General features: G+C 41.4%; 1 protein-coding gene across 4 annotated transcripts; it reads right to left on the reverse strand.

The window, feature by feature from the left end:
* Window positions 1-9,858: 9,858 nt before the first annotated feature.
* Window positions 9,859-65,346, reverse strand: LOC131248885 (protein TIFY 4B-like). 4 transcript variants are annotated; one of them, XM_058249389.1, is made up of 9 exons: window positions 65,007-65,343; window positions 64,736-64,881; window positions 64,504-64,646; window positions 52,472-52,559; window positions 52,165-52,348; window positions 33,657-33,722; window positions 12,987-13,044; window positions 12,664-12,878; window positions 9,859-10,343 (listed from the first exon to the last, which is right to left on the reverse strand). In XM_058249389.1, the coding sequence occupies exons 1-9, from the start codon at window positions 65,122-65,124 to the stop codon at window positions 10,330-10,332; spliced, it is 1,032 nt and encodes a 343-aa protein (XP_058105372.1). In that variant the 5' UTR covers window positions 65,125-65,343; the 3' UTR covers window positions 9,859-10,329. The 4 variants fall into 4 exon arrangements, with proteins under 4 accessions (XP_058105372.1, XP_058105371.1, XP_058105374.1 ...); XM_058249388.1 differs by having other exon boundaries at window positions 12,664-12,884; window positions 65,007-65,337; XM_058249391.1 differs by lacking the exon at window positions 12,664-12,878 and having other exon boundaries at window positions 65,007-65,346.
* Between the last annotated feature and the right edge of the window lie 47,549 nt (window positions 65,347-112,895).

Here is a 112,895-nt window from a genome sequence, read left to right on the forward strand (position 1 = left end):
ACCTACCTTAGGGCCACCAAAGAGGACATCCAACCTCAACTGGGTCCCAAGAGGTAGCCCGCTACTACTCGAGCAAATCGAGGCACAAGGCCTAAAACAATCCATGGGCCTCGGGGGCAATACTCATGGCCCAATTTAGTAGGCAATATAGTGGGTCCATGAGCAAGGGTCGGGCCTAACCATAAAGATTACAAGCCCATACATTGTGGTGGGCCTAATGGGCAGCCCGGTATTCCAAACATATAGGCAAATTCTTATGTTTGAAACAAGTGAGTTGGGCCTCACATCTTGGCCTAAGTATGGGGTTAATTTAATGGGCAACCAAAGGGCCAACTACTTGGGTATTTTGGCCCATAAACCCGTCACAGTAGCATGGTAAATATAGGCCCAAAGGTCTAATGGGCCTATCAAGAAAGTTCCAGCCCAAAAAGGGCTAAATAGTCCAACAATTTGCTAGAAATATGGACCCAATAAAACCCAACTGGGGTGGGCCTCAAATGTGCACTAATTAAGCCCAAAACCTAACTGGAAATAGGGCAAGATATGTATAAAATATCCCCAAATTTGGTGGGCCATACTGCCCCAGAACATGCATTTATGGGCAACCACTTTGGGCCTAATGCTGAAATTTCAGCCCATCCACCATCTGAGCTTGTTGAAAATTCAACAATAATTAATTTATATAATTATTTTGATCCCTGGTAACTCACACATGTCACAGAGGGTCCCACCAGATGAAAGGAGTGCATAAAACACATAAATCACGTCCAGCAGCAGCCCAATGGGCCTGGGCGTCCTATGGTGGACGGTCCAAGGGGCTGAGACGACCCCCCTTAAACACATCAAAGTGGGTCCCACATGTGGGCGTCCCACATGGGAGATGGGCCACACACATTGGTCCACAATGTGGAGGATGGCGTGGATAAAACATACATCATAGTGGGCCTTAGGAGGGTGGACGGTCAGCCCATGGCTGGACGCCAGCCCTGCTAGAACGTCCAGCTATGGGTTGTCATTCTAGTAACCATACTTCATTTTTCTGAGGTGAAAGTGGTGGCCCACACCCCCAAGATGGGCCCCAACATGATGGGCCACAAGATGGGCTATTAGGGAGGTCATAAACCCAATCAAATCATGAAGGAATTTCATGAACAGCAAGGTAGGAATTAAAATTCTGCAGGATAAAAAAAAATAAATTTGTTGTCCTAACAGTGTTCACCCAATAAGGTGAGCCCAAACTTTGTCGAGGAGGGGAGGGATGAATGTTTAATATTTTTTCCGTAAAATACAGCAAGGTGGAGTCCACAAAAGTGGCCCACCCCTCAAAAAATTAAACTAAAATTTGTGTTTTCCCTTCATTCTATAGGGTTGGACGGTCCAGCAAGGTGGACCGTCCACTCCTATGGGTCTACCCTTTTGGGTGCTTTTGTATGGATCGATGGAGGTGTGGTCCATCACACTTCAAGGTGGGGTCTACTCCTTTAAAAGGCACTCCACAACAAGAAGAAAAAGAGTGGAAATCATGGATGAATCCCATACCAAACATCAACTACAACAACCCATACAAACAGTCTAAAATTTCTGGACAGCCATATATGGCTGGACATACCAGCCCATATCTAAAACTATCAATCAAATCAAGGGTTGTGTGGCCTTCCTTAGTGGGCCCTATAAATGTCCAGATCAAGGCCTCAACCCAAAACACTTGCATGCATCAAATAAGGCAGCAATTGGGACACCCAAAATCATGAAATGGGTGGTAAGGACGTCCCACCATTGCTGGATTTTCTGGACGTCGCAGGCCCACCAAGTGGGCCACACATATCATTATTCAAAAATAAGAGAAAAGAGAGAGAATGATAGTCCGACCATAGGGAAAGGGCTCCGCCACTAATGAGCCCTCCCAAGAACAATCACACACATACACTTTCATTGGTTTGTATTTACAACATGAAACTAGCACATGCATGGCCTATAATCATAATGGATGGTTGGGATGCCATCCCAACATGATGTTAAGGTTTAGATAACCTTAGAATGATTTAGATCATGAGATACATCATGATGGGGTCCATGGAGAATGGCCCAATCATGGAACAATACATGCATATAGGATGGGCCAAGGGCCACATCCAAGGGATCAAATGAGATCCCCACCATGGATTGGTGGGTCCCACATGTTCCAGACTAGAAGAAATAAGTGGATCAAGAGAGAGAAGAGAAATCAGCAAGTTGTAGGCACCCACCTTCAAATCAAGCTCTCAATCTTTCACACAAGTTAGATCTTGGACCACGGAAGAAAGATTTAATGGCTAGGATGAATTTCTAAGGGTGGGATTGAGGGATTTTGAAGCTTCAAGGGGCTGGAGTAATGGAGGAATGTGGGACGTTTGGGAGAGGAATTGCTAGAATGAAGAAAATGAGAAGGAGGGAGAGAGATAAAGAGAGAGAGAGAGAGAGAGAGAGAGAGAGAGCGATGATTTGTTTTGTAAGAAAATAATGATTACCTAGGGAGGAGAAATCAAAGTTGTAGGGTAGGGTAGGTTTGGGTGGTGTCTGTGGGGCAGGTAGTGTAAGCTATGAAGTTTTTAGGTGGTGTGTGGTGTTGTATTAGAACTTATGTCAAAAAGGGAGTGGGGCCACATGCACTACTCCCAAGTGGGCCACATGATCAAGATCAAGGGCCATAAAATGAAACGTACATAACTTATGATCTATACATTGGATGGACGCACAAGACGCATCACCAGAACCGCAACGACGATGTGAACAATATTGCATAGGTTTTGGGCCGATCCGAGTCAGGTCAATGTGACCGAACTTAAGGATGACAATATACACTATCCGAGGGTCGCGGGTCACCGGGATTTCACCGGTAAGACCGCGGGACCAAGAGAAATGAAATGCATACCTACATACACACATGCACACATAGGAACTTGGGTCAGGTCTTATAGTATGTGAGTCTCATAAGTGATTATTATATCCTTATTACTCTACATGTTAAGTTGTAAGGTTGTGATGAGCTAACGTTACTTTAGTGTGAATTCTCAAGTCCATGTGCACAAATTTAGTTGTGTTCGAAGCACATTGGGAAATTGAGATTATGTCACATATATAGGTTAGAGGAAGATCATAGATAATCACAAAGTTGTAATAATGCACAAGAAACTTATTTAATGAGTCAGATTGAATTAACGGTTGAATTTTAATGTGAACTGTTTTAGAAAAATATTTACATCGTATTGTATTATTTTTTCAACGAGCTTTGATCGATCAAGTTCACAAAGAAAAATCATTCTATCTTAAAAGTAAACAAGTTTGCATCATGTGCATATGCATATATGGAATTAAACATGCCCGATTGAGTGTGATTGGAGAGCATAGGTGATGTTTCCTTATTAAGAGGAACTGTGGTGCTTCAATAAACCTTGTTACCACCATAACATGAAAATATTACAATTTGTCTCTAATTATAATTGCTTCACGATAATCCTATACATTTTGATTTAAGATACTTCCCTCTCCTCTTAAGCCCCAACTTTAAAAAAATTCATTATTTCCTAAAAATCTCAGTTCTCAAAATCTAAAGATCCTCTAATGTATATAGTGATCTCTTCCCCCTGTTGTTTTCAAATCCACATCTCATGTGGGATTTCCTTCATTTCCGTGCTTTTTTCTTTTATGCAAAGAAAAAAACTATCATAGTTGTGTATTATAAGTAATTTTATTCTTAAAATTTTCAATTTTGCATATTTTTTTTACATTTTCATTTATACATTTAGTGTGCATAATGTGACCTACCATGGAATCTCCACTCTTAACATGAACAAGCTTCTTGTCTCACAATAGGAGCCCATGACAAGATATGCAAAACAAATAAAAATATTAAAAATATCAAACCATGTATACCATAGTAAGTTCCATCTCTAGTCCACTCTGGCCATTCTTCATTTTGTGGCCTATAACATTATCTTTCCAATAATGAAAACAGAGCTGAACACGAGTCGAGTTAGCTTAAACCGACTCGATTGAGCTCGATTTGACTCGACTCGCAGACTAGTTCAGGTTAATCCGAGCGCCTAAACTTATAACTTGAAAAAAATTGAGTCGAGTCGAGCTGGGTTAAGCTCGAATTGAATTGACTCAATTCGAAACCAAGCTCGAACCCGACTCGAACCTGACTCGCTCAAATTATACACACACACACACACATTATATATATACACTATATATATAATATATTAAAAAGTTAAAGTTAAAACCTAAATCTATCCTACCCGACCTCCTCCCTTTTCTTTTTTCCTTTTACCTTACCCGAGCAGCAAGTCGACGGCAACCCCACCTCTCTCTCATCCTTTGATTTCTTTTTACTTCAATCATTCTCTTTAAGGATTAAGGAGGTATGTTTGAATCCATTGGCATGTATATCTATGTGGTTGTGCTTGGTTTGCGCCGGGTTGGGTCAGGGTTAGGCCGGGATGATAAGGGGGTTGGTTTGGTTGTGTCAGGTTGGGTTGTGTTGGGTTGGGTCAGGGTTGGTCGGTTGAGTTGTGTTGGGTTATGATGGTCAATGGGTTCTTGGGTTGTGTCAGGTTAGGTTTGGGTTGGGTTGCGTCAGGTTGGATTAGGGTTGAGTTGTGTCGAGTTGCGTCAGGGTTGGGTTGTGATGGTCAAGGGGATGCTTGAGTTTTTCAGATTGGGTTAGGTTTGGATTGTGTCGAGTTGGGTCATGGTTGGGTTGGGCTGATTACTTGAATTATTTGAATTACTTGAACTACTTAAATTAAGAAATTTCAAGCTTGTTAGTTGATTACTTAAATAATTATCTATATTAGTTGATTACTTGAATTGAGAAATTCTAGATTTGTGTAGACTTGTAGTTGATTTCTTAAATTTGATTTATGCTTAATTTAGGTATTCAACTACAAATCGTACATTAAATATATGATTTGTAGTTGTATACTTTAATTAAACACAAATCAATTAGATTTAAAGTGACCACACTTAGCACTTGACATAATTGACGTATGAATTTAATAATCTACTTACCCATTTAAGAATTCATATACAATAAATTATATTTAAATCAATTATTTGTTTGATATTATATATATATATGAATTTTTAAATTGTCCAAATTGGACAGTTTGGTAATATATTATGTACCTAATGTTTCTTTCACAATTTATATGGAGTTTGAGATTTGGTACATCAACCCAATTTATTCCCCGAATATATTGTTCTTAACCATAACTACTTTCCCTCTGTAAATAACAGATAATGGTGATGACACTCAAACATTATAAAATTTTTACATATATTTGGAGAAGTATGAGATGATGCTACTAAATTTTCGACTCGGATGTAAATTGTGTGAGTGGAGTACATAATATATTATTAAATAAGAAAAAAACTAAAATTAAATTGTAGGATACATTAGAAAATGTCCACTTACAAATCACAAATTACAATGACACCTTTCAACTTTGCATACCTTATGTGTGTTTTTTTATCTTCATATTTAAAGATGGCCAGTGAGGAAATTCCTATTACCCTTGGTGCTAGTGTATCTACTAAATTCCCTATAATTATTGATGTCCAAGGAGATAAGGAAACTTAAATTCAACTATATCTAATAAATGTAAAAAAAAAAACAAGATCACCAGTTTGTGACAATTTTGAAGAGGTTGAGGTAAAAGAGGGTGTGAACTGTGTTACCAAGGTTAAATGTAAGCATTGCAATTCAACCTTTGCAAAGCATTTTAGGGTATCAAATTCACATTATTGCAGACACGGTATTAATTGTGCTAAGAGCCCAAAAATCTCATGTTCAGGCCAACAATTACTCTCATTTGCCTTATCTAGAGGAAGTGACTCGTAAGCTACTCTCATCACTCATAAGTTAAAAAAAGACAAATTGAAAGAATAATTTGAAAGAATAGTTATTGTTGAGGAGAAACCATTTAGGTTTATAAATAATTGAGTTTTTAACGAGTACAACCGATACTTGAATATCAAATTTGAGAAGTGCTTATGGGTCAAGGAAAAAAGAGAATGTATGAAGATGTATATGAATGAGAAGACAAATATGAAAGCCATGTTGTCATATTTCTTAGTTTTATGTATAAGTCTTACTTTAGACTTGTGGATAATGTCCAACTAAAGAAAGGGGTACGTGTCACTAACTGCATATTATGTGGATGTGGATTAGAATTTATCTAAGACAATTTTAAACTTTCGTCACATTCCTCCCCTTCATATCGATTTGGTTATTTCATATTGCATATACAATTGTTTTCAGGAGGGGCATCAAAAGTAGGATATCTTCAATCACATTATATAATGCATCTATAAACGATGGTATGATTATTATTTTTTTTTGTAAAGCAAATTTAAGACAGCCGAGAATCTTTATTTGGGGGGAAAAGATTTTATAGTTCAGATGTTGTGTTCACGTTCTAAATCTAATTATGCAAGATGGGTTAAAAAATAATTAACGGAATGATTGAGAACATAAAAGAGTGTGAAGTATATAAGGGGATCATCATCAAGACTTAGTAGACATAATACTCCAATGTTTGAATGTTGAATCACAAAAAAATATTGAAGTTAAATGTGTGCACGCGTTGGAATTTAACATAAGAAATGTTGGATAAATAGTCGAGTTAAAACTTACATTCCTAGAATTTGCAGTCCGTGAAAAAGCTTATACTTGGTTACCTAATGAAGATGATTAGAGAAGAGTTGAAGATGTTCGTAGTTTTTTTTTGAGTTTACTATGAGTGCATGAAGATATTTTTTGAAAATAAATACCAAACGGCAAATCTATTTCTTCCAAAACTTTGGAAGATTAATGATGTTCTTCAGAAAAGTATCACAATAGGTTCAAATTATATTCAGAATATGACACTAAGCATGCACGTCAAATTTGAAATACACTAAAGTGAATGTCACTTGTTAATTGCTTTACCTGATGTCCTTGATCCTCGCTTCAAAATGTGATTAGTTGGCTATATTTATAAGAACATTTATATGTTTGACAAGGCAGAGTTGAAACATTCAGTGTTCGTGTGGTGATTGAAGAACTGTACTATTATTATGTGGTTAATTCCATCACAACATAGGACACACAACTTGTGCATGAACGTAGTTGTAGTTCGTCTGTTAGTGGTGACAATTTTCTAGATGAGTACTTCTCAGCCTTAGAACAAAATGAAGCAAGTCAACAAACAAACGATTCAGAATTAGATGTATATATCAAGGAGCTAGTCGCGAAGTTCTCCAGCCAAGATTTTGATGTCTTAGATTGATGGAAGACTAGAGCTCGTGAAGAAAAATACACTACACTATCATTGATGTCCCGAGATATTTGATCAATTCCAATTACAATAGTGGTATCAAATTCTGCATTTAGCACCGGTAATTAAGGTGTTCCATAACAGTATCGTTACATTTACGATACGAGGCATAACGACTGTTACGACCCTATAACAGTCACTTTTTTATTGTTTTATTTATTGAAAAAACCCCTAAAAAGTTTGTATCTGCCCCGTAATGTTGATTAAAAAGTATGAAAAACCTATATGTCCCGTAATAGACCATTACAGGGCTATTATGTCCTTTATAGGGGACGTAATGTGCCGTTAATGGCAATTATGAGTATTTTTTTTTTTCCATAACGTCTGTTACGACCGTTATGACCCCGTAATGTGTAACGGTTACTACCGTTACCTTTACGGCCTCGTAACAGCCTTTACTGCAAACCATGCCGGTAGTAGGGTGGTAAACAATTATAGAAACTCTTGCACCCAAAATAATTGAATTACTTGTTTGTACACAAGATTAGTTGCATCCAATTTATGATGGTAATTCATTTGATAAAGAGAATGATGAAGATGATAAGACTGTACCTTCATTTGTACCTTCATCTGTTTAAAGGTGGTTTTTAACTTTTAGCACATCTTGATTTTGTTAGTTTTTATAATTCATATTTTGTTATGTAAGACTTTAATTTCTGTTATTTTTGAAGTGACTTAACATTGACATTTTGAATTTTGAACATGCTATAATTTATTTCTTATAAATTATGTTGGCTTTATGACTTCACATAAAAAAATTAATTCTTTATTAACAAAATGCTTTGTGCAGCCGGCATTTGGGATTACGATACCCAAGTATACTCCCCAACAAATGGAAGAATGAAGATTAAATGTCGTTTGTGTGAAGATAAATTCATGAAAAAAATAAACTGGCTTAGAATACACTTTAATAGTCAGGGGAGGAGATGTAAAACTATGTCCTAATGCTTCGCAGAAAGTACGAATTTTATTCCAAGCTCTTTTGGACTCAAACAAGAAAAAGTCTGCCCCCTCCGCACCAAATTCAACTAACCACAAAAAGTATAATAATAAGCCTATAATAATAAATGAATATTTAGAAAAAGAAAGAGCGCAACGAATTAGTAGAGAAGAACAAGAGGGGAATGTCAAATTAAAAGCTCTGTAAAAAGAATAATTGAAACTTGCCTTCAAGATGTAAGGAAAAGGCGGAGGCATCTACATATCGATGTCTTCCAAGACAACATGATGCTAAGGTAGGGCCGAGCACAGTAAATAAGAAGAGCCATAAAATGTCAAAATTTCTCTCTGAGCTCTTCTCATTTTATAAGAGGTTGGGAACTCCTTATATATCGACTCATAAATAAGTCTTAAAAAAGATAGCTAAATTTATACAAGAACATAATGGTAAAGATTCACTACCTTCTAAATCAGAAAAAGTAAACAATTATTTATAATAAGATAGCACATCCGGATTTACACAATACCTTCTAACGTCGATGAAACTAGAAATGCATCAAGTGGATGGGATGACAAAAGCGATGCTGATATATCCAGCTCAGATGAAGGTGATAAATCTTATCTGTCAGCCAAAAAAGTGCTCCTCATATGGACCATATTGACGAGTTGTTAATAAATGTTGAGTATGTTTAATATTTTGTAGTAACAAACATTCTATGCTATCACTTGTTAACTTATAATAACTTATTATGTTGCCACTACACCTACCTCGGTTCCAACAATCTTGATTTTATCATTTTCATGATTTTATTATGATTTTTAAAACAATATTAAAAAATTTATATAACTTGATCCGGCTCAATCCCTACCCAACTCAGCTTGAACCAACAAGCCAAGGTGAGCTGAAGGGGTAAGCTCAAAGATCGAGTGATTCAAGCTGAAGCAAGATAAAGGAGTGAGCTCAACGACTTAGTCGAGCTAAGCTCGAGCTTGGATAATGGTGGGGTCGAGCTGAGCCGAGTTTGGCCTAACTATACTCAAGTCAACTCGTGTTGAGCTCAAAGTGAAAACAAATCATTAAGATTCTTTTCAGCTTCTAGCCCAAATGCACAGGCGCATCCATAAAATGTCCAATAAGACGGTGAAATCCCGCACTTCTTAATAGGCGGCCAACAAAGGACAGGCTAGAAAATAATAAAATGACCAATAAGATGGCGAAATCCTGCACTTCTCAGTAGGCGGCCAACAGAAAATAATAGTTCCCACTCAACCAATAAAATGGCTAAATATTAAATAGCAGGAATCTTCAAAATTAGAGAAAATTTGGTAGAGTCCCATCATATCAACAATGAGCCTAACTTTACAAACTGAACATCCTATTGTTCTATAAAATCTCGTCCAAGCATTATATCACGCCTCCCCCTAGTAACTCAAAGATTGTTCTTACCATTACTTTATATCTTCTCATTGGAGAGGGAATTCAACTGAACTGTGCCCCCATCACATTTCTGTACTCTAGTTTGAGTGCAAGTTTCAGTGGGTCAAGACACAGGCCGAATGTGCACATCAAATGCGGAATTTTGGCCAATAACTTTTAACTGTCCACCGTTTTAGATGTAACTCACCTGATAACCTGCGCAGCCTTATTTTCTGCTCAGCACATAACTGTAGCTGAGATACCATACACGAGCCACATTGGCACTACTAGTCATGTGAGTAATAGTTGGCAAGAAGAAAAGGAGATTTTTTTTTTTTTTTTCTCAATTTTCTTTTACAGGCTATAAAGCCTCATGTTTCCCGGTCTGCCATATTTATATAAACTTCCTCCTCTCTCAATGACAAAGCACTCACCTATTTGCCCAACACATTTTACAGAAACTTGCCTAGAAACCTATTTAAACCTCCAAGTTAACTTGGGTACATGCAAATAGCCCAGGGAGTGAGTGTGCTCTTCTAAAATCCTCAAAGAGGGAAGTTGTCATGGGATCAAAGACCCCCAGGGTTAACCTCAAGCTAGTTTCCATCTGCCTTAACCCACCTTACCTGCAAATTATAATAAATAAATAAATAACTGATATGACATTGGCCTCTTTGATATTCGAAGAGATGTTTGCAAAGATACATCCCAGCATATTGCAATAAGATACTAGCCATTGGATTTGGGCCATTTTCAAGGACAAGCCGTTTACTAAAAAAAAAAAAGACAAAGAAGAAGCAGAAGAAAGGCTGTCTCACATTTGAGTATTTCAACCCATTGATCATACAAAGGTAATGGTACCTGTTCATGTGTAAAGCAGAGTCAAATTATCTAAGGTTGAAATAATCATTGAGAGCTTTCATTTGCTGTTGTTCCACCATACAAATTGAGACTGGTGCTATAAACTGTTTGGATCATTAGAACATGACCCAGATTCAAAGGCTGGAGTCCTGACGTATCTTGTTGCAGTTTGTCGGGAGATATTAGAGCAAACCTGATTAAAAAGAATGAAATAAAGAATGGAAGGTAACATAAATGGATCTTTGTACAAAACTCATCAACTATATGGCAATAAGAATAATAGTAACCATAAGAATGCCTGAACATGTAGAGAGATGCCAAATTGCACTTGCTAGTATACACACTGTTGCATGTACTGTCCATCATTTGGGCCCCACTTTATCAATTCCATTGGGCCTGCCTGCTGAGAAGCTAGACCTCAATGTTGTCATGGTTGCAGTGGATCAAAACCCAAGTGGATGCAAATGTTGGCAACCCGGTAGCATTTAAGTGACACATGGACAATCATCTATCCAAACATTCCATTCAAGCATACTATTGGGTGGAAGCCTTGGTAAAAAATGACACAGATATTATGAAGTTAACTCTTTGAACGAGGGGACATTTTGTTAGAATTCTGTTTTTTTAATGGACTTCAGATTGGATGGTTAGCATCATCATAACAAAGTGCTAATTTGGAATTATATACAATCCATGATGTGATCTATGAATAAATGTTTCAAGATGATGACTAGCCTTGCATGTTTCTCTGCTCGATCTTAACTGTCCATCTTCATGCTATTGATCAGATTATTAGGATTGTATGGATGGACTCTTTTTTTCTTTTTTTCTTTTTTTGCATAGTAGCTCTCCCCACCACCACCTCCTAGAATGATGATGCCATGTATCACTTAAAAAGGTTTCGCGATATCACTAACATCTACAGTGCTAAACTCCCAACCTAAGTTTCATGTGGTGTGGCTAATCATCGATCCAGACAATCAGTTCAACCATATCAATGGGGGCAAGCCATGTTGCCAAATCATGCTGAACAACTGATCTTAGACAACTGATCAATAGCATGATAAATGTACAATCAAGGAGGAGAAGAAAAGTACATCAATCATGATCTTGAAACATCTATCCAATTGGTCCACCATTGATTGCTTATGATTTCAAAGAATCACTCGTGGTTTCATATTCTAACCAGCTGGTCTATGGCTATAGAAAAGCGGAGGGTTATAACAAAACGGCTGACATGCAAGGGTTGGATAATCCAATATACATGATTTTTTTGCACCATGGCTTGCCCCCAGTGGTATGATAGAGTGAATTGTTCCGAACATGCACACACAAGTGCAGGCACACCCTCCCACCCACACACATATATACATGGCAATATTCCAATAGGGTTGATTCTACTATAACTCAGAACATTTGATCTCCTATGGAGCCCACCATGATGTGTGCTTGATCCACTCTACCCATTGCGCCTACTTGTGTTCTCCGTACAGCCCAAAAAACAGACTGATCCAAAATGCAGGTGGACCTCACCATGGAGAATGACAAAATCATGGCCGAAACCTCTAAAATTGCAGGGTGGCACACCTGAGTTCTGGAGTGGCATGATTTCTGGAAGTACCTTCATCCTGGTGGGTCGAATCACATGAGTGGATTAGATGAATTATACACAACACAGTGGGCTCAACAAAAAATTCAGATAATTTGTGGTGGGCATCTCCCTCCCAATTGATCCCTTTTGTTCCATTTTGTGAGGTCCACCTGAATTTTGGATCAGTCTGATTTTTGGGCTTTCGGCCAAACATTGGTGAGCACCATTGGTGGACGCACCTACTAAACTAGATCTGAACAATCTGTTTGTATCAACGGGCCTAAATTGGAGAGCGTGGCCCACCTTTTGCGTGCGAATGACACATTCATGGGATTTCCCACATGTATAAATGATCACATACATGGAATGTGAATCACATATTCGTCTACAAAATCCCTATAAGAAATCCCCAGGTAATTTCATCTGATTTTCACATTACGTTTTATTAATTCTTTAGTAAAAATGCTGTGGCGATGGAGAAATTAGAGGCTTACCATCATCATTGAGATCAACAGAGAGACAGATGTTCTTGGCTTGGTTCTCAACAGAGCTGCATCGAGCGGGTGTGTGAGGTGGTCTAGGTTGGGTTGGAGAGCATGTGCCACTCCTTGATTGCCCATTTGAGGTCTGACCCCCCCTCAATTGTTGGTTTACGTATACCTCTAAACTAGAAGAAGATGAACCCCCTGGCTTTCTTTTGTTCTTAAATCTTCCTCTAGCCCAAAATAGAAGGCAATCAACATTGATTGATCGAATTGCATTTTAGTAATTTAAATATTGGGATTATTTCATTATTTCACAAAGTTCAGATTGATACCTGTCTTTACGCTTCTCGAGGTATCGTTGCAAGGATGCTTGTCTGTTTGTTGGACCCTCTGCAAAGGTAAAAGAAATGAAACCACAAGAGATAGACTGCAATACACTTTTTATTAGGGAAACTAAGAAAAAACAAAACTAATGTTGCCATGATCTATACAGGCCAAGAACAACTTTTGCTTGTGGACTACACTTTCTACATTAAGGTACTTCACAAGGAAATAAAAAGTACAAGTTTCTACAAAAGAACATAAGTTTTTCATTGGGACTTTTACCTTAAAAATCCTCTTAAGAATCTTAGTTTTACTAAACAATACCTTGCATAAATACTATACAGTTCTTTTTGCAGGGTAAAATGTCCAAAATGCCCTTGTCATTTTTTCTCGAGCTCGGGGTACATGTTGTGTGTCTAACATTCAAACCCATCTAACAGCTGGAACCCACCTTGACCATCAGTTAAACCAAAAATCAAACAATCCAATCATTAGGTGGGCCACACCATAAGAAACAATGCACACAACCCCATAAATTCCAAATTTCCTTGTGGTGGCTCACTTGATGAATGGGTTAGCCTTAATTTGTTTCGGTTGATCATTGTGGATGGTTAAAATTGTTGGACAGTTTGGGTGTAATATGTTGACAGATGCCTTAAATCTGTTTAATTTTGAGTCTCTCGACCGGTCGAGTGGGCCGCTCGACTAGTCGAGGCCTGCTCGACTCAGAGTCCAGCGACATGTTTTTTGGTGTCTAGGCCGCTCGACCAGTCGAGGGGGTCCTTCGACCAGTTGAGGCCTCCGCTCGACTAGTTGAGGGTTACGCAGATCCTGCGCGGACTGCGTAAATTTGAGGCGGTTTCCGGACTTTTCCAAGGTCGGCGCGTAAGTGGAGTTTCCTAAACTATAAATAGGAGTGCCTAGGGTTATTCTATAGTATTCTAAGGCTTCCTAAAGGTATTCTAAAGGGTTCTAGGGTTATTAAAGGGTGTAGCAAGGGTGAGATTTGAGATTGTTCGAATCGGGTAAGTCCTCTCTCTTTGTAATTTATGCTTTCATAGTGGATTTCTGTCGCTTTGTACTGTGGTTTTTTTCCCGCAAAGGTTTTCCACGTTAAATCTTTGTGCTCTCTTGTGTGTGCTTGGTGCCATTGGATTGCTATCCTATATCTAGATCTGTGTGATTCCGCAGATCAAATCCCAACAAGTGGTATCAGAGAAATCGTTGGGGCACAGATCCGAATCTCCAGGATTAGCAATAATGATAAGTACTAGGTATGATATTGAGAAGTACTCGGGGAAAAATAATTTTGAGTTATGGAAGATCAAGATGATCAGTTCCTTAACCAAGTACGGCGAGGATGATGCTCTTGAGGCGAGAAAGTTGAGAAGCGTTGATTGAAGCTATGATATGATGCAGAGATAAGAGAAGAGGGCAGCAAGATACACTGTTGAAGATTGAAGGCATGGTGGAGATTGTTGACAGATGCCTTAAATCTGTCTGATTTTGAGTCTCTCGACCAGTCGAGAGCCTGGCTCGACCGGTCGAGTGAGCCACTCGACTAGTTGAGGTCTGCTCGACTCAAAGTCCAGCGAACTATGTTTTTTGGTGTTTGGGCCACTCGACTAGTCGAGGGGATGGCTTGACCGATTGAGGGGGTCCTTCGACCAGTTGAGGCCTCAGCTCAACTAGTCTAGGGTTACGCAGATTCTATGCGGACTGCGTAAATTTGAGGCGGTTTTCAGACTTTTCCAAGGTCAGTGCGTAAGTGGAGTTTCTTAAACTATAAATAGGGGTCCCTAGGGCTATTCTATAGTATTCTAAGGCTTTCTAAAAGTATTCTAAAGGGTTCTAGGGTTATCAAAGGGTGTAGCAAGGGTAAGATTCGAGATTGTTCGAATCGGGTAAGTCCTCTCTCTTTGTAATTTATGCTTTCATAGTGGATTTCTGTCGCTTTGTGCCGTGGTTTTTTTCTCGCAAGGGTTTTCCACATTAAATCTGTGTTCTCTTGTGTGCGCTTGGTGCCATTGGATTGCTATCCTAGATCTAGATCTTTGTGATTTTGCAGATCAAATCCCAACATAATACACAAATGACATGGGCCCATACTGCTTGACCTTGACACCCTTTAGAAAAAAAGAAATTGATGAGGAAATTTTAGTCATTCCACACTCCAGAAATGACTTTTTGAGAGTTTCAGTTTGTTAGAGCAGTATTTGGTTAAATTAGAAATGTGGAGGAAAGTTGCAATGAGAATCCCTCATTCATTTTAGCATTTTGCAATTTTATTAATGATCATCATCAAGGTTTGTAGTTTTGATGATTTTTAAGGGATAATTGCAAGTGATGACATTTTTACATTAACGATTTTGGAGGATACTAGAATCCTCCCTAATAATCCTTAGACCTCCCAAGTAGTTTTGGCATGACATTCTATTCTATAAACACCACCCTCATTTCCTCATCTAATGAAGTAATGAAAGCAAGGTATGCAAAAACGGTTATGTAATGGCCATTACGTAAAGGTAACGGTGGTCACCATTATGCATTACAGGGTCGTAATGACCGTGACAGAAAAAACAATTCGTAACAACTGTTATGGCTCCCACAACGGCCCCCCCCCCCCCCCCCCCTTCTTTTAACGGTCCATTATGGGACTGACACAGGTTCTTTTTAGTCTTTTTTCTTTAATATATATATATATATAGACTGTAATGGCCCGTAATGATGCAAGTATCTTCTTCATCTTCTCTATTCAGCTATTGTATCTGCTTGTATCTATATGATTAAATCTGGCCTTCATGGTACTAGAGCAAGTTCCATTACTTTGTGCCAACTAATTTCTAAAACTCTAAAACCACCTAAAAATTTCTTCGTTTACACCAGAATCTCTCTCCTGATTCACTCTTCTTCTTCTTCTTTTTTCCATGCATGACTCTTAAACCTATGAATCCAACGGAGCACACCAAGCTTCCTCGACTGACTCTATTGACACCAAAGAAGGATAGTAGTTGGTAAATGTATAAATAGTCCCGCCATCAATAATTAATACCCTTTCCCGACCCCACATCTAGATAACATGCTAGAAATGATGACAAATTCTATGATCTTTCAAAGATCAATTTGTAAAATGGGTGGTTATCACCAAATAAGAATTTGTCCCAATGACAAATGGAAGACTATCATTTGACATGAATTATGGATTGTCTGAATGGCTCGTCATGCCAATTAACCCAATAAACACACCTAGCAAATTCATGAGGGTGATGACATAGATTCCACTAGAGTTCAAAAGAAGTTTCGTTGTTATGTTTTTGGATTACATTCTCACTTATAGTCATTCACAAGAGGATGGTCTCAGATGCTGACCATCAACAGAATGATGGCCAGACTGACGTGGTCAGCCAAAGCCTCAAAAACTTGTTGTGATGTCTCGTGGGTGATCATCTCACCATGTAGGACCTTGCTCCATCTCAAACAGGGTTCACCTACGAGTCTTCTGTTAACCTTATCATAGGATTGTCTCCTTTCAAAATATTTGGCAGACTTAAAGCTTGAAAACCTATCAATCTGGCACAGTTACCAATTACTACCATACAAGCCAGGATGTTGAGGATTTTGTGTAGCATAACGAGAGGATACACAAGGATGTGAAGCATTGGATTGCCAAAAGAACCAAAAACCATAAATGATGTGCTAACATGAAGGGACATTTCACAGATTGAGGAAAGCAACTAAGTGGTGGTCCATCTTAAGCCTAAAAAGTTTCCAACAATGTAACAAACTACATTTAAGGAATGTTGGTACTTACTATGTCAAGAAACAACTTGGAGAGAAAACATATCTCATCGAGCTTCCATCTGATCTGAAGATTAGCCCAATCGTCAATGTGGAAAATTTAACTACATTTTTTGAACACCATGAAGAGAGGAAAGAGAAAGAACAAACAACTCCAATACTTGAGGTAACATGATGGTGCAGTGAAGTGATCAAAGTTGTGCTCTACAATCAGATTTATCCACAGATCGAGGTGGGTTCAGATGTTCTTAGTTTAGTGTATGTGGATGCGGGTTCAAAAGGGTTGTCCAAGGTAAGAGTGTATGTGGATTTCTAACGAAAAACTTTCAATGCCTTCAACTCGAAGCCCTACAAATGGTACATCAAAATTAACAAGATAGAGCCGAGTTCTTCCAAGTCATCAAACCATTCTCACATGTTATGCACAAGAGGTTGAGTGTGGGAGCCCCACATGATCACAAGCACAATGGGTTAATTGTGCTGGTGTTTTGCATTTGTTTTCTGGGTCTCCTCATGTATTGGAATGACCAAAATATCCGTTATAACACTACTGAAATAGATAAAATAGGAGTGTTTTAGTCACTTTATTTAGTACTAGGGCTACCTTCTCTTGCGAAACCTAAGGCTTCATATTCAATGTGTGAAGAATAAAACTAGAGGTTTTTAACTTCTTATTATTATTATTTTCTTTAGTCTGTTTTGGAAGAAGAGAAAATAAAAATGCAGGGTGCGGGGGTTGTTAAGATCTCTAGTAATAATACCCAGTAAAGCAATCCAGTACATCCATTGCATTAATGGATCACACCTACACAATGAGCTAGACAATCGGCCATCCATTGATTTAAGTGGTGTGGACTGCTTGATGAGTGGATTGATGTAAGGTGTGCTGCATTCGAGGATCAACTATCTTGAAACCATGCCTATCCACTCATTAGGTGTGCCACATCTATATGGTGACCCAGATCATCGACCATCCATTGATTTCAGTGTTGTGGACTGCCTAATGAGCGGATTGGGTGGCCTAGTTTTGGTGCAAGGTGATCTTCATGGTGGAGCTACCCTTTACATAGATTTGACTTTCTAAACAAATGACATGATAGCGGGAAAGATTGGGCAGCAGGCCACACATGCATGCAGACATACATATGCACACACCGACACACCCACGCCAAACACGTGCACACCCACACGTACACACCCACCCACAAGCACACAACACTCCTTGAATCATAAGCATGTGCGCATGCACACACATGCCCCTTCCTGTAAAACTGGACCACACTTGGACTCAAGATGGACTATGATACGGCGAGGGCCACTTGATTTAGCTACATGTTAAAATGTCAAAGCCAGGGGATAGGTCTATAGCTACCTCATCAAGATCAAACCTAATTAGATTCACCAATCATCTACCAGTCTAACATTGTGTCAGTGATATAATAACTTTCTAGCATCCAAATGTACTATCGAGTTACATTATAATCAAGTTTCAAAGCAAGTCCGGGTATGTTCGTCACCAGCTCATCAAGATCATGCGTGCCAATGGTCTTCACTGTCTAACATCTGGTCAGTGATATAGCATCTACCATCTGGAGTTAATACTGTAATATATTCAGACCACAGGCATTATATTATCGAAATTATGATTAGTTTCATTGCTATATGTTGATTGTTTTGATGGTATTAACACCAAATCATTGGTAATGGTACACAGGTAGAATTTGGACATGAGATGAATTGCATACTACGATGTAATGGCGTGAAGACAAACTGAGCAGTCACAAAGCTAGAAAGATGTACTCTTGTACCCAGAAAATAACCAGAGGGAAGATGACAAGGCCCCAAGGAAATGTTTAATAGGAAGTTTGGTGGAAGAGTACGGGCAAAGGGTGAGGGAAAAAAGGAGAGGATGGCTTGGAAGGGGAAGAATTTGGAACAAAATGGTAGAAAAGGGTAGGCTAAAGAGATGCAACAGGGAAGAAAATCAAGGGAGAACTAGAGGATGAATTAGATTGGTTACAACCAGCAAAACTGGCAAAGAGGATCAACAGCGCCTCCAATCTCATTGGGGAAAGTAGACCAGCTTGGAAACTCAAATCTCATGGGCAAAGATTCAAGGGGCCATCTATCCAGTGCCAATTCTTAAGGACAGGTTGAAGATGCTTTGGGGCCTACAAGGTCCCTTCAAAATCATGGATCTAAGTGAAGATATGTTTATCTTTAAACTAATTGCAAATGAATAGCTCAGGAAAATTGATAAAGGTCTTCCTTGGCTCCTAAATGGCACCCATAATACCCTATTTGGTGAGCACCTAATTTCCTCTACACTAGAGCTAATATCAACTAGATTCCATTATGGATTTAAGAGTAGTGGCTAACTCTGGAACTAGGAGATGAAAATTATTGGAAGTATTGAAGTAAGCTTTAGCTGCCAGTTACTCACCTAATGCTCAACTACTACATGATTCAAGCTACCTAAAAAGTAGATATTTTCAGAGCTCTTTTTTTTTTTTTTTCCCCCCAGTTTGTGTAAAGTTGATCTAAATAAACCCATTATCAGAGTGCTTCGGCTTGGTTACGAGGATAACTACTTCTAGCATGTGTTTCATCAAAAACCAGAACCAGTCATCTACACTAGTTGTAGTGCTATAAAGGTCATGATTCATGAAGAAGCAATATGTAGGAGTAAGATGTACCAAAATGGTAACGGCCAATATGTAACGGTAACGGGGGTTAAAATGATGACCTCCCAATTTTTGGCTTGGATTGGCTGTTATGCCCCATAACGATCAAGGCGTAACGGTCATAAACGGCTACTTCTCTTTCTTTTCTTTTTTTGTCCTTTCAAGCTGTGATTTTTTGCTTTTTTTGGCGTTTTTCCCTTCCGAATTCTTTCCTAAACTGTTCTATTGCAAAATTCGATCACTCTTAACCTGAATTTGAGGATCAAAACAAGTTATTTGAAGGATTTTGTCGACTCGAAGCTCTATGGGCCATTTTTCAAAAAGGTATAAAATGCACATTTATACCTTTTTTAAATATCTATTATTATGGTTGAATATGATCCATTATTCAAATTAGAACATATAAATGTGCATTTTACAGATTATGCAATTGATTTTATTATTATTATTATTTTAATCTTTTTAAATTTCGGACTATTTTCAATCAAATTTTATTTTATTTTATTTTTTTTAAAATTAGCAAACACCTACACATGTGAGATATTTTGATATTAAATTTTTTCTAATATATTTATCATTAGTATTAGATAGTTAGAAAATTAAATCTATAAGTTTTATAATAAATTCCAAGCTGTCAGGTTCATAAATTCATCAAACCACCTAATAAAACTTTCTCACCAAAGAGTGGATTGTCACACCACCATAGACATGTTCAAAATTATAAATGAATGCATATTTGGAATGTTTAAAATTTTATGGATTTAATGGATATTTTTTGGGATTTTTTTTAAGAACAAAAAAATTTCTGACCACTAAAGGGGGTGTATCGGTCATAATGGGCGATACGGCCCATAAACATATCGTAACGGTGGAGACCATTACGCCGACCGTTACCGCAATAGAATGCCTTGTATAGGAGGGAAGCCAATCGGGAACAAGAAATTTAGAAGGATGGTGGAACTATAAACCCTAAACTGACAATGGACACCAAATTCTCCTGAACCCACCACCCAAGGTGTACCGTTGTGGTAACGGTGGGCGTAACGATGCCTACCGTTACACCCACCATTACCAATATGATTACGAGCTGTATCAGCCGATACACCCCCTTTAACGGTCAGGAATTTTTTTGTTCTAAAAAATATACATTAAATCTAGAAAATTCTAAATATTCCAAATATGCATTTATTTATAATTTTGAACGTGTTTATGGTGGTGTAATAGTCTACTCTTTGGTGAGAAAGCTGTATCGAGTGGTTTGATAAATTTATGAACCTGATAGCCTAGAATTGACTGTAAAACTCATAGATTTAATTTTCTAACTAACTAATACTAATAATAGATATATTAGAATGAATTTAATATCAAAATATCACACATGTGTAGGTGTTTGCTGATTTTTTAAAATTGACCGAAAATAGTCCGAAAATTTTAAAAAATACAAAAAATAGAAAATCAATTGCATAATCTGTAAAATACATATTCATATGTTCTAATTTGAATAATGCATCATATTCAACCATAACAACAAAGATTTTATTTTATTTTATTTTTTTTTAAAAGAAGAGATAAATACATATTTCTAAAGATTTTTTGAAAAATAGCCCACAGAGCTTCGATTAAACAAAATCCTTGAAATAACTTGTTTTGATCCTAAAATTTAAGTTAAAGAGTGGTTGGAATTTGCAGTAGAATAGTTTAGGAAAGAATTTGGAAGAAAAAAGAGAAAAAATTGAGAAAAATCGCAACTTAAAAAGATAAAGAAAAACCTGTTTGTTTATGACCGTTATGCTTGGACCTTTATGTGAAGGTAACGACCGTCATGGGGTGTAACGGCCGTTATGACCCTCGTAACAACCGATCCGAGCCAAAAACTTGGGGGTCATTGTTTCGACCCCTGTATCGCTTAATGGACTCGACTGCTAACGTTACGCATCAGCCGTTACAGTCGATACGTAATCGGTTGGGTACACCTTACCGCCACCACACCAACACCATTTGGTTTGAAACCCTGTTTAGAAAAGGCAAACATTGGCCCTCCATTCAGGAGAACCTTCATAATATTTAGATCATGATGTAAACTAGAATGTCAAAAACCAAAGATGAAGCATTCTTATAAATGAGAGAAATATGAGATGGAGCAAGCCTATGGATATGCATGTGGTTTTTGGCTTTTTTGTGCAACTCATGAACTTGATCCAAGTTTCACGAGGTGCAAGTTCACACGGTCCAACAACAAGAGACGGGTCAGTCGCATCACAGAGGATTGGATAGGGCCCTAGTAATAATGGGTTCCTCAACTATTTCGAGAGCTAAAAGTTTTGCATCTTGAACGTATTGTTGCAAACCAACGCACACTCCTAATCTATTTGGATAGTCAAAAGTTTTGTGGGGAGAATGCTATTTAGGCTTGAAGCCTTGCGGCTATCTCATTTGGAATTCCAAAGTGTCATTTAGGATCAGCCTCCCTTATGGGAGCTTTGAATAAATGGAACAATGAAAATTTTGGAAACGTCCATCAAAAAATTATAATCATTAAAAGAGAGTCCAGGAAACCCAAAGAATGAAAACCTTTAAAAATGGAAGCAAAAGCCTAACCAATGTCCACAAGATCATTAGGATGAGAGAAATTCACTGGTTGTAGAAATCTTGTCTATTCTAGCTAGACAATGGTGATCAAAATACTAAATTTCTTCATGGTGTAGTCACCCAACAATGTACGAGAAGGAACACGATAATATAATTGGAAAAGACAAATCTAATGATAGATGGATGGGGGGGACATAGATGACCTCATTTACGATAATTCAGAACTACCAACCTTTTGTGGAATAGGACCTAGAAAAGGTGTATGATAGGCTTAGATGGGACTTTATCAAAATACCTCATATTCAGGTATTGGCATACTTGGATAGACAAGGTAATGGAATGTGTCAGATTTGTGACATACTTCGTTCTTATTAATGGTACACACTCCTCCAACGTACATCCTACCCAGTGTTCGAAGTATCGATATCGCTACAAGTTTCGCTGGCCAAGGATACAGAAACAATATCGATATCGCCGATAGTATCCCTGTTAACCGGAAATGCGGGGAAACATAGGAAAAACGGTGCAATTTTCAGTGAAACTTCAGGAGATGTTAAAATGTACATAATTGCATATTTAGAATTTTTTTTTTTTTAAAAAAAAAAAATTGCAAAAGGAATGCATACATAACAAGTTTCCATTTAATGGGGCCTTAAAAGCATGTTTTGTTGTAAGAAATCAGTTTAACCATCCCCTCCGACCTATATAATTGTCCAACCTTCCATCCAAACATCCATTGATATTGCAAAATATCAACAACACATGTTATTTCACCAAGAAATCACCATCAATTGGAAATGAAATGAAAGATTGTGGTCTCAATATCTCGCATGTTGCGATATTGATAATATCGAGATATTATCAATATTATTAATGACAAATTAAACACTACACACAACCACGTGCCCATGGATAAAAAATGAAATTTTTTTTTCTAATAAACAAAATTTTAATATCAATATGTTGGCAATACTATTGAAATATCGTCAATACACTTATGACACAAGCATTACCTAGACTTTACATAATCGAAAATATTGGCAATACATTGGCGATGTTGATGCATTGGCAAGACAAGCGACACCTGGAATTTACATAGTTGAACATATTGATGATTACATAGTTGAACATATCGCTTTGTTGGCGATAGTTAGCGATACATTTCTAATACCCGGAATTTCTGATACTACCAACGTTATTGGTATTGCTACCAGTGTTATCGGTATCACTGAGCTGGAGATAAAGATAATATTAGAGATATTTCGAAAATATCGGAGATAATTCGAACACTGATCCTACCTATTCATCATATGTGCAAAGTCACTTTCTACAGCTTCCAATTGATAAGTGAGGGTGAAAAACCTATTACCCCTCATGTTGGCGAGAAGGGGGCCCATCTACTTCTCACTCCCCTTTTGCAGAAAACATCCTCATCTGCATGAAAGAGAAAGTGAAATCATGCAAAACTGTCAAAGATGTGCTTGACAGGTTCTGCATAGTAGTTGGTCAAGAAGATTGTAAGGAGAAGTCATTAGTTACTTCATGTGAAACACTACCCCAAGGACCAAGTAGCTGGCCCTTGATTCTTTTAAACGAGGTAATTGGCCTATGGAAAACCTAGGGATGAATATCGCACCAGGCATTAGGAAGGAGACTTCCTACTATTATTAAGAAAGTGGAAGACAAGATTCATTAAGCTACTTTCCCAAGTGAGGAGAGCTACCCCTATTAAATCAATCTTGACAGGTATCTATCTGTCTACCTAATTTGTCATGCAAGGGAGTCCCAAAGGTCATTATCACTTGGATAGACTCAACAGGGATACGAATAAATTTTTTTGAGAGAGGGATATGAATAAATTGTATAAAAATTATGGGAAACGGTCGTTAGGCTGGAGAATGTTCCTCGTCTAAGTGGGGAAGGAGCTTGCATATCAAGAACCCCCACTTCATGAACAAAACCTTTGTGGTGAAACTTATCTAGAGCATGGACACCAAGGACACTTCCTTGTAGTGTAGAATCATTACACACATGTACATAGGAAATAGGAGAATCATTGAATCATCAGCAAAATTGAACTCAGAAGTGTGGAAATTTTTGTAAGAGTTCAGCAATTGGTTGGTGAAGGAATTCACCATGTAGTTGGAACGTCCATGAATATTTCAATGGATTGATGGGTCCCTAACTGTCCCCTTCTTCTCATGGAGTACCAAGCCAAATCTTTAATTATTGAGCAGGACAATAAAGTGGATAAGCTCATGATGGAGGATAAGAATTGAATGTGAATCTAATTAATAGTGGTTGGTCTAGACACAGTTGAGGAAATCATAAACAAACCACTACTCTTTAGGCCTCAGGAGGATCAGGTGGTGAGGAAGTTTGAGGCCAACGACAACTTTGCCATTAGATTTGTGTGTAATAGTCTTGTAGATATAGGGCTAATGACAAACACAGTAACTTGCCTTAAGAATACTCTGGAACACAAAATGCACTCTTGAAATTAAAGGTGAATATGGAAGGTAGGAGATGGGGGGATTTGGGATAGGTGTGGCTTCGCACCACGGTAGTTAGCCTTTGGAGGAATTGAGGGTTTTACACTCAATTGGATCTCCACAACTCAGAAATTTAGAGGAGTAGAAAAAGACGTAGAAATTTTATTAATCTTCAATGAGAAAAAAGACTACAAGGGGTGCCTATTTATGATAAAACCCTATACTCGAAAACTCGCGCCATCTGCGCAACCTATTACTTGGAGATGAAGTAATAAAAAATAACAACTGATCAAAGCAATTTAAACCGTCCATGATATTCCTAATAATAATAATAATAAACAAAATCCAAAGTACTAGATTAATTAGAATAGTGGGCCACAATCATGAGAACCCATGGTGGGATTCATATGACTATCGGTTCCACTCCAACGAACCAAAACGCAGTCCTCTAATTAGGAGGCCCTCCCTAGACGTCGTCATCAATCTAGATCGATGGTGGGGCCCTCCTCCTTGCGTACATGCATAAGGAGGGCGTGCATGTGCGCGTAATGTCCCCATCAACTCTCCTCGACTACAAAGATTTCACCACTGGAGAAACAAAACTCCTGAACCGCTCCAAGATGTCAGGATCAAGTCTCTGAAGCTCCTTAGTGAGCCACATACTATCTGAAGCTGGGCGTGACTTTCATTTAACCAGGTACTTTTGAAACCCATCGTCCGACGTTGATACTATCTAATGGTCCAGAATATCCTCTATTTCCTCACTAGGTGTGGGAAGGGTAGGTATGAGAGGTAGAGGCTGGGAAAAAGGGTCAGGAAGAGGCCATGGATCAAGGGACAGATCTGGAGAATCAGGATGGTTGGGCGAAGGGCCGGACAAAGTATCAGTGGTCCCCTGAAAAGTAACTAGATCCTCCACATTGAATGTGAAACTAATTCCCATGGAAGGTGGAAGATCTACCACATACTCATTGAGACAGTTTCGTTTTATAATTTTGAAGAGTCCAGCACTACGTGCATGTAATTTATGAACGGTCACCTGAGGGTACTACTCGAGCCTAATGTGGACCATCACAAAGTCCCCTACATTGAATTCCTTGAAACGTTTATGCTGGTCTGCAGAAAATTTGTAATATTCATTACTAGTAGTGATCTTTCGTCTGATTTCTTGATGCAATAAATGAATGCGATGCGCAAAGGACTCTACAGACTCTGATGGCCTATGGGACAATGACATAGGGACAAGATCAATAGGCTTCCTAGGCTTATAACAAATACTGACTTCAAAAGGACTTAGACCTGTGGACCTATTGACAAAACTATTAAACACAAACTCGGCTGTAAGTAGTACAGTGTCCCACATCCTGATGTGCTCCCCCACTAAACATCTGAGCAAACTCCCTAGGCTTCTATTGACCACTTCAATCTGACCATCGATCTGAGGGTGGTAGGTAGAAGAAAATTGGAGCCTAGTATTCATCATGTGCCATATTGTCTTCCAAAAGTAACTCATGAATCACATGTCACGGTCAAACATTGGTTTTTGGTAACCCATGCAGTTTGATGACCTCACTAAAGAACAGCTTGGCAACATGGGATGCGTTGGAGGTTTTAGAATAAGGAATGAAGTGGGCCATTTTAGAAAAATGGTCCACGACAACAAATATGGAATCATGTTTCCGAATAGTCTTGGGGAGTCCAAGCACGAAGTCCATACTGATGTCCTGCCAAGGGATGAATGGAACTGGCAAAGGCGTATATAATCCTTTATTTTGCTTTTTCTGCTTTGCCAGTTAACAAGTACGACATTGCCCTAGTGGAGGATAGGTTTCATACTGATATCCTGCCAAGGGATGAATGGAACTGGCAAAGGCGTGTATAATCCTGTATTTTGCTTTTTCTGTTTTGCCAGTTAACAAGTATGACTTTGCCCTATAATTTTAGTGACGTCTCGCTTGAGGCTTGGCCAATGAAACCTATCCTCCACTAGGGCAATGGTCTTGTCTCAACCGAAATGACTAGCGACCCCTCCTGAATGCAACTCCCAGACAAGAAAATCGTGGAGGTGCGAGGTATGCACAAACGGTCACTCCTAAACAAATATCCGTTTAAAATCAAGTACACTCTGCTAGCTCCTGACGGACTCTCTAACAATGATGTGTACATAACTCCAAAATCTGGATACTCAAAATAATTTTCTTTGATGCGCTCGAGGCCCGTGACTTCGACACTCATGGAATTGAGTAACGCGACTCGTCGACTCGACGCGTCGGCAGGCTTATTCTCTACACCGGCCTTGTGCTTAAGCACAAAAGTGTACTCTTAAAGGAATTGAACCCACTTGGCGTGCCTAAGGTTTAATTTCTTCCGAGAGTTCGATATCTCAAGGCCTCGTGATCTGAGAATAAGACGAATTCTTATGCCAATAGGTAATAACGCCAATGGCGCAGTGATTGCACTACCGTATAGAACTTTTCATCATAGGTTAAATATTTTTGTTTCGCTGCATTCAGTTTCTCACTAAAAAAGGCCACAGGGTGCCCTTCTTAACTAAGTACTCTTATGCCGACTCTTGACGCGTCACATGTGACTTCAAAAGCTTTTAAAAAAACTAAAAGTCGCATGACAGGAGCTTCGGTCATCTTGACCTTTATCTCCTTGAAGGCCTTCGAGGCTGCCTTTGTCCATTGAAACTCTCCATTTTTTATGCAATCCGTGATGGGAGCCATAATGGAACCGAAGCCTCGAATGAGCCGCCTATAAAAGGTGGCTAAGCCGTGAAAGCTGCGCACCTCATGAATATTGCGGGGTTCAGGTCAATTGACGATGGCCTTGACATTTCCGAGATCCGCCGATACGTCCTCAGCTGACACAACAAAACCTAAGAAGATAACACTACTAGACAAAAAACGCACACTTCTTTAGGTTGGTGTACAATTTCATGGCTCTAAGGATCCCACAAACCTGCCTCAAATGGTTGAGGTGTTGTTCCTTAGTTATGCTATAAATCAAGATATCATCAAAGTATACGACCAGGAACTTTCCCATGAAGGGCCTCAACACTTGGGTCATCACACGCATGAAAGTGCTTCGGGTGTTAGTCAGCCAAAAAGGCATAACTAGCCACTCGTATAGCCCATCTTTCATCTTAAATGTCATCTTCCACTCATCACCAGGGCGTACACGGATTTGGTGATAACCATTTTTTAGGTCAATTTTCGAAAAGATAGTAGCATTAGCCATCATATCCAACATGTCATCAATGCGCAGTATGGGAAACCGATACTTGACTGTGATTTTGTTGATGACCCTACTATCAACACACATCCTCCATGTGCCATCCTTCTTAGGTGTAAGAAGGGCGGTCACGACACACAGGCTTATGTTCTCTCAAATGAAACTCTTTTCTAAGAGCTCATCAATCTGGCTCTTCAACTCTGCATGCTCCTTTGGGTTCATTCTGTAATGAGGGAGGCTTGGTAGAATCGCCCCAAAGACTAGATCAATGGCATGTTATATATCTCTCATAGGGGGAAGCTCATTCGGTAGATCATCAGGAAAGACATCATGAAACTCATGCATTACTTGAATGGCCTCAGTGGGTAACTCTACACTAGCCTCTAGTACACTTTCCCTAGCCACAAGGGCGTATACCATCGAGTCCGCCTCAGTTTCTCGCTCAAAGTATTTGGCATTTAAAATATGGAGAAGTTTGGACTTCTACTCCTTCAATTCTTTTGATCCGCTCACACCACTCTGTGTGGTGGCCTCCTTTCCAATTGTGTTCTTGGGTGGAAGTGGATTTAGCTTGACTTTTTTACCCTCAAACTAGAATGTACACACATCTGAACAACCAAATATGGTGACATCCCTGTCATATAGCCAAGGTCTACCCAAAATGATATGGCCAACATCCATGGGAACAACATCACACCAAAGTGTGTCTTTATATGATCCAAACTGAATAAGAACAAGACAACAGCGCGAGATTGGAATGGAAGTTTCATCAACCCAGGACACTCTGTAGGGTTGAGGATGGACTTCAAGCTTCAAGCCCAAATAGCTCACAGTGCTAGTCGATGTCATGTTGGCACAACTACCACTATCCACGATCATCTTATAGCTCTTTTCCCCACATTTTTCACAAGTATAGAAGATCATGTTGCAGCGCTAATCGTCAGTGTTCATGGCTTGAGCAAAGGCGCAACGCATAACTGCGAGGGTTGCAAACTCATGGGGTCCCTCTTCCTCATCAGTAGGGGTTTCTACTAGCTCATATTCTTCATCTTCGTCGTCACTCTCTGGGGGCACTACTTCTACTTGCCCATCAATAAGGAGCACCTTGGTGCCCTCTTTCATGCCGCACTAGTGTGCAAAGTGACCAAACCCCTGACACTTAAAACACGTAGTTGCCCCACTTCCACGCGAGCTATACCTGACAATCTCTTTACCTTTATCATCCTTGGGCCTGGACTGAGAACTGTTGGAAGGTCTGTTTTGGTATCTATTGTTAGGTTTAGCCCCAGAAGGGTTGGCCTTAGCACTAGAATCGTGAAAGTCAAACCGCCTTCCTACAGATACTTTGAGGTATTGCTCGACCTCCAACACTACTTTATACATCTGTTCAAGAGTGTTTATGTCCTTAGCGAGCAACTCTCTCCTAATGTCAGAACAGAGGCTTGTCTTAAATCGAGCAAGGGTGAGTACGGGGTCCTCATCAACTTTACAACGGGTCAAGTACTCTTCGAACTTCTCAATGTACTCAGCAACACTTATTGAACCTTGTCGAAGAGATTGTCATTCCTCAACCAACCTCAAGTGATAAGAAAAAGGGAGGTATTTTTCCTTAAAAGTTTTTTCATTTCTCCCCAATAGACTATTGGGAGCTCCCTCGCCCTTTCTATCTTTCGCTCTACAGTAGCTCAAAACCTCTTTGCTTGGCCCACAAGCTTCATCTTAGTGAATCGGACTTTACGAGCATCCGACATGTCATACCACTCAAAATAGCGGTCCATATCTGTCAACCAATCTAGAAAAGCTTTAAGGTCCAAGTGGCCATCAAACGTGGGGGGCCTCTACTCTAACTCCCTTAAGGATTTGCACATCGAGGTCATACTGATCATGATACCCCTCGCGGTGTGGGTGCACGAGTGAGCGCCCATGACCAATTCCTTGGTCATCCCCATTCCTTTGTCTACCATCCTGACCACTTGCGTGAGATTGAGCATCTTCCCCAATGGTGGGGTTTGCCCGGGTGGAGGTATCTAGTTGGATAACGAGCACATTAAGTGCTCAAAGTGTTGGTCCATACATTGTTCCAAGCGCCTACCCAAAGACTCAAACTACTGGATCATTTTGTTCATTAACTCTTGCAATTGCTCCATGTTTAGTATAGGGTGTAAGCCAAAACCACGACCCGTACGTGTGGGCATACAACTACTAACTCAACTTAAGGACCTTCTACTAGGACTATATGCAACTAGATGGGACTAAATGCTCCTATAGGACTCTATATGAGGGAAACGACACAATACTACTCAATTTCTAACAATATATCTGCCCGAAGAATCTGTCAACAGAAAATCCAATAAAGTGATATGGGGATTTTCTGATAGCAGAAAATTCAGTAGCTTATATCAGGAATTATGGACCTTTAAACAACTCTATATGATGATACTTGATGCATAATGGACATAAATAAACTAAACCCTAAACATGCAATGCATTCCCCTACAAAAACCCTAGGCTCTAATAACAAATTTGATGCAGGGCATGAAATTCAAGTATGATGTGCAAGATTTTCAGGCTTTAGATCACACTAATTCAGAAACAGTTACACAAAATTCCACATCACATACAAAAGTTCAAGCACTCAATCAAGGGGAATCTTATGCGGATCCAGGCCTACACATGCTAGGGCCGAATCAATCAAAATTATACACCAAACAATAATCAAAGGAGGGTAAATTCATCCACACATGCACAAAAATAATTCCTCAATCCACGAGTGGGGCCCACGAACCCAAAATCTCCCTCCTTGGGGCTAGTCGGCCAGGGGTAGGCTACAAAACCCCCGAATTTTAGCTTGATCCGATTCACGGTCTGTGCGTGGTGCTCCGTCAAAGTTTCAGTCCCTCTACAGGGCCAAATTCCGAAAATCTGTTGTAGAGAGAAAAGCGGCTGCAATAGAGGGTGGATTTGAAGCGTAGATGACTGTAGGAAGAGGTGAATATGGAAGGTAGGAGATGGGGCGATTTGGGATAGGTGTGGCTCCGCACCACCGTAGTCAGCCCTTCGAGGAAGGGAGGGTTTTATACCCAATTGGATCTCCACAACCCAGAAATTTAGAGCAGAAAAAAATGCAGAAATTTTGTTAATCTTCAATGAGAAAAAAGACTACAAGGGTATTTATTTATAATAAAACCATATACCCCAAAACTCACGGCACGTGCGCAACCTATTACTTGGAGACGAAGTAATAATAAATAACAACTAATCAAAGTAATCTAAACCATCCATGATATTCCTAATAAAAATAATAAGCAAGACCCAAAGTACTAAATTAATTAGAATAGTGGGCCACGATTATGAGAACCCATGGTAGGATTCACATAACTATTGGGTCTACTCCAACGAACCAAAACACAATCCTCTAACTAGGAGGCCCTCTTTGGACGGCGTCATCAATCCAGATCGATGGTGGGGCTCTCCTTGCGTACATGCGTAGGGGGCGTGCGTGTGCGCGTGATGTCCCCATCAACCCACATTAAGGTAGGCCCCACATGGTGGATAACCCACATCAAGGTAGGCCCCACATGATGGATGGTGCACATCAAAGGTCGGCCCCTAATAATGAACAGCCCACATCCAAGGCAGGCCCCACATGATGGATGGCCTACTTCAAAGGTGGGGCCCACATGATGGACGGTCCACATCACTTCACATGATGGGTGGTGGACATTGAAGGTGGGCCCCACACTATGGATGATTAAGATTGATGGCGGGCCTTGACTGATGGATAACCCACATCAAGGAGAGCCCCACCTAATGGAAGGTCCACATCAAATGTCGACCTCTTATGATGAATGGACAATCCACATTAGAGGTGGGCCCCGCATGAAAGATGATCCACATCCAGAGTCCAATTTGATGGACAATCCACATCCAAGGTGGCCCTACACGACGGATAACCCATCACATCGATAGGTGGTCCTTCAAGGTGGATGGTCCATATTGAAGGTAGGCCCCGCATGGTGGATGGTTTACATTGAAGACAAGGGCAAGGTGGGCCCAACATATTGCATGGCCCTGATCAATGGTTAACCCCACAATATGGACAGTGGATATTAAAGGTGGGGGCTCCACATGAATAAGTAAAACTTAGAAGAGATTTTAATGGAAGACAATAAAAAAATGGAAGAGAGACTAACATAAGAGATTTAAAAACTACTTGTGTGATGTTAAAAACCAAACGAACTTCTCTACTTTTGGTTTGACAAGTATGTTATTTACCAAACATACTTATCTATTGAATAAGTAGAAACCAAGATAAGCTACTTGAGGCAAAAGTTGCATAAGCAATATGATTTATGATCCAAACAGCCCAGTGTCTGATAATTCCTAACAGCCACCTTTGCGCCTTGAGATTTGCCCTTCCTTTTGTTTTTTACCTCAATCCACCCTTCCCCTTCTCCCATTTCTAGAAAGTCCTCCACTTCTTTGCAAATCTTCCTATTCCCCTTATCACTACACTCTACCCAACTCTTCCTTTCCCATTGCTTCCCCTCGTAGCCTCCCTACTTCCCCAACCTTCCCCCTCTAGCTCTCTCCCCCTGTGAAACCCTCTCTCCCTCTCCCCCTATAAGTGTGATCCTTCCCCCAAACCTCGAACACCGCCCCTGGTAATCCCTCTCAACTATCCTTTCTCTTGCATGGTCCTTTACTAGCTACAGATAAACGTTCTCTCGCACTTCTCTTTTCCGCTGAAAAGATCTTCCTCTTGGCCACCCTTGTAGTCAGCTTCATGCCAGCCTCACCATCAACCTATGTGCCGGCCAGAAATCGTTAACAGATCCCAACATACTATGAAAACAAAATGGTGAAAATATTGTTTTAGATGATGTTAACTTACATATGATTATGGTGTTTTACTCTGTTAGCCCAGCAAGGCCTGGAGAAGAAGCAGCAGCAATTTATTTATTTATTATTATTATTTTTAATTCTAGAAACATGTGCTTTACACAGTTCAGAAGCTCCTCTACTGGTACAATGATCAGTATGCCCATCAAGCGGACCTCAACATGAATAGATCATCTACATCCTAACCCACTATATGCATGGCACACATTTACATCCATCCAAGCTGTCCAAATTCTAGAGATACCCCAAAACTAACACTGATCAGAATATCCAGGCCTAACAATTCATAGCATTACAGGGATGGTCGAAAAGATCGTTTCATGAATAGTGTTCTGAAGATGGTGGTAAACAATTTGAAACTCAAGGGAAAAATTGAACGGTTTGGATTACCCAATGAACGTGGATATGTGGCTACATCCCTTCTCAGTGGTTCACACAATCTGGGGGATGTTTGCATGTGTGGCCTGTCATACCATTGTAGACTATTACTTAAAGAGTTCTTTTTTCTTACAGTTATATAACCCTTTGTAACACACTGAAGCAGTGTTTTATAAACTAAGCTAATCTGTGCAGCCTGACCAGGGTCTTTTTGGCCTCGATCCATTGCGAGTGATTAATACCTCAAAAAAATTTTCAGACCAGGCTGAACCATTATAAACCGGGATAGGAATGGTGTGAACCAGCAGTTGACCAGTTGTAAACAGCAGTTTTTGTGAAATACGCATGTTATAGTATTTCAAGGATGCCATGTCATTGTTTAAGCTAGTTCCGACTGGCAGTTCAACTGGTTTAGAATGAACCCACAGCTCATCCAGTTTGGTGGTCCGATGTTTAAAACATTGAACTGAAACATAGCATGAATCAATTGAAAAAGTTCAAAAAGAAAAAGAAAATCCTGAGAGACAAGGCACCACCTTGAAGCAAAGTGGCATTTCCATTTGCGATAAAATTTGGGACAGTCAGTACCCATCCTTACCACAATCAATTTCGCGTGACATTTTCCTCTCATCGGTGTTCTCCCGGTAAAGTTGAGGCATTTTCCCTGCACAATAAAAATTAAATAAATAAATAAATAACCACAGAATTTAAAATTATATAATAAAATAAAATAACAAATCAACAGCTATCGAGGGTCAGGTGTGGTTGGATTAAGAAATCCATTTCCAAAAGAAAGGAGGCAGTGTGCACCACGTAACAACCAATTCAATATGTGCCCTGTGATTTGGTCATGTGCATATGGGATTGGAACTATCAAGTGTCAATGGTGTAGTTGAAGGCACCAGGTGTAGGTGTGTAGCGCCTGAAATGCCTAAGCACATGCCTTTACCTTCCAGGCTCAATTTTTAATTTTATATAATAACTATTAAAATTTATCTTTTTTAACGATAACTATTAATATTTAATTATTTATAAATATAAGATGATTTCTTGAAATAATCAAACACCATACCATTCAAATCTACTTCACCTAAAACCCTATATTCCCAAGCAAATTCCTGAATTCTAAATCCCAATTTTCTAATTATTCCAAATCCTAGCCTTAAATTTCCCTTTTTTTCACAAATCATCCTAATTCACCTATCCAAAACCACAAATTTTACCAAGATCACAAAAATTCCAAACCCTATAATCCAATTATTCAAAATCTCAAAATCCCCTTAACCTAAATTTTCCAATTCCCCCAAAATCCTCAATTCACCTTATCTCTTGTACGCTCAAAATGCTATCTAGAAGTCCAATGCGATGACCCGAACACATTACTAGAAGAAGAAAATCAAGAAGAGAGAAATGAGAAAAGTTCTTTAGCATACGGGAGAAAAATATCTCAATCTTTAATGCCAAAAGAAATTAGAAAAGTTGCCGAAATACGAAATAAAATCCAGTGCTCACCTACCCACCTTCTTACGAGAGCACCTGTGCGCACCTTTGCGCACGTGTCATGGGCACATAATCTGAACAGTCAATGTGATGCAGCACCCCTTGAAACCTCACGAGCCCAATTTCCAACCTAATCCAAAATTCTAGTGGGTCATAGCAAATAGAAATGCAAATCAAGGGAGGAAATTGTTTTCTTTTGCCATGGCCCACCAGAGTTATATATCGGGCTGAAAGTTGGGCTTGTGAGGTTTCAAGGGGTGCTGCATCATGTGGACTATTCAGATTATGTGCCCATGACACGTGTGCACAGGTGCTCACATAAGGTGAGAGTTATGTATCAGGCTGAAAGTTGGACTTGTGAGCTTTCAAGAGGTGTTGTATCATGTAGACCATTCAGATTATGTGCCCATGACATGTGTGCACAGGTGCTCACATAAGGTGAGCATTCCTCTCTCTCTCTCTCTCTCTCTCTCTCTGTGTGTGTGTGTGTGTGTGTGTGTGTGTGTGTCCACACACACACGCACACCCACAAATGAGATACCCATAAATGCCACATGTACTGCATCATGCCTAGGTGCACCTAGAGCACATGCCTGAGGTAAGCACCTCACCCAAGGTCCAAGCAAAGTGTAATAGGTCCAAAACGCCTAGGTGTGTGCCTGGGTTGCATTTGACTGCACTGATGATGTACCATAAAGGCCATTACGGGGCCGTAAATGACGTTATGTAAAGGTAACAGTGGCAACTGTTACACGTTACGAGGTCGTAAAGGCTGTAATGGCCATTATAGAAAAAAATTACCCATAAAGGTTATTATAGCCAAGGTATCCCGTATCGCTATCCGTTGGCGTAACGGTGCCCTCCGATACCGATACGGATACGAGAGTGTAACGGCGATACGGGGGCGTAACGGCCCGTAATGGTGCAAAATTTATTTTTTTTTGCCAAAAAAATATGAAAAAATATGGATTAAATCCGGAATATTCTAAGTATTCCAAATATGCATTCATTTATAAATTGGAACATGTTTATAGCGGTGTAACGGTCCACTCTTTGGTGAGAAGTTGTATCGGACTATCTGATGAATTTATGAACCAGATAACTTGAATTTGACTACAAAATTCATATATTTAATTTTATAAATATTTAATCTATATACTTAACAATTTGATATCATTTCTCCCAATAGTTCTTTAAAAAAATGAAATTAAATTCAGGTAGATGGTGTTGCCAATTTGTGGCCAACTTGGAGGACCAATCCATACCCCAAATCAATCTCAAATTCATGCAATTTATTGGCATTATCCCACTTATGAATTGGTGGACATTTATTGGATAGTGAATCATGAAAAAAATCAAGAGGCCCTATTTAAAAAAATAAGCGTCTACAAATTAACAATTAAAACTATTCAAACAATTTGATTTTGGCATGGTGAATTAACAATTACAGTCCATAATTTAATTGGTAAATTTTAAGTTAATACATATCTCGTGTACAATTTTTTAAGGGCCCGAATTAAGCGGGACCCGAATGGTGAAGTGTAGCACATGAGTGTCAAAGTTTTTTGGACCCCACCCATGATGAATGTGTTATATCCACACCGTCCATCCATTTTGCCAAATAATTTTAGGGCATGAGCCCAAAAATGAGGCAGATCCAATGCTCAGGTAGATTGCATCATAAGAAACAACAATAATTAAACGTCCGCCATTAAAAATTTATTGGGGGCTACAAAAGTTTTAAATCAAGCTGACATGTGTGTTTTCCCTTCATCCACGTCAATGTGACCCAATTAACAGGTTAGATGAAAAGTAAACATTACAGTAGACCCTAAGAAATTTTTAATGGTGAGCATTCTATAACCACTGTTTCCTATGGTGTGGTCCACCTAAGATTTGGATCTTACTAATTTTTTTGATCATGACCTAAAATGATGTGGCAAAATGGATGGACGGCATGGATAAAATATATACATCATGGTGGGGCCACGCAACACGCGTACAAAAGCCTACCACGCACATTTCTTTGATAGCGGATTACGCTTTGTACCTCAATGACATACCTATATTAACGTCAGTGAGTCCTGTGGGTCTGATCATGACGTATGTATTATATCTAAACCGTCCATTCATTTGACAAGCTCGTCTTAAGGCTTGACACTAAAAAATAATATAGATCTAATTATCAAGTGGACGACACTGCAAAAAGTAGTGGGGGAGTGAACGTCTACCATTGAAACCCATTTTGGGATCACAGAAGTTTTGGATCAATGTGAAATTTGTTTTTCCTCTTCATTCAGGTCTTTTTGACCTTATGAACAGATTGGATGGAAAATAAATGTTATGGTGGGCCTACGAATTGTTTAACGGTGAAAATCATTATCTCTGCTGCTATTTTTGGTGTGGTCCAGAAGATCTTTGGATATGGTTCATTTTTTGCGTAATGCTCTAAAATAATATCTAAAAATAGATGAACGGTGTAGATATAACAAATACATCACTGTGGAGCCCACATAACTTTGATCTCCTTTGAACGGTTCGTACAACTCAGAGCTCAAGGAGTGTCAGTGCTCGTTTTAGCATGACACATACCTACAGTAGCTATATAGCTATAGCTGGTGTGTGGTACACCAGTCAATTGGGGGCTTCCAATTTTAGACAAAAAAGACGGCAGAGAGACGGAAACCGAAAGAAGAAGAAGAAGAAGAAAAGAATTTTTTTTTAAAAAGGTATGCTTTTTTTTCCTATTTTTTTCTTTTCTTTTCCTTTTTTTTTTTTTTGGCCTATATGGGTCTATAACGGGCGTTATGGCCCGTAACGGGCGTAACGGCCGTTACGGTCACAGAATCGGGGGGGTGCCCGTTTCGACCCTGTATCGCGTAACGGACCCCACCATTACCGTTACGTATCGGCCGTAACGGCCGATACGTAACCGATATGGGACACCTTGATTATAGCCTCCGTAACGGCCTGTTACGCCCCCCATAAAGGTTGTAACACCGTAATGTTCAAACGGCAGGGTTAAAGTCTTGGATAAAAAACAATCTTGATATTATTATTTCCAAAATTCTTTAATCATAAAACTGCACCCCTTTTCCTTTAAAACCCTAAAAAATCAACCACGTTCTAACTCATTAAAACTCTCAAAATTAACCACATTCCAACCCATTAAAACCCTCAAAATCAGCCATATTCCAGCCCATTAAAACCCTCAAAATCAGCACCATTCCATCCCATTAAAACCCCAAAATCAGCCCCATTCCAGCCTATTAAAATCCCCCAAAATCAGCCATATTCCAACCTATTAACACCTCCAAAATCAGCCTTATTCCAGCCCATTAAAACCACCACAATTAGCCCATTCCATCACATAAGGCAGCCTCAACCATTGCAACGCCCACTGCCACAAAATTCATACCAAAAGCAACCGGCATTGCAGGAACATGACACCAGGAGGCGAGGTCTTAATCTTAATCCTTCTGTCATAAGAGAACAACGAAGTGTTGACTATTACCAATGCGAACAGATAAGGCACTTTTCGAATAAGTGTCCACAAGCCAGGAACCTCCATTACTGCAATAATGAGGATCCCTACTACCCGAACGACCATGAGTATTTTAAAGAACACATCGAGATGGAACGACCCTATGTAGAACCTGCTTCATAGCTAGAGGACCCTCTTGCTGAAACTGCAAGTGAAGTTGAGTGATATTTGGTGTGACACCCACATCTTTCTCGGCCGACCTTGGCTCTTTAACTAATGATGACCTCGCCATAGGATGTGATGTAGGCTGTAATGGGCGATGAAACTAAACATACATACATTCCTATGGCGAGGTCATTATATCCTTCCTCGCCCATTACAGCCTACATCAGATCCTTCATCTATGCCCTCATTGTCGACATCGACTGCTCTTTTAACATCCTGTGTTCTCACCATGCAGAAGTTTGAAGAAAAAAGCAAGGAGAAAGGCGTAATGTTCGCTCTAGTCGCAAAATAGGTGTAGGAGCTTGTTATTGACCAAGATTAGCCTATTCTTGATGAAGTCAAATCTATGCCACATGACTTTTAAGATTTAGTCCCCGATAATTTGCCCGAGTTGCCTCCGCTACGGGATATTTAGCACACTATAGATTTGGTTCTCGGAGCATCCTTACCCAGCTTACCAGCATATTGGATGAGTCCTGCCAAGCATGCTGAGTTAAAGCGTTAAGTTGATGAGTTGCTTAGAAAGGGCTAAATCCAAGAGAGCCTAAGCCCATGTGTGGTGCCGGCCCTCCTTATTAACAAGAAGGATAGAAGTTGGTGTACGTGCGTCCCCAGGCGAGCTATTAACAAAATCACAGTGAAGTACCATTTCCCCATCCATTGACTTGATGATATGATGGACTCGATGCCAGGTACTAGCATTTTGTCCAAGATTGATCTTCGCAGTGGATACCACCAAATTCGCATTCGACCTGATGACGAATGGAAGACGGCATTTAAGACGAATGATGGTCTCTAAGAGGGGTCAATTATGCCATTCGGTCTAACAAACACGTCTAGCAGTTTCATGCGTGTCATGACCCAATTGTTGCACCCTTTTGTTGGTAACTATGCCATTATCTATTTTAACGACATTCTTATCTACAGTAAGTCAAGAAAGGAGCACCTCAATCACTTAAGTCTTATCTTCACAGTTTTTCGTCGCGAGCGCTTTTACATCAAATTTAAAAAGTATAACTTCTTAGGGTATATTGTTTGGTCATAAGGTGTAGATGTGGACCCCGCCATGGTGAATGCCATTGTTGATTGGCCGACACCTACCACTATCTATGAAGTTTGTAGTTACCATGGCCTCGCTATATTTTACAAACGTTTTGTGCAAAACTTCAGCAACATCATGGCCCTGATCACCAATTGTATGAAACAAAAGGAATTTAGATAGGCAAATGTAGCAACACGAGTGTTTGATAGGATCAAACGAAAGATGACTGAAGCTACAGTTTTACGCTTTTTTGGCTTTGAGAAGGTATTTGAGGTGAGTTGTGAGCATTGGTGGAGTTCTTAATTAGGAGGGCCATCTAATAGCTTTCTTTAGCGAAAAGGTCTTTGATACAAAGTAGCGATACTCCACTTATGACTTCGAGTTTTATGCTGTTGTTTAGACTTTACAGCATTGGCGTCACTATTTGGTTGGCAAGGAGCTTGTCATATATTATGATCATGAAGCACTTAAGTACCTAAACTCTCAGCAAAAGATAAATGCTCGTCGTGTTAAGTGGAACGCTTAACTTCAACAGTTTTCTTTTGTCATTCGTCATTAGCAAGGACAATTAGGTTGTACATGCAAATATTTTTACGAGAGCTTACGAGACACCCACATAACACTACAATAGGTTATACAAGAGCTACTTATTCTGAGGAATGTAACTTTGTCTACCCCATACATCCATCTATGAGTATGTTGTGAGGGAGTTACACGCCGGTAGGTGTAGTGGTCACTTGAGCCATGTTAATACCCTAGCCTTTATTGGAGATAAATATTTCTAGGCTCATCTAAAATCAAATGCCGCAAAAATCTACCAGTTATGCAGGGTTTGCCAACTTGCTAAGGATCAAAAGAAAAACAATGGATTGTATCAACCACTGCCACTGCCAATCCCACATGCTCTGTGGGAAGATCTTAGCATGTCCTTCATCCTAGGTTTACCAAAGACCACTCGAAAAGTTGATTCAATATTTATGGTGGTTGATGGACTTTTAAAGATGGCTCATTTCATACTATGCTCGAATACAGTAGACACTCAAGATCGCTCAATTATTCTTTCGAGAGGTTCATCTTGATGGGCTTCTGAATACAATTGTGTCTGATCGTGATACCGAGTTCAAGAGTTATTTTTGAAAAACTTTTTGGGCAGAAAAGAAAACCAAGCTTCAGTTCTCTAGTATCTACCACCCTCATACCAATGGTCAAACAGAAGTAGTCAACCGTAGCTTAGGCAAGTTACTAAGGTGTCTTGTCCGCGATCATATAGCTACATGGGACCTAGTAACACCCATGGATGAATTTGTTTATAATAACTTAGTCAACAGGTCCACAAGGATGTCACCTTTTAAAGCAGTAACTGGTATGCGATCGCGTCTTTCGGTCGATTTGGTCCTCTACCTATAGAATCGAGACCACGCGCAGAAGTTGATAACTTCATCCGCTATATGCAGCAAGTGCATGACGAAGTCCAATGCATTATCGCCGCAAGTAATGAAAGTTATAAGCAACACGTACATATAAGACGTCGCTTTATTGATTTTGCAGAAGGTAACATGATTATGGCCCATATTTGTCCTAAACGGTCGCCCCCTAACACTTCAAAAAAGCTCCAACCTAACAATGCGGGACTATTCAAAATCACAAAGAAGATTGCCACTGCTTATGTTTTAGATCTTCCACCAAATTTACCAATCAATCCTACTTTCAATGTGGAAGATTTTTCAATCTATCATGGACACCATACTGACGATTATGGTATCGAAGAACAAGCCATCACACTTCCAACCGTTTTGCCACCTACAAACATGATCGTTGATGTTCTCGATAACTAGATCGTCTCCATACACTAAGGTGCTTATCAGAAGTTTCTCATCCGTTGGCAAGGATGACCTCTCTCCGATGCTACATATATCATAGCCACAATTTCCAACGTCTAAATCCTAACCTCTATGAGCAATAACAGGTTATTAACTTGCCAAAGTTGAATTCTTTCAAGCAGGAGAAGACTAATGTAGGCTAATATGGGCTCACGACCCATGGGCCATGGTCAGGCCCAGTAAGCTTAAGCCCAATAACCGGCCCATTAATAAAAAGGCCAAAGCCACCTATTTAGGTAGCTAGCTTATTTAGATAATTACCTAGCAAAATCAATCAACTAGCTATAAATAATCCATTGGTCAAATATTTTAAATACATTCTTATCTCTTTTATGTCTATTTTCATATTTGTGATCAGTCATTGGATATCAAAAACATTATGAGTTTTCCTTATTTGTATGCTTTAAGAACTTATAGAAGGACTCAAGATGAGTACTATCATTGCACCTTCGAATTGAATAAAAATTCTAGATTGTCTCTTTCTACTTGTGATTCTTGTGCTTAGCTTGGAGGTACATACGCTTAGGATCCTTACCACCATCTAGCTGATCCTTCCCATCAGCCAGCTGTACCACGAACAGTCTTGCTAAGAGATCACAATGGTAGAATGGTCCCAGACTTTAAATGGTGCCACAAAATTATCACTAAAAGGAAAATTCAGCAATGAAAGTTTATTTTAACTATGCATGCAAGCGTGCCCTATCTGGGTCTTGCATTTTTGGTTCACTTAAAAATCATCTTTTTAGGTCCATTAGTTTGGAAAAATCGAGTTAGGTCCATTAGTTTGGATCCAATTAGTTTTAATAGAAACTTTATATATATATATATATATATATAGAGAGAGAGAGAGAGAGAGAGAGAGAGAGAGAGAGAGAGGAATGATCTCCTATGAACCGTCGCGCAGGGAATTGCATGCACGCAAGGTCTCATGCAAAAGGGTTGGGAGAGACGTACGTGCACTATTGATTTTTTATAAGGCCTATCTTAATGATTATATGCAATCAACGCATGCCATTAGACACCACACAAAAGTTTAGGCCTAAGGCCCCCAAATCAGGCCTATACCTAATTCAAGTGGACCACACCAAGGGAAGCAGTTTGGAGGATGGTCGTCACTTTGTACGTTATTTTCGAGTGTGTGGTCCACCTGAGTCATCGACGAGGCTTGTTTTTGAGTTGTAGAATTAAAATTGAGTCATGCACAAGATGATAGGAATATATTTTGGAAAAAAATCGCATTCACCCACCTTAAGCATATGCCTTACCTGGTAAATGGCCATACGTAAACCTCCAACATTGTTGAGGGTCAAATATTGCATATAAGACCCCAGTTATTGCCTGAATTTACGAACATGGTACTGTTTAATGGCCCGATTTAATCATGTTTATGATGCAGGGTGTATTTACGAGCTTGGACTGAATCAAGGTGCTAAAAGCTGAGATTTAACCCTCAGAATTCATCAAAGCATAGAACGGACCCCAGGAGACCAAGATCGATGAATTTACATGCCAGAGACCCGAGAAAATCGAGAAACTGAAGCTCAAGTGGCTCGAAATTGGTCCAGAATGCTAGATCACAGAGTTCCCATCATCCATTCGGCTCGAAATTTCATACATGGCCTGAGGACCACAAATTAACCGTACACGTCAAATTTCAGCCCTCAGATCCTTGTGGAAGAGGCCCAATATTCAGATCATCCCACAAATCGTTAAAGTGGGGCCCGCCTGATATCTGGATATGCTTCAATGTTGGGTCCAACCCCTTAAATGTGGTGGCACAGTGATTAGACGGAACGGATTTTAAATACACATCATGATGGAGCCCACGTGGGGGTTCGTGTGCACGGTGCATAAGTGCATTGGTTGTGCACCAAATGAGCTAGATCGGTCAACAGGCTGTTGACTGATCCCTTCTTCATCTCCCTCGTCCGCGAAAGCTCGAACAGAGCTTGCGATAGATCTTTGTGGGTCACCACCGGCTATTAATAGCCTGATCCAGACCGTCCATTGGAATCCTACGAGGCTGCTCATCGAAGCCTAGGTGTCAGGCTACCAGAAGACAGCGGAGATGGGTTTTCAACGGTTCAAACAGAAGATGAACGGTGTAATGAAAGACTCTGTGGTCCACACTGAATCTGAGTTGAACCACGCCATCCTCGACTGGTTTTTCGAGACGCATCTAATGGACGGCGTGGATTTCTCGGAAGAAAGACTAAGTGGGCCCCACCAAGCATCAGCGCAGCTTTTGTGCGTAACACGTCCAAGAATTCCGGAAGTTCCGGGAGGTGGTGGCCCACCAATGATGATTAGATCGATGATCTGAACTGTCTATCATGAAGATGAGCTTGAGCAGGTTGAACTCTAGTTGACCATTTGTAATCACATAAGCAAACATGCCCGCTACAACAATCAACAGATGACCGTTAGCTGCCGTTACAACAGGATTGCTTCCCTGGGCCGCATCAACGGACGACCAAAACTTTCCATCTTTGGTCAAAATTCCGAGGAGAAGACAATGGATGGACTGGATTTTTGTGCCACTACTGATTATGGGCCCACCAATCATCACAGATGCGTAAAGAGCTTTCTGCTGCATAAACAGAGTCACCGACCTGCGAAAGGAGTGCGTTCATGCACTCCACTGACTCCATCAAGGTCGGTTTTCCAACGACAACTTTCCACCGCATCCATTGCCTATAAAAGAAAGAGAAAGAGAGAGAGTAAGGGACCCAGCATCCCTTGGAACGTGCAGTCGTGGAGGCAATCCAAGCCGGGACGTGGAGCAGTTTCCATAACAGAGTTTTTCTTTTGCTTTTGCTTTATGTTTTCTTTTAGTTAATCATGTCTATGGGTTGCTAAACCTCTTAGCTAGGGCTAAGAGGTGAAGCTTGTAGTGTGGTGGGAGAACTATTTGCTTGTGCCTTTTATAATTTAGATTGAACTGATGTTGATTTTAGTTTAATTAATGGAATGCTTTTAGTTTTTAATGGTTTGTTGTGACTAAAATTACAATGGGTCCGCGATAGCTTTGAGCATGTTCCTTTCCTTTTTATGTTTATGACGTCAGGCAGCTCCGTTGTTCACCATCGTCTCCTGGGCATGGTCGGATGACGGTACCCTTCCTAACCTTCATACATTGTTGATTGGTTGGTAATTAGTTTAATTCTATTGTTTACTTTGTCTCCTGGGCATGGTTTGGTGATGGAATCCATTCTAATTCATATACCTTTCATCTCTTGAAAACTTGATCAAAGGAAGTTCGGTTTTGATTTCCATGGTTACACCCTTCACTGGATGAAGATGAGATTCTAAGTTCAGTTGAATTCTTGAAACAAGCATAAGATCTCCCTGATCTCTACAAGTGGATCCTCTGAATCCCTAGTTTCCTTCCTCCGAATTCCTTAAATTTTAGATTAATATTTCACCATTATTCCTCAAATTACAATCGGTTTAGATTTCATCTTAGTCTAGTTCTAGTTCTACTTAGTTTCAGATAACGTACAAGTATCAGTCCCTCGGGATTCGACCTCGGTCTCACCGAGTTTATTACTACATCACAACCCTATACTTGGGGAGTGAACAAACATACTAGCATAGACCTCTTAATTCCAATTACGTAGTCTTCGATTTCATAGTGAAGAACACAACACGGAAGTGATGGGGACATCACGCGCACACGCGCACTCACGCCGCCCCCCCTACGCACGTACGTATGCAGAAGGAGGACCCCACCATCGATCTGGCTCGATGACGACGTCCAGAGAGGGCCTCCTAGCTAGAAGACAAGTTTTGGTTCAGAAAAGTGGCCCGATAGTCAAGAAAAGCCCACCATGGGATCTCATGATCGTAGCCCACTCATCGGATTGGTTTTATATTTTAGGTTTTGCTTATTGTTATTATTTAGAACATCGTGAACGCTTTAGATTTCCTCGTTTGATTTTTATTTTAGTTTACTTAATCGCCAAGTAATAGGTGTCGCACATGGTGCGAGTTTTTGGGTATAGGGTTCTCCCTATAAATAGGCACCCCTTGTAGTTCTTTTCATTCATTGAAGTTAATAAAAAAATTCCTGCTTTATTTTTCTGCTCTCTTCGTGAGTTGTGGAAGAATTCAAAAGTGGGTGCGAAGCCCTCCCTTTTCGAAGGGCTAACTACCGTGGTGCGAAGCCACATCGATCCCAATTCACCCCCATCTTCCATCATCTTTTTTTTCCATCTTCCCCCACCATCCATACTTCGAATTTGTCCTTTTGTTGCATTAGATTTCTTCATTGAAGCAGGTTTCCAGATTTCGGCCCGCAGGCGAGCTGAAACTTCGGCGGAGCACCACGCACAAACCGTACATCGGATCGAGCTGAAATTTGGAGATTTTGGAGTCCATCCTTGGCCGACCAGGGCCAAGGTGGCCTTTTTCTGAATAGTGGGCCCCACACACGTGCGGCCGGGATCACACACACGTCCATCTGGACCATTGTTGCTGTCCACACGCGGGATTTTCTTTTGGCTCAGGTTTTTATCCTCTTTTATCCTCTCATAGCCATTTTTTCATGAATCTTAACCCTATATTACATGATCCCTAATTGATTTGCCCCTTTTTATCACCTTAGGGTTCCTTGAATTGAAATTAGGGAATCCCTTGGATTAGGGACTGATTTTTATGCATGAGTAGTTGATTTTATTTCCCTTTGACATTGTTTGGTTTATAATTTTATTGGTCCAGTCCTAGCCTGTGTCGGCTTGGACCAGCATAGATTCCCCTTTAATTGAATGTTTGGATTTTCATGTGGGATGTGGAATTTGTGTGATTGTTTCTGAATTGGTGTGATCTAAGCCTGCAATCTTGCATATCATATTTAATTTTCCATGTCCTGCATCAAATTTGGTATCAAAGCCTAGGGTTCTTGTAGGGGAATTCACAACATATTTAGGGTTTAGTTTGAGTCCTTCATGCATTCAGTCCATCATATATAGCTGAATTTTAGTAACAGTGTGTAGTCTCCTTCATATAGAGTCTCGTAGGGTCATTTAGTTTTTAGACGCATATAGTTGTCATAGAAGATCTTTAGGTTGAGCAAGTCACTATATGCCCACACGTACAGGTCGCAATTTCGGTTTGCACCTTACACTAATCATGGAACAATTGCAAGAGTCACTAAACAAGATATCTCAGACGTTGGAGTCTATGATTAAGCGCTTGGAAATGGACCAATGCTGTGAACAGCTTGATGTACGCATTACCAGACTAAAGACCATCGCTAGGACAAACCCCACCATTGGGGTAGATGTCCAATCTCAAGCAGGTGGCCTGGAGGATACACTAATGAATGGAGTTGGTCAAGGAATCAATTATGGGTGTGCACCCGGACACCCACCCCATGAGAGACATAAAGACCACTATTTTGAGGGGTACAACATGTGTGGCCTTGTGGCTGGAGAGAGTGCACCAGCAGCTAGTGTAGAGTTACCCACTGAGGCCATTCCGGTAATGGATGAGTTACGTGATATCTTTCCTGATGATCTACCGAATGAGTCTCCCCCTAGGAGGGATATAGAGCACACCAGAACATGGGACACCGTAATACCTACAACCGAGTTTACGTTGAATAATTTTATTGATAGGTTCACAGGTCTAAGTCCTCGAAGTCCTTACTGATTATAGACCTAGGAAACTTATTGATCTTGTCCCTATGTCACGATCCCATAGGCCTCAGAGTCTGTAGAGTCTTTGCGCATCACATTCATTCATGGCATCAAGAAATCGGAGAAGATCATGACTAATAATGAACATTGCACATTTTCTACGGAAATATAAATTTTTCAAAGGATTCAATATAGCGGACTCTATGATGGTGGGCATGCCCGGGCGGTATCCTTCGAGGGCCGTTCGTAAGTTACACGCGTGTAGCGCTGGACCCGTCAAAATTATAAAACGAAACGGTCTCAATGTGTATGAGGTAGATCTTCCACCTTTCATGGGAATTAGTTTCACATCCGATGTGGAGGATTTAGTTACTTTTCAGAGGACCACTGATACTTTGTTCGGCCCTTCGCCCACCCATCCTGATTCTCCATATTTATCCCTTGAACCATGGCCCATTCTCAACCCATTTTTCCAGCCTCTACGTCTCATACCTACCCGTCCCGACCCATTTTCTCAACCTCTACCTCCCATATCTATCCTTCCTAACCCATATTTTCAGCCTCTACGTCCCATACCTACCCTTCCCGACCCATTTTCTCAACCTCTACCTCTCATACCCACTCTTTCTGACCTTTCTTTTCAGCCTCTACCTCCCATACCTACCTTTCTCGATCCATTTTCCCAACCTCTACCTCCCATACTTATTCTTCCTGAGATTTTTTCTCAACCTCTCCCTCCCATACCTAACTTTCACACGCCCAGAGAGGAAATAGAGAATATCCAGGACCATCAGATAGTTTCAACGTCGGACGGCGGGTTTCAGAAGTACGTGGTTAAATGGAAGTCACGCCCAGCTTCAGGCAGCATGTGGCTCACTGAGGAGCTTCAGAGACTTGATCCTGACATCCTGAAGCGGTTCAGGAGTTTTATTTCTCCAGTGGCGAAATCTTTGCAGCCGGGGAGAATTGATGGGGACATCACGCGCACACGCGCACTCACGCCGCCCCCCCTACGCACGTACGTATGCAGAAGGAGGACCCCACCATCGATCTGGCTCGATGACGACGTCCAGAGAGGGCCTCCTAGCTAGAAGACAAGTTTTGGTTCAGAAAAGTGGCCCGATAGTCAAGAAAAGCCCACCATGGGATCTCATGATCGTGGCCCACTCATCGGATTGGTTTTATATTTTAGGTTTTGCTTATTGTTATTATTTAGAACATCGTGAACGCTTTAGATTTCCTCGTTTGATTTTTATTTTAGTTTACTTAATCGCCAAGTAATAGGTGTCGCACATGGTGCGAGTTTTTGGGTATAGGGTTTTCCTATAAATAGGCACCCCTTGTAGTTCTTTTCATTCATTGAAGTTAATAAAAAAATTCCTGCTTTATTTTTCTGCTCTCTTCGTGAGTTGTGGAAGAATTCAAAAGTGGGTGTGAAGCCCTCCCTTTTCGAAGGGCTAACTACCGTGGTGCGAAGCCACATCGATCCCAATTCACCCCCATCTTCCATCATCTTTTTTTTCCATCTTCCCCCACCATCCATACTTCGAATTTGTCCTTTTGTTGCATCAGATTTCTTCATTGAAGCAGGTTTCCAGATTTCGGCCCGCAGGCGAGCTGAAACTTCGGCGGAGCACCACGCACAAACCGTACATCGGATCGAGCTGAAATTTGGAGATTTTGGAGTCCATCCTTGGCCGACCAGGGCCAAGGTGGCCTTTTTCTGAATAGTGGGCCCCACACACGTGCGGCCGGGATCACACACACGTCCATCTGGACCATTGTTGCTGTCCACACGCGGGATTTTCTTTTGGCTCAGGTTTTTATCCTCTTTTATCCTCTCATAGCCATTTTTTCATGAATCTTAACCCTATATTACATGATCCCTAATTGATTTGCCCCTTTTTATCACCTTAGGGTTCCTTGAATTGAAATTAGGGAATCCCTTGGATTAGGGACTGATTTTTATGCATGAGTAGTTGATTTTATTTCCCTTTGACATTGTTTGGTTTATAATTTTATTGGTCCAGTCCTAGCCTGTGTCGGCTTGGACCAGCATAGATTCCCCTTTAATTGAATGTTTGGATTTTCATGTGGGATGTGGAATTTGTGTGATTGTTTCTGAATTGGTGTGATCTAAGCCTGCAATCTTGCATATCATATTTAATTTTCCATGTCCTGCATCAGGAGGTCCGTACCATTTGGCAAACCTCTATGGCCCCACCATGACGTATGTGTTTTATCCACGAAGTCGATTCATTTTTCTAGATCATTTTTGGGCATGATCGAAAAAATGAGGTAGATCCAAAGCTCAAGTGGACAACACCACAAGAAGCAATGGGTATAATGACGCCCGCCATGGAGACCTTCATAGTATCCACCATGATGTTTATTGTCATCCAACCTGTTCACAAGGTCACACAGACATGGATGAAGTGAAAACACATATCAGCTTGATCCAAAACTTCCGTAGCCTTCAAGATGTTTTCAATGGTAGATGTTAAATCCTCATTGTTTCCTATGGTGTGGTCCAATTGAGCATTCGATTTGCCTCATTTTTTGCCTCATGCCCTAAAATGATCTGGAAAATTGAATGTACGGTATGGATAAAAACACATATCATGATAGGTCCATGGTATTTTGCCATGTATACACAATAGGGACATTGTGTTCTACTATGCAATCCAAGTCCCATGTGAGTGGTAAAGTAGTCATCCTGCAATGGCATGGATCGTGATATCTTTCTTCAATCCACTTTGGCCATCAATTGCTTGATCGAATTTTGGTTGTAGAACTAAAAAACAGCCTAATCTGTGATACAATGGATTATACAATTAAAAACAACGTATAGCGGGACACCCACACTCCAAATTGTTTCTCATGGTGTAGCCCCCTTGAATCACAGATGGCCTAAATTTTAAGCCCCATGGCTAAATTTTAGTGTGGAATATAATGATTTGAGTGGATTTCAAATAATCATCACAATGGGCCTTGTTGAAAATCAAGTATGAATTCTTCTCCCAGTTGTTTCCCTTACGAGGCCTACTGGAATCATGGGTCAAGCTATTTTTTCCGGAACTAAGGCCTAACAAGGGATGGCACATGTAGTGGTTGAAGTGGATTTCACTAGCACATGCCCATTGGCTAAGCAAAAAATAAGGTGAGCGTTCCACGGTTTTTCTGCTAAGTTTTTGAGACAACAGCCACACTAGAGAGAGAAGTATTGCGTTCGGACTTTAGGCGCATGTAATTCCCTTGCGCAACAATTTGCAGGGGATCATTATATATATATATGTGTGTGTGTGTGTGTGTGTGTTACTCTAACAATGAAATAAGGTTTCCTAAGCCACATACTAGAGCCCATTTACACACTAAGCATTTGTCAATGTAAAAGTGGCATGTGTGATTTATTCCATCCATTAGGTAGACTCAACCATGTAAATGCAACAACGAAATGAGGTTTCCTAAGCCACATACATAGAGCCCATTTACAAACAAAGCATTTGTCAATGTAAAAGCGGCACAAGTGTGATTTATTCCATCCATTAGGTAGGCTAAACCATGTAAATGCACTTATTTGACCTTCACCCAACTAGATATCTAAATGTAGAGACTAGATGGGTACCCAACGAGTGACGCAACCTCATCGGATCCGGGTGTAGGTCTTAAAGAACAAGACCTGGAATTGACAAAACCTAGGCCATGTTAGCTCGACCCCTTGACAGCCTTGCAAATGATGCACGCATGTTCATTGATATCAACTAACCAATATCCACTAGTGGCAGGCATACCTTAAGCCTCATATTTAATTCTTACCCAAGCATGGTCATGCCTTGGTCAATTTGGCTCGGTTGAGCTCATACTAATTGTGATTAAATGGGACGGGTCTTGGGGTTGATGAAGTTTCAGTGGGTGGTGTCAAGCCACAGGGTAATGGCTTGTAGGTTGGGTTCGTGACAGAATTGTTGACCCCTTTATCAAACAGATAGGGCCTGGGCCAACCCAGATCCGACCCATAGCCGCTTTCTTATAATCTTTTTGCAAGTGTGTAAACTTTACACATGATTAATCATGGTGAAGCCTCTTCCTTGAATATGCAGTTGCATTGCAGCACAACTAAGGCTGTTCACGAGTCGAGTTAGCTCGAAAAACTCGCTCGACTCAGCTCGAGTTAGATCGGATTGACTCGGCTTGAATGGCCGATTCGGGCCGAGTCAAGCTAATTATTTGAAGCTCGAGTTGAGTTCAAGCCGATTCGACCAGGGGGCATTTCAACTCGAATCGACTCAAAGCTCGAACTCGAGTTCGACTCGGCTCGATTAATAAATATATTAAATATTATATATTATATATATTATATAATATGTATATATTATATTAATATAAGTTTTAAGTTTTAACTAAAAAAAAAGAAAGAAGAAAACAAACCCTAAAGTCTCTACCCGACCGCACGCACACCCTTTCCCTTTCCCTTTCCCTTTTCCTTTCTTCTCTTTCTTTACCCACTGCCAGCCGCACGCCCGCCAGGACCACTACCACCAGCTTTCATTTCAGCTCCTTAATAATATGATTTCAATTTCTTAAGATCTACTTCTTGGGCGAGAAACACAAGAAATCCGAAATGGGTTCTTCTCAAATTTGTTAGAGCTTTAAGGAAATCCGATGATCTGATTGGCTAGAGCTCTTTGATCTGTGTTCTACTCTGTTTCTTTTTTAATACTTTGATTTCTACTGGTAGAAGAAGATCAAGAACAGATCGGTTCTTACGAGTTTCTTTATTTGATTCGAAGCTTTATTTGGTTTTTTCATCGGGTTTTGCTTTGATTCTCCTAAGATTTTTGAATTTTTCATCAATGGAAGAGGATCAAGAGCAGAATCCATTACTCTCCCACCCAACAAGCTCGAGCTCGACTCGACTCGAACCACAAGCTCGACTCGACAGCTTTGGCAAACAAGCCAAGCTTCAATATTGAGCTCGAGGCTGAGCTCGAACTTGAGTACAGCATGGACAAGCTGAGCTGAGCTTGGCCGACCTTGACTCGACTCAGCTCGATGCCCACCTCTAAGCACAACATGGCACACTCATGCAAGAACTGGGGGTCATGTGTGAGTGGCCCACCGTGAGCAACATTGACAGTTCTTAACCAACACACGAGTGGCTCAATTGACTTATGGATAGGATCTTTCATACGTGCTGACAAAAAATACCCAACCTCACGCAAGCAAGTTCCACTGGCAAGATCCCGCAGCACGTGTGATTTGGTGATTTGGTGCTCCAGTGGTGCTGACCTGCCTTTTCTTTTTTGTAAGTGAGAAAAGCTGACGTACGTACGTACCCGCTTGCTGCTGAGACGTTGGAGAATTAATGACTCTAACCAACGGTGGAGAAGCCGGCGGCCCAGTTCTGACCGTTTCTGAAGGTAGGCGGCTTGGAAACGGACGCGTCCCCTGATATCCGGCTGCTGTCTCGTAAGGTGGACAGCTGTTGGGGCTTCCCGCGATTTGCATTATCAGCCGCGCCTGAAGAATAAAAGGAAATATAAATAAATAAAAATCGTTCACGCAATCAAACGCGTCGGAAAGACGCGCGCCATACAGATTCTCGCCGGAAACTGACGAAGAAAAGGGAGAGGGCTGAGTTACCTTGTCAGGGGGCACGCCTTCATAGACGTTTACCTTACCGGCGTAGAAAATCGTCATCTGACCCACCGGCGGCCCCTCCGTCGCAGCCCTGTTTGCCCCATAGTTTCATGAGTTCAATCCATGCATACATACACGAGTTCACTCGCCTCACACGTGGATACGTGTCACGCGTGTAAGATCAGAACAGCTCATCCAGGCAAACCGATGAACAAACTTGCTTCTTTCTTCTTCTTTTGTTTTTTTGTTTTTTTTTCATAAGACGCAGCCAGCTCTTCATTTATTTAGTCGCATGACGGGCAGCAGTGATCTTGCACGTGTGCCTCGTTATCACATGGAAGGCGAGTGCAAGGTAGATCTAGTGCGATTAGCTTTCCTAATGTCGTACAATGCGCGTGCCGAGAATCGAGGGTTCGTGCATCACGTGTGGATTTCTATTTTTCGCGTGCAGGACCCACGGCTCATTTAAGGAAACCATTGGCATCATCGGCTCCATCGTGATGAAGCATAAAACCTGAGCCGTTGATCAACCCGTCTACTTGCGTTAAAACCCAGCCAAAAGAAATCGGATTGCATACGGCTCGTACTGAGTAAACTCAGTTGGGCCCACGTTGAATGTATGTGCTCTATCGTGATGAAGCATAAAACCTGAGCCGTTGATCAACCCGTCTACTTGCGTTAAAACCCAGCCAAAAGAAATCGGATTGCATACGGCTCGTACTAATTAAACTCAGTTGGGCCCACGTTGAATGTATGTGCTCTATCCACGCCGTTCATCCGTCTTTCCATATAATTTAAGGGGTTGGGCCCCAGATTGAAGCATATCCAAATATCAAGTGGATCATACCACTGTTGGTCCGGAAACAGTGGGGATAATGATTCCCACCGTTGAAACCTTTCTACGGCCCTACAGTGATGTTTATTTGTCATCCAACCTGTTCAAGAGATCATGCAGGGAAAAAAACCAAATATAAGCCTGAACCAAAACTTGTAGCCCCGAAGCATTTTTCAACAGTAGACATTCAATTCAACAGTTTCCTGTAGTGTGGTCCATTTGAATGGGGGATATGCCTCAGTTTTGGGCTCAAGCCTAAAATTATCAGGCAAAATGGATGGACAGAGCGGATAAAATACATAAATCATGGACGACCTCACAGAGTTTACTCAGTACTCAGTACGCCAGGCGTAGTGAGTTACTACGCAATCCGCTTCCCAACCAAAATGAGTGACGGCCTTTTGGCGGACAGATGCAGACCAATGTAGGATTTCAAGAGGCGGGGGCGTTTCTTTCTCTTACGAGCAATTATCCCTAGCCCTTCAAAACATGGGTCACCATGATCATATAAAGTCCAAAATACAAGGGAATATCTCCATCAGATGGGCCAGATGCACGCTACCACCTGATATGGCCCACTTAACATGTTGAAACAGCCTGATTTTGGGCCAGGCTACATTCAAAGGGGCTTCCACCTGATGAATGACCCGGATCTTACAATAATATGCGACTCTGGCATGTACCGCGGAGTAGAATTAAGATCGGCTACTCCTAAAGCCCGCCCTCACTACACACAGCCCTATCAACACAGGACATGATCACATGTCGCGTGTGGATGGAAATGAGACATTTATCAGGCAGCCAATTGTGAAATTGTCCTGCCAAAATCAGGCAGGTCTGCCAACAGTTCCCAATTGCCATTTGACAATACCATGACAACTGTAATCACAGTATTAATTGATCATTCAATTGCCGTTCAGATGGTGAAGATAAATCTGACGCACAAGTGGGCCCCATCCACTTCAGTAATGCGGCTTGAAGCACCGATTTATTAGCTGCATTAGAGACCATTAAACCATATTATTGGTCCCTATACACATAATAACAAGGAATTACAAGATCCAATTACCATCTTGAAAGTTGAAACATGCATTCATCATGCCCCATCGCTGCTTGCTCATTATACCATAAGCACCCTGGTTTTAGAGGATAACCCCACCTTAGGGTCTATTTGGTGCCCTCCTTACCGTTCAGGGTAATCCTTCCCTCCATTTTATTTTTTTTCAAATAAATAAATGAATAATTAAGAAGTCAGAAACGTCTGTAAACTTCTAAGCTATCACACGTCTAAGAACATGGCTTAAAATATCCATATTGTACCAGCTGATGAGCACATCGTATGCATATTGGCTCAATACCATACACATTGCTGGGGGCTGTTGTCCCATTTTAAAATGGGCTCTATAATGGATTCGGTGGATATGGGGCAGCACCGATATAGGACCCAAACCAACACACCCCCATACAATATTCAGAATCATGTATACAAGCCATTCTAAAATCATTGGAAAGATCTCGGAACATATCAGCCCCTATTAAGATATGAACTATACTGTATTTTGGTGCATTCCTTTTCACTGTCATAGGGACAGTTGAAGCTTACCCAACAGCCACTAACATATTTATGGGATATGAGGGACAAATAGGGCAGGAACAAAGGATATGGGAAGAACAATAATAACAATAATGATGATGATAATAATAATAATAATAATAATAATAATAATAATAATAATAACAACGATAACAACAATAATGATAATAATTATACCATATATTACATAAGTAGCATTTGGTCTATTTTATCACTGGAATTTTTCTGTGGGAATTTTGAATATCAAAATGACGGAGAGAAAATATATATTAAGTAAACTAAGTGGCGTAATTTGGGAAATGAAAATTGTGACTATTGTCCACCGTATGGTTCTGATTTCACCTAAAAATGCCCCTCAAGGGCTTAGATTCTACCTGCTCAAAAAGGTCCTCTGTCTATACATTTCAACGAAGGAACACAAGAAAGGCGCAAGTATTTTAACTAAAATATGTGTTTGTTATCCAAAGTATTGTTCATATTTCACCCACAGAGCCCCTTTACCCGTGCAAAGAACCCATATCCGTGTTTAGTAAGCTCTCTACTCTCTCATCCCTTCAGCCTCTCTTCCTCAATACAAAGCTCTATTGTACCCACCATAATGTTTGTGTTATGTCTACTACATCCATCAATCGAGCAAGCTTTGTATGATCTCAAAATTTTGGCAGATTCAAAACTCGCCCAACATTGAAATCTTTTCAGGAACCACATCAGTTTTGGTTTAGGCTCATATGTGCTCTCCCTTCATCCAGATGGGAATCGCATTGTGAATAAGCATTGGATGGCATGTGAACAGCGCTACTTTCCCCAAGAAGGTTTAATGATGGGTGCTTCCATGCACAATGTTTCAACGGGCGTGGCCAACTTGAGTTTCGAATATACTTTGGATTTGTGTCCCGGCATGAGATTGTGAAAAAAATGGACTAAATGATGTTAGTGGCCGCACAAACCATAGGTCCCCCAATTCAAATTACTGTCCCCTTATCTTCTCGTGAGTAGTCCAAACCCTCTTCCTGCAACTCTCCCTACATGCATGGCACGTGCCAGATCTCCAAATAATGATAAATGGAACTAAAGTCATTAGGACTTCTAATGAGCAGGTATACCATCGAACAATGTCTTTCGTTTGCCCCCTTGTTTTCTTTGATTTTTGTTGGTTGTTCTCCTTGTCCTTGGTGTCCGGGACGGTACAATCTCTAGAAAATTTTAAAAAGAAAATTTGGGTAATCTCTAAACTTTAAGAAAGACCGTCGGTTGTTTTTCCTTTTAAACATCGGATGTAAATCCTGAGCTTGCCAGTTAAAAGAAAAAACTCCCCAACGCGAATTCAGGATATGGCATGTTTCTTTATGTAAAGCTAAAGAATGTGATCCACTACAAAATATTCATTTTTCCTGTCATTTATCAAATAGCTATGATGATCCAGTCTGATTTTTGTGAGGGGCAAGCAATCAACTTGGACCACCCATCATCAAAGTTCCAAATCAAAGCGCTCCCTAATATAATCGCTATTGCCTACAAGTTTCCTAGCTATTAATTAAGATGGTTTGCATCATAGATCAAGATCAGTTTTGGGAGGTATGGGCGGTTAAAAGCCTGTCCTCACATGATGGACAATGGTTACACCCCCTTTCAGTATAATAGATACGAGCTGTCCATTTTGTAGTCATTTGATCAAATGTTGTAGGATCATTGGAACAAACTTTTTATCTTTTTTTCTTTTTTGAGGAATCAACATTGAAGGGTGTGCCCCACATGATGGGGGGGTTTAGATCATGGATACGCATTCGAAAATTATAAAACAGACTCCCCCTTTCTTATCCATTGAAAAGATGTTCAGGATCATCATATCCAGTGCCTTATAGAGTGATGGGCAATCAAATGTGGGTTCCACATCATGAATGATCTACATCACCGACGGAATCTCTATTACATTCGATATGAACCATCTATTTTCTTGGCAATTGATTTTATGGTTAGAATCATCAATCAAAGTAACTGTTAAGAGAAGCAATCAAAGGTGAATCCCCACCTACTGGATGGTCCAAATCAATGATAAAAACTTTATCATGATATGTATTGATCGTTCATTTCAGGCCATTGATTGGATAGTTAGGATCATCGGGTCATAGTGAATTTTGGGAGGGATGAGCAATCGCAGGTGGGCTCCACATGATACATGTTCAAGATCAATGATCAAAACTTCTATTATAATAGACATGGATTGTCTAATTTGATAGCCATTAATCATATGATCAAGATCATCTTATCAAAGTCAGTTTTTGGTCAGGAATAGCCATTGCTCATATGATTAAGATCATCTTATCAAGGTCAGTTTTGGGGAAGGATCGAGATTCAAAGTTAGGTTGCTCATCCAAATCATTGATCGGAACTTTCCTAATATAACAAATAACCACCATCCATTTCCTATTCATTGGTTAGATAGTTAAGAACATCAAATGATTTTTACAGAGAAAATCAAAGGTGGACCTATGTGATAAAAGGTCCGAATCAGTTACCATTTCTAGTATAATCAATATGGACTCTGAAGTTTCCGAGCAAGCGCTGGAAGGCTTAGCAACATCCAAGCAAAGAACTTCTAAGAGGTATGGGCAATAAAAGGTGGGATCCATATGATAGGCAATATCAAGCGTTTTTCTGGTATAATAAATATGTATCAACCTCTTCATGGCCTTTGAAATAAGATCAAGATCCATGTGATTATTCAAGAATCAAAAATGAAAGGTTGCCACCACATTACGGGCAATCTAGATCACTGACAGGTGTCTTCTTGTAATACAACGAATATTGATCCCCTATTCCTTACAGTTGATCGAGATCATAATTCATGGTGACTATCTGGAAGGGGATGGATCGTAAATTATGGGCCATGCATCTTGAACAATCCAAATCAATAACAAGACCTTTTACATTATCATAGATATCCATTGCTCATCATTGGTCGATTAACCAACCAAAGTCAATTTTAGATCGGATGGACAATGAAAGGGGGGCCCACATAATGGACGGTCCATGCCAGTAGTCCAACTCTCTGTTTTGGTCAATAAGAACTGTCCATTTTCTTAGCCATTGGCCCACATAATGGACGGTCCATGCCAGTAGTCCAACTCTCTATTTTGGTCAATAAGAACTGTCCATTTTCTTAGCCATTGTTCAGATGGTTAGTATCATCAACTCAAAGGAGTCTTTGAGAGTGATGGACAATCAATGGCGCAACCCATGATGAATGGCTCAGATCCGTGATTGAATCTTTTCTGTAGTATACTTGATTTGAAACATCTAATTTGGTGATGTTCATTGGATTGTTTTGATCATTCAATCTCAACCATTTCAAAAGAATTTGAGAAATTAATCCAAAACTCTCTCCCCAAAATATAAATTGACAAGGCTAATCAAACACCTAAACTGTAAAACCATGAAATTATCAAGAAAAACCAAACAACAGAGCTTCTAAATCGAGAATTTTCAATTTCGAGAAGATACCAATTGATGAACTCCCAAAACATGAAATGCCTAATTTTATGCATCCAAACAACCCCCATGAATAACTCGTCAAAGTTATCCTGGCCGCTAGTTTTTTTTTTTTTTTTTAATTACTCATTGCTTTTAGATTAGAAGCATAATTAAATTTGCAATTCAAGAGCGGATGCACAAGCCTTCTCACAAGGCAACATATGGTCCCAAAGGGTGCCCCAGTACTCTTCGGACGCCCAAAGCCATTATAACGGGTGTTATAAAGCCCTTAATGGGGACCGCACCAGGAACTAAGAAAGCATGAGATGCCTTTTCCTGATTCTCACACGGACTATTTGCGAACGATAGAATGGGGACTCGGAAATAGAAACCTCCGACCCCCAGTTTTTTATTATTATTATTATTATTATTATTATTTAATTGTTAGAGGATTCAACAGATTTTTGTAACCAAGTGTAAAAAAGTGCACCGTCTCCACTTCCTGCAAGGTCTGAAGGGCCATTTCTTTCTCTCACTCACACTTGCAGGAAAAAAATCAATGAGACGGTAAAGAAGTTTGGCTTCCTTCTACATTTTTGCATCCTTTACGTCCCATCGAGATTCAGCTTAACGTGGCAAAGGTATCTCCGTATGCTGTACCCGATACACAATGCAGGTCCTTTTATGGGAATTTTTTATACTCCGGTTGCCTATGACGCTAGATATGCAGTCACTTCAAAAATAAACTAGCTAAATTGTACGGTACAAAAATCATATTCGTTGCACAATCCTAACCTCTGAGTGACGGACACTTACTTTGTTGAAATAATGCCACGGGGTGTTTTTTATTTTTAACCATCCAATAAATTTCTACTAATCCGAGTATTAGATAATCAAATCAGCAAAAATTTTTGTTCATGGCATACCTGAAGTGGTATTGATCATTTGGACAGTTTAATTTGAAGTAACTGTATGCCATATACAATTTGTAAGTAATGCCTGAGTATCATCATCACATTCTGCCAGAGTATCAAGTTTTCTCTTCTCTAATTCAGGCAGAGAAACTATCTAGCGTTGTTAATTTCATGAAATGAGGTATGGACTGGTGCCACTAAAAAGTTCTGTAGCTTCGGCCTCATATTGGTCGTGGGTTGTGGGTTGAGATCGGTAGCTTGTGTTAAGTAAAAATAGTACACTCATAACACACTCCGTCCATCAAGTACGCCAGATACAGAACTCATGTGAGCCACACCGTACGATCCCTAACACCTCCAAATTCATGTGGGTGGCCCACCCAAATTTCAGTTTCCTTGATGTTTTGAGGATCCCTTCATACACGCCGTCTCACACCTGCGCATGCTACGGTGAGCAATCATTCCCTGTGGTGTGGCCCACTCATGCCTGATTTTTGGATTCCACTCCAAGATAATGACTCCAGGGTATGAAATATGTAAGGGTGTACCGGACGGAAAGGGGTAGATGTTATACACGCCACATGGGCCCCACAACTCTACTCCAAGGTAACTTAATAACTCCATGTGATCATTCCACATATTTAAATATATTTAACTTGTTATTAAATGTAATTATTATTTATAATAGCTTCTCCAATAATTAGATAAATAACAACCATAACAAACCAAACCAACGGCTGAAAATACCAGCATGGGGTTTTGACAGGAATTGGTGCCCTCCCTACCACAGCTATTCTATGGGGTGGGTCTTCACCATCATCATCTAAGGGGTTGTTTGGATGCTTCAAAGTTGTAATCTGTTTACAGCATGTAAATCCTTTATCAGCAAATATATACATCCAAACAGCCCATGTAATCAGATTACCAGTAATTCCTTCAAAACTTGAGAAATTTACCAAAGGGATTACAAGTAATCAGATTATATGGGCTGTTTGGATGTATATATTTGCCGATAAAGAATTTACATGTTGTAAACATATTACAGCCATAAAACCTAATAAAAAAAATAGATGTTTCATATTGCAGGCATAGTCTTTAAAGCTAAAAAGACATTATGCATGTTAGAACATAAACACTCATGATATAAGGAGCCCACCATAATGTATATGGTATATCCAATCTATCAATCCTGTAATTCCCTTAATGCTCTCCTATGGCCCTAAAAAAAATAAATAACTCATCCATTGTCAAATGGATCACATGAGGGAAGGATGAGACTTCACCATTAAAACTTCTAGATTGCATTTGGGGTCCACTGGGATAGGTGGAAGACATCCCATTAGTTTTAGTGTGTAAGGTCCTAAAAAAAATCAAGTCCTTATGTGATTTATGTATTTTGAAAGGTTCACTACCCAAGCTCTATGATATGAATACCTACTTAATTCATTGTAAAAACATTACCGGCTCCCCCAAACACACTGTTTACCTGAGCTGGATGGAATAACATCTAAGGGCCCGTTGGTACAGGTGGATTGGAAGGGATTGGATGGTATTTGAAGGGATTGGAAGTTAAATCCCGGGATTGGCCGGGCGTGCCAAACAGACTAGGTGATCTGATCCCGGGACATAGCAATCCCATGGATCTCAAGACAATCCACTAACAACACCATCATTACCTTTAAATCCCATCCAATCCATCCCAATCCATCCAAATTTTCCTGGGACGTGTTTGGTTGGAGGGATTGGAAGGGATGGGAAGGTTTAATCCCGGGATTGGCCGGGCGTGCCAAACAGACTGGATATAGCAATCCGGGAATATAGCAATCCCATGGATCTTAAGACAATCCACTGACAACACCATCATTACCTTGAAATCCATGCCATCCACCCTAATACCATTCAATCCTTTCTAATCCACCCGTCCAAACAGGCCCTAAGCAGTTAACACCTGAAATTCTTTTTAGGTATAATGTTTTTACAATTAAAAAAATTACAGGGATTCAGACCAACCCAAGAAAAACTCCGGTGAAAACCTACCCCTCATGGTACTTGTAGCACCGGTGCAACCGTATAGTTCCGAAACCCATCAGCCTGTTATTGACCATGATGCCGATTACCGGGTGCGCTGCACTCATATCAACCCATGACATTCAGAGGATACTGAGTCTGCGATTTGTAAAAGTGGGACCCATAGTTCATCGATCCAGACCATCAGTCTCTTTGGGCCCACCAAAGGAGAGACCATGCCCCCGAAAAAGTCCTCAATAGGGCCTTCCACTTTCTCGCTTGGAAATAGAGGTTTGGGAAGTGAAATACAGCCGAATAAAGGGCAATGGATCAGGGCATGATCCGACTGGGGACCCACGAGGCCAACGGCATGGATCAAGGGACGAGAGATTCCACAACAACAAACTAGATGCCCGAGTATACATTGTCCTCATCACTGGGTCAAGGACAAGGACACATTACCCAGAGCACATTTGTAGACTTGAGAACTATATGATGCTCCAGTCGAAGGGTATTCCAGCTTCCTGGCCACTCAATTTGAATGGGGCCATCGATCCAGTGATCCCGAACGTTGATCTGATGGATCCAACGTGGAAGGGTATTCCACGTAAAACTCCCGGATTGTAAAAGATCATATCCATCCAATCGTTCACATGTTCACTTTAGCAGTCCATTTTGTATGTTATCTATCTTTATCAAAAGGTTAGGACGGTTCCTTCACAAGCCCCGTCACACCAACCATCCGGAAGCGGATTGGCTGGTGTACCACACCACCGACTTGCCTGGTGTGTTGATATCACCAAGTTTGGAGAAATAAAACAAATCCTTCTTCTTCACTAGGTCTCTGTGATATTTATGAATACAGTTAATGGAAAATAAACATTACGGTGGGCCCTACAAATGTTTTAAGGGTGAGAATCAGCATCCCACTGCTATTTGTGGTATGGTTCACTAGAGCTTTGGATATAGCTCATTTCTTTAGCCATTCTCTGAGATAATCTCTCCAAATGTATGAACAGTGAATATCATAAATATATCCATTGTGGGCATGTAACTTTGATCTCCTTTTACCGAAAGTAAATTGGCTGGTGTACCACGCACCGCTGATCTGGCTGGAGTGTGTACGTGTCGTGTGAGCTCTGGCGGTATGAACGGTTCAAAGGAGATAAAAGTTATATGATCGCATAATGATTATGTGATAGCAGAATGATGTATTTATAATATCCACACCGCTCGTTCATTCGGAGAGATCATTTTAGAGCATTGTAAAATAATAATAATAATAATAATAATAATAATAATAATAAAGTCATATCTAACTAGGCCACACCACAAGTTAGACCACGCCACAAACAGAGTGGGAGAATGATTCTCACCGTGAAAACATTCATAGGCCCACCGTATCGTTTATCCATCCAATCCATTCACAAGTTCACACAGACCTCGATGAAGAGGAAAAACAAATATCATATAGATCCAAAACTGTGACCCCCGGGAGGCTTTCAATGGTAGACGTTCAATCCTCCACTGCGTTTTGCAGTGTGGTCCACTTGAACTATGGACCCGTCTTATTTTTCTGCTAAGCCTTACAACGAGTTCGCCAAATGGACGGACGGTCTAGATATAACACATACCTAAATGGTGGGACCCACATAACTTGGTGACATCAACACACCAGCTAGTTCGGTGGTGCGTGTTACCTCAGCCAATCGGGAACGGATTGGCTACTCGCCCTGACACCGGCCAATGGCTGGTGGTCGGTGCTATGTGGGCCCCACCATGGTGTATGTGTTTCATCCATGCCATCCATCTGTTTTTACGTATCATTTTATGGTAGAAGACAAAAGATGAGGTATATCCAAATCTCAAGTGGACTACATTACAGGAAACAGTGTTGAATGAGGGTCGACCATTAAAAATATTTTGGGGGCCATAAAAGTTTTGGATCAAGCTGATATTTGTTTTTTCTCTTCATCTGGGCCTGTATGACCTAATTAACAGATTGGATGTCAAATAAACAGTATAGTGGGCCTTATGCGGATTTTAATGGTTGATATCCAATCACTATTGTTATCATGTGGTGTGGTCCACCCGAGATTTATATCCCTCTCATTTTTGGGATCAAGCAATAAAATGTCATGTAAAAATGGATGAACGGAATGGATGAAACACATACATCATGGTGGAGCCCACAGAGCACCGACCACCAGCCCCGGAGCTGGTGTCAGGGGGAGTAGTCAATCCGCTTCCCAGCCAATCCGCTTCCCCTGTGAAGGATTCGTACAACTCGGAGCTCAAGGAGTGTCGGCGAAGACGACACGTACCCACACAGCCAGATCGGTGGTGTGTAGTACACCAGCCAATCCGCTTCCGAAGACAAAGCTCGCGTACACAGGGCATAACATTGAGGACCATTAATACCCTCTCTGACCACATTCCGTATTCTCGAACGGTGTGTCTGAAATCGTGTGGCTGCGGTTTAGGTACTCGGTCCTATAGGTGGGTAGATCTAAAAGTTACCCTCCGGAGCACCTAAAATGCACCGGTGGCGTAGGCTTATCTCAGTACTCGCAGGTTTCCGGGACTAGGGCTACTCTGAGTTTGAATAACTATAGCTAGACCAGCAGCTCCACATCCATAACGCACGGAATGGATCTAACCTACGCTGCTTCTGTCCTCCCCATCTCATACAACGATCCGCCTATTATAGACCTATAGCCCTTCAAGGATGTCGGTCACAAGCTAACATGCGCCACAGGACGAGTCCCGAAATGTGAACTCCCGCCAGTGAGATGGAATGGAGCCTTGCGGCACACGTGTATTGCGTTCGCTGACCAGATATCGGGTGGGTCCACAGTAGACATGCTCTAGTCCAACCCGTGCAAGTTGGAAACGGACAGTTTGGTCTACTTTCTAGTCGTCCGTTCTTTTAAACATGTGACCCACCTAACATGTAAACCAGCTTCGCTATTGAGCTCCAGGCTGGGCTCCACCTGATCAATGGACCGGATTGCGCACGTCTCCCGCGATGCTCCATCTACATCTCACTCGCGCGACTCGTAAGCAGCGCTCCCTAGCGGTAGTTAAAACGTTTGATGCCTCTCCGGTTACAACCCCGGTGCATGTTAGCCACAACCCAACTGGCAAAAGAAGAAGTACAAAGCTAGCAAAAAGAAAAGGTAATAAATAAAAAATAAAAAATAAAAAACAAAACCTGGGAGAAATGCCGGTATACTCAACCGCAAACGGACCGCTCCCGGTTGCCGGAAGATGTGACGACACGTCGCCGGAAACGGCCGATTGCTGGGGACCTTTACTCCGATCCGAGACGGACTCAATCTCTGAACCCGATTCTACCTGTGAATCGGTCGAAATAATAAAAAATATGTGCGAATTTTTTTTAAAAAAAAAAAAAAAAAGCAGAAAACAGACGGTTTTGATCTCACGTGGGGCGGATTCTCCGGCTCGGGAATGAAGGAGGTTTTCTGCCGGATTCCGGCGTCGCCCGACTCCGTCCTCGTTTCTAGCAGCGTCTTAAGCGAGATGACCTGCTGGATCGCCTGTGATTTGTTCCAGGACGGACGGCGCATGCCTGTACGGACGAGACAGGGGAGGTCACGTGTCAGTCATTTGGCCCTTGTTTCTTCCCCTTTTGTTTCAGATGCCTGTGAATACGGAGAAATGAGAGTAAAAGGACAAAAGGGAGAGAAATCCGACCTTTTTCTTTGAGGTATCTCCGGCAATCTTCTCGTGTTAGCTGCGAGATGTCTTCCTCTGTCAGCTCTCCGAGGGGCTTGTCGAGCGGCGACCGGGGAACCGTCTCTTCCGGCTTCATGTCGTCAGATTCCGTCGACGGAAAACACAGCTCTCTCTCTCTCTCTCTCTCTCTCCGGGGATTTATGAGAGTGGAGGCAGGACGGAGGGAAAGAGAAACGAGATTCTCTCTCGCTCTCTCTCTATTTTTCTAATGTTTTTATATTTTTATTTTTTTTATTTTTTTATTTTTAAATTTTTTTATTTGGGGGAAGTTTGGGAGAGGAAGTGAGTGTGGAAATTCAGGGGCTTGCCCGCGGCGTCTCCGCTTCGCTGGGGTTTTTTATCTAACCGTGCTTCACCCCAGGCTGCCACGTCGTGTGGCTGTCCCATTTAATATTTGGAAAGGATTTTACCATATTGCCCGTCATCTTATCTACAATGACCGGTTTTTGTTTTTTCTCCTGTATCCGTCAAATCGTGTTTCCTGAGCAAGCTGCTACAGGGACGAAAACGTAAAGTTACGTGCCTCGCGGGACTTCTAAAATCATGCACCCGCAGCAGTTTTCACAGTCACTAGTGGTATTATTTTTTTCTTCAACTCCGTAGAAGTAGGTTTTCGGGCTGAATGTCAGTCGTGAGATCTGGAGCGCCTTTTCCATCTCTTCCTTAAGAGTTTATTAGCTTATTTTAAAAAAGATAAGCTTTTAAATTATTCGATAAAAGTCTAATTAAAGTATATTTTTTTCTAGAAATTAGCAAATAAGCTCCAATTTTATAAGTTAAGAACGGATTTTTTTTTTTTTTTATTTTTAATGGAGCTCATTTGGATTAAGTGAATATACATTTTTGCTTATATATTTCGGGCTTGTTTTCTTAGTTTTTAGTAAGAAAAGGAGAGAAATTTAAGAGAATTATTACTAAAAGAAAACCACCTGTCCTCTTAAATCCACTTTCCTCATGGGAGTTCTGTAAGTGCTATTATGTTTAAAGCACATTTAACACCTGGTTTATCAAATTTCGTCTTGACAAAACAACTTAACAAAGTGATATTCAAGTCAAGCTCATGTTCAAGCTCGAGTTCAAGCTCAAGTTTAAACTCAAGCTCAAACTCAAGCTTAAATTAAAGACCAAGCTAGATCTACTGAAATTTCTAGTAGAAGATTAAGCTCTTTTGAAAACTTTAACTTTCTAATCCTATGAAGTTCAAGCCATACTGGTATTTTAAACCCTAGAAAGACCTTAGGTTTAGGTTCTTTCAAAACATATTTAAATTAGATTTTTATACGTATAAATGATTGAGTTTCGACTAGCCTAAGTTTTAGCTCGACTAGCATAAGAATTTCTCAACTAGTTCAAGCACCAGCTAAAATGTAACAGATTTTTTATTTTTTATTAAATCTTCGACTAGTCGAAGGATCTCATTCGACCAGTCGAAGATTCCTCGACTCGAAGTCTAGCAACTAAAATCAGTTCAGATTCAGCTTGAGAGCTTATTCGACCAATCGAACAGGTCCTTCGACCAGTCGAAGATCTGTTAGATCTTATCCTGCTCAAAATTTAAAATTTATTGGAATTGAATCCGGTACTTAGACTAGTCGAAGGAACAAACTTCCTGCATATAAATTGAGGTTCTTTCTTAATCTGAAAGTACAAGTCAAACATATCAGTCCTTATTCAAGAGAGAGAGAGAGAGAGAGAGAGAGAGAGAGAAGCCTCATTTATTGTTAAGCTATCAAACGGTATTTATAATCTTTTTTGTAACTTTTTCATTAATTCCTTCATCTCAAAACTCTACTATTTTAATTCTAAAAAGAGTGTTTACTCTTATTAAGATTTAAGGGAATTAATGCAAGTAGTCTTTAGTTTAAACTTAATAAAAATCAAATAGAACCCTTGACCTTTTCTATTGGATTGAAGATTGAACATTCGTCATTTTAAAAAAAAGCGTTCTACGGCTACTGCTTCTTCTACGATGAAAATAAGTATTCTTTTTTACTTTGTATTTGGTTTTTCTGAGATAGTCAGAAAATCTCAGTGAAGGGTTTCTTTGTTTGTAATAGCCCATTAAAATCACAACTATATCAGGTGTTAGTGCACTTATTTGCACTCATGTTTGTCAATCACGTGACGAGTTGCCTTATAGTCAGATGAGTTCTTGACAAATGAAGACCGACGACGCAACTGGAGTTGAAGTAGGAAAAGTTACATTGAAGATGAAGAACTGTTTCTGCGATCTTAAAACCTTGCAAATAGATTATCCCAACCCAAATAAGAAAACTCTCCTAGGTCATCTATTTTAAGCTAAACCCAAGTCTATATTGAATATCCCATAATCTTGGCTTAACCAAGTCCTAAGTTGTTGAACTATTGGATAAAAACTGAAAAATGTATCCACTGTTGGTAGAACGAAGGTGCTACCGAATAGTACCTTTGGTACCATAGAAGATACCTTCGGTGTTACCGAAGGTGCTCAAAACTATTGAGCAAGCTTACAACGTTAAATCGGTATCACCAACTAGATAATTCGGTGACACCAACTGCCACCGATGAACAATGTTCAGTGCCACCGAAATGGACATATTTTGAACAGTAACTTGAGGGATTAATTCAGTACTACAGAAGCAAGTTCGGTGGTGCCGAAAGTCGCTTCGGTTACATCGTAAACTAGCTATTTTATATTTGTTGGAAGCTTTTATCTATAAAAATGGCTTGTGGGAACTTGTAAAAATAGTGGAAATAGGCACCATAGAGTCTCTAGTATATCCCAAGCTTATCCTAAACCATTTAGACTCTATCCATACAGTTAATATCCTTTTCATTGTGATCATTCACTCTTATGAGCATTCAAAGCTCTTATTTAATAAAGAACATGAACTCGTACCTTCTCTAGAGTTCAAAGACTAAACCAATAGAAAAATCTTTGGTTCTTTGATACTCTAGAGCATCTATAGGTTGAATCCCTTAGGAAATCCACTCATTATCCTAGATAGGAGATTCAACCAACTCCCATAACTTTGGTCACCTTCTAGGTACATCTTATGCAAGTTTTTTTTTCTCATGAAGCTGAGCCAACAGATAAATTTAAGTTACGCGATTGGGAGAACACCGGGAAGCTGATTTAAGCACGAAAGCGCATCCCAAGACGAGTTACAAGAGAGAACTCAATCCGACAAGTAAGTGTTATTTTAAGAGTTTAAAAGTTTAGTCTCTTTCCTCGTGTAGGATTGAGGCTAAGAGTTTTGCTATCCACAAACTCGATTAAGTTCATAGTGTGGGACCTTGGTCGGTGGGCCTAAAAGTAGGTGTCTTGTGTAAGACCTTGGCTGATGGGCATAAACGTTAAGTGCCTTATGTGGGACCTTGGTCGGTGGATGTAAGACCCGTATCCGAACCTGTACTGTTTCGTCGACTCTCGCGATCCTTCCCGTTGAATTCCGGCAACCTGCGACCTATGATCGACATTTACGCGTGACCCTAAGTCGCATCCTGTAGATTTGAGTTAATTTAATCCGCGACTTGTATCATTGCGACCGCACCATCGCTGCGGTTCCAACGCCGCGTCTTGCATATCGATTCGATACCCTGACAGGAAGATGTGGGCCGGCGTTTATTTCGAAGAAACGCCGTGCTTTTGCCATCCCAAGAGAATCTCTACAACTGTCCCATTAATCAATCACTCCATCAATCAATCACATCACATCATGTCAAGTACAAGAGTAACCCATGCTTCCTTTCTCCACAAGTCAAGCAAACCCCAAAGTCAACTAATCTCTCACCTCACCCATCACTCACCTCACATCCATCACCCATCACTCTCTCTCCCTTACAACCTTTTCTCTCTCTCCTTCTTTTCACATTTTTCAGGCAAGAAAAATGGTGCACGTCCATGGCTTTCCCAAGTGAGAGAAAAGTGAGTTGTGTCGCCCACTTCCTCTCCCTAGATCTATCATCTTAGCCATTCAAACCTTATCACCCTCCATCAAAGTGAAGCACAAGGAGATCGGCTTTCCAACGGACTAAGAAGATCGAATGGTGGGTGCTCATTAGACTAGATTTTTCATGTTTTGATATGGGCCAAGTGAGGCCTACCGATTGATGGTATGGATCTCACTTTGGACCCTAGGTGTGGCCGATGGCCCACCTTGATGCTCATGATCATTCCATGATGGGGCCATTCTCCATGGACCCCATCATGATGTTTATTTTTTTGCATAAATAGGGTCATTTAGACCTTTTATTTTGGTGGAGATCCTATCTCCACCGTTTATTTTCAATTTGATGGGCCCACGTGTAATGCGACCCACTTGATGTATGATCGATTTCAAGGGAGGGCCCATAGTGTCGAGGTCCCTCCATCACACGTGTCCCACTCCCTCTCTCTCTCTCTCCCTCTCTTTTTCATTTCTTCTTGTATGATAACGTGGCCGTGTGGTCCACCTGAATGAACCCCACCATGAAGCATGTATTTGGTCCAAGTCATCTGTGGGTGGGGCCCACTTTACATATGTGTTGTGTCCACACCATCCATCATTTGGTGGCCCACCTGAGAAGGGCCCACCTTGTAAAGCCGTTTGCCCAAAGCCGTCCAGCGTTCAGGGACGCTGGAGGTTAGCTGAACAAAAAAATAGAGAGATTTTTTTTTGGGTTTTGGGGTGGACCGCTCATGCAAGCCCCACCTTGATGTATTTATTCAATCCATGCCGTCTATTCCATTCCTCAGCCCGTATTAGGTGTTGAGCCAAAAAATGAAACTGATTCGACTAACTAGTGGGTCGTACCTTATCAAGCAGTGATTTTCACTATTTAAATTCATTCAAAAATTTTTATATGCCGAAAGATGCCCAATATTGGGCTTGATGGATTTATTATGGGCTGTAGAACTAGTGGGCAAGGTAGATTCTTCCGATGTGGGTCCCATGTACGAAAAACCTCGAAAACATGAGATTTCAAATATATATATATATATATATATATATATATATATATATATATATATATATATATATATATATATAGAAGATCCAACCCTTGTGCGTCCTGCGTTTGACGCTGGAGGGCAGGGAAGCGGGTCCCATACGTGGGCCCCACCATGTTGTGTTTTGCAATTAATGGGCCCTTAGGGTGGTGGGCCCCACCCCAAAAATCAGCCGTGTATACGGCTCAGGTGGCCCACACAGAAGGAAACAGTGGGGCTGAACAGTCTGCCATTGAAACCCATTTTGGGTTCACAGAAGTTTTGGATCATTATGAAATTTGTTTTTCCTTAGTATCTAGGTCTGCGTGACCTTATGGACAAATTGGATTGCAAATAAACATTGTGGTGGGCCCCATGTGGGACCCACTGATGCATGTGTTGTATCCCACACCATCCCTGCGTGGGACGGCTGGTGTACCTCACTCCAGCTAGCTGCTGGAGTGGCGTCACTGAGCTCTATGGGTCTCCCTTATCGTCCACGCTGTCTATCTATGGGACCCACCATGATGCATGTGTTGCATCCAAACCCTCTAACCATTTTGAAAGCTCACTTTATGGCATGAGCTAAAGAATGAGTCAAATTTAGAGTTTAAGTGGACCCCACCCTTGATATCTATGTTACATCCAAACCATCCATCCAGTTAGCTTATTTTAAGGCTTGAGGCAAAAATGAGATGGATCTATTTGGTGGGCCACTCCATGAAGCATGTGTTATATCCTAACTGTCCATTCACTGAAATATGGGGACAGTGACATCCTCCATTAAAAATTTCTAAGGAACACAATACTTTCCTATTAAGCTGATATGTGTTTCCACTTCATCCATCGCTATGTTAGTTTATGAATAGGTTAGATCTGTAATACATTAAGGCGGGCCACACCTTGATGTATCCGGCCATTGATCAAGTGGACCACACCACATAATAGTGGAGGATTGAACGTCTATCATGGAAACCCATTTGGGTCATAGAAGTTCGAAATTTGTTTTCCCTCTTAATCCAAGTCTTTATGACCTTATGATTAGATTGGTTGAAAGATAAACTTTATAGTGGGCCCTGTGAATTGTTTAACAGTGAAAGTCATTATCTCCATTGCTATTTGTGGTATGACCCAAAGGATCCTTCAATATGATTCTTTTTGGGCATGTGATATGGCCTATCTTGATGTGTTTATGGCCCATCTATGAGGCCCACCTTTGATATGTATGAGGCCCATCTGTGAGTCCCACCTTTGATATGTTTATGGCCCATTGTTAAGGCCCACCTTAATATATATGAGGCCCATGTTATGTGTAACGCCCAGAAATTCGGGGGTCGAGCATAACTCAACTCCCGAGTTTCAAAACATCACTTATGCAACATATTTGATGCTGGATGTATGTTGTCAATATGAGTACATAAAACATAGAATAGATTAATCCAAACTGCAAACATAATTCTGGGATAAGTGATAGACGCAAGCGGAAGATTTAAAGAAATATAAGTGTACATGTGCAAGTCCCTGAAATACGTATACATGCCAGGTCATACTTACAAGTGTTACTATCAAAAATACACGCATCAAAAGACATTATTTATTGTAAAAGAAAACCCAGAATTTCCACGCATCAGGACATGGCTCACAAGAACCCGCCTGAGAACTGCATAGAAGAAAATGCGGCCTCATCATCCTCGAACTCCTACTCTGCCTCAGGGGTCGCATCAATATCTGCATCTAAGACAGAGTCTGGTTGGTGTTTAAACACCGTCCCAGAACGTGGGAGTGAGTGATCAACTCAGTGGAACAATAAAGCAAAGGTTAACATATTATCAATTCAATCAAGCAGTAATGATAAAGCAGAACAATCAAACATGTCCTAATTACTCTTGTTAGTGCAAGGATGTATGTAGAATGATGCATGCCCTCGCCTGTACACCCTCATAGTCTTCATCTCACGTTACGCATGACAACCATCCTCAAGTGCTCCACCTCTTCCAGGCACATGCAATGCGGTGCATGAACATGATTACCAAGTTGTTATTAGTCCTTTTCATACAGCAGGATTGGAAAGCTAAGGTACCTTCCTCATATCAATTTCCAAACAGTGATCCATTCTAGGGCCGTCAGTCCTAGGCAATCTCATACGATCATATGGTTTTAGGTCGCTGCAGAGGGCTCGTCACCAATCAATGCACGCCTATCATACCTTCGTTACTACAATAAGGCTCGTCACGTCAATGCGGTATCCAGGTATGCTCGAGGTCACTACAAAGGGCTCGTCACCAATCAATGTAAGCCGACAGCACGAATATAGTGTCTCATACCACCATAATCGGCTCACGAGTTTGGTTGCTCACTGGTCACTACGGGGAGGCTCGTCACCCCAGCGTAGGCCGACAGCTCGACTACGGTGTCCCATACCACTATGTCCGGCTCATGAGTCTTAGCGGATCAAGATACCATGGTTAACAGGATTTCATCAGTAAGTTTGGTACCCTAGATTCATACAATAGCATCCATACATGGTGAACATACATCGGACAATCGGGTTACTTGACGAATTCGACTAGCACGAGCGCACGTTGGGTTGAAGGACATAGAGTGCGCAAACACTCTGTGTGGCCAAACCACTGCCGACAACTCTAATACGACTCGGGTTCATCAAATCACGTCCTTTGTGGCGAAAGCAACCTCAGCCACGAACTCAAGGCCAATTACCGATTTCCTGGACTATTCCATAGTCCGAAACACATTCCATTATAACAGATATTCATATCAACAATTTAGAATAGTAATGGAACAACAATTCACATCATGTAGTATGTGAGCATTTAAAGAATATCAACTTAACATGGATTTACACATAAATAATACTGGAGATTAAACAACAAAGAATGTGACTTACGTATAGGAAATCATACACACCAATAGGAGAGTTGAGAATCGCTTCTCAACGCCCGCAATTAGGATAATAATTTACACTTTAGACCATTCAGACATTTCTACAAACACTTAGACTACATAGTGCAACATACATGACGTATGTTGGAAAACACGCATTTGGACAATTCTTTTGCTAAGGAGTTGACACACATACATTTAGCACAAGTAGACGACAAATAATTATGGCAAACACATGTTCATATTTTATACATATATGGTACTTTCTACATATACATAGAATATACAAATCTCAATATAACACATGCATATCAGGAACGCAAAATAAACATAGCATTTGGCATGTGAAATTACATTCATAACAAGAATAAACCATTATCTGACATTGAAAGCCTTGAAAACCATAACCTATACGAATATAGTCTGCACCTTAAACTAGAAATAGCGCACCGAACTGATTCGGACGATATGTCTTCGTCAACGGCGACTAGATAACCTAAGGCAAGAATAGAAATGAGATACAACAACACAAACTATTCTAAGCTCTAAAATAGATTAGGGTTAAATGAACTTACCCAAGGATGAACTTAGAATCGCCGGAATAACGATTCAAAAGTGATGGTTTAAGGATGTAGAGTAACAGGAAAGAATCTCCAATAATTCACCAACTTCTCTCTCACTTTCTCTCTCTTTTCCCCTCTCTTTCTTAGCTAGGGTTAGGAAATTCGTATGGAAAAGAGAATGAGGGTTTTAAGGTCTTTATATAGGCCTAACATTGATGAAAATAGCCCCAGGGCCAAGGTATACTTAGGTTATAACCAAAACAGGCCTCTCTCGATCCAACGAAACACTTCCGGAGGTCCTTTCTCCACGTGCGGTCGGACTTAAGCTCACTGACCATGGATCTAGGTCAGATTGAGTTTTTGTATTGATCGGATTTACAGATCAGCTGTGGCGAACCACACTCAATTCAACGGTCACCGAAACTCGATCAGGTCCACAAGCACTATGACATGCCTGGGCCATCTTCCCTGATCCGAGGGTGAAATTGGGTCAGAATCCAACGGTTAGATTGCTTAAAATCATCGCGCAAGCGACACGACTCAGATTTCATAAAATCTTATTTAATTTCTCACCATTTGCATACTCTTTACTCCGGACTCAATCAAATCGACCCAGAATATCATCTGGACTTGATTTTTGAGGTGATGGTCAAGTCCAACATGGTGACCATAACTGTCTAAGATCATCGCTATCGGACTTTCAATGCGTGGTCCAGGTCCGATCCAGAACCTCCAAAAATTCCTAAGAGCAACTGGATTTAGCTTTAAATCCCAGATTTCAGAGTAACATAGCGCTAACTATTCTACAGGTTTTGAGTCCTGCAGATCAAATTTAAAGTAATTGATGCTAATTTCACAAGCAATTAAGTTTAGCGCTAATTAACCCACAAATAGCTTCTAAGGAAAATAGAGGTAGTACTCGGGTCTTGGCACAAAATTTTCCGGGTCATTACAATCTACCCCCCTTAAAGAAAAATTTCATCCTCAAAATTTGTTCCTTCTCATATTCCTCAAGAATCTGAGGGTAGCTCTTTCTAACATCAGCTTCAGTTTCCCAAGTAGCCTCTTCTTCACTATGATGCATCCATAGTACTTTCACAAGAGGGATGACCTTGCTACGCAATACCTGCTCCTTCCTGTCTAGGATACGCGTCGGTCGCAGTACATATGTGGCATCCTCGCTCAACTGCACCTACTCCCAACTGATAATATGCGAAGGATCAAGAATGTACTTCTTCAGCATAGAAACATGAAATATGTTATGCACGCCTGCAGGGGGTGTGGGCAAAGCAAGGCGGTATGCTACCGCTCCCACTCGATCCAGAATTTGAAATGGACCAATAAATCTCGGCGTGAGCTTTTCCTTCTTACCGAACCGCAGAACTCCCTTCATAGAGAAAACCTTAAGAAATACATGGTCTCCAACCTCAAACTCAAGCGGTCGCCGCCTCGTATCAGCGTAACTCTTTTGCCTACTCTGGGTTGTCAGAAGTCGACATCGAATAATGTCAACTTTCTCTGAAGTCGCCTGCACCAACTCTGGGCCAATCAAACTACCCTTGCCAATTTTCGCCCAGCAATGCGATGTTCTACACGGGCGATCATACAATGCTCGTAAGGAGCCATGCCGATACTCGCCTGGAAACTGTTATTATACGCGAACTCTGCATAAGGGAGACAATCATCCCAATTGTCCTTGAAATCCAAAACACAAGCTCGCAACATGTCTTCCAGAATCTAATTCAAACGTTCCGTCTGCCCGTCTGTCTACGGATGAAACGCGGTGCTAAACTTCAATTTCACACCCATCGCTACCTGGATACGAGTCTAGAAGATAGATGTGAAACGCTTGTCTCTGTTAGACACAATCTCCAAGGGAACTCCATGCAGACGTACAATCTCCTTGATATACAACTTAGCCAACTCGTCTGTAGAGTTTGTGACTCTGATCGGTAAGAAATGAGCCGACTTCATCAATCGGTCGATGATCACCCAAATAGAGTCATGTCCCTTCCTCGTTCTCGGCAACCCTAAAATAAAATCCATAGAGATGAAGTCCCACTTCCATTCTGCTATGGGCATGGGCTGAAGCAGCCCAAGAGGTCGACGATGTTCTGCCTTGACCTGCTGGCACGTGAGACAACGAGATACAAACTCAGCAATGTGAACCTTCATGTTGTCCCACCAATAAGATCTTCTCATATCTTGATACATCTTCGTGCTACTTAGATGCATCGCAAGCTTAGAATTATGGGCTAACTCGAGAACCTCCCGTCTCAAGTCAGGAATGTCTAGGACACATAACCAGCCACGAAATCGTAAGCCCCCATCTGAACTAACACTCCACTCAGAGTTCTCATCTGTACCAACCCGCTTTCTCATCTTCACTAAAAACTCATCATCTGCCTGAGCTGCAACGATCCTCTCGTCAATGAGGGGCTGTACACGAATGTGTGCGATAACCTCATACGGCTCTTCCACCATAAGTTTCTGCTTAAAGTCTCGCACAAACTCCAACATATCCCATTCTGCTATCATTAGCAGAGCCGTAAACTCTATAGCCTTCTTGCGACTCAACGCGTCTGCCACAAGGTTAGCCTTGCCCGGATGGTAAGAAACATCGAACTTAAAGTCTTTCAATGTTTCCATCCATCGGCGTTGTCTCATATTCAAATCACGCTGCGTGAAAATATACTTAAGGCTCTTGTGGTCGCAAAAGAGCTCGAACTCCTCTCCGTAGAGGTAATGTCTCCAGAGCTTTAATGCGAAAATGATAGCTGCCAACTCCAGGTCGTGTGTAGGGTAATTCTCTTCGTGTTTCCTCGACTGTCTCGAAGCATAAGCAATCACCCTATCCTTCTGCATAAGGACACAACCCAGACCAATGCGAGAGGTGTCAGTATATATCGTATACTTAACCCCTTGCTCTGGCAATACTAGCACAGGGGAGGACGTCAACTTGTCCTTCAGCTCTTGAAAAGCTATCTCCGCCCTCTCATTCCAAGCAAACTTCAAATCTTTCTGTGTCAACTGAGACAACGGTCTGGCTATCTTCGAGAAGTCTCAAATGAAGCGTCGATAATAGTCTGCTAGACCCAAAAAGCTCCTCACCTCAGTAACTGAACCAGGCTGCTTCCAGTCCTGAACTGCAGCTATCTTAGCAAGATTGACAGCTATCCCTTCCTTGGACACACATGTCCTAGGAACTTGACTTTCTCTTTCTAGAAATCGCATTTCTTGAATTGCGCAAAAAGTTGATTCTTCCTGAGAGTATCTAAGACCGCTCTTAAGTGCTCCTCGTGCTCTTCCCGACTCGCAGAATATATCAAAATGTCATCAATAAAGACAATGACGAATCGGAACAAGAATGGCCGAAATACCCTGTTCATCAGATTCATGAACACGGCTGATGCGTTCGTAAGACCGAACGAAATCACCAAGAACTCATAATGGCCAAAGCTAGTCCTGAAGGCGGTCTTCTGCACGTCCTCATTCTTGACGCGTAACTGGTGATACCCTGACTGCAGATCAACCTTCGAAAAGTACCGTGCCCCCTTCAACTGATCAAATAGATCATCAATCCTAGGCAAAGGGTACTTATTCTTCACAGTTACCAGATTCAACCTGCGATAATCAATACATAATCGCAAGGAACCATCTTTCTTCTTTACAAATAGGACAGGTTCTCCCCAAGGAGACACACTAGGCCGAATAAAACCCAAATTCAACCAGCCATCTATCTGCTTCCTCAATTCCTCCATTTCACTCGGAGGCATACGATAGGTGGACAAAGAAATGGGTGCCGCACCAGACATGAGATCGATAGTAAAATCAATCTCGCGCTGAGGGGGTAATCCAGGAATTGACTCAAATACATCTTCAAACTCCCAAACTACAGGCGTGCTTTCAAACGCCGATTCAGCAATACTCTCCAACAGAGAAGTATAATAACCAAGACGAAAAGGGTAACTGACCTAAACAGGGAAAGTAACCGTCTCGCCCTCAGGTCTATGGATTGTCACCGACCTTGCTTCATAATCAATCTCTGCTCGCATCCTCGTGAGCCAATCCATACCCATAATGACATCGTAATGGTAATGAGGTGCGACAAAAAGGTAACAAGAATCGATCCACTTCCTAGATCAATCAAACAATCCAAACAACGCTTGTTTATAGCAGAGGAGATCCCTATAGCGCTAGTGAGCATCACTCCCTTCATAGAAACAGTGCCCAAACTCAGACGCCTAACTGCCGCATATGATATAAGAGAGATAGTGGATCCTATATCCACTAACATAGAAACGAGAATACCTTCAATGTGAGCTATAACCTCAAAGGATCTCGGCACCAAGTCAGCCATAGGCGCTTCAGCTGAGAGCGCATGAACTCGAGCCTGCTGCTGGTGATTCGGCAGAGGAACCATGGGCCGCTGAGGTAGCCTGAAGCTAGGTGCAGGAGGTCTGAAGGATGGATGAGCTGGCGCTAAACGAAGAGGTGGAGGTGATATAACCTGAGGCATCTGACGACTGATCCTCTGAGGTGGAGTAAATCCACTATCCCGTATACGCGAAAAGCAAGTACGATCCAAATGCCTCATCTTCTCATAGTACAAACAGCGAAGATTAGCTCGCACCTACTGAGCGGGCGGCGCTGAACGCCTCGGAGGAGAATCTGCCCGTGGTCTCTTGCCGAGAAATGGTGCACTCTGAAAGTCAGGTCGTGGTCTGGGAACCATAGGTGCTCGCATATGGGACGACCTGTCCCCATCCTGCTCAACTCGCAGAGACATGCTCACCATCTCCGCATAGGAAGATATGCTAGCACAGCACATCTTCGATCGGATCTCAGGCCTCAATCCCTCAGAAAAGCGCTGCATACGCATCGGCTGATCACCTAATATCAAAGGAACATAGCGGCCTAGCTCAGTGAACTAGTTCTCATACTCCGTCACTGACATCCTTCCCTGACAGAGGCAAAGGAACTCACTCTCCTTCTCGTGTCGGTACGTAGCCGGAAAGTACTTCTCGTGGAAGCGTGCCTCAAACACCTGCCACGACCACTCAAACCCTTCCACAACAGTGCGAAGAACACTGTCCCACCATAAACTGGCCTCCTTCTCAAACATAAAGGAGGCAAGCTCGACCTGCTCAACCTCAGAACAGTGCAGCGGTCTCAGCATCTTAGAGATGCGATCAATCTAGTACTCGGCCTCCTCGGGTTTATGAGAACCCGCAAATGTGGGAGGTCGTGAGCGTTGGAATCGCTCAAATGTGCCGCTCGCACTAGCGCTCCCAGATGGGTGCATAGGTGAAGCAGGTGGAGTCGCCCCCACCGACTGAGCAAAGATGTCAGCCATGGAAGACAGAAACTGCTGTTACTGCTGGTGCTGCTGCTGGTGGTGCTGGTGCTGCTGAATCTGCTGCTGCTGCATCAACAGCATCATCTGCTCAAACCTATCAGAAGGTGGAGCAAACGAAGATGCATACTGCATTGACGCAGATGCACGGTTCGGCTCAGGAACCAAAGGCGTGACTGGAGGAGCCATAGGTGGAATCACAGGTGTCGGCCCAACACCAGTATGAGACGGGCCCGACTGTGGATCCACTGACTATCGCTTAGGGGAGAAACCCCGGCAAGTGACTCGACCAAAGAGAGACGGGTCGAAGTCTTCGAACCCTTAGGAGGCATACTCTACATTCAACAGAGGATGCAGCCTGTAAGATTCAACATCCACATAATCCACCCACATAGCATTCACAGCACAACTTTAACGATAAACAACATGCATTTCATTTAACAAAATTGTCGCAATACAAGAAGTGCAGCATTACATGAATCGCGACAGAGAAAGCATGTGAACTAAAACATCTAAAACTTCAAACAACAAACAACTTCCAACTATTATGCCAACAATGGCTACACACAAAAAGAAACAACAAAACAAAGCAAAGGATGACTACAACTGCATCTACTCATCGGAATCAGGAGATGGAGGCGGGGCACCCTTATTCTGCAAACAACACAGGATAAACTTTAGACTTCGAGTCACCTTCTTGAACTTATGCTTCACCAGGCCTCGAAGATCCATGATATCCTGGCATAGAACAGCCTGACCTTCCTCAAGTCGTGCAATATAGGTATCCCTGGCAACCTGATCTATGCTCTACTCTGGTGCCACAGGAGGAGAACTCTCACTCGTATCCTGTGCCTGAACCTCTTCCTCATCCTGCTCTGTTTCTTCTTCAATCTCAGCTCCACCCTCGCCATAACTCTCTTCCTCATCGCTCTCTGTCTCATCCTCACTTTCAGAGGCTTGTCGATGAGGACCAATGTCCATCTGCTTAAGGGTCGTCAGATTAATGTGGCGAACAGGTACCGGCTTTTCTGCCCCAAGCCTATAGCCAAACTCATGTGCACACTTACAAATGAGTCGGCCAAATGGGAGCGATTCGGTCCTCCTAGTCGAATGAGCGATAAGGATAATCTGACGCAAGATGTATGTTGGCACACATAGCTTCACTCCTTGCCCCACCTGATACAGAAAATCTACCATCAGGCCCGTACACTGCTGCGGTTGCTCCACCTTAGATATACATTGAATGTACACATGTGGTGAAGCAAGCGGAAGTCGTCTGTCATGTTGGTAGCTAGAAGGCTTCTATTAGGCTGCTATTCGACCAGACGACCACACAGGAGCCACGTGTGGCGATTCCTCTCGCGCATACTGCTCAAATTTTTCTCACTGGCATGCACCTCACCAAGCGGCACATTCAGGAGTCGGGTTATCAAAGCGATGTTGACCGTGGCCTCCCGACCGCTTCCAAAAGGAATCTTGAACTGTAGAGGCTCCAGCGAAGGATCACGAATGTTGGCATAAAAAGCTCGAACAGTGTTTGCATTGTCGCGATATTCGCCCTCAAAAAAGGGACACCAACCAGCCCCTTCCAAGTGCTCCAACAACAGAAACTCGCCAAATAGCCGCAGATCTACATGAGCCTCAAAAAGGACCCTACGGCCTTTATAGACTCCATGAGATAGCTCTGCCAATAAGGTTCTTCCAATGGGAGCTTGAGGATCAAGGTCCCGCTTGGTCTGAAACTCACGGGCGGCGGTCGTGCTCGCGGTGGCACCTCTCGGCCTGCGTGCACGGGTTGGGCGGTTAAGCCCAGCTTCATCCACGGGCACTCTCTTCTTCCCCATCAAAGAGAGAAAGGTGGAGATGGAAAAGATGGCCGTGATAAACTCAAACAAGGCCATGAAAAATGAGAGAAAGGGAGAAATAGGAAGAATGGTGAAGCTTCCACACACTTGAGATCCCAAAGGAGGATTTGAGAGCTCAAATGAGAAGAAAAGGGAGTGAAGACAGCAATGGGGATGGGTTTTTGAGATGGGTTGAATGGGTGTGCATGAAAATGGAAGAAGAAGGAGATTGGGGAGGAATTTTGGTGGAGTTTTGAGAGAGATTTGAAGAAAAGGAGAGCTTGGGAGATATTTTGTGAAGGAAGTAGGGTTTAGGAGGGTTTAAAACTGAGCAACCATGGAGGAGGGGGCCACACTAGGCCCCAAAGGCGTCAGCCCGAGCCGGCCAGCTGGGCCGCGAGGGCTCGCCGAACCTGCGAGGTCATCGCCGGTCTCTGGACCATCCGGCGATGACTCGCCATTTGGGTGAGCTCCTCCTGGCCCTTAAGCTTGAAAATGAGGTGGGTCCCCCTGAAAATGCTCCGATCGGCCCCTTTGTCCGATTCGATGCCTATCGGGCCACTCGGGTTAAAATCTGATATAAACATAGGTTTACTGACATTTTAAGGGCTGAGATGGGAAGATAAACCATCTACACTCGTCAAGGGACGGTTTAGAAGAGATTTTGGGTCGCTGTGTGTGATCAGGAGTGCGGACAAACTCGATCTCGGCGATCGTTTTCAGTAAACTTTCGCCGATAGAAGCAACGGGACACAAATTCTATGATAAACTCACACCCAAATACACTAAGGTGGCGACAGCATGCGGTGTGTGACCATAACCCAGGTCCAGTTTAATCCAATTCATGCTCTGATACCAACTTGTAACGTCCTGAAATTCGGGGGTCGAGCATAACTCAGCTCTCGAGTTTCAAAACATCACTTATGCAACATATTTGATGCTGGATATATGTTGTCTATATGAGTACATAAAACATGGAATAGATTAATCCAAACTACAAACATAATTTTGGGATAAGTGATAGACGCAAGTGGAAGACTTAAAGAAACATAAGTGTACATGTGTAAGTCCCTGAAATACGTATACATGCTAGGTCATACTTAAAAGTGTTACTATAAAAATACACGTATCAAAAGACATTATCTATTCCAAAAGAGAACCCAGAATTCCCGCGCATCAGGACATAGCTCACAAGAACCCGCCTGAGAACTGCATAAAAGAATATGTGGCCTCATCATCCTCGAACTGCTGCTCTGCCTCAGGGGTCGCATCAATATCTGCATCTAAGACAGAGTCTGGTTGGTGTTTAAACACCGTCCCAGAACGTGGGAGTGAGTGATCAACTCAGTGGAACAATAAAGCAAAGGTTAACATATTATCAATTCAATCAAGCAGTAATGATAAAGCAGAACAATCAAACATGTCCTAATTACTCTTGTTAGTGCAAGGATGTATGTAGAATGATGCATGCCCTCGCCTGTACACCCTCAGCGTGTTCATCTCACGTTACGCATGACAACCGTCCTCAAGTGCTCCACCTCTTTCAGGCACATGCAATGCGGTGCATGAACATGATTACCAAGTTGTTATTAGTCCTTTTTATACAGCAGGATTGGGAAGCTAAGGTACCTTCCTCATATCAATTTTCACACAGTGATCCATTCTAGGGCCGTCAGTCCTAGGCAATCTCATACGATCATATGGTTTTAGGTCGCTGCAGAGGGCTCGTCACCAATCAATGCACGCCTATCATACCTTCGTTACTACAATAAGGCTCGTCACGTCAATGCGGTATTCAGGTATGCTCGAGGACACTACAAAGGGCTCGTCACCAATCAATGTAGGCCGACAGCACGAATATAGTGTCTCATACCACCATAATCGGCTCACGAGTTTGGTTGCTCACTGGTCACTACGGGGAGGCTCGTCACCCCAGCGTAGGTCGACAGCTCGACCACGGTGTCCCATACCACTATGTCTGGCTCATGAGTCTTAGCGGATCAAGATACCATGGTTAACAGGATTTCATCAGTAAGTTTGGTACCCTAGATTCATACAATAGCATCCATACATGGTGAACATACATCGGACAATCGGGTTACTTGACGAACTCGACTAGCACGAGCGCACGTTGGGTTGAAGGACATAGAGTGCGCAAACACTCTGTGTGGCCAAACCACTGCCGACAACTCTAATACGACTCGGGTTCGTCAAATCACGTCCTTTGTGGCGAAAGCAACCTCAGCCATGAACTCAAGGCCAATTACCGATTTCCTGGACTATTCCATAGTCCGAAACACATTCCATTATAACAGATATTCATATCAACAATTTAGAATAGTAATGGAACAACAATTCACATCATGTAGTATGTGAGCATTTAAAGAATATTAACTTAACATGGATTTACACATAAATAATACTGGAGATTAAACAACAAAGATTGTGACTTACATATAGAAAATCATACACACCAATAGGAGAGTTGAGAATCGCTTCTCAACGCCCGCAATTAGGATAATAATTTACACTTTAGACCATTCAGACATTTCTACAAACACTTAGACTACATAGTGCAACATACATGACGTATGTTGGAAAACACGCATTTGGACAATTCCTTTTGCCAAGGAGTTGAACACATACATTTAGCACAAGTAGACGACAAATAATTATGGCAAACACATGTTCATATTTTATACAGATACGGTACTTTCTACATATACATAGAATACACAAATCTCAATATAACACATGCATATCAGGAACGCAAAATAAACATAGCATTTGGCATGTGAAATTACATTCATAACAAGAATAAACCATTATCTGACATTGAAAGCCTTGAAAACCATAACCTATACGAATATAGTCTGCACCTTAAACCAGAAATAGCGTACCGAACTGATTCAGATGATATGTCTTCGTCAACGGCGACTAGATAACCTAAGGTAAGAATATAAATGAGATACAACAACACAAACTATTCTAAGCTCTAAAAAAGATTAGGGTTAGATGAACTTACCCAAGGATGAACTTAGAATCGCCGGAATAACGATTCAAAAGTGATGGTTTAAGGATGTAGAGTAACAGGAAAGAATCTCCAATGATTCACCAACTTCTCTCTCACTTTCTCTCTCTTTTCCCCTCTCTTTCTTAGCTAGGGTTAGGAAATTCGTATGGAAAAGAGAATGAGGGTTTTAAGGTCTTTATATAGGCCTAACATTGATGAAAATAGTCCCAGGGCCAAGGTATACTTAGGTTATAACCAAAATAGGCCTCTCTCGATCCAACGGAACACTTCCGGAGGTCCTTTCTCCACGTGCGGTCGGACTTAAGCTCACTGACCATGGATCTAGGTCAGACTGAGTTTTTGTACCGATCGAATTTACAGATCAGCCGTGGCAGACCACACTCAATTTAATGGTCACCGAAACTCGATCAGGTCCACAAGCACTATGACATGCCTGGGCCATCTTCCCTGATCCGAGGGTGAAATTGGGTCAAAATCCAACGGTCAGATTGCTTAAAATCGTCGCGCAAGCAACTTGACTCAGATTTCATAAAATCATATTTAATTTCTCACCGTTCGCACACTCTTTACTCCGGACTCAATCAAATCGACCCAGAACATCATCTAGACTTGATTTTTTAGGTGATGGTCAAGTCCAACATGGTGACCATAACTGTCTAAGATTATCGCTATCGGACTTTCGACGCGCGGTCCAGGTCTGATCCAGAACTTCTAAAAATTCCCAAGAGCAACTGGATTTAGTGTTGAATCCCAGATTTCAGAGTAACATAGCGCTAACTATTCTACAGGTTTTGAGTCATGCAGATCAAATTTAAAGTGATTGATGCTAATTTCACAAGCAATCGAGTTTAGCGCTAATTAACCCACAAATAGCTTCTAAGGAAAATAGAGGTAGTACTCGGGTCTTGGCACAAAATTTTTCGGGTCATTACATTATGAGGCCCATTGTGATGTATGCAAGGCCCATGGGTTATGGCCCATTGCAATGTATGAAAGTCCCAATTAGTGTGGCCTATTCGATATATATACGAGGCCTAAGTGATTATGCCCACCTTGATCTGTTTGTGGCCCGTTGTTGAGGCCCACCTTGATATATATGAGACCTATGTTATGAGGCCCATTTGATGTATTGGAGGCCCATGGGTCGAGGCCTAATAGGATGTACATAAGGCCCATTATAATGTGATTCCACCGTGGTTTATGTGTTGATGTTTATGGTGAGATATGCCTTGGGAGCATTGATGGTTTGATGTCCACATTGTAAGAATAATGTTGGTTAAATGTCCTCATTATAACTCTCCCTAGGCCCATTGATAGGCCCATACTTGTTGAGTATAGGCCGTCTAGGCCCATCTGCATTGTAAGAATAGTTCATTACTTTATAACATGCTTAGTATAATTCCATGACTTATGCCATACGCATCATATGTATGCTTGATATGAGTAGTGACTGATCATTGCATATGCCATTGGGTAGATTATTTACGGAACTCCTTATGAGACGGAGTGCCTACATTGTTGCGTTGTACGCGTAGGATTGCTGCATGACTAGATAGCGTGACTCATTTATCTCGCATATATGTGACTTGATCATTGTACGCCCTAGCGACATCAGGGCCGTGGCCTCCACAAGCACATCGTGAATGGCTAAATGGGACATTGAAAATACTTAGTTTTAGCACTGTGGGTACTTAGGATGTCCTTGGGTGAAAATTCCAGAACCTCTGAGGCTAGGAGTAGCCCCAACGTTTAGACCAAGTGGAACATGAGCGCCCGAGTGTCGAATACCAGTAGGCCGCATCTCCCACTGTATCATGGTCAGTTGGGAGGGGGTGTGGCCTTATCCGCCCTAGTGAGGGGGCTATAAGCTAGGCTGAGTATGACCAGCTCGTAAATGGGTCCGCTATCGACGAGCCGGGTAGGTATTGGCAGACTACTGGTCAAGCGGATAGTGAGGTCTATTCCGCTCGCTGGGCTGTGCAGCTAGGGAGGAGGCAGTCGGTGTCGAGTGTAATAGACCCCGATGAATTTTTCAGAGAGCAACCGTACTGATATGTGGACGTATTGAGTAAGAATTGCATATCCATTCATTCATTCATTCACTATCCACTCGGGCTGGTGGTGCGTAACTATTTGTTACGTGTACCATTACATGGCTAGGATTTCGGTTAGGCGCGCGACTAACCTGAGATCAGGAGTTTACCACGTTGAGTCTGACTATCCAAATTTAGGTATGGAACTGGTTTGGATAGAAGTCCCTTGTGGTGAACCTCGTAGCCTGCAATACTACGTACTATCATCCCGACTTCACATTCTAGCATGGCCATTTCATTCGCACCGCATATTACATTGCATCTGCAGTACTTAGCATTTTAGGTTACTATGTTTTTGCACTTATATGGCCTAGATGAGGTTGATGGTATTTGTGTCTCATCAGGATTTACATATTGCATTGCATCCTCAGCATCTATTATTGTCTTATTATGTTCTGCATCGCATAGCCCTGGTACGGCTGATAGCACTCATGGACTTGTCAGTATTTCCGCTTATTCCGATGATGTATGATTTATGGGCTTTATAGTATACTTGACACTTATCTTGTGCACACACTTTCACCATCCTCTAAGCTTTTGTAAGCTTATGCATGATAGATGTGTGCAGGTGGCGTTAGGTTGCAGTAGCGTTGAGCTTGGAGCGTGCAGCTGTCTTCTGGAGTTTTGAATTTTGACATATGTATTTCCCTTTCAGCATTGTATTCAAATATTTATATTAGTGGATATGTGATGATGATGTTGCCTTTGTGATTTGGGTAAACTTGTGGTTATGCTTCATACCAAAAAAATCATACTGAAAATCCTCCTTATAAGATCCCAGGATCGGAATCTGGCGCATGCGGGCTGGGAGCCGAGAATGGGGTACTACAGAGGCTATCAGCACCGGATTCAGCGATCGAAAATTTTGTGAGCCCGGTTTTAGAGTTTGGGGCGTGACAGAAGTTGGTATCAGAGCATAACTTGGAAATACTTGGAGATAACATCACATATTTGCTGATAGTTACCCTTCATCCTTTGATTGTTGAAAACTTAGAATGATTAGATCCCTGAGTTCATATAACTTAGAGATTTTCTGATATAGCCCCCTATTGTTGAGATCGTGAGGCTGCATAGTTTCGATCGCTTCTGATCCAGGATCCGTGGTTCAGTGGGATCATCGTAGTGTTGATGTGGTGTTTTGGGAGCAGGAGGCTGAGGTTCGCAAGCATTGTCTCTATCTCTTAAGTGTTTGATTGTGTTGGCAGGTTGTGTTCGGATAGGATTTCCCTCCCTTGGTTGAGCTCTGTATTGGTTGTGTCGTGTTTTAAATTTCGAGGATGAAATTTTTATTAGGTGGGGAGAGTTGTCACGCCCTGAACTCGAAAACCGGGCTCACAAAATTTTCGATCGCCGAATCCGGCGCCGACAGCCTCCGTAGTACCCCATTCTCGGCTCCCGGCACCCATTTATTAGGTTCCGATCCTAGGATGTTACAAGGAGGATTTCTAATATCAATTTAATTCATAATAAGCATACCCAAAAGCATAACCCACGAACAATAACCATAAGAACACCATCACAAAATTCACTATGATCAAAAACTTTTGGATACAGTGCGTATCAAAGGGAAATACAATTGACGAAAGCAATAAAACTCTAGAAGTTTGTCTGCATGCTCCTGCTGCGACTATGCTACGGCTGCGTCCTGGCGTCACTTGCACGCATCAATCGTGCATAAGCTTATAGAAAGCTTAGAGGGTGGTGTAAGTGTGTGCGCAATATAAGCTTGCTCAGAATGCAAGGTCAGAGTAATGCAGAATCATGGTGATGAGTACATGAATGTAATCAGCCGTACCAAGGCTATGCGGCGCAAGATATGAATGCTATCGGCCATAACATGGCCATACGATGCGAGATGCAACTCAAGCATGCCAATCCTCATCATATATCAGTATAGTTCTCATTGTGGATAATCACCAGGGTTCAATACACTCCAAATGGCACTGTCGCTCTCCTAGCCGCACAGTCTAAGTGAGCGTAAGAAACCTCACTATCCCCCTGGCCAATAGTCTGCCAATACCTATCCAACACGTCGATAGTGGACCCATTCGCGAGCTGGTCAAACTCAGCCTAGTATTGCCCCCTACCCTCGGGCGAGTAAGGCCACACCCCTTTTCAACTGACCACAATACAGTGAGAGACGCGGCCTCCTGGTATTCAGCCCTCGTAGGCTCATATATCCACTCGGTCTCGATGTTGGAGTCATCCTCTGGTACCATCGGGTTTAGGGATTTTCACCCAGGGACATCTATGGCACCCCGATGCCGGTATCCAATCCAGCCACCCACGATGTGTCTGTGGAGGTTATGGCCCTGATGTCACTAGGGCATACAGTAATCACAATCACATTAATGCAAGTGCATAAGTCATACTATCAGACATGCAACAATTCTGCGCATACCGAGCGCTCATGTGGGGCAACTCCACCTATCAGGGAGCTCATAAACGATCTGCCCGAAAGCATATGCTATGATCAGTCACTTCTCATATTAGGCATACGTATGATGTGTATGATCATGAATCATGAATCTATACTAAGCATGTTATGTGGTGATGGGTTCTGATCAAAACGAATATGGGCCTAGACGACCTGCACATTACAGGTATGGGCCTATTAATGGGCCTTAGGGAGAGTCGTAATGCGAACATTTAACCATCATTATCCTTACAATGTGGACATCAAACCAACAGTGCTCCCAAGGCACGACCTGCCATGAATCACACATTGCAACGGGCCTTGTATATGTCCTATTGGGCCTTAACCCATGGGCCTCCAGTACATCAAATGGGCCTCATACATGGGTCTCGTATATATATATCAAGGTAGGCCTCAACGACGGGCCACAAATGCATCAAGATGGGCCTAGTCACATGACATTAAAATATTTTCCAAAATGATTGGATGGTTTGGGTGAAACATATGCATCATGGTGGGGCCCACACTAATGGAGGGTGTGGATTACAATACATACTTAAGTGGGTCCCAAGTGGGCCTACCATAATGTTTAGTTTCCATCCATCCCATTAATAAGGTCACTCAGACCTGGGGCCCACAGTAATGTTTATTTTCCACCCAACCTGGGCCCATTGTAATGTTTATTTTCCACCCAACTTGGGCCCACTGTAATGTTTATTTTCCACTCAACTTGGGCCCACTGTAATGTTTATTTTCCATTAACCTGTTGATAGGGTCACGTGGACCAGGGGGCCCACCATACTATTTATTTTCCATCCAACCTGTTGATAGGGTCACGTGGACCAAGGTAGGGCCCACTGGACCGGGGCCCACTGGAATGTTCATTTGCCACCCAACTGTTTATAAGGTCACACGGTCAGGGGGGCCCACGGTGATGTTTATTTGCATCCAACCTGTTGATAGGGTCATGGAGACCTGGGCCCACCGACTGTTTTATTTGACATCGAACCTATTAAAAGGTCACATGGACCTAGGAAAACTGGGGCCCACCGAATGTGGTTCCCAAATCCATCCCACCCATTATGTGTGTCCCACTTGGCTGAGGGTTCAGACCAAGTTTCAGCGGCATCCAAATTTTAGGTAGGCCCCACCATGTGATTTTATATGTTTTGGCATGTCTTCACATGATTTTAAATGGTGTGGCCCACCTGAGTGCCATATACAGTTGATTTTTGAGGATGGCTCTTTGCCCTAAGGGACCCACAAAATGGACGGTGTAGATCATAGACATACATCATGGTGGGGCCCACGGCTGGGCCGTGAGGGCCAGCCCAAACCGCCCATCTGTCAGCGCGCAGGCGCTGCTTGCGGCGTTCTGACAGCAGCAGTGTAAGCTGCTGCACCTTATTTTTTTTAAAATTTTGTTTTCCTGCAGTTTTTCACAGGTGGGGCCTGCATTAGACGAATCTGCTCCAACCATTAGATCGTACGACTCAAGACCGACCAAAAGAGTCTAATATGTGGCCTGTTTTTGGCAAGAAAAAGGATCCAGGTGGTTTTCAACGGTAAACACCACTATTTCCTATGGTATGGCCCGCTCGAGAATTGGATTGGTCCCAAAATTTGGCTCAACGCTTAAAATGATCTAAGGAGAAGGATGGATGGCTTGGATTATATACATACATCAAGGGGGGACCTGCATGGACAGCCCACTCCAAAAGGCCCTTTTTTTTGTAAGCTTACAATTACATGCCCCTGTCAGTATACACACTCCATGCGGGCCATGCTCGTCCAGCGTCCCCGGACGCTGGACGGCATGGATAAACACATGCATTGTGGTGGGTCCCACGTGGACATGGCCCACCAACTATATGTATATATATGCATATTTATGTATAAACATAATATAAATATAATATTTTATATTTATATATATATATATATATATATATATATATATATATATATATATATATATATATATATATATATATATCTATATCTACATGTAGGACTTCCCACCGGATGGTGGATTTTGCCTAAAATGTGGTGGGCCTCACCGTTGATGAATGGAGTGGATTTAACATGATTTGGTGGGGCCCACTTTATTCTAGGGAGAGGAAAGAAAGAGAGAGAGAGAGCGAGAGATATACGGTGATAGAGAGGAGGGACCCCGCCACTATGGGCCCTCCATTGATACAACACATACATCAAGTGGGTCTCACAACAAGTGGCCCTTAAAATTAAAAACAATGGTAGATCACCCACCTATTGGTCTCCTCCTTGCTCCCTTAGGCTTGTAAGCTCCTATACTCGACTTTTAACGGTGGATGATGGAGTTTCTATGGTGGGGATGAGAGATGAGGGGGTGGGAAAATGGGCCACACTTGTTGCTCTTGGAATTGCTTGGGAAGGTTGGACCTATGGAGCTTGGAAGAGTAGAGATAGAATGAGGGAAAAAGAGAAAAAATATATTAGAGGGGATGGGTGATGTGGTGGTTGTAAGGAGAGGTATGGGTTGAGTTGAAATGTTGGTAAAGGAGGAATGGTGAGGGTAGAGAGAGAGAGTTAACTTATGAAAAATGAGGGATGAGTGTTGTACTTGGGGTATGGTTGTACTTAACATTGATTGATTGATTGATTGATAGGACATATCGTAGAGAATCCCTCAATATTCGCAATGCACGGCGCTTCTTCGAAATAAATGCTGGCCTACATCTCCTGACCTGAGTATCGGTTCGGTGCGCAAGTCACGGCGTTGGAACCGTGGCGACGGCGCGGTCACTATGATACAAGTTTCAGTTCAAACCAACTTTGGTATGCGAGACCTGGTTTAAGATCGCCTCAAACATCGGATACGGTGTGAAGGTTGCTGAAATTCGTTCGGAAGGACCGCAGAGGCCAACGGAAAGGTATGGACTAGGACACGGGTCTTACAAGAGCTGTAAGACCTGTATCCTAGTCTGTACTGTTCCATCGACTCCCGCGATCATTCTCATTAAATTCTGGCAACCTGTGACCTATGATCGACATTTACGCATGACCCTATGTCGCATCCTGTAGATTTGAGTCGGCTTAATTTGAGACTTGTATCATTGCGACCGCACCGTCACCGCGGTTCCAATACCGCGCCTTGCATACCGATTCGATACCCAGACAGGAAGATGTGGGCCGGCGTTTATTTCGAAGAAATGCCACGCTTTTGCGATCCCAAGAGAATCTCTACAACATGTCCCATCAATCAATTACTCCATCAATCAATCACATCACATCATGTCAAGTATAAGAGCAACCTATGCTTCCTTTATCCACAAGTCAAGCAAACCCCAAAGTCAACCAATCTCTCACCTCACCCATCACTCACCTCACATCCATCACCCATCACTCTCTCTCCCTTATAACCTTTTCTCTCTCTCCTTCTCTTCACATTTTCCAAGCAAGGAAAATGGTGCACGTCCATGGCTTTCCCAAGTGAGAGAAAAGTGAGTTGTGTGGCCCACTTCCTCTCCCTAGATCTATCATCTTAGCCATTCAAACCTCATCACCCTCCATCAAAGTGAAGCACAAGGAGATTAGCTTTCAAACGGACCAAGAAGATCGAACGGTGGGTGCTCATTAAACTAGATTTTTCATGTTTTGATGATGGGCCAACTGAGGCCTACCAATTGATGGTATGGATCTCATTTTGGACCCTAGGTGTGGCCGATGGCCCACCTTGATGCTCATGATCATTCCATGATGGGGCCATTCTCCATATAATGACCCGAAAAATTTTGTGCAAAGACCCGAGTACTACCTCAAATTCTTTAGAAGTTATATATGGGTTAATTAGCGCTAAACTCGATTGCTTATGAAATTAGCACCAATCACTTTAAATTTGATCTGCAAGACTCAAAACCTATAGAATCGTTAGCGCTATGTCACCCTGAAATTTAGGATTCAACGCTAAATCCAGTTGCTCTCGGGAGTACTTGGAAACTTTGTATCGGACCTTGACCATGCGTCGAAAGTCCGATAGCGATGATCTTAGTCATTTATGATCACCTTGTTGGGCTTGACAATCACCTCAAAAATCAAGACCAGATGATGTCCTGAGACGATTTGCTTGAGTCCGGAGTAAAGAGTGTGAGAAAGGTGAGAAATTAATTATGAATTTATGAAATCTGAGTCGTGTTGCTTGCACATCGATTTTAAGCATTCTGACCATTGGATTCTAACCCAAATTTACCCTCGGATTAGGGAAGATGGCCCAGACATGTCAAAGTGCCGGTGGACCTGATTGAGTTTCGGTGACCGTTGAATTGAAACTGGTCTGCCACAGCTGATCTGTAAATCTGATCGGTACAAAAACTTAGCCTGACCTAGATCCATGGTCAATGAGCTTAAGTCCGACCGCACATGGAAAAGGGACCACCAGAAGTGCTCTGTTAGACCAAAATAGACCCGATTTGGTTATAACCTAAGTATACCTTGGCCCTGGGGCTATTTTCATCTATATTAGGCCTATATAAAGACCTTAAACCCTCACTCTCAAATTCCGTACGAATTTTCTAAACCCTAGCTAAGAGAGAGAGAGAGGAAAAGAGAGAGAAAGTGAAAAAGAAGTTGGTGAATCATCTTGAGATTCTTCCCTGTTATTCTGCGTCCCTAAACCATCACTTCTGAATCGTTATTCCGACGATTCTAAGTTCATTCTTGGGTAAGTCAATCAAACCCTAACCTGTTTTGGAGCTTAGAATAGTCTAAGTGTTGATGTAGCTCATTTCATTCATGCCTTAGGTTATCTAGTCGCCGTTGACGAAGACTTATCGTCTGAATTAGATCTGTTACGCACTTTTTGGTTTAAGGTGCGGACTATATTCGTATAGGTTATGGTTTTCAAGGCTTTCAATGTCGGTTAATGGTTTATTATTGTTGTGGGTGCAATTTCACATGCCAAATGCGATGTTTGTATCGCGTTCCTGATATATATGAGCTATGTTGAGATTTGTGTATTCCAGGTATAGATAGAAAGTATCGTATACGTATGAAATACGAACATGTGTTTGCTATGATTAATTGTCATGTATTTGTGCTAGTTGTATGTGTATCATCAACTCCTTGGCGAAAAGAATTGTCCAAATGTGTGTTATCACCAACATACGTCATGTATGTTGGAATATGTAGCCTAAGTGTTTGTAGAAATGTCTAAATGAATAAGTGTGTCATATATTGTACTTTTTATGGGCGTTGAGAAGAGATTCTCAACTATCTTATTGATGTATATGATTTCCTACATGCAATTTACATTCTTTGTTATTTAAGTTCAGGCACTCCTCATGTGTAAATCCATGTTAAGTTGATATTCATCAAATGCTCACATACTGTATGATTAGAATTGTTGATCCATTACTGTTCTGAATTGCTAGTATGAATATCTGTTATACTTAAATGTGTTTGGGACTATGAAATAGTCCAGGGAATCGGTAACAAACCTTAAGTTCGTGGTCGAGGTTGTTTTCGCCACGTAGGACGTGTTTGACGAACCCGAGTCGTATTAGGGTTGTCAGCAGTGGTTTGGCCACACTGAGTGTTTGTGCACTATATGTCGTTCAACTCAACGTGCGCTCGTACTAGTTGAGCTCGTCAAGTAACCCGATTGTCCCGGTGGATGTGCATCATGTATGGACGTTATTGTTTGAATCTAGGTTACTAAACTTACCAATGCAATCTCATTAACCATTGTACCTTAATCCGTTAAGACTCATGAGCCAGGCATGGTGGTATGGGACATCGTAGTCGAGCTGTCGGCTTATGCTAGGGTGACGAGCCTCCCCGTAGTAACTAGTGAGCATACCAGACTTGTGAGCCAATTATGGTGGTATGAGACACTATATTCATGCTGTCGGCCTACATTGATTGGTGACGAGCCCTTTGTAGTGACCTCGAGCATACCTTGATACTGCATTGAGGCGACAAGCCTTAGGGTAGTAGCTAAGGTATCATAGGCATGCATTGATTGGTGACGAACCCTTTACAGCGACCTAGAACCATATGATTGTATGAGATTGTCTAGGACTGACGACCCTAGAATGGATCACTGTGTGGAAATTGATATGAGGAAGGTACCTTAGCTTCCCAAATCCTGCTGTATGAAAAGGACTAATAACAACTTGGTAATCATGTTCATGTACCGCATTGCATGTGCTTTGGCGTCGTGGGCACTACGGGAGGTTGTCATGCGTACGTAAGATGAAGATGCTGAGGAAGTGTAGGCAAGAGCATGCATCATTTCTACATACATCCTTGCATTAACAAGAGTAATTAGGACGTGTTTGATTATATTGCCTTATCATTACTGCTTGATTGATTTGATAACATGTTAACTTTTACTGTATAGTTCCAATGAGTTGATCACTCACCCCCACCTTCTGGGACGGTGTTTCAACACCAACCAGACTGTCTTAAATCTAGATGATGATGCGACCCCCGAGGCAGAGCAGGAGTACGAGGATGACGAGGACGGGTTTTCTTTTATGCAGTTCTCAGGCGGGTTCATGTGAGCCGTGTCCTGATCTACGGGGATTCTGGGTTTTCTTTGTATAGATGATTTCATTTTGATATTTATATTTTGAAAACAAACACTTGTAATTATGACCTGGCAGAGCATACATATCTCAGGGACTTATATAAATATACATATATATTTCTTTATATCTTTCGCTTGCAGATTTCACCTATCCTTAGATTATGTTTGCAGTTTGGCTTAATCTACTCCATGTTTTTTGCACTCATACAGACAACATACATCCATCATTACATATGTTGCATAAGTGATGTTTTGAAACTCGGGAGCTGAGTTATGCTCGACCCCCCAATTTCAGGGCATTACACTCCATGGACCCCATCATGATGTTTATTTTCTTGCATAAATAGGGTCATTTAGACCTTTCATTTTGGTGGAGAAAGGATCTCCACCGTTGATTTTCAATTTGATGGGCCCACGTGTAATGGGACCCACTTGATGTATGATCGATTTCAAGGGAGGGTCCATAGTGTCGGGGTCCCTCCATCACATGTGTCCCACTCTCTTTCTCTCTCTCTCTCTCTCTCTCTCTCTCCCTCTCTTTTTCATTTCTTCTTGTGTGATAACGTAGCCGTGTGGTCCACCTAGATGGACCCCACCATGAAGCATGTATTTGGTCCAAGTCATCTGTGGGTGGGGCCCACTTTACATGTGTTGTGTCCACACCATCCATCATTTGGTGGTCCACCTGAGAAGGGCCCACCTTGTAAAGCCATTTGCCCAAAGCCGTCCAGCGTCCAGGGACGCTGGACGTTAACTGAATAAAAAAAAGAGAGATTTTTTTTTGGGTTTTGGGGTGGACCGCTCGTGCAGGCCCCACCTTGATGTATTTATTCAATCCATGCCGTCTATTCCATTCCTCAGCCCGTATTAGGCGTTGAGCCGAAAAATGAAACTGATTCGACTAACTGGTGGGCCGTACCTTATCAAGCAGTGATTTTCACCATTTAAATTCACTCAAAAATTTCTATATGCCAAAAGATGCCCAATATTGGGCTTGATGGATTTGTTATGGGCTGTAGAAACTAGTGGGCGGGGTAGATTCTTCCGATGTGGGTCCCATGTATGAAAAACCTCGAAAACATGAGATTTCAATATATATATATATATATATATATATATATATATATATATATATATATATATATATATATATATTACGAGTGTATGCCGTGCGTCCTGCGTTTGTCGCTGGAGGGCAAGGAAGCGGGTCCCATACGTGGGCCCCACCGTGTTGTGTTTTGCACATCCACGCCGTGCAATTGATGGGCCCTTAGGGTGGTGGGCCCCACCCCAAAAATCAGCCATGTATACGGCTCAGGTGGCCCACACAGAAGGAAACAGTGGGGTTAAATGGTCTGCCATTGAAACCCATTTTGGGTTCACAGAAGTTTTGGATCATTACGAAATTTGTTTTTCCTTAGCATCCAGGTCTGTGTGACCTTATGGACAGATTGCATTGCAAATAAACATTGTGGTGGGCCCCATGTGGGACCCACTAATGCATGTGTTGTATCCCACACCGTCCCTGTGTTGGACTGCTGGTGTACCACACTCCAGCTAGCGCTGGAGTGGTGTCACTGAGCTCTGTGGTTCCCCCTTATCGTCCACACTGTCTATCTATGGGACCAACCATGATGCATGTGTTGCATCCAAACCCTCTAACCATTTTGAAAGCTCACTTTATGGCATGAGCTAAAGAATGAGTCAGATTTAGAGTTCAAGTGGACCCCACCCTTGATATCTGTGTTACATCCAAACCGTCCATCCAGTTAGCTTGTCTTAAGGCTTGAGGTAAAAATGAGATGGATTTATCTGGTGGGCCACTCCATGAGGCATGTGTTATATCCTAACTGTCCATTCATTGAAATATGGGGACAGTGACATCCTCCATTAAAAATTTCTAAGGGACACAGTACTTTCCTATTAAGCTGATATGTGTTTCTACTTCATCCATCACTATGTTAGTTTATGAATAGGTTGGATCTCTAATACATTAAGGCGGGCCACACCTTGATGTATCCGGCCATTGATCAGGTGGACCACACCACATAATAGTGGAGGATTGAATGTCTATCATGGAAACCCATTTGGGTCATAGAAGTTCTGGATTAATAGGGAATTTGTTTTCCCACTTAATCCAGGTCTTTATGACCTTATGATTGGATTGGTTGGAAGATAAACTTTATAGTGGGCCCTGTGAATTGTTTAACAGTGAAAGTCATTATCTCCATTGCTATTTGTGGTATGACCCAAATGATCCTTCAATATGATTCTTTTTGGGCATGTGATATGGCCTATCTTGATGTGTTTATGGCCCATCTATGAGGCCCACCTTTGATATGTATGAGGCCCATCTGTGAGGCCCACCTTTGATATGTTTATGGCCCATTGTTAAGTCCCACCTTAATATATATGAGGCCCATGTTATGAGGCCCATTGTGATGTATGCAAGGCCCATGGGTTATGGCCCATTGCAATGTATGAAAGTCTCAATTGGTGCGGCCTATTCGATATATATACGAGGCCCAAGTGATTAGGCCACCTTGATCTGTTTGTGGCCCGTTGTTGAGGCCCACCTTGATATATATGAGACCCATGTTATGAGGCCCATTTGATGTATTGGAGGCCCATGGGTCGAGGCCTAATAGGATGTACATAAGGCCCATTATAATGTGATTCCACCGTGGTTTATGTGTTGATGTTTAGGGCGGGATATGCCTTGGGAGTAATGATGGTTTTATGTCCACATTGTAAGAATAATGTTGGTTAAATGTCCTCATTATGACTCTCCCTAGGGCCCATTGATAGGCCCATGCTTGTTGAGTATAAGCCGTCTAGGCCCATCTGCATTATAAGGATAGTTCATTACTTCATAACACGCTTAGTATAATTCCATGACTCATGCCATACGCATCATATGTATGCTTGATATAAGTAGTGACTGATCATTACATACGCCATTGGGTAGACTATTTATGGGACTCCTTATGAGACGGAGTGCCCACATTATTGCGCCGTACGCGCAAGATTGCTGTATGACTGGATAGCACAACTCATGCATCTCGCATATATGTGACTTGATCATTATACGCCCTAGCGACATCAGGGTCGTGGCCTCCATAAGCACATCGTGGATGGCTAAATGGGACACCGAAAATACTTGGTTCTAGCACTGTGGGCACTTAGGATGTCCTTGGGTAAAAATCTCAGAACCTCCGAGGCTAGGAGTAGCCCCAACATCTAAACCGAGTGGAACATGAGTGCCTGAGTGTCAAATACTAGTAGGCCACGTCTCCCACTGTATCATGGTCGGTTGGGAGGGGGTGTGGCCTTATCCGCCCAAGTAAGGGAGCTATAAGCTAGGCTGAGTATGACCAGCTCGTAAATGGGTCCGCTATCAACGAGCCGGGTAGGTATTGACAGACTATTGGTCAGGCGAATAGTGAGGTCTATTCCGCTCGCTGGGCTGTGCAGCTAGGGAGGAGGCAGTCGGTGTCAAGTGTAATAGACCCAGGTGATTTCCCTAGAGAGCAACCGTACTGATATGTGGACTTATTGAGTAGGAATTGCGTATCTATTCATTCATTCATTCACTATCCACTCGGGCTGGTGATGCGTAACTATTTGTTACGTGTACCATTGCATGGCCAGGATTTCGGTTGGACGCGCGACTAACATGAGATCAGGAGTTTACCACATTGAGTCTAACTATCCAAATTTAGGTATGGGACTGGTTTGGATAGAAGTCCCTTGTGGTGAACCCCATAGCCTGTGATACTACGTATTATCATCCCGACTTCACATTCCAGCATGGCCATTTCATTCGCACCGCATATTACATTGCATCTGCAGTTCTTAGCATTTTGGGTCACTATGTTTTTACACTTATATGGCCTAGATGAGGTTGATGGTATTTGTGTCTCGTCAGGATTTACATATTGCATTGCATCCTCAGCATCTATTATTGTCTTATTATATTTGACATCGCATAGCCCTGGTACGGCTGATAGCACTCATGGACTTGTCAGTATTTCTGCTTATTCCGCTTATTCTGATGATGTATGATTTATGGGCTTTATGGTATACTTGACACTTATCTTATGCACACACTTTCACCACCCTCTAAGCTTTTGTAAGCTTATGCACGATAGATGTGTGCAGGTGGCGTTAGGTTGTAACAGCGTTGAGCTTGGAGTGTGCAGCTGTCTTCTAGAGTTTTGAATTTTGACATATGTATTTCCCTTTCAGCATTGTATTCAAATATTTATATTAGTGGATATGTGATGATGATGTTGCCTTTGTGATTTGGGTAAACTTGTGGTTATGCTTCATACAAAAAGAAATCATATTGAAAATCCTTCTTGTAGGATCCAAGGATCAGAATCTGGCGCATGCGAGCTGGGAGCCGAGAATGGGGTACTACGAAGGCTATCAGCACCGGATTCGGCGATTGAGAATTTTGTGAGCCCAGTTTCCGAGTTTTGAGCGTGACAGTGGGCTTAAACGTTAGGTGCTTTGTATGGGACCTTGGCCAGTGGGCCTAAACGTGGGTTCTAGGTGTAGGACCTTTGATCTTACGGTGTAACGCCCCGTACTGTTCCATACTCGGGTGCTACCGAGTAACCCAATTTAGTATAAGTACAAACCTAGGCTAAATGAACGTTCACATGCATTCTAGTAAAAAATCCGACTGTCGAAAGAAATCCCCACTCCAGTGTATCAGATTGGTTATCCAATTCATAATTTACTATAAGATTCTATGCAATCAGCCCTTGAGATCCTAAATAGTTAATTAAACCGGACTAGGAAAAGACCTTACCATTAAATCTCTGAAGATCATTGGGTATCACCCTTTAGACATACAAATCCAATATTTTGGCCCACCTAAGCATTAAATCAGGTACCCAAGTTCATTTAAATGGCCCTTAGGACTATGGATTAGTAATTTGAATTAATTCGACCATTGGTTTATAGGACAAACGTTGCAATTGAGCACATAACCACAAAGATGTGTATTTGCTCAAAATAACCTAACTGAATGGTTAGATGGAGACATACATCATAGTTTGTGGACTGAGTAACTTAAGGATCATTTGGGGTTGATTAGATTAGCATTTAAAGCCAATTTGACCATTAAACGTTGGAAAAACTCCAAGAATCATGTACCGCAGCCCATTTAAATGCCATATCAACTTGTATGTCGTGCCCAAACATTTCTTAGGGTCCTTAGAACCATTTTAACCACTAGCGTTCGAATTCGGAATGATCTGACCAACAGATCAATAGGAACCCATAAGTTAAACCAAAAATCACTTGGTACGGCCCACCAAAGCATTGGATCCACCCCATGCTTGGCTAAGCATCCTGATATGGCCCATATAATCAAATGGATGACGTGGATCATCGATTTAAAACCAATCAGATCATCGGATTTCAAAAACTTGTAATTAAGTTCTAAGGATTTAATTAAATCATTTTGTCGCCCACTTATTCACATGATCCACCTTAAAATAGGACCGTAGGCTTAAAAATCTTAATTATTAAACTACCAAATGATCCGACCATCGGAGTTACATTCATAGACACTTAAACCATAAGTTTCAAGCATTATGGGCCATCTGAGTTTAGGGTTTGCCAGAAATTCGGTCAAGGGTCTTAATAAGGCAAGTGGAGGTGGATGAACGGTGTAGATTTTGTAAAACAGTCATGTGGGCCCCTCTTTGGGGCGGTGCATGTACACAGTTCTCGTGCAACTCGCATTGCACTAGACCAAGAAATTCGGTCAAACTGAGCTTGACCAAAGATTTCCAAAAGAAGGAAATCTCTTCTTTCTTTCCACCCCGCTCCAGCACGTTTTGGATGATCAAACTACCATCCTTCAGTCGAGCTGTGGCCCACCTTTGATGCCATGCTAGATGATCTGATCCATCCATCTGGTGCGGATGCCTCTTCTGACCAAAACTTTGTCTAGTTCACACAAACACTTGCACGTGTATAGGCACAAATCTAGACGAAGCTAGACTGCGTGCAACCACATTTCCATAAATGGAAATTTCACTCTGCTGCTGCTAGGAGGGCGATCCGAGTGAACCTAGCTCCGAAAATCTCAACCCTTCAATTCAAAAAATCCTAGCCGTTCGTCCCATTCACAAGGATTATGGTTTTCCTAGAAAATTAGTAGCCGAAACCACCCTTCTTAAGTCATTTTTAGAAACTGGACTCCAGGGTGAGATCCTAGCCATTCGTCGAGCATCCAATGGCTGTAGGGAGTCTAGGGCTTTAAGGGATGGACATATAAATTGAGACGATCATTGCCCCAAGCTCTAGCAGCCACACTTGAGAAAGAGAACCCGTTTTCCTTCCTCCAATGAACCCACCATGCAATCCCCACTAGAGCTTCGACTTTAAGCTTCCATAAGCTCCATTGAGGGTGTACAAGCTGTCTGGAAGCGTTGGAATCATGATAGGCTCGTTGGATTGAGAATCACCATTAGAGCTCAATCATCTTCCTCGACAAAGCTACTGCCACCATATGATCCGCACCGCCTGATTTTGAATCTGTCGTGGTCCAGAGGTTTCAGGATGTTGCAGAAGGGAGTGAGGGAGAGAAAGAAATTAGGAAAATAAAGAAAAGAGAGAAGGAGAGATGGTGCGTGTTGCACTGATTTCGGCCCGCCCAAGTTGTCAGACCAGCCAGGGCCACTGTTCTGTTAGTTTGGCTGATCCAGAGTCATCTGGTTTGGGCCAGGCTGAGTTCCCAGCAAAAGGAGGAAGAAAGAAAAAGAAAAGAAGCAGCGGACAGCTGTTGCCCACTGCCATTGCACCACACCCGGACTTGGTCCGAGTTCAGGATGAGTCCAGGCCAAGTATGTCAAGTGGGGTTTGCTTTGCTTAGTTTTGGGTTGTGTTTAGGTCGAGTCCAGATGCTGCTGGACCTCTCCAAATGAAAAAAAAAGGGTAGAAAGGAAAGAGAGAAGAGGAGGAAAGGGAGAGAGAGAGAGAGAGAGAGAGGGGAGTCACAGGTGTGTGAGTCAGAGCTGCTGTCCATCGAGTTAGGCTGGTTCACTCCAGCAACCTTGTTGGACGTGTGGGCCTATGTAGGGGCAGAAGTAGAAGAGAGAAGAAGAAGAGAGAGAGGGAGAAAGAAAAGGAGGAGAAAGAAAAGAAGAGAAACTAGAAAGAGGGAGAGAACCGAGTCAACTCACTGAGTCATCCTGCTGACCCATTAGCTGGGTTGAGTCTAGGGGCCGCTGGACCTCTCTAAGTAAGGAGAAGAGAGAGAAGGAGATAGGGAAAGGTGGGCAGTTAAGTGGAGCCGAATCAACTCGACTCGAATTGAGTCAACAAGGTGAGTTAGCACATTCTCCCCATTCCAGACTTGTTTTAATGCACTGTTATCATGGCTACCAATGTTATTATTAGTATTATTAATATTACCAATGATTAGCCGTTACTAGGTTACTTATGATAAAACCAGTTATTATAAACAAATTTCAAGTATTTCATTTATCATTTTTAAACAATTGTTATTGATAGTGGAGTGTGCTAATTGGCGTCATTATAATGATTATTAACAAATATTAATTATAACACTAACGTTAATAAATATTTTATGATTATTAAATTAACATTAAAATTAATTGCACACCAACTAGGGTTCAAACCCTAAAAAACTAGCCTAGACCTAAGTAATCTAAACCCTAGGACAATACTTTGAACATGAATGGTGAAGTTAAGTTTGGATCTAATGGTACAATTTCATAACTTATGATAGGATCCAAGTTTAAGGGCGTGCACACTTCTTAATAACATTAGAGGCAAGTCAATAAACAAGGTGATGATTCTTCCCCTTAAGCTTTCCATTTTCCCATTAGCTTAAGTTATAGTTTTTATTTTTATTTATAATTGATATCTCCATTTTATATTCACATATGTTAATTATTGGAATTGAATTGTTATATTACATGCTTAATATTTATCCTACATATTTATCTTATGCTTGTGAATTATTTGTAGATTGCTTATTGAACTTAAACTGGTACATCAGAGGGAAACCCTCATCCATGAATGTACACTCATACTTGGGATGTAACTCAACTGGTTGTGATTGTAATGGGCTTTCGACTTAGTGGTTATTGTATATTCGTTTAAATTGATCATTGATGTGGGCCTACTGTCACACCCCAAACTCAGAAACTGGGCTCACCCAATCCCCGAATCTGGTGCCGATAGCCTCTGTAGTACCCCATTCTCCGCTTCCAGCTCCCATACACCAGATTTTTGATCCTGGGATCCTACAAGGAGGATTTTCAACGTACATTTGTTTCATAACAAGCATAACCACAAGTTTATCCAAATCACAAAGGCAACATCATTATCACATATCTACTAATATAAATAGTTGAATATAGTGCTGAAAGGGAAATACATATATAGAAAAATTAAAGCTCCAGAAGACAGCTGCATGCTCAAAGCTCAACGCTGCTGCAACCTAACACCATCTGCACGCATCTATCATGCATAAACTTATAGAAAGTTTAGAGGGTGGTGTAAGTGTGTGAGCAGTATAAGAGTGCTCAGAATGTAATATTAGAGTAAATAGAAATACTGACAAGTCCATAAAAATATCATCAAACTTATCCAGGATATGCGATGTAAAGACATAATAAGCCAAATGCTATATACTGCAGATGTAATGTAATATGCGGTGTGAATGAAATGACTAAGCTGGAGTGTGAAGTTGGGATGATAGTACGTAGTATCACAGGCTATGGGGTCCATCACAAGAGACTTCTATCCAAATTAGTCCCATACTTAAATTTAGATAGTCAGACTCAATGTGGTAAACTCCTGATCTCAGATTGGTCGCGCGCCCCAACCGAAATTCTGGCCACTACGAAGGTACACATAACAATTAGTTGCGCACCACCAACCTGAGTGGATAGTGAATGAATGAATAAATGAGTATACAACTCCTGCTCAATAAGTCCACATATCAGTACCGTACATCTCTAGGATCATCAATGGGGTCTAGTACACTCTACACGCAATCGCCGCCCATTGGAGGCGCAACTATGCGAGTGGAAGAGACCTCACTATCCGCCTGGCAGTCAGCTAATATTTACCCGACATGTCGATAATTGACCCAATTACGAGTTGGTTAAACTCAGCCTAGCTATGCCCACTACCCTCCGGCAGGTAAGGCCACAACCCCTTCCCAACTGACCACGACACAGTGGGAGATGTGGCCTACTAGTATTCGGCACTCGGGCGCTCATGTATCCACTTGGTCTAGATGTTGGGGTGTCTCTTGGCCACGAAGGTTTAAGAATTTTTACCCAAGGACATCTATGGCGCCTCGATGCTAGTAACAGATTTTCGATGTCCTATCTAGCCATCCACGACATGCCTATGGAGGCTACTACCCTGATGTCGCTAGGGCGTACAGTAATCACAACATACAATGCAAGATGAATGAGTCATACAATTCAGTCATGCATCAATCCTATGCATACCGTGATCTCATGTGAAATAATCTCCGCCTATCGGGGAGTCTCAAACAACCTGCCTAATGATATATGCAATGGTCAACCACATCTCATAACAAACATACAGATGATGCGCATGGGCATGTATCATGATACTATGCTGTCACATACTCATAATCGGTATCGACAACCGGCACCGATAATCGGCCTCAACAATTGGAATCGACCTCGACAATCAGAATCGGCCTCGACAATCGGAATCGGCCTCAACAATCAAAATCGGCCTCGACAATCGGAATCGGTGAGAATGTGCATAACAAGGCCTAAGGGAAGGTCACAATGTGGATATTTAATCATTATTGCCCATCAATGTGGACATTTAACTAATATTACTCCCAAGGAGTGGCCCACATAGAGCTAAACATATAGTGGTCCCATGGCCTCACACAAGGACCTAATACACATCACTATGGGCCTCACTCATGGGCTGTATATACATCACAATGGGCTTCAACACATGGGCCATAAATACATCACATCGGGATTCATATACATTAAGTGGGCTGCATTAACAGGTCGCACCAATGGGCCTCTTAAACATCAAGTGGGTCGCATCAATGGGCTGCACCAATGAGCCTCATATACGTCGAGTGGGCCACATCAACTGGTCGCACCAATGGGCCTAGAAAAGTGGATGAACCATGTGCATGCAACACACACATCATGGTAGGCTGCACAAATGAACGATATAGATATACAATACATGCATCAATGGTAGGACCCACGTAGCACCGTCCAAAGGTGGACGATGTGAATATAGAATACGTACACTAAGGTGGGCCCCATCACATGGGCCTAATATACATAACAGGTGAGCCCCGCATACACAACAAATGGGCCCCACCAAATGGGCAGCGTAGGTACAACATACATCGCGGTGGAGCCCACGACACCGTCCAAACATTGTCTATGTAAATTAACATTGTCCAAACATTGTCCAGCACCGTCCAGCACAATTTGGATGGTGTGGATGAAATAAATACATCATGGTGGTGTCCATGCTGGTAAAACAGGTGGACGGCTTGGGTAAAACACATATATCAGGGTGAGCCCCACCCCATGGACGATGTGGATATAATAAACACATCTAGGTGTGGTCCACCGTCCAGATCTGCTGGACGGTGTGCATACACCACATACATCAAGGTGTGGCCCACAGAACTGCTGACGTGCAGGGCAGCAGTAGCTGTCTGCTACACGAGACCTAGCAAGTGAACGACTTGGATCTAAAACACATCAAAGGTGGGTCCACAATGGATGGACGTTTTGGATCTAACACATACATCGTGATGGGCCCACAGAACTTGCTGACGTCCTACAGTTAGCCGTTGCTGTTGGCCCACCATCCTTGATGGATGGTGAAGATATAAAATAAATACATCATAGTGGGTCCACGTGGTGGCCCACCAGAAATTTGAATCTACCTCAATCCCTGACCCAAGGCTAGGGAATTAATGGACGGTGTTGATGAAAAACATACGTTAGGGCCCCACGGTTCCATCCAGATGGACAGACGGCTTGGATATACAATACATCATAGAGGGACCCACATGAGTGAATGGCGTGGATGCTGCACTTATGCAGCGAGTGGGGTCCACATTCCACAGACGGTGTAGATAATGCACATACATCATGGTGCATTCCACGTTAGCGTGGCCCACCGCCTGGATCAAACTGATATTTGTGTTTTCCCTTTTATTTTGGCTTGTCCAGATGGATGGGCGGCAATCTCGTTCGCTGGATAGTCCGGCAAGGTGGGTCACAGGGTTAGATGGCATGGATATGAAACATCATGGTGGGCCATACACACACACACACACTAGGTGGGCCACACACCTCATCATTAACATAAAAATGAAAGAAAGAGAGAGGAGAGAGGAAGAAACGTGTGAAGGGGAGGGACCCCGCCACTATGGGCCCTCCCTATACAATACATACATCAAGATGGGTCTCACCATATGTGGGCCCTCAAATCATCTAAAATCGAGATGATGAACACCCACCATTGGATCTCCTCTTCCTTCTTCCACTAATGCATCTTAGAGCTTTAATGGAACATGATTTAATGGTTGAGATTGATCATGGAGGGTGGGATTGGGTGGTAGGAAGGTGGGCCACACTAACTTCTTTTGGGAGCTTGGACGATTGCTCTCATGGTTGCTTGGAAGATGGGTAGAGAAATGAGAAAGAGAGAGAGAGAGAGTTGTAAGGAGAGAGGGATGGGTGATGGAGTGATGGGTGAGTGAGTGATGTGTACTTGACATGTAAGGGATGGGTTGCTTTGACTTTGGGGTTGCTTTGGTAAGGAAGTGATGGGATATGTACTTGACTAGTGATGTGTACTTAATTGATGTGATTGATTGATTGATTTGACATGTTCTTTTAGGTTTTACAACGTTTTCCTCGAACTAAATGTGGGCCTAAATCTCTTAGCCTGGGTTTGCCTCGGCGCACAGGAGGTAGTCGCTAAGGTGCAAGTATCGGGTCGAGCCAACTCTAGAATATAAGATACGACTCAGGGTTGCACACAACTGCTATATACGCATCGCGGGTCGGTGAAATTCGACCGGGAGGACCGCAAAAGCCTACGGAACAGTACGATTTGGGATACGGGCCTGACACCTACCATCCAGGGTTGTTGTGTCCAATGATTTTTAAGGACAATTTCTTATCGCATGGTTTTAATATTGGCCTTACATGGCTTATTTTAATAATTGTCCTACGTGGCTTAGTTTTGATATTCGCCCTATGTGGCTTTGTTTTAGTATTTGCCCTAGATGGGTTTTATGATTTATTTTGTGCAACCATGCGATGGTAAGCCCCATATACTGAATATGATTGGCCACTAGTCGATTGGGTTCCATTAAACATCCTAAGGTGGTAGCCTCATGAGCCATGGATGGTGGAATGAGACACTATGCCTGAGCTGTCGCTTACGCTGGGCTCTAAGCTCCCCATAGTGACCTTTGAGCTTATTAAACCTGCTGGTTATAAATAGATTAATAACGGTTGGGCTAATCATGCATTCATAACATTCGGGCGATGACGGGTGGCTAATTCTGGATGTTGTAGCATGTGCTTAATAGGATTTAGTTGGGGTATCGTTTCGCTAGCTCCCAGACTATCGACTATCGACCCACTTTTGGTGAGTTTGGCACTACTCACGTAGTATGTACTTTCACTAGTGACCGGCCACATTGTATGAGTTTTGCCCAAAAGCCAACTGGATGAGCATCTCCAGTTGATGTGCATTCATCCATCCATGCATTTAATAAGATTGCATCATGTATTATTTTGTATGCTTTGTATGTTTTCATAACTATGCTTACCTAATGCGGCGGTGTATAATATTGAGGGGAATTCACACTGAGTTGGCCACTCATACATCAAATATATAACAGTACAGGTAGCATAGGTGGCTTAAGTGACTTCTAGTTTCAGACTGATGAGGAGCCGGGTACAAGTGCCAAGGATGCACAACCGTATTGCTAAAAGGGGATGCGCGGTCTTGCGGCTTATGTTTAAATCATTCTATTATTTTTCATGTATTAAATTATGTGAATTCTTGTATTAGTTATATCGAGACATTTGTTTGTATAAGTCATTATGGGTAACCTCTTGTACATTCTAAATTAAATGAGAATTTTCATTATGCATGATTTGTCCATTCTACGCTCATCTGCTTACTCTGATAGTTGAAAAAAAGAAAATATATACTCGAGTTTGACCATCCTTTAAGGTTAACACTCGAGTTATTGGGAAACGAGTCATATACTCGGGTCTTGAAAACACGGGGTGTTACATACGGAGAGCATAAATTTGTGTCCTTAGTGTAGGACTGTAAAGGTTGTTGGTGAACCTGATTTAAAACCATCAATAGTGAAATCCAGTGCACTTTGGGATTGAGTATGGATGTCAGGAGTGGAGTGGGCATGTAGCCAAACCACTATAAATGCTTGTGTTTAGAATTGTCATTTGCGCATCTGTTTATTCATGCTTATATATGCTTGAATGTTTAATTTAGTATACATGATTGAATGAATGTGATTTATCAACAGGAAGCACATTCCATACACAAGCACACAACACTAGGCTAGTTATTATATATGCATATCTCTAATAGTCTCTGTGATTGGATCCTCTAACTGGCTTGGAAGCCATTAGAAGTATATTGCCTTACTTGCTTTAAATTGAATAATTGTTTGAGTTAGGCAATTAAGTTTTTTTTTAAAATAAGAGAAAATATTTGAAAAGTCCTATTCACCCCCCTCTAGGACTATAAAGATAGTTCCATACTTCTAGTACGGTGCATACCGCAATTTCAATTGGTATTAGAGTGGGTCCTCTTCAAGGGCTTAACAATCTAGAGGAAGATCCCAATAAGAAGTTGGAACAATGAACAATGGAGAAGGTCCATCTGTCTCACAACCTCCTTTTTTTATGGAACCAATTATCCATATTGAAAGTCCAGAATGTTTTATTTTCTCCAATCTTTGGATACTGAAGTTTGGGAAGTTGTTGAGAATGGTTATGTACCACCAACTGAATAGGGAGTACTAGAAAACAACGCAACTCTCCAAACCGAAAGAGAAATGGACTCAATATGACGAAGACATTAAATCATATGAAGCCAAAGCCATGAATGCTATTTATTGTGGAGTTTCACAAGAAATATTTAAAAAATCAGCATGTGTGAAACTTCAAAAGAAGCATGAGATTTATTGCAAACAACCCATGAAGGAACAAACACAGTAAAAAGATCAAGCTTGCAGCTGCTAACCTCCCAATTCGAAAGCATAAGAATGGAAGAACATGAGACATTTAAGAAAATTTTCACAAAACTAAATATCATATGTAATTCCATGGGTGGTCTAAGTGAAAAAGTTCTGTTACCCAAAATCTGTAGGAAAATCTTAAGATCTCTACCGGAAAGATTCAACTCTAAAGTCACCACAATAGAGGAATGTAGTAACATTGATAAGATGAAAGTTGAAGATTTAGTGGGATCATTACAAACTTTTGAGCTACATTTTAAACCTCCCACTTAATAAAAAAACAATATTCTCAAAACCTCTAAAAACATAGTGAAGGATGAAGAAACTAAAAATGAAGAAGATGATGAGGATGTGGCTCTTCTTGCCAAAAGGTTTAAAAAATTCTTTAATACGAACCACGGCAAGTCCTTTATGGAGAAACAATTGGACAACAAACGCCAGATAGACAAATCTTTTAGAAAGTCCAAAGATCTCCAATGTTATAACTGTAAAAAATTTGGACACATATCCACTAAATGTCCTACAAAGAAGTCTAAAGGAAAAGCGATGGCGGCCACTTAGGATGACACTGATGACTCAAATTTAGATTCAGATGAGTCAGGTAGTGATGGAGATACAAAGTTACTGAAGATTCTCATGGCCTCCACCATTACAGCCGTTCCCAAAAATTTGGATGAGGAAGGTGAACTTGATCTTGAGGAAATTAAAAAGTAGAGGGGAATTAGAGTTAGAAGCATAACTTTTGACAATCTGATCAAGAAAATTAAACTTCTAGAATTAAAAGTTGAAAAACTGAAAAGAAAAAACAAGAAACTAAAAATGGAAGTAAAATATTCTGATCAGACAGCTGAGCTAACTCGAAAGTTTACTCAAAGCAATGAAAAATTTGAGAAACTTCTAGGTATGAGAAGAAAATCCAAAAATATGACGGGCCTAGGATATGAATTGGAATCCTCCTCCACCTCATCACTGATTACAAATTCAACTATTCAGAAAGATCCGGTTGATTGCCATCACTATGGAAAGATAGGACATTACAAATGGGAATGTCCTGTGATTAAGAAATCTGATGTTACTCCAAGACAAATCACAAAGTCACATCTAAATCATTTAGAAGTCACTCAGAGAAATACTTCTCTGGCTCAAAGAAAATGGTTACCAAATGGGTAACACAAACAAACACAAGTGCCCTGAAAATGACTCGGGCCCTTGTAACATTTGGTCCATGTAAATCAACAAGTTTCCTTGACCCATCTTTTGATATATTTGTCAATGGGTCAGGAACTTAAAAAAGGGGAGCTATTAATATATATATATATATATATATATATATCTATGTATATATATATATATATATATATATATATATATATATATATATATATATATATATATCTATGTATATAAAGAATTTTGATCAGTTGCTTAAAATTGATTCTAGACTCTTAAAAGGAATACTATTTTTGAATCAATTTACATACAAATTCTTGATTATCCATGGAGTTTGATAAAAAGTACATTCATAACAAGTATCATGCATATCTTTTGAAATGTCATGTATAATATGATAACTTGCCTTGAACTAGAAAAGGTTGATACACATATTACAATACTCATAACCTATTGATAAACCACTTCTAACAAATGATTATTGGTTCATTTGGATTATATTGATATATCTGAGGATCATGCCTCCTATATATGCATTAGAGTCAAACCAAAGGATTAAACCTGATGCTTAGTGTAATTGTTAAATCTGAGGATCCTTGGCCTCCAAACATTTTGATAGTTTCATGCTAAATTTTCCTCTCAATCATACCATGGAATCCCATTTTAGAATTATGCATAGTAGGAAATTCGGTCCTAGAAATCTTTTGAGTTCCAAGAAGACTTCGGTAACACCGAAATTACCTTTGGTGCTACCAAAATTGAGCCGCGTCAAGTACTTTTACATCCTTCATTGCCCAATTCTGCTAGACCATTTCTTATTTGCTCGAAAGTTAGTGTGAAGGACTGTATAACCAAAATTAGCAAAACTAAGGTAAATCGTATTGTCTCCTCTATACATCTCTAAACTAGGATCATTTGCTTGGTCATTTGCCATTTTACTTCACTTTGCATAATGGAGTTATCCTCGTTTAGAGAAAAGCCGATCTAAGAAGAAACATGTCATTGAAGGGTCAACCAGAACTAGGCATAAATCTTAACCTTTCGAAGCCCATTACTGTAAAAAAAAATTTCTTATAAAAGGTTGTGTGTGTGCAAAAATGTCAATGAAAACTTGGCCCGATTAACCTTGTCCCATTACACACGATCTGGGGGTTGTGATGTTGATTGCAATGGTAAAATAGTCAAACCACTCCATACTGCATATCAACTCATAAAAGGATACTATTGTCTTCCAAAACAACCCACTGAACTACTAATACACAAAATCAAAAGAGGGTGTTTTGAAAAGAACTCACTATATATATGTGCGTATTTACTTGTAAGATAAAAACATCATTTCAGAATAACTATTATTTTAATTGTATTTATTATTTTATCCTATGATTTCAGCATAACATGGTCAAGAACAAAGGAAAAGAATATGCAAAAGGAGAAACCTCATATAGAAAAATCAGACCCTACATTCCTTATCCGCACTCTAATGCCAGGGCAAAAGAATTTATCTTTGATTGATTTATCAAACCTAGTCTCATAGAGTCTTACGGGATAAATATCTATCTAAAATCAATGAGGTGGGACAACGTCCTTTATTTAGGAGGAGAAATACAATATGACGTTGTTTATCAATTTCTAAATTTTTGTCATAATACTCGAGATGATCCTCCATCAATCAGCATCAATTACATGAACCAAATTAAGGAGATCACTCCTTTGATGCTGGGAGAACTCCTGGATCTTCCAATCACACATCTCACCAACTGATCGTTGCTTAAATGATCCAAGTGTCCGGAAAGAAGTGGTAAAAACACTGTGTGATGAGTCAATGATATCCAAAAATAGAAATAACTACTTATCTTCATTGCATCTGGACTTTACCTCAACAGTGCTTCATGAAATATTGAGTACCAATGCATATTCCTGTGAAGTTTTTGGAGGTATACTCTCACCAGTTGTTCTGGATACCCTATGTGATATGTTCACAACCCCAAGTGTAGGGTTGCGATGTAGTAATAATCTCGGTAAGACCGAGGTCGAATCCATAGGGACTAATCTCGTGTGTTTTCTAAAAACAACTAGAAAAAAACTAGAATAAGACAAAAAACTAAATCTGAAATATTTGAGAGTAATTGTGAGAGATTTAATGAAAAACTTAAGAAATTCAAAGGTGGAAAACTAAGGTTTCCAAGGATCCACTTGTAGAGATCAAGGAGATCTATGCTTGATTCAAGTCACACGATTGGAATCGGAGTCCCATCCTATCTAATTGGAAGATATCTCAGTAAAATCAAATTTGAGCTTCCTTTGACCTAGTTCTCAATGGATGAGAGGTGCGAGAACTGGAAGTGATTCCATCACAAAACCATGCCCCTGAGACGAGGCAAACAATAGGATTTACCAATCCCACAACTAATCATATGAGAATTGGGAAGATTAGGTAGGATTCCATCACCTAACCATGCTCATGGGACGATGGTGAACAACGGGATTTCCTAATTTCACAATCTCAATACATGAAAAGAATATACTCTAAGCTATCACAGATCTATTGTAATTTAAGTCACAACAAACCATTAAAAACTAAAAGTATTCCTTATAATCAAATTAGAATTAAAGATAGTTCAACTTAAA

The sequence above is a fragment of the Magnolia sinica genome, chromosome 6 (assembly GCF_029962835.1).
Source record: "Magnolia sinica isolate HGM2019 chromosome 6, MsV1, whole genome shotgun sequence".
Classification (NCBI taxonomy): Eukaryota; Viridiplantae; Streptophyta; class Magnoliopsida; order Magnoliales; family Magnoliaceae; genus Magnolia; species Magnolia sinica.

Excerpts from the sequence above, each read along its gene's own strand:
- LOC131248885 (XM_058249388.1), bottom strand. The coding sequence starts at position 65,124 with ATGAAGCCGGAAGAGACGGTTCCCCGGTCGCCGCTCGACAAGCCCCTC. Across the intron at positions 52,349-52,471 it reads AAGGCGTGCCCCCTGACAAG|GCGCGGCTGATAATGCAAAT; the intron begins GTAACTCAGCCC and ends TTTATTCTTCAG. Across the intron at positions 13,045-33,656 it reads GTCACGCGAAATTGATTGTG|AGGGTCCAACAAACAGACAA; the intron begins GTAAGGATGGGT and ends TTACCTTTGCAG.